General features: G+C 38.5%; 4 protein-coding genes and 2 pseudogenes across 7 annotated transcripts; 2 read left to right on the top strand and 4 right to left on the bottom strand.

Annotated features, from left to right (window-relative positions):
* Window positions 1-36,639: 36,639 nt before the first annotated feature.
* LOC122019131 (multiple organellar RNA editing factor 1, mitochondrial-like) lies at window positions 36,640-37,208 on the bottom strand. The gene is made up of 3 exons (XM_042576631.1): window positions 37,111-37,208; window positions 36,964-37,029; window positions 36,640-36,794 (listed from the first exon to the last, which is right to left on the bottom strand). Exons 1-3 carry the CDS (start codon window positions 37,184-37,186, stop codon window positions 36,640-36,642), a joined length of 297 nt encoding a protein of 98 aa, XP_042432565.1. The 5' UTR covers window positions 37,187-37,208.
* Window positions 37,209-37,400: 192 nt separating this feature from the next.
* Window positions 37,401-39,910, bottom strand: LOC122019130 (annotated as a pseudogene).
* Window positions 39,911-48,790: 8,880 nt separating this feature from the next.
* Window positions 48,791-63,316, top strand: LOC122018905 (flowering time control protein FCA-like). 4 transcript variants are annotated; one of them, XM_042576367.1, is made up of 20 exons: window positions 48,792-49,221; window positions 50,278-50,348; window positions 50,907-50,985; window positions 56,833-56,915; window positions 56,998-57,049; window positions 57,644-57,714; window positions 58,206-58,272; window positions 58,364-58,443; window positions 58,514-58,578; window positions 58,667-58,729; window positions 59,346-59,490; window positions 59,560-59,655; window positions 59,736-59,807; window positions 59,892-60,302; window positions 60,461-60,631; window positions 60,712-60,999; window positions 61,074-61,109; window positions 61,958-62,017; window positions 62,098-62,143; window positions 63,041-63,316. In XM_042576367.1, exons 1-20 carry the CDS (start codon window positions 48,903-48,905, stop codon window positions 63,058-63,060), a joined length of 2,295 nt encoding a protein of 764 aa, XP_042432301.1. In that variant the 5' UTR covers window positions 48,792-48,902; the 3' UTR covers window positions 63,061-63,316. The 4 variants fall into 4 exon arrangements, with proteins under 4 accessions (XP_042432303.1, XP_042432301.1, XP_042432302.1 ...); XM_042576368.1 differs by having other exon boundaries at window positions 48,793-49,221; window positions 59,560-59,634; XM_042576369.1 differs by lacking the exon at window positions 61,074-61,109 and having other exon boundaries at window positions 48,791-49,221.
* A 2,587-nt stretch (window positions 63,317-65,903) lies between these two features.
* LOC122021100 (ubiquitin C-terminal hydrolase 22-like) lies at window positions 65,904-70,666 on the bottom strand. Its single transcript, XM_042579182.1, has 3 exons — window positions 69,423-70,666; window positions 68,453-68,574; window positions 65,904-67,143 (listed from the first exon to the last, which is right to left on the bottom strand). Exons 1-3 carry the CDS (start codon window positions 70,373-70,375, stop codon window positions 66,368-66,370), a joined length of 1,851 nt encoding a protein of 616 aa, XP_042435116.1. The 5' UTR covers window positions 70,376-70,666; the 3' UTR covers window positions 65,904-66,367.
* Window positions 70,667-70,939: 273 nt separating this feature from the next.
* Window positions 70,940-76,671, top strand: LOC122021583 (ER membrane protein complex subunit 7 homolog). The gene is made up of 7 exons (XM_042579707.1): window positions 70,940-71,134; window positions 71,221-71,264; window positions 74,673-74,781; window positions 74,972-75,035; window positions 75,127-75,243; window positions 75,322-75,430; window positions 76,386-76,671. The coding sequence occupies exons 1-7, from the start codon at window positions 71,022-71,024 to the stop codon at window positions 76,469-76,471; spliced, it is 642 nt and encodes a 213-aa protein (XP_042435641.1). The 5' UTR covers window positions 70,940-71,021; the 3' UTR covers window positions 76,472-76,671.
* Window positions 76,672-77,039: 368 nt separating this feature from the next.
* LOC122019129 lies at window positions 77,040-88,027 on the bottom strand (annotated as a pseudogene).
* Window positions 88,028-144,179: the final 56,152 nt, after the last annotated feature.

The following is a 144,179-nucleotide window of genomic DNA, read 5'->3' as shown; positions in this document are numbered from 1 at the left end:
AATGCACCTTTAATGAAGTTGAGAGTGGATGATTATGGATTTCTATGAAGTTACTAACAACCTAATTAGGTATGATCTGTTTCTTAATAAATGCAATATTTGACTTACAATCCATTCTAACTGTGCCACGTGCTCTTTCCCTTGTCAGTTGATTAGTTTTTGCATGTTTTGTGTTCCACATTAGATTAGTATGCCCTTATTTAAAACATATAATTTGTTTGCACATCACTTCATCTGTTATCTTATTTTTTGCACTTATGTTTATCCTTGAACTAACTCCAACTTCTCGTGTATATTGGTTATAGAATGAATATGCATCCTCTAGTGATGAGAATTCCATCTCAATTTTTTGCTTTCTAAGATCTACAACTTGAGGAATGTATTCCTGATCATCAACTCTATTTTCATCAATTTCTAGAAATGACGTATTATATTTAAGAACAGATAAGTAGATAAATAAATAAAAACTATAACATATTTCAATTTAAACCCAAAATTGTAAATTTCATACCATTTGATAAAAACTACAACTTATTTTAATTTCAATTTCTACCATTTGATAATTTGTCTACTTCTATCAAAAATATCTAATTAGTATCACTATCTGACTTTAAAAAAATGATGACCAAATCAAATCAAATCAAATAGTCATAACAATAGCTTGGTGTGCCACATGATATAGAAGGAAATGTTTTACAAATAAAATTTGAAGAGTTAGCTATATGCAGTACTCGTCTTTATAAGACTTCTATATAATTTGACTCTTGGGAACAATTCAATTAAATGTTTCTTCAGTCATACTATTTTTAATCTATAATTTAAATATATTTGTAATCAACAAACATGTTGTGTCTAAATCTACGATAGAATTAACAGGAAAAAGGAAAATATGTGTGTGTTGTGTGGAATACAAAAAAAAAAAAAAAGTTAAGTATGGTTAAGAGAGTTTACATCATATATCATGGTAGAATAAAACAATGATAACTATAAAAATTGTTGGATATAATATGACAAATCCATACACCTATAGACAATCTGGAACCACTTTCAGGTGTTTTAATGCTTCCAGTTACTGTTTATTTATAAATAATTTAGTTTTATAGTAATTTGTTAGTTCTTCCACAATAATTGACTAGTCATACCTATATAGTACCAATAACGAGAAGAATAATAAGACCAACATATAATAATAGCCCAATGTATCTGAAGTCGTTGCCTTTTCTCAATGTCTAGAAAGTATATCCAGTCAAGGATGAAACAATAGGCATGGGGGAAACCCTAGGTTTGTCGTAGCGAGTGATGGAGGCTCGAGGGAGGGCGCGATGAGGGAGGGTCAACATCGTAGGGAGGTTCATCGCGATGAGGGAGGGCATGATGAGAAAGGGCTAGAAAACCTAGACTCACAGGAGGGTGCGGCGAGAGAGGACAGGGCGTGGCGAGAGATTGCTATGGCGCAACGTCACGGTGAGGGTCGACGTTGCAACGAGGGATGGCAGGGAGTGGAGAGGGAAGGGCTTCGCAGGCAAGGGATTACTGTGGGGAGGCAAGGAAATTCGCTTGTGGGGTGGCGGCGAAGGGAATCCCGTATGGAGTGACGAGGGTTCAACGGAGGAAAAGTTGATTTTCTGAAAATAAAAGGTGAAAATGACACATTTTTTTTTTAAAAAATAATGACGCAGATTTTGCCATATGAGCAGTCGATAGCATTTCGTAGTAAAAGGTCCATAGGCTAACAATTCTGTGAAGAATTTCCTTGCTAATGGATCTATATCTGCACACACGAACACAAACTAAAGTGTTTGCAAGACCATCACAAACTTTAAGACAAGCAAATAGAACTTTATCAATGATACCTAGGAGATTATCAATCAATATTACTACTTATCAATTAGAAGAACTTATAAATATTGAACAAAATCTAGATACTTTTTCAAATGAACAATTAAATACGCTAAATCCAAGAAGAATTTACAATCAAGGATTGTTATCCTTTTCTACTGCATTTTATAGACATCATAGAATACAACCACTTTATTTACCAGATGGAGATGAAGAATGTTTTACACTTATGACTGAAGAACCAGCAACACTTTTACAATAAAAACATAATTACATCCATCTAGAACTAATTGTGTATGGTCTAAGAAGACTTACTAGAAAATGTATAGGAGCTAAAGTCTTTCTAGCCTTTTATGACTCAAGATTTTCTGATAATGCTAAAGCAATTATTGGACTTATTGAAGTCGATATAAATAGCAACTTGGGAATTACTTGTTTTTACCTAAACTTTAATATGACTATTCCAGTCTCAGTTCAAGTAAGAGGCTATGGAGATTTTCAATGTCATAATATCCAAATTGACATAATTTTTCTAGAAACAATAATGACTAATATTAATAATAATTTTAAAGTTCAAATAAACAATATTATTGAAACACTTACCACAAAAGGAATTTATTTTCTTAAACTTAAACTTAAAGATTTTTCATCTAATCTACTGGTCAAGTTAGACTAGACCCTTAATCTAGAACTCAGTACTAAACCATAAACTTTACAACCAATGAAATCTATTATATATAAAGATAGACATGATAGTTCTATAGTAAGATTTTATAATTATAAACCCTCAACATCACAAGAAGAGGATCATGAGAATAACCATACTAATATGAACTGAATGAACATAGAATACATCATACAACTAGACCATATACACCAAAATAATGAGCAAATTATTTGTTTTATGATAATTTAAATGAATATGTTTACATCCTAGCTGAAATAACTATCTATCTCACTAATGAAGATTTAATAAAATTAGAAACTTTTGATCTCATATACTATAAATTAGAACTTGATTGATGTTATATTTTGATGAAGATCATAATATAATTGCTAAAATTAAAGATTATTTCTCAAATGTCAATTTAATGAATCCATCTGAATCTAGTAGCATTAGCAATTTTCAGACCACAACCTTTACAAGTAAGATATCCTAAAAGTTTTATGAGAATTATAGATTATGGAGAAAGTCATCTTCCTAGAACAAAGATTACTCTTTATACTAATAACAATCCTTTATTGAGAATAATAGGCAAAAGAAGACCACAAATAATTACCTACTTTGGCAAAAATTCAATTTTATTAAATATAAGAGAATGTGATGACCCACAACTATATAATACCTATTTAAAACAATAGATAGTCTCTGTTAAAAGAGATTACCAAGCCAGACATGAACTAGATATAGAATCTGGTGAAGCCATGATAAGAGTAGGAGAAAATTATTTAGGAGATGTTGCTAGAACAACATGAGAAACTTATAAAACGACTTATCCTGATAAAGTAACAAGAATTATTTTACAAGGAAACAACATACTTAATTTTTTAGTATACAATTCATTGGCTATTTACTGCTAGAGATGCTAACACAGGATTAGACATAAGGCAAAGAGAAGTTATGCGAGATTTAGAACAATTGCAATTTTTAGTTGGAACTGGATGAAACCCTTCTATAATGAGTAGCATTAACAGCAATCTCAAGCAATTATTGTAACATAGAATTAGGATAACGACTTTTTAGCTAACTTCCAAGAGACTTAGGAAAAGAAATACATAAAACCTGGACAGATATAAAAGTAGCACCACAATATGATAATATTGGAGTACGAATTCAACATATTATCTCAATACTTAAAAAAAAGTGTACCTACATTCACATACACAAATAACTTTAAAACCAATAATATGGATTTTATAGCCAGATTTATACCCCTCAACAAGATGGTCTCTCCCAACCCAAAATACGAACAAACCATAGAAATCATTCCTCAAGAGTACCCCATACCATTAGTAACAAAACCTAAAATAGTTAGGCCCAGAAAAATGTACTATATTAGAAAAAGTAGAGAAAAAAATCATACCTAAACAAGGATAAACGTGCAAGGAAATTTAAGCCAAAGAAAACTTATGTCAATATTATTACTTGTTTTGCTTGTAATGAACTTGGATATTTATCTTCTGCTTGCCTAATAAAAAAAAAAATTATATACAAGAGAAGCAAAATTAGTTATATGTACCAATTTTGACTTAGTAAAAGTGCAATAAGATGTCTTTGATACAACTTCGATTTACTCTATTGTTTCAGTAGATGATGTAAAAAAAATACTGCCCTCTTCTGACTATAGCCTCGTAAAGTCTTTCTTATATCCTTCATACCCTCATAATCCTGAAACAAAAGATTACATGCCTTTAGATAATCTAGAAGAATTATGGAAAGATTTTTCAGATACAAATTTAATATTCAAACAACTTAATGCTAAAACTACAAAAGAACATAACTGTCCCTATGATTGGGTACTAAAAACAAGAACTGACAACATTCCTTATGTTTTTCTAGTTATTATCCATCTTTAGATTAAAAAAAAAATACATGTAAGATATGTAGGAAACAAACTTGTAACCTAATGCCTCTAGCAACTCTTTTCCATTGTAATATCCATAAGCCAGTCAGTCATCTAAGGGTAGCACTCGAAACTTTTTATTAGAAACATGAGTCTCTATATTAGAAACTCGTATTAATCAACTAGAAATTGAACTTGCTACCATAGATAAAACATTAAATAAACACCTTACTCCACCGTTTTCATAGGTTCCTGATAAAGGTAAAAGCCTGCAACTTTCCATTACTCTAGTAGATACTGATCTAGCTTTTATCAAAGCCTCTAGTATATGTAACACAGAAAAAACCCTAGACATTAGAGTCAAATGTCTTATTAATATCCATGAACATGAATTCACATTACATGCCTTTTTTAGATAGTGGGGCTACTAACTCCACAATATATGAAGTCACGCTTCTTTTGATATTACCAAAAACTCTTATCAAAACTGCCTCTCAACCATTAATTAGTACTCAATTTGATGATCAATAATTGGCATGCACACAATTCGTTACGAATATACATTTAAGATTTTATGATAATTATGGCACATACAGTACACCCCTTCTACTCTCTAAACTCTGGATTAAATCATTATTACATCCTAATATACATTTGATCTTAGGACTAAATTTTCTTTTAACACCTGATAGAGCTTTCCTTCTAACCAAGGATTATGCTCTTTTCTCCACCCATAGTATCACTCATAGTTTCAGACTATCCATCTATTGTCCATCCCTTAACTACCAAACCAATCATTAAAGCCAAGTCTCCTGACAATATCGATAGTACTTCTTGTAAATGTTCTACTAAACATGCCTGGAAACAGTCAGGTGAGCCAACAACTTCACTTAATAGCTCAAATCAAACTTGTGCTCTAGCTCTTTCTGATTAATAGGATCAAGAAAATTAGAATTACTTGGCTGGTTAAGCCCTATATAAAATTTTGATGGCACTTAGACTATCTCACCTGATTTAATACTCCCAAGATAGTTGCTTCAAATAATAAATATTCATCAACCTAATTTAGACTCTCTCATTTCTAGATTAGAAAAAATAGAAATTATTGAAGAAAATCCTGCTAAATATTGGGATAAAGATAAAGTCTACTGCAAACTATCAATAATTAACCCAAATCTCACAATTAATACTCAAGACTTAAGATATACAAATTGGGAAACTGAAAAATGTAAAATGCATATAAACCAACTACTAACTCTAGGAGCCATCCAGAGATCAACATCTAAACACATAAGTCCAACTTTTATAGTTAATAACAGAATAGAACAAAAATAGAGTCAATCAAGGATGTTATTTAATTACAAAAGACTTAATGATAACTGTCAAGATGACGATTATAAAATTTCTGACAATGGCAAACTCTTGAATAAAATTTATAAATCTAAATGGTACTCTAAGTTTGATATGAAATCAAAATTTTAGTAAATAAAAATGTACCCTGAGCCTGTTGAATGGACAACCTTTTCATGCCCAAAAGGATATTTTGAATGCTCATCATGCCAATTGGTTTGAAGGTTACCCCTCAAATATTTCAAAGAAAAATGGATAATATTTTTATAAATGTATCCATGTTCACTAATGTTTACATTGATGATGTTTTAGTCTTTTCTAAAACTAAACAAGAATATTATGCTCATCTACACATTATTTTTAATCTTTTTGAAACTGATGGTCTTATTATTTCTCACAAAAAATACAATTAGCAACTACCCACATCCCTTTCCTTGGTACTAAAATTGGTCAGGGAACAATAGTACTTAACCATATATTTCAACCAAATTTCTTAATTTTCCAGATAAAATGAAAGATACCAAAATTCTACGCTCTTTTTTAGGCCTTCTAAATTATGCACGCCCTTATTTAAAAGACAGGAAAAATTAGTGGCCCTTTGTTTAATAAAACTTCATTAACATGACAAAAACACTTTAATCAACAAAATGTATCTCTTGTTTAACAAATAAAACAACTAGTTAATACAATTCCAATGTTGTCTTTACCATTATATTTAGATTATTTCGTTATTAAGACAGATGACTGCAAATCTGGATGGGGTGGTATTTTATTCTGCAAAACTTCTAAATATGAACTTAAAAACTTTGAAATTTTATGTCGTTATGCCTCTGGGAAATATCAAGAAAAGGTGTAAGTACCTCGGGGTAGTTTTAATATGATCAATCAAGTTCAGTTAGGTCATGTTATGTCTGATCCTTATGTTTAAGTATGCAGGAGCTTAGGAACACAAAAAGTCAAGCGGAAGATGCAGCTAGCGAGAAGGATTGCACGGGAAGGGAATTGACGGACTCGGTGCATTCGAAGGACAAGGGAGGAGAAAGACGGGCGTTGCGGTCTGAGGGACGAGAAGGCAGGGAGGAAGATTGCTCGAGGAGAAGGTTGGAGTTGGATTCGAGTGAACTCAACTCTGGTTAGTCAGAGAATCACCTACGCGAAGAAATCAGCGTTGAGCTGACTTGTCCTATGGAAGGTGCCTTCCATAGCTGGAAGGTGCCTCCGATGAACAATACGAAGGCGCCTTCTAGCATTTGAAGGAGCCTTTCGATAGCAGTTAGCCGCGAATAGAGTTTTATCCACAACGGATAAAACTTATCCGATGGAAGGTGCCTTGGACCTCATAGGAGGTGCCTTCAAACTGCGAATAGAGTTTTTCAAGGGCTATAAAAAGACCCTGGACCTAGGAAACAATCAATAACTTGAATAACAACTCTTGTACTCTTTCCTAGTTTATTTCTTGAGCTGTCAACGTCTGTAAGAGGCTTCTCCACCTGCAATGAAGGAGATCTTCGTTTCACTGCCTTAGATTAATAACCATCTAAGTTGTAACCAAGTTAATTTCTAGCCTTATTATGTCTTTCTATGAAGTTGTTTAGTTCAGTTTTATTACTATTATTGTAATTGTGCTACTAATTAACGAATCGAGAAAGAGGTTTATTTTTTTTGTAGGCAATTCAGCCCTCTTGCCGGCCTCATTGCGCCAACAAGTGATATCAGAGCCCAACCACTTCAGAAGGATTAACCGCCGACTAAAGTACAAAGACGATGGTCGGTGCAAGTATTCACCCACTAAAATTTGACGGAGACTTCAAACAATGGAAATGTTGGATGGAGGTATTTTTTAAAACGGATTTTGAAATTTTTTTAATTATGAAATATGGTTTTGTAGCCCCCAAGGACCAACATGGAGCTGAAAATGAAGAATACTTATGGACAAAGAAAGAACAAGCCGACTTCGTCGCAACCGGTAAAGCAGAGTTCCAGCTACTTCCATCCCAGGAGGTCAATCGAATCAACAACTACGACTCTGCCAAAGAGCTCTGGGAGAAATTCCTAGAGCTTCATGAAGGTACTTCAAAAGCTAAGTTAGCAAGGCAGGGCATCCTTTGAACCTAGCTAATGAACCTTCGGATGAACAATGGAGAGAAGCTAGTGCAACTCTAAGGGCGTATCAAAGAACTCATCACTCAGCTTAGCAATTTCGAAAAATTGATAACGAATCGAGATTCAATCCGGTACGCGCTCAACGCTTTCTCAAGGACTCCAAAATGGTCATCCTTAGTAGATGCATACTACATCTCTAAGGACTTCGAGGTAAGTACACTAGAGAATTTATTTTCTACTTTTAAACTTCACGAAACTCGATGTGTAGATCCTAAAGAAACCGAAAAATCGAATAACAACCTTGCCTTGAAAGCCAAAAAGGAAGATCTAGACTCCGAAGCATCAATCAATGAAGATGAAGCAACCCTAATGGTAAGAAAATTTAATAAATTTATCAAATCTAATAAATTTAGGACACATGCTAAGAAACAATCTCGGAGCAAAAGGAAGGTCCAATGTTACAACTGCAATGAAGAAGGATACATTAAGGACGGTTGCCCCAAACTGAAGAACAAAGGCAAAAGACCAACAAAATCAAAGCTCAAAACCCTAAAGGCGACATAGGATGAAACATCGTCATCAGAATCCGAAGTGGAAGAATACGCCGGACTAGCTCTATTGGCAAACCATCAAAGAGAAGAGGAAAGTAGCTTAGAAATAAGCATCGATGAAGGGGGAGGATCACAACACGAGGTAAGTGAAGTACGTGCATTATCTCCCAAGCAATCTTTCAATTTTATTAAAATATTTTCAAAGAATATAGTACAACTAGAAAAAGAAAATATTAAGATAAAATTGATCTTAGTCAATTCACACCCCTTAGAAATGTATGATAATTTAAAAATAGAAAATGAAAAATTTAGAATAGAAATTGAAAAGTTGAAAAACGACCATGCATGTTCAAACGATTTTAAAAAACTAAAATTTAGAAATTATGGTAGAATCAACTGGTACATTAGCAATCATCAGAGATAAATTAAGAAAATTCATAAAAATTATGTACCTCCCAAATTTTTATAAAATTCAGTAGACAGGAACCTATATTGGGTTACAAAATCTTTATTAGATTAAACTTAAATTTTTTTCTATGCTATTGATTTAATCTACAAACATAAATTTTTCAAATTTTGTTTACTTTTAAGTTATTTTTTATAAAATTATTGACAAAAATTATACTGACTTAAATTTTGAAAATCTTATTTTTCTGTGATAAAACATAATATTCTCTAATCTTATAAATATTTTTAAAATTTTTTTGGTTAATGTCTAATTTACTATAAATTATTTTCTGAAAAGATAATTGTTAATATTAAAAATTTAAGAAAATAAAATATGTTTGAAAATTATTTCTGAAAAATATTAGCCTACTAGTAATATTTGTAATATACCCCTAAAAATATTTGCTTAACACTTTATTATATTTTTCTCTATTTTTTGATGTGATCAAAGGGAGAGAAATAGGTACAAGTACAGGGGAGATAGGATTTTTTTTTGGATTTAGATTTTTTACTTAATGTGCAAGAAAATTGTTATCTACTTTAGTTATGTTATTGTATTTTTAACCCTAACTTGAACTTGAATTGATGCACATCAAAAGGGAGGAGATTGTAAGTACCATGGGATAGTTTAGATATGGTTAACCAAGTTTAGTTAGGTCCTGCTGTGTTTGATCCTTGTGTCTAAGCGTATAGGAGCTTAGGAACATAAGAAGTCAAGTGGAAGACGCAATTAGCAAGAATGATGACATGAGGAGTCGACGGGCTCGGTGCATCTGAAGGACGAGATGCTGTGGAAGAGTACATCGACAGACGAGAAGAACGCGCACTATGATCCAAGGGACGAGAAACCAAGAGGGAAGGATACTCGAGGAGAAGGTCGGAGTTGGGTTCGGGTGAGCTCAACTCCAGTTAGTCGAAAAATCACCTACGCAAAGAACCACACGAAGAGATCAGTGTTGAGCTGACTTATCCTGTGAGGCGCCTTCGATGAATAGTACGAAGGCGCCTTCCGATAGTCATTAGCTACAGCTAGAGTTTTATCCATAGCGGATAAAACTTATCCGACGGAAGACGCCTTGGACCTCATTGGAGGCGCCTTCAAGCTGTAGATAGAGTTTTTCAGGGGTTATAAAAAGACCCCTAAACCTATGAAACAATCAATAACTTGAACAACAACTATTGTACTCTTTCTTAGTCTATTTCTTGAGATGTCAACATCTGTAAGAGACTTCTCCATCTGCAACGAAGAAGATCTTCTAGTGTTTTTCACTGTCTTGAATTAAGAACCATTTAAGTTGTAACCAAGTAAATTTATGACCTTCTTACATCTTTCTTTGAAGTTGTTTAGTTTAGTTTTATTATTGTTATTGTACTTGTGTTACTAATCAAAGGATCGAGAGAGAGATTTATTTTTTTGTAGGCAATTCACCCCTCCCCCTCCCCCCTTCTTACTGACCCTGCTGCGCTAACAAAAGGGACACCTTGTTGGTGCAGTTAGCACTAACGATCTAACCCATGTTTTGATGAATGATAAAATAGGTTAAGTTAGTTTTGCTGTTGATCTAACACTCTGATCGAGTGTGCAGAATAAGCCCAGATAGGTCGACGGGCTAACCGGATGTCTGGCACGAAGTCCAAACGGGTCGACGGGTTGACCAGGCGTTTGGCACGAAGTCCAGCTAGGTCGACGGGCTGATCGGATAGCTGGCGAGAAGTCCGGACGGGTCGAAAGACTGACCGGGCGTCTGACAGGTAAGTAATGTTAGAGTGTATACTAAAAGCCTAGCTTTTGGTATAAACATTTATCTAGAAATAAGAATCACATTGGTCAAATGTCTACATTTGTGATAAATGTAGTTGTTCAATTAATTTATATTGTAGATAACATAGTGTGTGGTGTCACACACAGAGGATCATGTTATCAGTACCTTATAAATTATAAACAGTAGCTCACGACCAAAATGGAAAGGAACAAACCATTAGAAGGTCGTAGTGTAATTAGGTATCAGTTTATCTTGACTGTATAATTACACTAGTACACTTAGAGTGTATTGAGTAGGACCATTTGAGGTCGTTTCTTTTATACTGATTTTATAAAGAAACAAAGACCTCGGTTATTATGGAAGTGTGTGCTCTTAATCCTAATATAATAACAAGAACATATATTTGATATTTATTTCTTTAATTTATCAATGGGTGAGATTTAGTTCGATGAATCAATAAGCCCGATAAGTTAGGAAATGGTATCACTTATAGTGTGTGTTGTTGATTATAGAAGGAAACTGTGTCCTAGAGATACTAGGTTGATAATGTCCTCAAGAGGAGCTCATAAGTGTTGGTGCAATATCCCTCAGGTCAAGGCTGACCTGGGTAACCAAGCTGAGTCTTGGTTTGGGTTTAGATGTTTGACAATAAGATATTGATTGAAGAAGAGTCAAGTAGGTCAAGGTTGACTGGATACTTGACTGGGAAGTCCTAACTGGGATGTTAGGCAAAATGAAAGTCCTGGTGAGTGAAGCCAGGAAGAAGAAAAGTCTTGGTGAGTGAAGCCAGGCAGAAGGAAGTCCTAGTGAGTGAAGCTAGGCAGATGGAAATCCTGGTGAGTGAAGCCAGGTGGAAATCCTGGTGAGTGAAGCCAGGTGGAAGTCCTAGTGAGTGAAGCTAGGCAGATGGAAATCCTGGTGAGTGAAGCCAGGTGAAAGTCCTAGTGAGTGAAGCTAGTTGAAATCCCAGTGAGTGAAGCTAAGCAGAAAGAAAATCCTAGTGAGTGAAGCTGAGTAAAAGTCCTGGTGAGTGAAGCTAGGCAGTTGAAAGTCCTGGTGAGTGAAGCCGGACAATTGAAAACCCTAGTGAGTGAAGCTAGGTGAAAGTCCCAGTGAGTGAAGCCAGACAGTGGAAATCCAGGTGGATCAAGGATGATCGGACATCCTGTGTTTGGAAGTCCAAGTAGGTCAAAGGATTGACCGGATACTTAGCAAGAAAAGTCCAAGTGGGTCAAAGGATTGACCGAGCACTTGGTGAAGAAGTCCTTGCAGGTCAAGGGTGACTAGATGCTAGGCATAGAGGATATCCAACATGTCAAGGTTGACCGGATGTTGGTTAAAGGAATTTTGGACTTCAGGTAACTCGAGTTACCACCGAGTAGGCTGGGACATGGGACTCAGAGGCTTTACAAAGAATAAGTGGGGCATCGATCCCTTATGAGATGATGGGAAGTTATTCGAAGAATTCAATCGATCAGTGGATCGATTGGGACGCGGCTGCTTCGCGCGATAAGCGCTGGATCGATCCGTGGATCGATCCAGGCGCGTTTCCAGAGCACAGAGGCGCTCTGGATCGATCCGTGGATCGATCCAAAGCCTCCCCGATCGATTGGGAACATTCGAATCGATCGGGATCCGACCGTTGGCGTCGTTTATAGCTGCAGGCGTTCGATGGCTGCGTGGAATAACTTCTCCGATTCACTCCAGAGCTCTCGCCAACTCCTCCACAGCGCTCACAAATCTCAGATCGCCAGTTCTTGAAGGATCTTGGAAGCTCTCCAAGTCAAGAGGCGGATCAAAGCCAAGAAGAGAAGCTAGGGTTAGGGTTTTGTACTCATTGTAAGCTTTGCGCTTGTATTTTGTTTCCCTTTCCTTTCTTCTTGTACTGAGAGTCTTGTAGGGCTTCTCCGCCCTCGGTAGTTACCGAAAAGGAGTGTTTTCATAGTGGAGGGTGCGTGCGTGGTGTGGATCCTTGGACTAGTCACCTCTTGTGAGGTGGATACCAAGTAAACCAACCGTGTTAGCGTTGTTGTATTTGTTTCTGTATTTTCCGCTGCATATTCTTGAAGAAACAAGCAACGCCAATCAACGCCGAGCACCGAGAGAACGCGACGAGCTATTCACCCCCCCTCTAGCTACTTTTGGTCCTAACAAGTGGTATCAGAGCGAGGCCGCTCTTCACCGGAATCATCGCCGGAAGGGTCAAGCATAACAAGAAAAGCTAGAGGGTGAAGAAGTTGGAGCAAATTCTTCAAGTTCAAGATTTTATCAAGCTCAACTTCAAGATGCAATTCCAAGATGGACTTGGATTTGACACAAGGGTGGCTCCACCATACACATCGGCAAGTTTCGATTCTTGGAGATCAAGAATTGAAAATTTCTTGATGATGGAGATAGAGCAATGGTTTGCTCTAATGGAAGGTTTCAAGGCTCCAAGAAATTCAAAGGGCAAAGTTCTAAAGAAAAGCAAATGGAGCCCGGAGCAAGTCCAAAGGTGCGAGGCAAATGACAATGTGACCAAGCTTTTGGTCAATTTATTGCCAAGCACCATTCTTTGCAAAATTGGAGAATTTGAAGATGCAAAGGAACTTTGGAGCAAATTGGCTAAGCTTCATGAAGAGATCCCCTCCACTGTACAAGATAATGAAGAATCCAGAGAGGGTGACTCTTTGGAGCAAGACCAAGAGGAGGACTCCGAGGTTGAGAAATACTCAACCTCCGAAGAAGAGGAAATCCAAGAAGCTTCATCCTCAAGGGAATGCACCGAAGGGAACAAGGAGGGAGCATACTCCTTGTTTCACATTCAAGATGATGAAGCCTCCACCTCTAGGATTGAGGGGGAGCAATCCTTGGTGACACCGGAGCAAGAAGAAGAAGAAGCTTCTACATCCGGGTCAAGAGAAGAAGAGGAGGAAGAAGCTTCTACCTCCACAAGTCAAGAAAAATCAAATGGAGGAGAATCAAGGTCCGATCAAGAGGAAGCTTCTACCTCCAGATCCAAAGAAAAAGATGTCACCCCTGCAAGCAAAGGTATAAATATTTCAATTAATAATAAAAATCATATAATATGTTTTGAGTGTAGGGAACATGGGCACTATAAGAGCAAGTGTCCCAACTTGGCCAAGAAGAAGGGCCAAATGGCACAAAAGGGCAAGGAGAAGCTCAAGGAGACCACCCCCGGGACAAAGAAGAGCAAGGAGCACATTGTGTGCTTCTTGTGTCAACAAAAAGGGCATTACCGAAGTCAATGCCCCAAGGGGAAGAAGATGGTCAAGGCTCAAGGAGGCACTAGTCAAGGGGGAGCCTCCAAGGTAAAGAAGAAGGTAACATTTATTGAGCCTACTCCTTTACATTATGGTAAAAAGCATGATAGTTCTAATTTTTATCATTTTAATGCGATTTACCATAAGAATAGGAAGCATGAGGGCTTTAAGGAAAAGCATGTAGCCCTACATGCCAAAACTACTACACCTAAGGCTAGGAATGTAGGTAAAAGTCTAGGCAAGAACTCTAAGGATTGTAGCTACAAGCCTAGAAACAAAAATGCTCATGAACTTAATGGAAAACCAAAAACTAAGGACTTAGTGATGGAAAATCAAGTCTTGAGGTCAAGACTTGATAAAATGGAAAAGACCCTAAAAAGGATGGAAAATATCCTATTAGGGCAAAATGAGCATAACCTAGGTTTAGGGGTACAAAAGCCATCCAATGGCCATAGAGGTTTGGGATACAAACCAAAGGCTAAGAAGGATGTGCCCTCTTACCATAGAGTTCCATATAGTTATGGAACAAACCCTAGGTCTAGTGGTCAAGCCAAGAATACTAGGGAAGTCATCCCTAAGAGTATTTTTGCAATAAATGTGACTAAGACTTCTAAGAAGTCTAAGAAAGTCACAAACAAGGTCACAAGGAAGGTTATCCCTAGAGTTGACCTAGAAAATGTGACCAAGGCTTCTAAGAGGCCCAACAAGGTCACTAGGAAGGTATCTAGGGAAGTTATCCCTAGTGAGTACCTAGAGCATCCAAGGAGCACCAATAGGTGTTGGGTTCCTAGGAGCATCTTCTCTACCCCATAGATGGGTTAGAGAGTGTCAACTCCGATTAGAAGGGTGGTTAACCCAACTTTGAGGAAATTGACACTCAAGGAGCATTTTCAAGGTTTTTGTTAACCTTTGAAAATGAAATGGAATTATTGATTACTCCTTGAAAGAGTAAAATGTGCCTAATGGTGGAAGAATTGTTTTTAATTTTAAATGGCACATATTGGAAAATTAATAAGAACTATCAAGTTGGGTTTTTGGTATGTTCTTAGGCAATTTAAGGCAATCCGGGCCCTAAATTTAAAAGTGATTACTCTTGAGGAAAAATGGAATATGTCAACATTTGAGGATAAGCTTAATTTCAATTGGCATAAATTAATCAAAAGAATTAGAAATGCCCATTTAGGTTTTGGCACTCTCTTGAAGCACTTTGGGCAATCTAGGGTTTAAGTTTTAGGATTAGCTAAGATTAACGATACTTAGATAGTTAATCTAGGTATATTTTATTTATGCTAAACCTTGCCATGATTGTTTGCTCATAATATGCCATGACATCATATTTTATCTTATTTGTATTTTGCATTCATGACTTATCATGAAAAATACAAAAATACCATGTCATGCCATACATACATCATGTAGTTATAGGAATCTTTCTTTTGAAAGCTATTTTATTTTGATGTATGTCATAACATTATCATGCATTATGTTTATTTCCTTAAAAATTAAGGACATATGGCATTAGTTAAACAAGTGGCATTTGTTTACAACAAGTGGAATAAACAAGTGACATTTGTTTAACAAGTAAATCAACAAGTAACATCCTTTGTGGATGTCTACCTCTCAAAATGCCTAGATAGATATGCATGATCCCTAGAATAGGGCAAAACCAAAATCTTACATCTCACAAAGACCTATAAGATGACTTGTATGTGTTTCAGTACACATTAGATACAAGTGAGATGTTAGGATGATGAACAAAACTCAAGATGTTGATTTAGTGCATTCTTTTGAGTTTTAAGTTCATCAAAACACATAGTTATGTGTTTTCCCATCATTTGGAAAGCTAATGTACAAGTCATGTGCATTATGCCCAAGGAACATGATGGGATATTGGTTTTGAAAATGTTTTTAAAATGTTTTTGGAAAACCTTGGTGAAGGCTATCTTTTAATAGTAATCACCATTGAATAGTTAGACACAAACTTGAAGAAAAACACTAAAGTTTTTGCAAGTTTTCAAGTTTGTGTCAATCTTTGAAAATATGATGTATTTTCATAGAAAACTATTTTTCCATGATTAAGTATGCCCTAAATAATGTCTACACGAAATTTCATAATTTTTGGATTTTTGTAGAATTTTCTAGGGGTTTCTGAAGTTGACTGAAATGGAATTTCAGCAACTATCAGAGCTCCGATCGATCCATGGATCGATTGGAGTTCCATGAATCGATCCATGGATCGATTCAAACGGCAATTCCCGCGAGCAGAAGCTCGCTGGATCGATCAGCCGATCGATCCAGGGAGTCTGAATCGATCCGTGGATCGATTCAGAAAGGTTCAATCGATTGGAACCCAACTCCAATCGATCCAAGTTGCTGATTTTGGCTGGGAAGGCCTGATTTCAGCATCTTTGAACCTCCTTGAGTCTAGGTAACCATTCCAAACCCCTTAAATACATTTGTATACATACAAAGGGTGTTTTCATGTTGAAAACAAGGATGGATTGGTTAACGAAGACTAAGTAGAAGTTTAGGTTGAGGTTGTTTCAAATTTTGAATGTTTGAACCTCAAAACTTCCAAATTTGGGTTTCCTAATGTTTTAGGTATTCCAAGTCATTGTTGGTGCAATGACAGAAGTTACCACCATGTCTTTAGGGGGAGGGACTCTTTAAAGACATGAAAATTATTTTTCATGAACCTAGGAAGGTGGTTAACCTTCTGTTGTGAACTTGCTCAAGGTTGAGCATTTAAACTTGAAATGGGGAGTGAATATCCTCATTATTTCAAGTGGACACTCAAGTGGTTGAAAATGCTCAAGGTTGGGTATTTGTCAACATTGAGGGAGAGGTTAAGGATAAATGAGAGGTATGGGACCTTCATTATCGTGTTGATCACAACGAGTGATGTTGTGAACAACGATGAGCAACTCTTCAGGGGGAGAGTCTTCAACAAATGGATTTGTTGAAGTGTGCCCAGAATTGGAGCATGGGTTGATGTGTGTCCAACGATGGGTTGATGTGTGCCAATAGGGGGAGAATGTATGGTTAAGCTTAGTCCTTCATTACCTATGGGAAGCTCATAGGGGGAGAATGAAAGGACTCATGAAAGGGAGTAAGTTAGGCTTTCATTACCTAGAGGGAGTTTGCCCTCTTAGGGGGAGAATGAAGAGCTTAATTTATGCTTTCATTACCTAGTGGCATGAAGAAGGAGGCTATGGGATTAGCCTAACTTACATATGGGATTGTAAGTGTTATTGTGGTATTGTCAAACATCAAAAGGGGGAGATTGTTGGTGCAATATCCCTCGGTCAAGGTGACACAGGTAACCAAGCCGAGTCTTGGTTTGGGTTTAGATGTTTGACAATAAGATATTGATTGAAGAAGAGTCAAGTAGGTCAAGGTTGTTGGATACTTGATGGAAGTCCTAACTGGATGTTAGGCAAATGAAAGTCCCGGTGAGTGAAGCCGGAAAGAAGAAAAGTCCCGGAGAGTTGGTAAGGAAGTCCTAGTGAGTGAAGCTAGGCGGATGGAAATCCTGGTGAGTGAAGCCGTGGAAATCACGTGAGTGAAGCCGGTGGAAGTCCTAGTGAGTGAAGCTAGGCGGATGGAAATCTGGTGAGTGAAGCCGGTGAAAGTCCTAGTGAGTGAAGCTAGGCGATGGAAATCCCGTGAGTGAGGCGGTGAAAGTCCTAGTGAGTGAAGCTAGGCGGATGGAAAACCACGGTGAGTGAAGCCGGTGAAAGTCCTAGTGAGTGAAGCTAGGCGGATGAAAACCCTAGTGAGTGAAGCTAGGTGAAAGTCCCGTGAGTGAAGCCGGGCAAATCCAGATGGATCGAGGATGATCGGACATCCGGTCTTGGGAAGTCCAAGTAGGTCAAAGGATTGTCTGGATACTTGGCATGAAAGAAAAGTCCAAGTAGGTCAAAGGGATTGACTGGATAGCAGAGAAAAGTCAAGTGGGTCAAAGGGATTGACCGACACTTGGTAAGGAGTCTAGCAGGTCAAGGGAGTGACTAGATGCTAGGCATGACATACCAACAGTCAAGGTTACCGAATGTTGGTTAGGGATGTTTGGGACTTGGTTTTGGACAAAACCAAGTCGGATCGATCCGTGGATCGATTCAGCTCGGATCGATCGGTGGATCGATCCGGACTGTCTGGATAGATCCATTGATCCGTGGATCGATCAGAGGTCCCAATCGATCGCGATCGATTGGGGCCGCGCGATAAGCGCTGGATCGATCCGTGGATCGATCCAGGCGCGTTTCCAGAGCACAGAGGCGCTCTGGATCGATCCGTGGATCGATCCAAAGCCTCCCCGATCGATTGGGAACATTCGAATCGATCGGGATCCGACCGTTGGCGTCGTTTATAGCTGCAGGCGTTCGATGGCTGCGGCAAGAACTTCTCCGATTCACTCCAGAGCTCTCGCCTACTCCTCCACAGCGCTCTCAAAGATCAGGTCGCCAGTTCTTGAAGGATCTTGGAAGCTTTCCAAGTCAAGAGGCGGATCAAAGGCAAGAAGAGAAGCTAGGGTTAGGGTTTTCTGTACTCATTGTAAGCTTTGCGCTTGTATTTTGTTTCCCTTTCCTTTCTTCTTGTACTGAGAGTATTGTAGGGCTTCTCCGCCCTCGGTAGTTACCGAAAAGGACTGTTTTCATAGTGGAGGGTGCGTGCGTGGTGTGGATCCTTGGACTAGTCACCTCTTGTGAGGTGGATACCAAGTAAACCAACCGTGTTAGCGTTGTTGCATTTGTTTCTGTATTTTCCGCTGCATATTCTTGAAGAAACAAGCAACGCCAATCAACGCCGAGCACCGAGAGAACACGACGAGCTATTCCCCCCCCCCCCCCCCCTCTAGCTACTTTTGGTCCTAACAATAAGGATTGTCATGTTAAACCCTGCAGGTGGACCTAGTCCGACATGATGATAAGGTTGAGTGGTACTACTCTTGGACTAAGATATTAATTAAGTGAGTTGTCAGTAACTTACTTAATTAGTGGACATTTGTTATCTTAAACACAGGGAGACTAACACACTCATAATAAGAAGGAGCCCAAAATGTAATTTGGGATTGGTGCGGTAGTTCAATAATAGTTCTCTAGTGGAATGAATTATTATTGATAAAATTAAGTTGTGTGTTCGGGGCGAACACGGGATGCTTAATTTTATCGGGAGACCAAAATCAATTCCTCCTCTCGGTCCCTATCGTAGCCTCTAGTATATAGAGATTTATACCCACCGCATACCCACCTTCTTACCCATCCAACGGGGGCCAAGCTAGCTTGGAACCCAAGCTAGGGCCGCCAAGACCAAGTGGATGAGCTGAAGGTGGCGGCCAAAGCTTGGGTCCCAAGCTTAGGTGGCCGACCACTAGAATATTAAAAGGATTTTTATTAAAATTATTTCTTATGTGGATATCATGTTTTTAAAGAGAGTTAAAAAATTAAAATTTCCTTTTATAACTTTCTACAAAAGATTAAGAGAAGAGATTAATCTCTTTCCTTATTTGTAGTTTAAAAGGATGGTTTTAATTTTGGTAAAACTTTCCTTATTTGTAAATTATCTACATGATTAAAGAGAGTTTAAAATTTGAAATCTTTCCTTATTTGTTGATTAAAGGAGGATTTTAAATTTTAAGAAAACTTTCCTTTTAAACATGTTCATGATTTAAAAGAGAGTTTAAAATTAAATATTCTCTTTTATAAGTTTCTACAAAAGATTAAGAAAAGATTTGATATCTTTCCTTATTTGTAGATTGAAAGAAATTTTAATTTTAGAGATAACTTTCTTTTATCCACATGTTTAAAAGAAAGATTTTAATTTATTAAATTTCCTTTTATAAACCAATCATGAAGGGATAAAATTATTAGAGATTTTTATAAATTTCCGGAAACAAATTAGGAAGTTTTAATTCTTGTTTAATTAAAACTCTCCTTGATTTGAGGAAATAAGTGGCCGGCCATGTTTTAGTGAGAAGGAAAATTATTTTAATTAAAATAAAATTTTCCTTTTCATGGTAAAAGAATTAAGGAAGTTTTTATTAAAATTTCCTTATTTGCCAAGACCAAGGATTATAAAAGAGGAGGTAGAGGAGCCTTCAAGGGTGAACAACCTCTATTATTTTCTCCCTCTTTTCTTCCTTGGTGTGGCCGGCCTCCTTCCTTTCTCTTCTCTCCATCTTGTGGCCGGACCTCTCTTCTTCCTTGAAGATCAAGTGGTGGCCGGATTTTAGCTTGGAGAAGAAGGAGAGAAAGCTTACATCCCTTGGAGCTTGATTGATGGAAAAAGATCTTCATCTCTTGGAAGCATAGTGCTTGGCCGAAACTTGAAGAAAGGAGAAGAAGGTGCTTTGGTGGTTTCTCATCTCGGAAGATCGTTGCCCACACAACGTCCGAGGTTAGAAGAGGAATACGGTAGAAGATCAAGAGGTTTTTCTATAAGGTATAACTAGTAATTTTTCTTTCCGCATCATACTAGTTATTTATGGAAATAATACCAAATACAAGAGGCTTACGATTCTAGTATTTCGAATATATTTTTCGAAGTTGTGTTCTTTTATTTTTCTTTTCCTTGTGATTTGATTGTTCCTTTTGGTTGACCTAAAGTTATTTTAGGAAATTAAATATTAGCTTTCCATAAAAGGTTTTGTCTAGTCGGTGGTGGTTGCTCCCATATCCAAGAAGGCCATGTGCCTCGCCACGTCAGTACTGGGAACCAATTATGGAAATTAATATTTAATGGAATTAATAACTTAGGTGATTTGGATCAAACGTATTAAGTTCCGCAGGAGATCCAAGTCTAAACCTTAAAGAACAAATAGATTAAGTTTTGGATCAAACGTGTTAAGTTCCGCAGGCGATCCAAAATTTAATTTAAAAGAACATATGGTAGCTAGGAAAAGGTTCAGACCTTTGTACAAAATTTTTGTATAGTGGAACCTCTAGGTTTTCCGAGTAGCAACCAACAAGTAAAGGTAAGTCACTGGAGGGGAGTGACTGTGAGGACGCGTTCCCGGGAAGGGAACTTAGGCGCCGATCCGACTTAGAATCATTTCAGAACTCTAAGTCGAGATCGTGACTAGATTTCGGTCTCGGAAAGACGGAATCTAAGTCATACTCTTTCTATTGAATTATAAACTGTGAGAATAATCTATTTTGCAGGATATATGAGTACCTCGGACTAACATTTTTTTTGCAGGAAGGAGTCTGCTGAAAAACATGATCCGGGCGCCCGGGAGGTACCCAGGCGCCTGGAGGTCCGAGCGCCCGGGAGGTACCCAGGCGCCCGGAGGCAAACTTTTATCTCCAACGTCACTGAGGCACATGGAGCTCACTGGTTGGCTCGATTATGTCACCACCAGGGCACCCTGAAGGTTCTAGGCGCCCCGAACCTCCTATATAAGAAGGGTCAAGGCTGAAGCTCAAAACATAACTCACGATCAGATCTTCAGTGCTCCTGCGACGCTGCCAAAAGCTCACCGACAAGTTTTATTTCTTCCTATCTTAGTTTTCATAATTGTCGGTATTTTCTTTACTAATAATTCCTGTAATTTCATTGTAACTCTAATTTCGAATTATTAGTAATTGCCCACCGAAAGCACCCTTGTGTTCGGACCTTGGAGTAGGAGTCAACACAGGCTTCGAACCAAGTAAAAGAACTTATGTTAGCCTTGCTCTTCCTTTCCTTACTCTTTTTCCGCTGCTTAACTCTTTACGAAATTTTTTTTATTTTCGATATTCACCCCCCCCCCTCTCTATCGATTCTTTACGATCCAACAAGTGGTATCAGAGAAGGTACCGCTCTGACTTGGTGCAAACACCAGTCAGACAAGGGGATGACATTTCTTTCCAATTTTTTTCTCTTCCGGCTTTTCAGTTTTTCGCATAATTCCAAACTGGTATTATTACCTTTTTGGAAAGTTTTTTCGTTGCAATTAAATCTAAATTGGTGCAACACCAATTTGGTTCTCTTTATTCTTAATTCTTCCTACACTACTAATCCAAGACCAAGTCTTAGAATTGTGTTTGTTGCTGCTTTATTGTGTGCAGGGTCATCAAGTCTCAGATCGAAGGTTTCAGTATGGTGTGTCCTCCCCTATTCAACGGGGACGACTTTCCGTACTGGAAGAAAAGGATGGAGGTTTACTTTAAGATGGGATTTCAACCAGTGGCTCAGCGTCACGAAAGCCTACAAAACACCCGTTGACAACTCCGGAATTCCGCTAGACCCGGAACAGTGGACTTCGGACTTGAAGAAGAAAGCGTCGACGGAGAATAAGGTGATCAACACGTTACAATGCGGATTGACAAGGGAAGAGCTGAACCGGGTAGGACCGCACCAAAACGCTAAAGAGCTATGGGACAAATTGATCGAGCTGCACGAAGGGACCAGTGACACAAAGGTAACGAAACGAAATTTACTATTAAATAGAATATTTAATATAAAAATACAGGAAGGAGAAACGGCGAGTCAGCTCCACGCGAGGATCAAGGACATCCTCAACGGGCTCCACGCGATAGACCACCAGATGGATAACAGAGACTTGATAAGGTATGTAACGACCCACCTCCTACTAACTAGGCTGTGAGGCCGATCGTTACATTAATCTGTGCTAACTAATCCATGACCATCATTAAATACTAAGTGCGGAAGCTGTACTAATCAATTTTTTTTTTTTTGCTAAACTATTGTCACTTCTTTATTCTACATGTGCTAAGGGGTGTAATCTAAGCTATTCATGACATATATTACATCCCCTAATGGTCAAGGAACTTAACTAAGGGGTTCTAGCTATTATCAGGCCTCCCAATCGATCCGCGGATCGATTGGAATGGTCGGATCGATCCAGTGATCGATCCAGCCGGCTACTGTATGCGGAACATAAGTTGGATCGATCCAGTGATCGATCCAGCACGCTACTGTGCTCGGGCAATATTCTGGATCGATCGGCTGATCGATCCAGACTGGTCAATCGATCTAGTGATCGATCCCAGAGCCTTCTGTTCACGACGGAATTGGCTAGATCGATCGACCGATCGATCCAGAGGCCTACTGTTCGCGAAACCAAATGCCCAGTTGATCCTTCGATCGATTGGAAACTCTCGAATCGATCAGCTGATCGATTCGAGTTTCTGATTTCGTGCCAAAGGTCTGATTTCAGCACTTGCTCATGCCAAGACTACTTAGAACATTTCTAAACTAATTGCCAAACATTCTAACGTCACAAAAATAGTGTTCTGAGCATGATAGGATGCATGATTAACTAATTCATAACACTTAACATATGAAGGTGCAAAATAACAAAATGCTAAAAGGTTCTAATGCTTAAAAACAAGCTTGCTGTAATTCCCTAGGATCTCTACTCCAAGTTCCTGCCCACACACATCTTCGTAGCATTGTCCTCCAGCCTCCGCTAGTCCATCTTTCCTTTACCTTTATCTGCAGTATAAGGAAAAGAAAGTATCTATAATCTTTCGCTTAGTAAGAAACCATCTACCTCACTAAAACATGCATATGATGCATTTATGCTTTTTAAAACATGCTATCCAACATATGATGAACTTGTTAACACATGGCATACTGAAATCACTGAACATGAACACTAAAGCATGGCATACAAGCTAATCATAAACTATCATGAGTATCAATAAAGGAAACTGAACTGAACATGAACTGAGCTAAGCTGGAACTGAATTCAAACTCAACTATCATAACTAACCCTTGTGAGTTTTGAAAAACTATAATATAATAGATTAAAATACATAATCATACTGCTAATGGGCCCGGCAACTGTACATGCTATGCGCGCATCCTTAACTAAACCCGGGGTTGCAAATCCCAAATTTAGTAAGGTTTACTAGGTTATCTAAACCTAGGGACCGACTATGGGAGCCCAGCCCAATGGATATCTAATCCTGTACAGTGCCCCTACTGAAAATAAAATACTGAATCATAGCTAACTAATTTATCTTGCTTTTACTAGGTTATCTGAACCTAGAGGCGACTGTGGGTGCCCACCCATTGGACCGTAGTCCCATATAAGCTGTAGCAAGACTAACTAAACTATTTAAATGCTTCTATTGCATTTACTGAGCTATTAAAAATTGTCTACTGTAGCATTTTACTGAGCTAAGCATTTTATCGAACACTTAGTGTGCTCCAACTCTCCTCACTATTAGGGAGACCACCTCTAGGCACCCGACAACGTCTAGAATCTCCAACTGAAAGGAGGAAACGTGTCTGGCCCATCTACAGGTGCTCAACTAAATCCCTAAACCTGCGAGAAGGGTTAAATACACCCTATGCGTCGAAAAGTCTGCATATAACTAATTTAAAAACATAGAATCGTACGAAAAACTACTTATACTGCAGGTGAGGGGTTTCTTACCTCCTATTCGAAGTTTCTTACGATTCTAATCGCTAGTTTTCCCGGAAGAACGATCTCCTTGACGATTCTCCTACGTCTACGCGCTCTTCTCGCGGAGGGGTGCGTCCTCGTCTCGAAGTCATCGCCGGAAAGTGCCCTTGGGCCGAACCTTAGCCTTCCTTGTGGTTGGTGCCGAGAGAAGGAGAGGAGAAGGGGAGTCGGCGGTGAGGGTTTGAGGAGAGGAAAAATCACGATTCCAAATAACCCTTCACTTAATTATTTCCTATTTATATTAAGTGGTAATTTCCGCCCAAATCTAACATAAATATTATTGATTCCCTTTCCTTTCAGCACGGTCCTGCTGGGTTCACTTGGTTACCATGGTTCACCATAAGTCATAGGACCCCATAGATCTCGGGTTCAATTCCCGCGTAGGCTATTTTACGGTCCTATTTATTTTTGCTACTTCCACTACTCTAAAAATTCCATAAAAATATTCTAAAATTCCAGAAAAATCATAGAATATTTCTAAAATAGTTTGAGAATTTTCGGGCGTTACAATCCCCCATACCTTTTAAAAAGTTCGTCCTCGAACTTAGAATAACTCTGGGTACTTCTGTCTCATGCTGGCCTCTGTCTCCCAAGTTGCCTCTTCTGCTGTGTGACTGTGCCAAATAACTTTGACTAATGGTACTTCCTTGTTCCGCAATTTCTTAACTGCTCGGTCTATTATCTGAGTAGGCCGACTGTCATAGTTGAGGTCTTCGCGGACTTGTACCAGCTGGGGCTCAATCACCTGTGTGGCATCTGGGATATGCTTCTTCAGCATAGAGACATGAAATACATTATGGATGGCTGACATCTCCTGTGGTAGCTCTAGCTCATATGCTACCTTGCCAACTCTTCTGCTGATAAGGTATGGTCCAACATATCTGGGACTTAGCTTGCCCTTCTTCCCAAAATGCATTACTCCCTTCATGGGAGCTACTCTGAGGAACACTGAATCCCCAACTGAAAACTCTAAAGGTCTGCGCCGTATATCAGCATAGCTTTTCTGGCGGCTCTGAGCTGTCTCTATCCTCTGGCGGATCTGCTGTATAGCTACTGTGGTATCTGCCACTAGATCTGTCTGAAGTTGTAGTTCTTTCTGTTCCCCACTCTCATACCAGCATATTGGAGATCTACACCTCCGCCCATAGAGAGCCTCGTAAGGTGCCATACCGATAGTGGCCTGATAGCTGTTGTTGTATGCAAATTCTGCTAGACTCAGATATTTGCACCAACTTCCTTTGAAATCTAGGGCACATGCTCGGAGCATATCTTCGAGTACCTGATTTACTCGCTCCGTCTGTCCATCTGTCTGAGGATGGAAAGCCGTGCTGAACTTTAATTTTGTGCCCAAAGCTGACTGTACACACTCCCAGAAGTGTGACGTGAACTTACTGTCTCTGTCTAAAATAATGGTTCGTGGGACTCCATGTAATCTAACGATCTCCTTGAGATACAACTGAGCTAGCTGTTCCATGGAGTAGGATATCCTGATTGCTAAGAAGTGGGCTGATTTAGTCAATCTATCGACTATTACCCAGATGGTATCAAAACCATTCGTGGTTCTGGGTAATCCCACTATGAAGTCCATAGAAATGTCTTCCCACTTCCATTCCGGTATCTGGATAGGCTGCAAGACTCCTCCTGGTCGCTGATGTTCTGCCTTAACTCTCTGACAGGTTAGGCAGGTGCTGACATATCGAGCGATGTCTCTCTTCATCCCAGGCCACCAAAAACGTTTCTTCAAGTCCTGGTACATTTTGGTGGAGCCAGGATGCATCGCGTAAGGAGTCTTGTGAGCCTCGTCTAGAATTTTCTTCTGTAATTCCTCCTGATCTGGAACACATAGCCTGTCGCCGAAATAGAGTACCCCGCTATCTGATATTCTGAACTCTCCACTTTCTGATTCTGCTAAACCTTGCTTGATTCTCTGAATTTCGGGATCCTGTTCCTGAGCTGTCTGGATGTCACCAAGCAAGGTAGACTCTAATATCATAGTAGAGAGCTGTCCGACTATGAGTTCGAGACTGAAATCTGTGATCTCTTTCTGTAGGGGTGGTGACATGGCTGCTAGAGATAATAAGGTAGCACTGGACTTTCTGCTAAGTGCATCTGCTACCCTATTTGCTTTTCCTGGGTGGTAGAGGATGTCTATGTCGTAGTCTTTGACCAGCTCTAGCCATCTGCGCTGTCAGATCCTTCTGAGTGAAGAAGTACTTTAGACTCTGATGATCTGTATACACTCTGCACTGAGCTCCATACAAGTAATGTCTCCAAATCTTGAGAGCGAACACTACTGCTGCAAGCTCAAGGTCATGAGTAGGATAGTTCTTCTCATAATCCTTGAGTTGTCTAGAGGCGTAGGCGATTACCTTGCCATCTTGCATCAGTACTGCTCCTAGTCCCAACTTAGAGGCATCACTATAAATATCAAAGCTGTCTGCATTCTCTGGTAGAGTCAGAATAGGTGTTCTAGTCAATCTCCTTTTTAGCTCGCTGAAACTGTTCTCACAGTCCTCTGTCCACTGATACTTTCTGTTCTTTCTGGTAAGAGCTGTCAGTGGGGAGGCTATCCTGGAGAAGTCCTCTACGAATTTTCTGTAATAGCCTACTAATCCCAGAAAGCTTCTGATCTCGCTAGCGTTCTTGGGTCTCTTCCAATTGCTCACAACTTCTATCTTACTGGGGTCTACCATAATACCATCCTTTGAGATGATATGGCCCAGGAAGGACACCTGATCTAACCAAAATTCACATTTCGTGAACTTGGTGTACAGCTGGTTCTGCTGAAGGGTCTGCAATACTATTTTCAGGTGCTCTGCATGTTCTTTCTGAGTTTCTGAATAGATAAGAATGTCATCGATAAACACAATAACAAATTTATCTTGGTAATCCCTGAATACCCTGTTCATGAGGTCCATGAAAGTAGCTAGAGCATTTGTCACGCCAAAGGGCATGACTACGAACTCGTAGTGTCCGTATCTAGTCCTAAATGATGTCTTGGGTATATCCCCTTCTTTAACTTTCACTTGATGGTAACCTGATCTGAGGTCTATTTTAGAGAACACTGCTGCTCCCTTTAGCTGATCGAACAGGTCATCTATTCTGGGAAGAGGATACCTGTTCTTGATGGTGACTTGGTTCAGTGCCCTGTAGTCTATGCATAAGCGCATGCTCCCGTCCTTCTTCTTCACGAACAATACAGGCGCTCCCCATGGTGAGTGACTAGGACGTATGAAGCCCTTGTCAAGCAGCTCCTGTAATTGCCCATGAAGTTCCTTCAGTTCTGCTGGAGCCATGCGGTAGGGCGCTTTGGAGATAGGATTTGTACCGGGAATGAGTTCTATCTCGAATTCAATCTCCCTGTCTGGTGCTAAGCCTGGTAACTCTTCAGGGAAAACTACTGGGTAATCACATACGACTCGGACCTCTGCTAGCTGTTGGTCCTTGTCCTGACCGGTACTGACTACATGTGCTAAAAATCCAGTACATCCTGAATCCATTAACCTCTGTGCCTTCATAGCTGAGAGAAACTTCTTGGCCTTTCTCTTGGGTTCTCCAATGTACTCAAACTGCACTTCTGCTTCAGGGTGGAATATGACTTTCTGTTTACAACACTCTATGGAAGCACCGTATCTGATCAGGAAGTCCATCCCAAAGATAACATCGTAGTCAGTCATATTTAGCACTATCATATCACAAAAGAGTTCTTTGTCTGCTATAACGACTGGCACTGCTCTGAGCCAGTGCGTGGATGCCATAATTTCTCCTGAAGGTAACGTCGTCAAAAACTGACTACTGAGTACCTCTGGAGGTATTGCTAACTTCTCGGCAAATGCCTGGATATATATGAATGGGTTGCCCCAATATCGAATAAGACAGTTGTACTTTGCTGTAAAATACTAATCTGACCTGTGACAACCGTCAAGGCATTTGCTACGTCCTCTCTGGTGAGTGAGTAGATCCTCGCATTCGTCATAGCTGGAGGGGCTTCTAGTTTGCCCTGGCTGATGTGTGGACCATCCAAAGCGGCCTGCATCTGATGTAACTGAGCTGGCTGGCCACCATACTGAATCGGCTGTGGTAGAGGAAGACTGGTCTTGTTCGGGCACTGCTTAGCCATATGCCCTTCCTGTTCGCATTCAAAGCATCCTCGTGTGCCCTTACGACAAACTCCAGGGTGGAATTTCCCACAAGTAGCACACTTTGGATAGCTGGGCTGTTTACTAGCCGGTCCTCCTTTTGGGTAACTCCCCGGTTTGCGCTTGTTGCTGGAGTTCCCTTTCCAATTAGAGCCATGGGAGTTGTGACCCTGCTGTTTCTGAATACCTGAGCCTCCTTGACCTTTAGATTCTGAGAGGACTTACTTCTGCTGCTTTATACTGTTCTGGTAGTGCTCAATGGTCAGAGCACTGCTGACTAGTTCTTCGGTGGTTTGCGGCCTATGAACGCCGCCAGCCACGTTCATTGCTATTTCCGGTCTCAGCATCTTGAGCATCAACCGGACTCGTTCTTTCTCTGTGCTGACTAGTTCATGGCATAGATGAGCCAATCTGTTAAATTTCTTCACGGCTTCCTCCACTGAAAGGTTGTCCTGACGAAACTCAGTGAACTCGTCGTAGTGGCGGTTTGTAACCCGCATGTGAAAGAATTCCTCAAAGAACTCCTTCTCGAAGTCATCCCATGTCATCTGGTTTACTGGGCGCTTCGCTCTAATTCTCTCCCACTACATACGTGTATCTCCTGTCAGACAGAAGGAGGCGCACTTCACCTTCTCATGTTCTGGCCAGTCCAGAAGCTCCATCGTACACTCCAGTGTTTTGAACCAGGCCTGTGCATCCCATGGTTCACTGCTGCCTGAGAAGTTCTCTGGTTTGACTCTTTGCCACTGGATCAGATAGGCCTCCCTCTGGGTTCCTGCTGCTGGGGCCACTGGTGCTGCAGGTTGGACTGGTGGAACCTCTAAAACTACTGGCGTTGCTAAGTTCGGTTCCGGGGTGACTGTGGGAGTATTTTGCTGATTAGCCTTTAAGGTGGCTATTTCCTGAGCCACTAATGCTGTGGGAGTATTCTGTGGAAGTTCAGTTCAACTAGCTGCTGCTGTAACTGAGCCACTAATGCTGTAAGGTCTGAGGGAGGCACCGAACTGCCTGCCTCATGCTGGGGCTCAGTAGCTGGTGCCCTTCTAGCTGGGCGTCCTCGTGCCATTTCTAAAGGAACAAAGGACATACATAACTAATACAAACATACTGGAGTAACTATTGTTATCATGTTAACTACCATCATAAACAAGCATGCTTTAGTTATATCTAAACATGAAAACAAGAACATAAATACAGTGAGAGATGTTCTTACTTGGAAGCTGCAGGTTCAATGCTGATGTGTGTGTAGGAAGTATGGAAACTGCTCTGATACCACTCTGTAACGACCCACCTCCTACTAACTAGGCTGTGAGGCCGATCGTTACATTAATCTGTGCTAACTAATCCATGACCATCATTAAATACTAAGTGCGGAAGCTGTACTAATCAATTTTTTTTTTTGCTAAACTATTGTCACTTCTTTATTCTACATGTGCTAAGGGGTGTAATCTAAGCTATTCATGACATATATTACATCCCCTAATGGTCAAGGAACTTAACTAAGGGTTTCTAGCTATTATCAGGCCTCCCAATCGATCCGTGGATCGATTGGAATGGTCGGATCGATCCAGTGATCGATCCAGCCGGCTACTGTATGCGGAACATAAGTTGGATCGATCCAGTGATCGATCCAGCACGCTACTGTGCTCGGGCAATATTCTGGATCGATCGGCTGATCGATCCAGACTGGTCAATCGATCTAGTGATCGATCCCAGAGCCTTCTGTTCGCGACGGAATTGGCTGGATCGATCGACCGATCGATCCAGAGGCCTACTGTTCGCGAAACCAGATGCCCAGTCGATCCTTCGATCGATTGGAAACTCTCGAATCGATCAGCTGATCGATTCGAGTTTCTGATTTCGTGCCAAAGGTCTGATTTCAGCACTTGCTCGTGCCAAGACTACTTAGAACATTTCTAAACTAATTGCCAAACATTCTAACGTCACAAAAATAGTGTTCTGAGCATGATAGGATGCATGATTAACTAATTCATAACACTTAACATATGAAGGTGCAAAATAACAAAATGCTAAAAGGTTCTAATGCTTAAAAACAAGCTTGCTGTAATTCCCTAGGATCTCTACTCCAAGTTCCTGCCCACACACATCTTCGTAGCATTGTCCTCCAGCCTCCGCTAGTCCATCTTTCCTTTACCTTTATCTGCAGTATAAGGAAAAGAAAGTATCTATAATCTTTCGCTTAGTAAGAAACCATCTACCTCACTAAAACATGCATACGATGCATTTATGCTTTTTAAAACATGCTATCCAACATATGATGAACTTGTTAACACATGGCATACTGAAATCACTGAACATGAACACTAAAGCATGGCATACAAGCTAATCATAAACTATCATGAGTATCAATAAAGGAAACTGAACTGAACATGAACTGAGCTAAGCTGGAACTGAATTCAAACTCAACTATCATAACTAACCCTTGTGAGTTTTGAAAAACTATAATATAATAGATTAAAATACATAATCATACTGCTAATGGGCCCGACAACTGTACATGCTATGCGCGCATCCTTAACTAAACCCGGGGTTGCAAATCCCAAATTTAGTAAGGTTTACTAGGTTATCTAAACCTAGGGACCGACTATGGGAGCCCAACCCAATGGATATCTAATCCTGTACAGTGCCCCTACTGAAAATAAAATACTAAATCATAGCTAACTAATTTATCTTGCTTTTACTAGGTTATCTGAACCTAGAGGCGACTGTGGGTGCCCACCCATTGGACCGTAGTCCCATATAAGCTGTAGCAAGACTAACTAAACTATTTAAATGCTTCTATTGCATTTACTGAGCTATTAAAAATTGTCTACTGTAGCATTTTACTGAGCTAAGCATTTTATCGAACACTTAGTGTGCTCCAACTCTCCTCACTATTAGGGAGACCACCTCTAGGCACCCGACAACGTCTAGAATCTCCAACTGAAAGGAGGAAACGTGTCTGGCCCATCTAGAGGTGCTCAACTAAATCCCTAAACCTGCGAGAAGGGTTAAATACACCCTATGCGTCGAAAAGTCTGCATATAACTAATTTAAAAACATAGAATCGTACGAAAAGCTACTTATACTGCAGGTGAGGGGTTTCTTACCTCCTATTCGAAGTTTCTTACGATTCTAATCGCTAGTTTTCCCGGAAGAACGGTCTCCTTGACGATTCTCCTACGTCTACGTGCTCTTCTCGCGGAGGGGTGCGTCCTCGTCTCGAAGTCGTCGCCGGAAAGTGCCCTTGGGCCGAACCTTAGCCTTCCTTGTGGTTGGCGCCGAGAGAAGGAGAGGAGAAGGGGAGTCGGCGGTGAGGGTTTGAGGAGAGGAAAAATCACGATTCCAAATAACCCTTCACTTAATTATTTCCTATTTATATTAAGTGGTAATTTCCGCCCAAATCTAACATAAATATTATTGATTCCCTTTCCTTTCAACACGACCCTGCTGGGTTCACTTGGTTACCATGGTTCACCATAAGTCATAGGACCCTATAGATCTCGGGTTCAATTCCCGCGTAGGCTATTTTACGGTCCTATTTATTTTAGTACTTCCACTACTCTAAAAATTCCATAAAAATATTTTAAAATTCCAGAAAAATCATAGAATCTTTCTAAAATAGTTTGAGAATTTTCGGGCGTTACAAGGTACGCGTTAAACGCATTTCCACAATAGTTTGTGGGCATCCATCGTGGATGCCTACAAAATTTCTAAAAATTTGTCAAAATTAAAATTAGACGAACTCTTTTGTGAATTAGAACTACACGAACAAACTAACGCTAGATCCAAGAAAGGTATAGCTTTGTTTGCAGGTTCGTCCAAAGAAAAGAAGAACAAGCCTGAACCTGAAGAAGATTCTGACCAAAACTCTGACGATGAAGAGCACCTGGTGAACCCGATAAGGAAGATGTTCACCAGGAGAAAGAAGAGCTTCAGCAAGAAGGACCTTCTGAAGATCAATTCTCTAACAGAATAAAGGAATGTGACGTGCTTCGGATGCAACAAGAAGGGTCATTACAAGAATGAGTGTCCAAGATTGAAGAACGACAAACCGAAGACGACCAAAAAGAAGGCCCTCAAAGCGACGTGGGACGACACCTCCTCGGACGAATCGGAGGCCGAAGATCAGAAGCACCAGAGTCATCTTACGCTAATGGCCTACGAAGCTGAGTCGGAAGGCGAATCAGAAGACGGGTCCGAACCCGAATCGAGCCACGAGTCCGTACTTGTTTCTGAAGGTCCCGAAGAGGTATATCTCAACTTAAATCGAAAATTCTTTAAAATTATTTCGTGTTTGAATAATAAATTAGTTAAATTATAAAAAGTAAATGGATTGCTCCTTGAAAAAAATTAAAATCTCAAGGAACAAATCACGGATAACAATCCAACTCAAGATTTAACACTTGAGGAAGAGAATTCATCATTAAAAATATAAATTAACAATTTAAAAGGAATGTTAGAAAAATTTACAACTAGATCCAAAAACTTGGATATAATTTTAAATAACCAAAAAGCAACTTACAACAAAACTGGACTTGGCTACAAGTCAAGTTCAAACAAAACATTTAAATCGTTAATAACCCAACACAAACCAACTAGTAAAGATTGGGTTCCGAAAGCGTGCTTAACCATGCAAGTAGGAATTAATCAATATTACATACCTAAAGACCAAATATATTATGTAAAGTCAATCAAACCTAAACCAAAAAAATTCAAAACTCAAGTATACTAAAACTCACCAAAACTTAGACTATCATCAAGTAAAGTATAACTATAAAAGAAATAGACATAAACCTAAAACTAAAAATTAATTTAAAAGGCCAATAATTCAGGGGGAGGCTCCAGAATAGCTGGCACCTCCAAAACTAACATACCCGAAAGGATAACCCAAACTAATCTACCCGGCAGGGTACTTAGGACCAATTAGGAAGGGGACTCAAGTTTAACTTAAAAAATGGTACTGGTGAAGTTTTGGATGATAGTACGTTAGAGAAGCTTAGTCTATGCATGTCTAGGAAGATATGGCTTCGACCTGGTGCATTTGGCTAAGTGGAACTGACCGAAGCTACCCTTTATGGATCCTAACCAGTTAGACCAAGGTTTTGTACAAAGTCTAGTGGATAGGACTATTTGGAAAACCTCGAAGGCATGCTTACTCTAATGATGTCAAAGTGACTCACCATAGCCCAGAAGTTTATTCAGAGAATGTCTATCTGTTGAACTCAAAGCTAAACCTGAATCTAACACAAGTTAAAAACAAAACCCTAAAATTGAACCTAATTCATCTCACAAAATTATTCTCTGATTGAAAACGTAGATCAGGTGAGATGACTAAGGATCCAATTAAAATTGTTAAATCAAATTAAACTAAACTAAATTAAATTAAATTAAACTAAATTAAATTAAACTAAATTAAATTAAATTAAATTAAATTAAACCAAATTAAATTAAATTAAACTAAATTAAATTAAATTAAATTAAAATTTTATTTTAAACTTAAAAATTTATTTTTAAATTAAACTTAAATTTTTTTTACTTAAAAATTTATTTTAAAATTAAAATTAATTTTTTTTAACTTAAAAATTCATGTTAAAATTAAACTTAAATTTTTTTAACTTAAAAATTCATTTTAAAATTAAATTTTAAAACTTAAAAAGTTATTTAAAAAAGTTTATTTTTAAATTCTAAAATAAAATACTTGTATGTTTTCAAAATTTCCTATTTTTAGAATTTCAAAACAGTTTTTAGCCTTAAAATAGAAAAATTCCCTAGAAATCATGTTCCCCTAGGATTAGTATTTGAGCATCTCACCAACACCCCAGGTCTCCCTTGCTTGTGATTGTCAAACTTAGAAAGGGGTGAGATGTATAGGCAAGCTGCCTAGACGTAAGATGCTTATATCAGTGCATCAATATAAGTCTGGGCGTTAAATACTAAATAAATATTAATCAAATTAAGTCATTTAGTATAGTCAAACACTAACTGATACTTAGACTTAACTTGACTAACCTAGTGAAAGCTGCTATCCTCTGAATAGTCAGTAAGTAACTAACTGGTTAGATAGATTTAACAATATCAGGTTCAGGGGGAGCAGCAATTATTTTCACATTTTTTTATTAAAAATATTTTTGAAATTAGGCATTGGAAAATATTTTCTTAAAAATGACTTTAACCTTTCTAAAACCAAGTCTTATATTAAATTGGTTTTCGGTTTTGAAAAGTGTATGTTATAAACTTGGTTTGAAAATTGGTTTTGAAAATTGAATGTTACAAACTTAGTTTTGAAACTATGATTGTTCAAACTTAAATATTGAAAATTAATTTAAGAAAATAAAAACTTAGTTTTGCAAATTTGATTTCACAAACTTAACTCTGAAGAATTAGATTTTGAACATTAAATCTGGCTTTTGTAAAATTACATTTATAAATTTATGGTTGCAAAATTATCTGTTGAAAACCTGCAAACTTATTATTAAGTTATTTTTCTAAACATACCTTTTTTTATAACTTAGCTATTTTTCTAAAAATTAAGAGATACTCTTTAAAGTAAAATCCTTAATTATTTTAACTCCCCCAAGTCAATCTGACTTGTTTCATGTATTTGTCCATACTCTTTATTGCAATTTTTCTATATTTATAATATGTTTGTGTTTGATGAATGTCAAAAGGGGAGGGTTAGGTGGTTAAGTTAGCTAAAACAAATTGAAAATTAAAAAAAAACTAACTTAAAAACCTGTTAATGTTTTTTTCTTTACTAATTTAACCAAGTTGTCATTCCATCAAAAAGGGGGACATTGTTAGTGCAGTTAGCACTAACGGTCTAACACAGGTTTTGATGAATGAAAAAATATGTTAAGTTAGTTTTGCTGTTGATCTAACACTCTGATCGAGTGTGCAGGAGAAGCCCAGACAGGTCGACGGGCTGACCGGATGTCTGACACGAAGTCTAAACGGGTCGACGGGTTGACCGAACGTTTGACACGAAGTCCAGCTAGGTCGACGGGCTGACCAGATAGCTGGCGAGAAGTCCAGACGGGTCGAAGGACTAACCGGACGTCTGGCAAGTAAGTAAAGGTAAGTCACTGGAGGGGAGTGACTGTGAGGACGCGTTCCCGGGAAGGGAACTTAGGCGCCGATCCAACTTAGAACCATTTCGGAACTCTAAGTCGAGATCGTGACTAGATTCCAGTCTCGGAAAGACAGAATCTAAGTCATACTCTTTCTATTGAATTATAAACTGTGCTAATAATCTGTTTTGCAGGATATATGAGTACCTTGGACTAACGCTTTTTTTGCAGGAAGGAGTCTGCTGAAAAACATGATCCGGGCGCCCGAGAGGTACCCAGGCGCCCTGTAACGACCCGCCTCCTACTGTCTAGGCTGCGAGGCCGGGGGTTACATTATGCTAAACTATTTTGTGCGGAAAGCTGAACTAATTAAGAATTCTACTATTTGCTATAAAATCTCACTACAACAAAAACCCTCATAGACATCGATTTTCCACAGGTGTCTATTACATTTTCGACCGATGTCTATGAAGGCGATGTAAAAGGTCAGCCATTTTAGACATCGAGTTATAACCGGTGTAGTATCACTTAACGACATCGGGTGTAAAACCGATGTAATATTATATGTTAATAACACCAATTTTGGCAGCGGTATACGACTGATGTAATATTAGTTAATGACATCGGTTTTGCAGCGGTGGAAAATCGATGTAATATCAGTATTGTTTAACGACACAAATTCAATTTCCGAAATAGTGAAAAATCAATATTATCACCAAGCAAATCATAAAATTAAGTTAATATTATTAATTCACTAAGAAAATCACAAATAAAAATGCACCGATGTATCTAAACACACCAAATCAATAACCAACACATAAATATTCTTCTTACAACATAAAAAGATAATAGATATTGTGCACATCAAGTCAGTATCCATAAATTACACATAACTATTTTTCTTACAACATCAAAAGATAATAGATAGTACACAAATATTCTTCTTACTGGTGTCAACGTCATCCTTCTTGCTCTGTGCAGAAATTTAACTAAATCTTCCCTAGTAGTTTTATTTGTTAATAGACAATTCTCTTTATCTATTACTGGATGGACACCTCTGTTTGTTTGATGTCCTGAGGGTGACAACTAATTGATGATTCTTTGTAAAGGAGGCCTCCATCTTAAAGAAGCCACTAGAGGGGAACTTTGCAACATCCTTCTTGGTTACTAAAGCTGAAATAGTTATAATTTGGCTGGTCGGTTCTGTTTTGATATCTTGGTCTCCCTTGCCTGTTATATTGAATTGGGGGTGGCCTGGGAGTAATTACCCCATTTTCATACTTGTCGCCTGAAATAGTTATACAAGTCAAACAAATATCTAGTGAACATACAACTAAAAGTAAATCTCTTCATTCGACATTGAACTATAGAAGTTGGGTCGATCATTCTCATCTAAAGCTGGCCTGGAAGTGGACCCTCGTAATGCACAACTATATATGGAGTTAAAGTAAATACACCTCCATATTCCTTATTCACAGGATCAATGTATGAATCAGGCAAAACAAAGAAAACACCAGGCAAACCTGAGCCAAAAAATTGTGTGACAAATATTTCATAATCAATTGGTAAAAGAAATTGAAAAATAGAAAGTCGATAAAGACTACCATGAAATTTTTCAGACATTTCCTCAGTCATTACGGCTTGAAATCCTTGATAAGTTGTGGTGCTTAATGCATACATCCTCTTCTTAGCTTCCTCCACACTAACCAATTGTCATTAATCAGGTTGCCTGTTTGTTCTTATCAAATAAACTAAAATGCGGAATTGACAAGAGAAACTTGGCAAAATAACAACACGTTTTAAGAATGGTGCAAAAGAAGAGTAACATATGGGTAGTTTAATATGTTGCAAGCATAGTTTTACCATATGAAAATTGCATATTCAAGACTTACTTTTATGCTAAATCCTTGTATTTATCAGCATCCAAGTTAGCAATGACAACATCATCTTCCAATTTGTATGCATTGGCTAACTTCTCATATATCTGCACCAAAAAAAAAATCAGGTTAGATCTAGTAATCTCATAATTAAAAACATGGCATATATGACCTTAGGTTAATCTAGGTCTTAAGCACTGTCTCAACAAAAATACTCACAGGAGCAAGATGCTTGCAGTGGCCACACCTGTTTGAAGATAAGAAACTTAGTCGTCTACGGTGGATAAGGAAAAGTATCTAATGCTACAAATGGAGAGAAAAAAGGAACCTCGGCAAATACACTAACCATGGTGCATAGAATTCAACAAGAACATCTTTATTTACATCAAGAACAATATGATAAAATGTCTGGAGTCAATACTACTACATTAGAAAGGATAGTTGCTAGTTTCACATTTGTTCCTACAACAATAAGCCCACAAATAAAAGGTAAAAAATTAATTCAGGTGAAAGAATAATATTTGACCATATCTAAAATTGTTATTTCAAGAATTTTTAGTAAATATAATTTGCAATGTACCACCTTCAGTATTCACAAACTCAGTAAGTGCTTCTGTAGTTCATGGACCTTCATATTTGCATGGTTGTTCATATTTATTATGCATCATATGTAAAGAAGACTGTTCTGCGAAAGATTAAAGAAAAACATAAGACCAAAATGATGTATCTAATTCCAAGACAGGATCATACTCACTTTTTTGGTTCCAAGGACCCTTTTTTGGTTCCAATCACTACGTGGCAGTATAGCACACTAGTAGTGTGCTACATTTAGACTCAAAATGATCAGAAAAGATAAAACCAAAAAAGGAATCTGAGCATGTCCTATTCAGTAAAAGAGATGATGCTTCTTGGCCTGATTTAGAACGATGCTAACCTTCCCAATCAAAACAGATTTAGCCTTTTTAAAGCTCGATCCAAGCTTTTCATATTCAGGGGCAAGCTTCTTGTAGTGTCCACACCTGCGACAAAATGGTATTAGAAGGGCTAAAATTATGCAATTAAAATACACACATATGGAGATCCTTTGCTTTAAACTAGATACTTAATGGAGTCTACATTCATCTTCTATAGTCTTGGCAAACAATCAATTATGAGAATCGACCATATATAGTGCTTTCAAGTGGATCTTCTAAAGAGAAATACAAGTCGCGGTTTCAATTTCCACACAAGAAGAAACAATGGTGAAGAGCAAATAAGAATTTCAATATCAAAGGCACAGAAGTAGGTTTCGATTTCTGAACTATAAGCTAAGATAAATAGGAGACAATTTCATGTTCTATCTTTCTCCCTTCGAATTTTTCCATCAAACGCGAACTCAACGCCCCCAAATCCATCACGAAAACTACAAGAACCATTGAAAATCAACAACCGCAAACCAGACTATTTAGATCGTCAAGGATCTGACAAAAAGATTCTTCCGGGTGAAGGTTGCCAAAAACTTCGGCAGATCATCCAATTAAAAAATAAAAAAAAGGAATACCATGGAGCGTAGAACTCGACAAGGGCGGCACGATCCTGGCCGACCTCCTTCTCAAAATTGGCCTCGGTGAGGACGACCTCCTCCAACTCCTCCCTTTGGGGTGAGAACAAGAATCTACCTGCAGCAAAATACCCTCCATTCAGAGAGTTTCAATGATCTACCAAGAAACAGTTAATAAGTATCACTGCAAAGTAAAAGCTCCATGAGATTGATTCTCAAATAGCCAATGTGAGCTTGTTTAATCAAACTGTTGATAAGTTAGTAAACTTTAGTTGCTTAGTAAATTAAAGGAACGAAAATGCAAATGGAAATGGCAGATTTTAGGGAAGAAAAGAGATTTCTAACCATCAACACAATCAAAGGGTATATTTTAGGGAAGTAATCCCTTTTCTCTAAAAACAAAACATCGACAGAAAAATAAAAAAAATCAAAGCAAAAGCAATTCATTTTGAGGGGGAGAAACCCCCTCTTTTTTTTCCTGCCTACAAGAAATACTGTGCAGAAATCATAAATCGCTTCCACAAAACCCTTATTTTTTCCCTTACAGAGAGCAACATTTGTACAAGAATATAAGGGAAAGTAGATCTTAACCAGGAGCAGAGGAGGAGGAAGAAAGGAGGTCGGCCAGGATCGTTAACTAACCTTTAAACATAAAGCATTTATTTGCAAGTTTCATACTCACTGTCTCAAAAACCCCAAAATGGAGTGTGTGTAAAGCAATCGAAGAAATGAAACTCGAACTCTCTGGAAAAAAAATACTTATAGCAACTGCGATGAGGAGATGAATCCTACTTCGTCCTCCTCCTCTTCCGCTTGGTGGTTCAGATGAAGATTGACGACGATGAGGACGTCGCGGAGCTTTCTATAGTAGCTTTTCACTGCTTCACCGGAAACCTTGGCAGCGATCGAATCCGGAGCTTTCTCTTCCTCCTCTTCATAGTCCAGGAGATCCTCCTCGTAAACATCGTTATCCTTGGCTTCCCCCATACTATATCGAATCAAGAGAAAAAAGATCAGTACAAGATAATATCAAAATATACAATGAAAATGCATCAATCGCACCAAAAAACTAAAAAGGAAACGAAAAGAATCACCTTGGCAGATGGAAACTGGAAAGTGGGGCTAGATAGAGTCTGCAAGAGAAACAAATCAGGAGAAAATAGAAAGTAGGACGATAAGGTTTTGAGAAAATATCCTAAATGGGAGAGATTTGAGGAGGCTAGGGTTTGGAGGATGAATGGGAGGACTGGAGGAGAGGGGAAAGTTGGATAATAAAGGGATGACGAAGCCGATCCAATGGCGGACTAGATGAGTGGCAAACGAGAGCAACTTGATCTCAGCAACCCGTATGTTGATGTGATGTGGTTGGACGGAGAAGCATGAGCGTCGTGTGTAGATCCTGATCGGGAAAGGAAGAGGCATCGATGAAGGAAGGGGAAGAGGGAGATGAGGCCGAGAGAGATGGTTGGACGACCAGCGGCGAGGAGGAAAGTGGTGGCGGCGTCGCGACGGTATACGGTGGACGGCGCGATATAGGTTTAGGTTTGGAAGGAAGAGTGAAGTGTTGCAAATTTTGGCTAAGTATTGGTGGGAAAATTAAATTATTTTATTTTATCATAGACACCTGGTTTTAAAAACCACTATTAAAATCGGTGTCTATTAACAGAAAAAAGGCGCTCATAGACATCAGCTTAAAAAATCGATGTCTATGAGCAAAAATCTATGTTTATAGACACCGGTTTTTGGAAAAATCGGTGTAAAATACTCAAAGACATCGGTTTTTGCTTAAAACCGATGTTGTTCCACCGATGTCTATGAAGGTTTTTCTTGTAGTGTCTGGAGTTCAAGGTTCACAATACTCTTTTTTTTCTTTCATTGCTATACACATACTAAAGAAAGGAACCTAAATTTCTATTTAATCAAAAGCTGAAATTAGACACTTCTAGTTGAAATCAGACATTCCAATCAATCGGTTGATCGATTGGAGTTATCTGATCGATCCACTGATCAATTCAATGTGCTACTGTGCACGGGGTCAATTCTGGATCGATCGGCTGATCGATCCAGCCTGGCCAATCGATCCGATAATCGATTCAGAGGCTCTCTGTTCGTGTAAATTAAATTCCCAATCGATCGGTTGATCGATCCATGGTCGATCAATCAGCTGATCGACTCATCAGCTCTGTGTACGCGGAAGCCCGTTTCAATCGATCGGCTGATCGATCGAGGACTTCTCAATCGATCGGCTGATCGACTCAGCTGCTCACTGTTCGCGGGGAATCACCTCCCAATCGATCGACTGATCGATTGAGGACTTCTCAATCGATCAACTGATCGATTGAGTTTCTAATTTCACTGAGATCACCCACGAACTCATACAGAACTTTCAGAACTCAACTAAAACATAAAACAATACCACTAGACAGGTTATTACTTATACTTTGCTAACTAATATCAAGATAATTAGCAGTCTAAGCATGACATAATACATACTTTAACAATTCATGATACCTAGCATCCTAAAAGTACAGGGAAGTAACAACATAAGGAAATACTAAGTTTTTAAGTTTGCTAGTTCCCAAAGATCTTTATTCCAGGTTCCTTCTCACACACATCTGATCGCATTGCCCTCCAGCCTCCGCTAGTCCATCTTCCCTTTACCTTTATCTGCAGTATAAGGAAAAAGGAAACTATAAGCTTGGGAGCTTAGTAAGAACCATCTACCTCACAAAAACATGCATTCGCAGAAATCATGCTTTCAAGGATGCTTTTTGAAATACATGCTGATGATCATGCTGGAAAATGCTAAAACATGGCATATGGACATACAAGTCGTGCTAATCATTTACTGAACATAAAGCTATTCATTGTATCAACAAGCAAACTAAATCGATACATAAGCTAAGCTATTTGTTATAACAATAAGAAAAATAAACTGAAGCTAAGCTGTATTCACATATCTGGTTTGTGAAGTTTGAGAAACTATTTTCATAAATAGATAAAAATATTAATCATGCTGCTGATTGGCCCGGCAACTGTACTTGCTATGCGCGCATCCCTAACTAGGCCCGAGGTAGCTAGTCCCGAATCTAGTAGGGTTACTAGGTTATCTAAACCTAGGGACGACTATGAGAGCCCAACCCAAGGACATCTGAGAGTCCAGTACAGCGCCACTGATAAAAGTAAAATACTGTTTATAAACTGATTTATCTTATCTTGCTTTTACTAGGTTATCTGAACCTAGAGCTAGGTTATCTGAACTTAGAGGCGACTATGGGAGCCCACCCATTGGACCGTAGTCCCATATCAACTGAAGCAAGACTAAGTATACTATTTAAAATGCACCTATGACATTTAACTGAACTATTAAAACGCCTACTGTAGCATATAACTGTGCTAGGCATTTTATCGAGCACCTGGTGTGCTCTAATTCTGCATATGGTTGCGCTAAGAACATAAGAGCGAACTAAGGACATAAAAACATACTATTAGCTACTTATACTGCAAGTGAGGGGTTACTTACATCCTGCGCTAAGTTTTCTTACAATCCGATCGCTAGGTTTCCGGAGAAGAAGACCTCTTCGACGATCCTCTTATGTCTACGTGTTCTTTTTGCGGAGGGGAGCGTCCTCGTGCCGGAGTTGTCGCCGGAGGGTGCTCCTACGACCCTAGGGATTGAACCCTAAGTGTTCTTGAGGTTGGCGTGCCGAGAGGGTGCAGGAGAAGAGAGGGGCGGCGGCGAGGGTGAGGGGAAAGAAGTTGTCGATAAAAAAATTACAACTCCCCACTTAAATTCCCTATTTATATTAAGTGATTAATACAACCCAATTCGCCCATAAATAAAATTGTTCTCCTTTTCTTTCAGCACACCCCTGCTGGTTACTAAGTCACTCTATAAGTCATAGAGTCCATAGGTCACGGGTTCAATTCCCGCTTAGGCTGTTTTAGGTTTTTATTTAATTTTGCTACTTCTGCTACTCCAAAAATTCTATAAAAATATTCTAAAATTCCAGAAAAATCATAGAATATTTTTAAAATTAATTTGAGAATTTTCGGACGTTACACGCCCGGAGGCGAACTTTTATCTCCAACGTCACCAAGGCACGTGGAGCTCACTGTTGGCTCGGCTACGTCACCACCAAGGTGCCCTGAAGTTCCAGGCGCCCGAACCTCCTATATAAGAAGGGTCAAGGCTGAAGCTCAAAACACAACTCACGATCAGATCTTCAGTGCTCCTGCGACGCTGCCAAAAGCTCACCGAGAAGTTTTATTTCTTCCTGTCTTAGTTTTCATAATTGTCGGTATTTTCTTTACTAATAATTCCTGTAATTTCATTATAACTCTGATTTTGAATTATTAGTAATTGTCCATCGAAAGCACCCTTGTGTGCGGGCCTTGGAGTAGGAGTCGACACAGGCTCTGAACCAAGTAAAAGAACTTGTGTTAGCCTTGCTCTTCCTTTCCTTACTTTTTTTCGTTGCTTAACTCTTTACGAAGATTTTTTGTTTTTGATATTCACCCCCCACCTCGCTCTATCGATTCTTTACGATCCAACACACCTTACTTCTTTGGATTATGAAATATTAGTTATTATCTACTACCTAGAAGCATTTAGATTATTTATATGTAATAAATAAGAAATTACTCTCAGAATTGACTGTGAAGTTATTGTGAAATATAGTCAACAAATAAAAGACTTACGAAAAGGTTTAGGATATAAAAGATGACTAAAATTTATCGATACTTTTATCAATAACTGTTTACGCATCCACTAGAAACACATCAAAGGAATTAACAATTCTTTAGCAGATACATTATCTCGTTTATTACACTATTTTTTTTCTAGACTATGGATCGACCATGGAAGGTATATAATTTTGCTACTAAGACATTAAGGTTTGGAAACCAAGATAACTACAGTTTACACAACATGAAAATCAGTTCCATTCTACATTTAAAGATAAGTTAGATTACATTCAACCTGCCTTATTAATAACATTTAGCACATTTCAATTATTCCTGGTAGTTCTAGACATAAGATTATAGTTATTAACGCTTTATCAAACTAGTTTCTGACAATCATACAGAAATCAATTGACAAGAAATTTTCTTATTATGTAGTTTCTCTAGAACACAAGATGGTGTCTATGCTAACTTGGGAAGAAACAAATGTGGCTATATAAGGTTTAGAACATCCCTTCTTTAAAGGATACTATTCTCTTAAAAAGGCTTTTAATGCCGCTAGGACCTAACTTGGTCCTAATTTTTTTTATTAGTACTTCATTAAATACAACAACTTTGGTTACAAGTCTAGCTATTTCACAAACTAATGATTTTTCGATTCTTCCTCAAACATATGCATAAATTATCGGAGGGGCCCATGGGACTCCTTCTTCTCCTACATCTTCAACCGACAAAAAGCCTCATCTGCCTACTTACTTAACACTGGCTCAATTAAAGGAACAAGCAGCTACAATATCAACCAAAAAAATTTCATAAGCCCATTTATTGAGCTTTTCTAACACTATATCGGATAACATTAATTCTTATGTTTGAAATCTAGCAGAGAGGTCGACATTGCAGACTTTCATTGAACTATGTGAAGCCTTGAAAGCTTTCCATGAAAATCTCCCTCCAATGATAATTATTGTCTATGAAGCAGAATTTAGCCCAAAACTTAAATATCATAACTTGGCATAGCCTGTGATGATTCTGCTAAATATGGATGTCTATGTCAACTTCTTACTCTTTTTGCAAAGTTAATCTAGATTATGAAAAGTATACAACAACCTCATATCAAGGAAGGCTAATCACTCCTTTCACTTTAATGGATTACGAACTTCTCTATAAAATTTGGATACATGACCCAAACTCTGTCAAGGATTTTCCTAAGAAACTTACAACTATTATTTCTCTTGTCCTAGAAGAAGAAGAAACTTTCGTAGTATGTACTTTCGATAGTTCTCCTCCTGAATGGATTGATCTTAAAATAGAACTAGCTAGACACTTGGTTAAAATTGATATAAATTAAGTTGGAGGATATCAAGCTGAACTTGAAGCCTGCCCTTCCGATCCAGAACTTGATTAGGAAGCTCCTCCTACTTTTAGCGATCAACTAAAGCACTAGCGAACTTCAGTACAAGAAACCAATTAAGCTTGGGATCGTTTGACATACCTCAACAATTACCTACTAGTAAGAGAAATATATACTGAAAAAATATATTGGCCCAAGGATATGGGCACAAGATTTTTTTCCTTTCTCTTTTAAGACATAACATACAACTTTATTCCAACATTATCAGCGGAAAAATTAAAAGGTTATGCAACAAGAGACTAGCCAGCTCAACTTTCTCTACCAGAGCATACATAGCAGCTCTACACAGAAGCATGAATTCAGATTTAAACTTATCAAAATCAGTTGAAGATAATCAAAATTACTCTAAAATTATTAAAATAAACATTATAACAACCATTAATTAATTACTCTATTGCTGTAGCTAGTTGTGATGACTACCATGAATTTAATTATATTAAAATAATTTTAGTCAAATGGATAAACACTATATATATATATATATATATATATCACACACACACATTACCCTGCATAATCCGCGAGCATACTTTGAAGAGATATTGGGTTAGGTGAGAGAATACTCTATTATTCTTATATCTTTCTTTTCTTGTTTGTTTTATAGGGAGTCTCACATTGCTCCGGCTTATGCGTAAGACTTAGGGTAGGAAACCCTTTTTACTTAGCCTGCAAAGGTCTTATAGGTTCTTTTTTCCATTATTTCTGATATAGTTACTATTTACCAATTGATTACTAAGAAAAGGACTGAGGAAAAGAAATAAGAAAATAGAGAATGAAATATTAGAGTACAGTCCTTCTTGACCAAGTCAAGGAGTTTTAGTTCATTATAGAAACAAACACTGATTTTTATTTAATAGAGAATTTTTTATAAGAAGATGGAATTGTACCGACAAAAACTTAGAGCAAATTTTACAAAGATTTACATATTACATATTTTTACAAGGAGTACATTGAGAAAACTTATAAAAACAACTAAGCACACTTGAGAACTTGCTGAAAAAGAGCACTTGCGTTGGAGATTGGAGCGGATAGGAGATGCCCTTGAGCTGAGAGGGTGGTGGTTTTTTATAGGCATAAGAGGAGGAGATTGCGTAGGGAGGAAGGAAAGAGATAATGCATGCTGGAAATTTTTGCACAAAATACATGGCTAAAATAAGCTAACACCCACTTATGTCAAAATTCATATATCAAAGGCAACCAATCATTTTTCTCCAAATTAAGACACTTGATAACATCTTCCCATGAATTATCAAATTTATCAGGTGTTCTAGAATTTCTAATTACATTATTTATACTTTGATAATAGTCATGAAGAGTCAAAGGATGTAATTTTTTTGAAAATTTGTTCAGTATGTGCCACAAACAATATCAATGCACTGTCTGAGGAAAAACTTGGGTAATGTCTTTTGTCATAGCAGGATCCTGATCAGTGATGATCACATTTAGTGCACCTTTAGGCATGACTTCTATAAACTTGTTAAGCAGCTAAACAAAAGATTCAATTTTCTCATCACTTATAAACCCACGACAAAAAATAATTGTCTTGTGATGATGATTTACTCCTACAAATGGAACAAAAATCAACTCATAGTTGTTAATGTTATATGTTGTATCAAATATAACTACATTACCAAATAGATTGTATTTTGTTCTTGATAAATGATCAACCCAAAAATACTTACTAAATCCGTTATCTGAATCAGTCTCCTATTCAAAGAAAAAAGCTGAATTTTTCTCTTTCCCAGATGCAAATAGCTCGATTAGTATTTTGACATCGACACCCTTTTGTTCACCCTTTAGCTCTTTCTCAAAATTTCTAATTTCTCTTTCTGTGCAACTTGCTCGCTCGGACCCTCCATACTCTATCTCTAATAATCGCATTTGTTGACAAGTTAGCACATTGAGCTTTGAAAACCGTTGAGTCAATACTTTTTTTACTATTGAAACAATACAATGTGAGCGTAACAAATGCACCTTTGAAGGAGTCGAGAGTGGATGATTATGACCTTCTATGAAGTTAGTGACAACCCATCCAGTTTGTTTCTTGAGGAATCTTTGACTTACAACCAATTCTAACTTCGTCACGTGCTCTTTCCATTGTTCGTTGATCACCTTTTGCTTGTTTATTCCGTTGATCATCTGTATGTCATTCTTTAAAATATACAAATGTTTTCCACACGATTTTATTTGTCATCTTATTTTTCTTGCTACTATTTATCCTAGTATTAAATCCTGATTCACGTGCATATTGGTTATAGAATGAAAATGTCTCATCTATTGATGAGAATTCCATCCCATAATTGACTTTCGATCATCTGCAACTTAAGAAATGTATAACTAATCTTCACCGTAATTTTCATCCATTACTAGGAAATTTCATATTTAGATGAAATGAGATTCTGCATATCATCATCATAATACTAAAAAAAACATTCTAAATAAATATACATAAAAAAATGTTGCTAGTAATCTAACACAGTATTCTCATGTGGAACAGACAAGAAGAATGCATCCTATAAAGGCTCATGGAAATAAAAAAGAGAATGACCATCACCAGTATGATTTTTATAGAATACTTTAAGTCCTAAACATTTAAACCGTGAAGCTCACACACAAGATCTAACAGTTGTTAATTTCAGATTTTCCAACTATTGTTAATTTTAGAAATAGATACATTTAGCATTAGAGAAACAAGAGAAAAATTATGAACAATGGGAGTAGAAGAGGGAAATAGCAAAGCTAAGGAGTCTCACATAAAGGTGTTGCGGTGAGAGGTTGGCAGCGAGAATAATACGGTGGTGTGGGGCACGATCTGGAAGCTTCATGGTCACACGAGGATTTGAGATTGAGGAACATCGGAGGGGCGAGGATTGCGATGACGAAATAGGTTGCCCTAGCTTCTCCTTGGAGGACGAGAGAGACGGTGAGGGGCACGAGGATCTAGAAGCTTTACAACCATGCGAGGAACATTGAAGGGGCAAGGGCAGCGCCGCGACAACGAAATAGGGTTGCCCTAGCTTCCCTTCGGAGGGTTGAGGAGACAGACGGTGAGGGGCGCGAGGATCTAGTAGCTTCGCGACCGCATGATGAATGTCAAAGGGGTAAGGACATCATCGCGACGGCGAAATAGGGTTGCCCTAGCTTCTTTTCGAAGGTTTGACAAGAGAGACGGTGAGGGGCGCGAGAATTTGGAAGCTTCGCAGCTGCACTTCCTATATATATATATATATATATATATATATATATATATATTTATATAATTGATATGTTGTTTGACACTTCCTATGTAACAGTGAGCGACATCCGACATGGGAGATCTGACGCGATCGAAGTCTATTTTTTTAAATTTCTTTTATCTTCATGCAACAATTTTTCTCTTAACTTAAAATAAAAATCTCTTTTTTTTTTCTCGCAATAATTATTATGGTGCTAATTTTTAAATGTGATGTAATTACTACAATATTATTAGAGCTATTATATCATTATAGTAGCTACTATATTTGTAGTAGCTAGTATATAGTAATTATTATAATGTTATAATATCAGTAACATAATGATTTTTACCTATTATTATAATAATAAGAAAAAGAATAAAATTTTTATTTTAATAAAGAAAAGACAAAGATAACTATACCGTATAGATAAGGGAAATTAAAAAATTAAATTTGGACTGTCACAATATCCACGTTAGGATTTTGTACACGGTCGGTCGCATAGGAGGCGTCGGAAAGATGAGAGATGATTAAAAAAAAGTTGGGTTTTCTTCTTATTTATCTTTTCTGATGCAAAAAGCCCTTAAAAAGGCCGCTCCCTTCGCTCCTTTCCAATCCTTTTCGCTCGAGTCATTTCGTTGTTGCCTGCAAACCCTAGTCGTCGTCGATCTCCATGGACAGGCACCGGAACGAGCGCTTCGACGACCGCTTCGGTGACGACGGCGTGCGGCATGTGCCGTCTCGCTGGTCCTCCGGCAGTCCCACCGAGCGGCAACCCCGCTACCCCAGGAGCGGCGCAGGATCCGGCGGCGAGGGATTCACTGGAGGAAGTAGCGGCGCGGGAGGTCGCTACCATCCCTACCGTGCAATGCAGGACCTCCCTCCGCCGCCTGCCGCTGCTGGGTTCCCTGGCGGAGATCCCGGGGGCTTCGGCCACGTGCCGCCCGCGAGTGGCCCAAGACGCGGATTCTCTGGTCGAGGTGGTTCTCCAGGTAGGTCTAAGTCTTAACTTTGCAGTTATTTTTCTTGCGTCGCCAAGTTAGGGTTCATAACAACGTTTCCTGTAAAAGTTGAACTTTTAACTTCTGAGTTCCTTTTATACTAGCTCAATTCTAGTGAATATTCTCGTTTTTGCTTGTTATAGTTTTCTTCTTCTTAGTGAATTATTATTCTGGTCCTTGTTATTTTGAATGAGGGTTCTCTTGTGTTCCTGCATATATTTCAGAAGAACTACCCAATCGTGGAACAATGTGTTCAATGTTTATGATCATTCCACGGACACAACCTGATAGGTCGGTAGGGCCATTGCTGTGCCAGAAATTCAGTAGTTGGTTAATACTAAATTAATCAATCATATATGTGATACTTCATATTTTTGTTTGTATGTTTTTGTGGGGTTGAGTTAAGGGACTTAGCTTGTTGGTATCTAAAATCCATTTGACTTTATATTCCACCAAAACCTAGGCTGTCCATATGTTGATTTTTGTCAATATCCTTCATGTTAAAGGAGGGAAATTGAACTAAAGATTTTATGTTCTTCAGGAATTGTTGTACTTTTTGACATTCAATGTTAAAAAAAATGAGCATATATTATATAAGATATGGTTTATTGGTTTCTTATATTGCTTTAATAGAATCTTTATTAGTAACATTTCATCATTTATGAATATATATTAATCAGATATGTATCTGCTGTTATGCTCACATCGACTTTCACTTTTAAAGGGCCTACCTACGTTGGTATATAATATATTTATATAAACATTTCACGTTAATTTGTAATTCAATAATTCAATGGTGAATTGTTATACAAATTGTTGTGACTCACAAATTGAGTTTAGTGTAATGTGTTCTATAACTTTGTTATTGATGAAATTATAGGTCTTTCTGTATACAACAATGCATGATAGTGTGGAAGGATTTAACTTGAATTCTCTCGTGTTGTTTTTTTCCCCAATTGCTATCAGGGAAATTTATACTTGTCCTTTCCTGATTGCTCAACTTGATTATTGTATAACCTTTTGTCATGTTATTAACATTTAATGTAGATCGCACTGGTGGAAATCAATTTGCCAAGCTTTTTATTGGAGCAGTTCCAAGGACAGCAACTGAAGAGGATGTAAGTGACTAATACTTTATATACTGGTTGGTTCTTTTAACAATGTTTAATCTATGCATTTGTTGACATTTTTTAAATTTATTTCATTGCGCCCATTGTAAGACAATTATTAACCATATTTCCCTAATGTTGGCACTCAATGGTTTCTCATTTTGTAATGGTTCCTAAGTTTCAGAGTCTTGTTTGGATAGATTTTGTCTTTTCTTAAAATTAGAATCAACACCAAGAGCATCACTGTTAACTAGCTGGATATTTCATAAAAATGAACCTCATTGCACATGTGAACTTTAGATTTTTGAATAAGTTTCTATATTTGTCGAAACTGTTGTCTCAATAATAACAAAGGAAGACTTGAGAAATGAAATGTGTTTGTTCATTACTTTCTGTGGAGCTTCCGTCAGTTAGCTATTGACATTTTTCTATGGGGTTTCGATGTGCTATTTGATGATGTTAATCATAGTTGCTGACTTGTGTTTAATATTCAATCTATTTTACCCAGTAATATTGTTTCAGAACATTTACTTATGGACATTATTAATATAAAATGTTTCTTCTTAGATTCGTCCTTTGTTTGAGGAGCATGGATATGTCATCGAAGTGGCATTTATAAAAGATAGGAAAACTGGAGAGCAACAAGGTATGAATCATATTTCTTTTGTCTTTATATTTTTTTTATCAGCTCTTCTTTTCCAGGTTCCTGAGAGTAAGCAGAGAACAATCTGGCCATCTCTCCTATCATTTTGTTTCAGAACTGTCACCACTTGTTATCCTTTGCTTGGCATTGCTCCCTTTGTGTTATTTTTCTAGATCAAGAAGAGGAAAGTACCAAGATTGTTAAGGTTTAGGATGATGTACTGTTTGGTTCTCTATCATTGTTGTATTACAAGTTATGCATATGATGTGGGCTTTCAAAGTGTGTTAAGACATTTATATGCGTTATGATCATTAATTTGAAAAAAAAATAATCATGTTTCATTCTTTGATTAATTTTTAACTTCCGTCTTTATCTTTATGTTAAGGTGGATGTGTGGACATACGAGGATGGACAAAATAAGAAATGAGAGCATTAGAGAGAAAGTAGGAGTTGCATCTATTGAGGAAAAACTCAGAGAGACACGTTTAAGATGGTACGGACATGTACTTAGACGACCAATAAATGCTCCAGTTAGGCGATGTGAAACTATGATAAACATGCATATAAAACGAGGAAGAGGAAGACCAAAAAAGACTTGGTTAGCAACAATAAAACAAGATAAAATTTATTTAAATATAGATGATGATATAATAGGAGATAGAGCTCAATGGCGTAAAAGGATTCATACAGCCGACCCCACTTAGTGGGAAAAGACTTGGTTGTTGTTGTTGTCTTTATCTTTATGTTGTTGGATATAGCTGATGTTCTTTGAGCCAAATGATTGATATGGTCTGTTGGATTTCCTTTGAACTTGGATCCTTAACTTGATTATATACTCTCATGTGAATGCTAAAACCATTCTGCTATTCTTGCATGATGTTCTCCTCCTATTGTCTTACTAGCACCGACCAAAATAAATGATTGTACTGAGCTTTTATGTGAAATGTTCATCCTAGCGAGTGCTGTGAGAATTTGTGACCTTCACCTGGTCATCAGTCAATGTGGAGTAGCCATGATTGTCAAGTGTGCTATTGCTTTTTGTCAGCTCTTGGATGGATTAGTTTGTTTTCTCTCTCATTCTTTCTTAAGATTAAATGGGACCTTTTTTGAAAATGTTATCATCTTGAATTGTCATTTCTGGTGGTGCTGAATGTAGTAATATTTCTTATTTGGTAAATGTATGGATTCTTAACACTCTTCATACCCACAAGGAAAAATAATCTTATTGAGGCATGGCTTGTTGTCGTCTCTGTTTGTGTTATCAATCTGCAATTTCAACTTTGCTGAGTCATGCTAACTTTTTTTTTTAAATAGCGTATGTCGATAATATGGGCACTAGTTGTTACATGATACCATTTAATGGATCGGACTTAGATTTTGTTATCTGTGTTTGCCTGGTGGTTTCATTCTCCTAATCCTTGTGTGATATTGTTCAGACCTTCAGAATCTGAGTTATGACATTATAATTTTTGTGATCATATGTTTGAGAGTTCTATTGATGCCAGAAACATTTATGATGCTAAGTGCTGATGTAAACAAGATCTGGTGTGGTTCATTTTTCATTTTATTGCGGTAGAATGACATGATCTTTTGCTGATATCATCTAGGATCTTTAAAGTTGAGTTCTGTCCTTAATGCCTTTAAGTTCTTCAGATAGTTTTTGGAGTTGATTGCCATTGACAAAAAACTTATCATTTGCAATCATTAGACATGTTACACTCTGTGATGCTGTATAATGATCTCTAGTAGTTCTATTTCCTAAAGCAAGAGCTCCTTTTTTGAGCTTCTATATTGTATCCCTTCTAATGTGACTCGTGGTTTGTTGAATTATGTGGTCCTTAAAATCTTGTTTAACGTTTTTGCAGTTTTACCTTGATAGTGATGGTGGTTGTGCAAATTTTATAAATGATAATGTTCTGCTTATTTATTCTTTTTTTTTTTCTCTTCATTTCTTGATTTTGCTATATGTGTTGTGGCATTTCAAATCTTGATCCAGTGAAGTGTTTGGCTGCATTACACAAGTTAAGAAATTGATTTGTATTGTTCGTTTATGATAGGATGAAATGTCTTTGCCGATTGTTATCCTATTTATTGTTTTCTAGTTTGTTTATTGAGGAAAATGTGATTGATGTTAAATATCTCATGTTGCACATCCAGTGTTCGATTGTAACTTAAATTCTATTAGTATTATTGTATGAGCAAGATACTCTCTCTCCTTTGGTTGACTATGAAACAGGGGATGCCTTTGCAAGTTCCATTCTCCTTTTCTTTTCATCATTTTGCCTATTTATATATTTTCTATAGCCTGATAAGGTACATACTTTTGGATTATTGATTGTCTCTGGGTGGCACTTTTTTCAGTCAATGAATTTGTTATTTATCTAGATTGTTAATGTTCTCGTAATGGTTTGGTGGAGGATAGTTTGGAAGCATGGTCAATTATGTGGTGCTCGGATTGCCAGTATTATCCTGTTGTTGATGATGCAATATGATCTGGTGACACCTTTTTTATGCTGTAAAAAGTTAATATCATGTTTGCAGGTGTTAATTCTTCAAAGATAAGTTGTAGATGTTTTATACTTTCTTTTTGGTTCCATTAAAATAATTGAGGTTGATAAAGTGTATCTAAGTGAAATATTGAATCAAACTTTAGGTCAGCTTTGTCTTGTTATATATTTGAATCCTTGAATATCAAAAATAGCTTGTTCCTTTTTGGTTATTTATCACTTGTCTATTTGATATTGTTTATCCCAACTAAAACCTGTATTCGTCTGCAACAAGGGTGCCTTTTAGCTTTTAATTTTTTTGTTGTTGTAAGAGTATTTTTGTGTCTCTGATTTTACACCTGCTCTAATGCACTTGTGTTCTGTGTCTTCTGTTTGTGAAAACTCCACATTGCCTGATGAAAAAGGTTGTGAATATTTACTATGTGACAGCATGAATCTTGTGCCCTTTTGTCATTTATGAAGAATATTCCTTTAGTCATTTGAATAATCAAGATATTTTCGTAAACATGTCTGTTAAGTTATTTCTTCTTGTGTTTTTTTAGTTCCTTGGATAAAATAATGCATATGTAGGTAATATTAACTGCTTGTACTCTAACACTGTCATCATGCTATAAAATGTTTTTTTTTTCTGGGATGTACTTGCTGAGGATTCCTTTTACTTACAGCGTTGATACAGAAAAAAAGTTCTATGTTCTTTGGAAAATAAAATAAATAAAGAGCATGTTAAAAGATGGAAAATCAATTTAATTTCAGATAATTGAATTGATTAGGCTTTTGGGCGTGAGGGATTGGAGAAGATAAAGAAAGCTCAATTTAATGTAATTGAAAGTGATTTAATAAATTTAGATGCTATTAATGATATAGCCGTACATATAGTTCAATGGCTGGATAAAGTACATGGGTAAGGTATGTGTAGCAACACCAAATAGTTGGCAGACTAGTGTATCTTTGCCGTAAGGTTATCTTATTTAATGATGACCATATTTATTTTGTCAAGCATTTAACGAGTATCAAATGCAAGGTATATCCATGTTCAAGTGTAGACAATGATGATTGCATTGTTGTTGTTGACGGTGCTGTGATTGCATAGGCAATTTTCATTTACTTTAAAATGAATGCATTTATTTTATTGAAATTTTAGTGAAGTATTAGTGCAAGTTATATCCACGTTAACATGTAGACAACGATGATTGAATTATTTTTGGTGTTGAAAGTTGCATTATGTTTATCAATTCACTGTATAAGTTGCATCATATTTATTTCTGTAAGTGATGCCAGTCCTTAGCCATGCTGTTTGTTGTGATATTATGGAGATTTTTTGCATCATTACGAGCATTTGAATCATGGGTAAATAAAATATGGGGATCATGTGTGCAATCTTGCCTTGGAAGAGTTGGAACTTGGAATTCATATATAGTATATGCTATGATTAACACATGGAAAATAAACATGTAGTTCCATCTGCTTGTTGAATAGTAGTAGTCCATTGTGAGCGTATGTGGTTGGTATTGCATATAGAGTTTGATGCACTGAACTTTCCTAATTTATGGATTTAGAGATGTGCCCTCTCTGTCTTCAGCTTGAAACTTGCTTAGGGCCTATGAATGTTGTAAAATATAATTGAAAGTGACCTTGAAAATATAGCTTTGCAGAGGACATTCTTATGCTTAATTTTTGAAGTTGATTGAGACATTAGATATATGTCGTTGATTACTCTATTGTGTCCCTGATATTCCCATTCTTCTGTTGCTTGGTATTCCTGGGTGATCAGTGTATGCATGCAATTTGAATGGAATCTAGAAATATATACTCCTTTGTTTGAGGTTCTTGTTGTTGCCATGTGACCAAAAGGTCACGGGTTCGAATCCTGGAAACAACCTCTTGCAAAAAGCAGGGTAAGGCTGCGTACAATGGATCCTTCCCCGGGACCCCGTATGGCGGGAGCTTCGTGCACCGGGCTGCCCTTTTTGTTTGAGGTTCTTGACAAAATAAATTACAATCACACGCATCAAAATGGAAGCTATTTTGTTTGGTACATTGGGTTGATCAAACATTTTGCATTTTTGTCTATTATGGTCTTGATTTGTTAGTTGCGTTGGGTTACTAACCATGGTTCAAAATCTTCAGCTGTAACAAAGTTTTGGACATTCGATGGATCATTTCTGATTTGGTATTGTGTTGGTGTTACATAGGAGATGAATAAGAAGAAGAAATGTACACAGCTATAAACCTTACTTTATGTGCCTAACTTCTGACATTTTATCTTGAATGCCACAGATTTGACATTGCATTACATTAATGCAACGTAAAAAAAAAATAACAAACATTATTTAAATTTATCTTAGTGTTTGCCAATGGCAATGTGACATGATACTTGTTGATTTGTTTGAGATAACGACACAGGAAGCATTTTTCGTTCCGATTAGTATTGTGGGTTGGTAATTGATAAGAATGATATATTTTAACTATGCCACCTGACATCGTATGATATTTTAAATCATGTTATTGTCACCATCAGGGCATCAAAGTCATCTGACACCGTGTTTATTTTCAAATTGATTCCTTGAGAATATGTGAGAAATAACAACTATAAAAAGCCTTTTTTGGCAATCGCCCCAACTATTTGGGGTTGACTAAATGCATCTGAACTTGCCCTTAAGATCTTTGCGAGAGTATACTCATAGGTAATAATGAATGGTATAGGTGAGTGATAGGTAACATGGAAGTCTTCAGAGATCTTATTCAAGATAAGGTATGCCACGAAGCAATATTGAAATTCTGGTGTCTAATTGTCTGGATTGGCATTTGATTATGCGACTTTGTTCTGGGTTAATTGCTATTTTTTTTTATTTGTTATCTCATTCCTTTTCACTATTATTATATCTCTGTTTCTTTTAGTTAGAATTTGTACAAAATTTACTATTAAATATTAACCTCTCATTTCTTTATTTTGGATATGTATCTCCATCTGTATCATTTGTTGTCATAAAAAATTATGAGCATGCTGACCCAATGAAATTTTAGTTAAGAAAGTCTCTTATCGCTAATCTTACCTTGTCTGTTTATAATTCCAATAATGTCTTTGCGTATGAGTTTTATTCCTGTTCAGTTGTATCAAGTGATTTGGGTAACATGAAAGATTTAGTTATTCAGGAAATATTATTAGTTTTTTCAAACATACAAAAGATGAGCCTTTTGGTTTCCTTTGCACGATTTATTTAGATATTACTAAATTAAATATATATTTTGTTTTTTCTAATACCCGCTGAACATGTCTTACGTTTACCATTTTCACAATTGATTTTTGTTATTGTGTTCAAGAAAAGAAACCTTTATTTTGCAGGATGTTGTTTTGTAAAATATGCCACTTCTGAAGAGGCTGATAAAGCCATCAGGGCTTTACATAATCAATATACTTTGCCTGGAGTGAGTTTTTTCCCACTGCCAAGATTTTAATGGTGCTTTCAATTTTGTAATTTGTGTATCAACTTTAGATCCATTTTCTCAGGGATCAGGACCTATTCAAGTAAGATATGCTGATGGAGACAGAAACCATCCTGGTAATTTATAGTTTCCATTACTTTGCCTTTCACAAACTTCATGACATATAATTTTTGTTTTCTGATTACATCACGAGGAAGAAACATCTATCGCATTATTATTGTAAATTATGTATGCCTTTGCTTTAATGTTATGTATTGCACTTATCAATCTAACAAGTAACTTTGTGTAGATTCCTTTGTGGCTTGTAGTCAATTAGATTGGCAGGAGGATACATTATGTTATTGCACCTGGTGGAAAATTTCCAGATTATGTACTGTTACAATGTACTTTGCATGCATGTTATTGCAAATGCAACTTTTAATAGAATTTCAAGCAAGTAGATTTGTTAGTATTCAATTTGTCACAAGAGCATTTGGTATTCCAACAAATCTGGTAAACCAAAATTTCACATTTTGGTTTTAATAGGATAAAAAACATTCATTATAAAAAAATGGATATTCTCAGTAATTACTTTCTTTGTTTAAATTCCTCTATGCACTTAAAGTGAAGTCTTCCTTCTAACATCTGAAGTTGTATATACGCATATGTGCTAATTTTGAAGTGTTTATTCTGTTCTGATTTGTGTTGATCGTGCACTATTTGTGTCTTAGGTGCTGTTGCTGAAGACAAACTGTTTGTTGCATCATTTGGCAAGCAAGCAACTGCAAAGGAGATTGAGGAAGTAAGTTCGAATATCTTGCATAGTGGTAACTTTTTGATGATACTGTCTTTTCTTAGTAAACTAATATGGATTATCTGTAATATGTACTTTCTATTATACATAACAATACAAACATTTAGATTAACCTCTTTTCTAACAACTCAACTGCTCATGTTTTTGGTTTACTTGGTCAGCCAATTAAATTCAACATGATATCGGAGCGTGAGTTCATTTCTTGCTTAGCTAGTAATATATATTCATTTAAGTTAGGTGAGTTCACATGTCTGAATTTGGGCCAGTTGAAACTAGGCAAGTCCAGTTTGACGTTACCCCACATGAATGAGTGTTTAGTACATAATGGATGGAATGATTTCTGTCTATCAGCTTGAGATTTTGGGGATAAATGTTTAGGGCACTGGAAGATGTGTAATTGGAATACACTACTATTTCAAATTAGTGATGTTTCTTAGAATATCTATATAACCTGTTAAAGATTGACAAATATGTGACAGGTTTTCTCTCCATATGGGCCAGTCGTAGACGTATACATAATGAGAGATTCATGGGGTCAAAGTCGTGGTATGTCTATTGGTCATTAGTCGAAGTTTTTTCTGCATGCCTGGTTACTGAAATTACAGGTAATAATATAATTTTAATATGGGATCTGAAGGATGTGGTTTTGTTAAATTCGCAAATAGAGAAATGGCAGCAGCAGCTATGAATGCCCTCGATGGAAGTTTTGTGATGATGGTAATTTTTCTATCAACTAATGCTTCATTTGCTTAACTTAATGATGGCCTTTTCTTTTCTCTGCTATTAGGGATGTGATCAACCATTGGTTGTTCGATTTGCTGATCCTAAGCGACCTAGGACTGCAGACCAGAGGTCTTCACTGTATTCAAACTTACAGTAGTTTCCACCAATAAGTTTATTTCATCCCTTTACACTAATTTGAGCACTTTGGTTGTTACAGGAATGGACCTGCATTTGGTGGACCTGGTGTTAGTCCTCGATCTGATGCAGCATTAGTCATCAGGTATGGTGGATCTCTTCGGTATCTGCTGCATATGCAAGTGCGATGTTGGAAATTTTCAGTAAAGAATAACAGTATTGCTGATTCAGAAAATTCTGATACGCATGTTTTGACAGTTGTTTTTTTCCCCAAGAGCTGTAGATGCTAGCAGGTTAACATTTCAGCTTTACCTACTGTTAACATCATAAAATTTTCTGGCTGGTATGGGATGGTCTATCTGCATGGTCATGTTGTTGTCTCAAAGGTTAGCCAGGATGTCTCTAGGTTAGCACAGCAATGATGATTGGTCTGCACAGGCTAGGTCAAAAGAATAATTTCTTTTCTCTAACAAAAAATAGATTAAAGCTTAAATTAAAAATAGGATAATACTGATTTCTGTTCGACCAGGCATGCTTGTATAACTGCTTTGTTGATTTCATGTACGTTTAGAGTATTGATGTTGCTTTTGCAACTTGGTAACACTATTCACCATCATCACTGACCTTTTGCTGCAATATTCAGAGAGCTCAGTTTTCAATTTTTAATGTACGAGCAATCAGAACCAAAATTGCAGAAAGATTTTTAAATTCGCCGACAGTGTATCCTTTAAGTTTCTGAATCCAAATGCTATTTTTTCCAGACCAACAGCTAATCTTGATGAGCCAAGGAATGGGCCTAAGCCAGCTGATGCTTGGCACCCTTTGAGTCCTGCAGGTCAGTCGAATTCACATGGATCTGGAGGTGTCATGCCAATCAAAGGTGGTCCCCTTGGAACATCTTCAGATGTAAGTATCAAAAAAGTCTAATTTTCTTGTTGCTTTTCTTTTCTGAATGAAATGAATCTGGTTGTGTAGCCAAGTCATTTTGGATCAACTGTTGGTTCGAATGCTGGTCCGGTCTCAAGTCCTTCAGTGCCACCTTCATCACAAGTCTTAAATGATCTTTTCCTTGTGATCCCAGTTCATGATTGATGATACAATTCAAACAGAAATTTTGGAACTTCTAATTTATGATAAGTTGTGTAATGTAGGGATTCAATCCTTCAATGGCGACAGTCCCTCAGTTTGGTAGCCAGCAAATATCAGCATTGCAGAAGCCAATGGTGCACCTACAAAACTTTCCACCACCTCCAATATTGCATGCTCAGCAAGGTCATCTGTCACACCCACTTTCGTTGAATTTGCAGGGACCTTTACAGCATTTTGGTCAGCATCAACTTCTTCACTCTGGTGGCCTATCCTCAAACCAAAACATATCATCACAACAGCTAGCTGGAGTGAGTGGGCCACCATCCTCTCAACCTTTAATTCAGCAAATTACCTCTTCTATAGGCCTGCAGACTCCTTCAAACCTACAAGCACAGGCTATGCCTGCTAATGCCAACCTTCCACAGTTTGCCACATCTAATGTCACGCCTCAGATGCTTCAGCAGCCTATTCAACCGTTTCCATCACAACTGCCTCAGATGCTGCTCCAGCAACAGGCACAAGCCTTACAATCTAGTTTCCAATCATCTCAACAGGCAATTTTCCAATTGCAACAGCAGCTGCAGCAAATGCAACAGCACCAGACACTTTCTGAGGGTTCTAAATTGCAGGTAATCAATTCTAGATGGATCTTGATCTTGTCTACCTTCCTTCCCTTCTATAACTTGGAAGATCTTTCATGTAATAACGTTACTATATAAAAAATTGTCCTTATTCCTATGCTGTAATAGAATGTTATATGCCCTCCTACATGTTTTTATTCTTCCAGGCTACTAGTACAGCTGCCAGCACACCTGCTTCAGTCATCCCTACGACTGTGTCATCTCTTCCAGTTCCAGTAAATTCTTCACTTCCAGTTCCTATAACCTGCAATTGGACAGAGCATACCTCTCCTGATGGATTTAAGTATTACTATAATAGTGTTACTCAAGAGAGTAAGGTAAATTGCTTGTGCAACCTAATAGTATGTTCTAGTTTTTAGTTCCTTTAGTTGGAAATGACTTAACTGTTGTGGTCCAGTGGGAGAAGCCTGAAGAATTGGCAGTGTTTGAACAGCAGCAACAACAACAGAAGTTGCTTTTATTGCAGCAGCAGCAGCAACAGCAGCAGCAACAGCAGCAGCACCGGCAGCAGCAACAGCACCGGCAGCAGCAACAACAACAAAAGCTTTCTTTCCAACAGCACCCATCACAATTTGACACCAAATCACACTTGCCCATTCAGCTAAACCAGCAAGTTTTGCCTGCACAAGTGCAACCTCAGATGATGAGGCAACAAGCACAATTGCAACTTCAAGCTATGCAAATGGTTAGTTACTATTTTGTCTGTACACTCAGATTCTTTACTTCCTATAGCTTATACTTCATTTATTGCTATTTCAGTATCAAGCTTCTGGTGGAGCCCAACCACATGGGCAAGTAAGTTTCACATTCCATTAGTTCGAGGGCTATGTTGATTAATAAAAAAAATGTTTTAATAAAACTTTTTACTATCTTTGCAGCACATTTAGTGGTAATATTTTTGAAGATATCTTTAGTACAATAGGAAATAATTGTCTCCTTTAAGAAATGGGTTGGAAATATATATATATATATATATATATATAAGGCAGTCCGGTGCACGAAACTCCCGTCATGCGGGATTCGGGGAAAGATTTATTGTACCTAGTCTTACCCTGCTTTAGGCCACAAAGCAACAACTTTGCCCTTGCACCAAGGCTCCCTTTCAAATGGGTTGGAAATATACTGTCAAAAAAAAAGGTGAGAAGAAAAATGTGGAATGTTCTTTTTCTTATACATCTATAGAATCCGCCTTCCAGTTTATATATTCTCTTCATGAGACGAGTGCTGTTACCAATTATCTTTCTTCGTATGTTGGGATATTCTATCAAGCATAATAATTTTCAAGTCGGACGTTAATTATTCTATTCCTACTTTGGTGTAGTTAGAGTTTGCATTGCCACCCAACAATGTCTATTTAGTCCATACCTATACTAACTTGAGATTCAGTGCTAGTTATCGACATTAAACATTTTTCTAGTATTTGTCTGTTCTCCAATCAGCTGTTGCATAAAACTGAAAGTTAATGGATGAAAGGTTCAGAACATGGAGATGATTACTAGGAAAATGTGCCTTTCAGTGATGGCTATAGATGTGTATTTGACTTTGAGAACTAGCAATCTTTGCCCTGGCTTATCTCTATGTATGTTGTAACATGGAAGATTTTAAAGTCTAATTCGCATACCTTAACCATTGTTCTTTTGTAGGATTTTTCTGGACAAGTGAAAGCTGCTGGGTCTGCAACTGATCCTGCAAAAGTCCAACAGGTATTGGATTAGTGCTTTGATTTCCTTTTTTGGAACTACTACATTTATTTTACTTTTTATTCTTTGGCAATTTCGTGCAGGGGATTCCACCAGCACAAGAATGGGTTTTGAAAAACAAACCTTCAGGTCCTTGAAATTCTCACATCACTGTAATCTTCTATATGATATTGAATGCTGGTACCATCAACCGGTCAACATTGATTCATCTCGTATCTTTAATGTGCTAAATCTATTCTTGGTAGATATTAGTTGGTCAATAAAATGCCATGGTTCCATTGGCTAGGCCAATATCTATTGACTTTTTTTTTTCCCTTTTATCACCATCCTTTCCCTTTAACATCAAGACCAATCTCTTTATGTCTCGGACCTGTTATAACTCACATTACATTTTTGTTCCTTGCATGCTAAAGCTAGTCATGTCTCCCTTCTGCATCAAAAATATATTGTCACACATGATAACTTCTCCTGATTTTTTAGACTTAAGCAGCCTGTGTTACATATGGTTCAACTTTTTATTATCCAAAGTCATTCTATACATCATTTTTTCTTTTCATCTGAATTACTTTGTTCACTAGCACCCTCTATTATTTGCTGAGACTTAATCTTATGCACAAATGTAGTTCTCTCTTATTGCCTGTTCTATCTTAAGGTGTTTATATTTAATTGATATCACTTTCATTTTGTATGGTTCAGCGACATAAAGATGTGCTTGTTATTCGGGATCTGCTATGTTATTACTCTTATGGTCCATTTTGATCAAATTTAAACTAGTATTGCAAGCATAAATTGTGGCTAGTGGGTTACGATGGTCCTTGAAATACTGAATTATGTACATATAACAAGCTTACCCAGCAAAAATCTTCTTTGCAAAATACTTAGGGTTTCTGCCATTTTGTTGCTGGTTTGATAATATTCATTACATTCGTTTTGGAAGAAATTCTGTTTATTTTTTTTTATTGAATTCAGTGTTTTTCTTGCCACGGTACTTTCCTAACTATACTTTAAATTTGATGTCTCCTTCAGGTACTTGGATCCAGCCTTGAGGTCAACTGTAGGAGAGCTTAAAGATCCACAGAAATAGCTGTTGTAGCTGTTTGATGCGTTCAAACTTTGTACTATTAACATTTAGCAAAATAATTATTGCTTATTTATATCAGTTTGTCTCCGGATTATGCCTTGTGTTCTAAATTTTGTTAAGGGTTGTCATCACCCTTTGATCTTTTGTAGCAAGGATCATAACCCTTTGATGCATGTATTTCTACTATTAGCATTTAGTGAAATTAGCACTGCTTATTTGTATCCCTTTTCTTTCTTATTAATAATGATTTCTATTTAAAATTTTGTTGTTCGCAAGGATTGTCATCACTCTTTGATCTTATGTAGAAGTCTTTGATGCATGTATTTCTCTGCAATCTTTGTACTATTAGCATTTTAGCAAAATGGGCAATCACTTATTTATATCCGTTTCCATGGTAGCAGATCAGATCATGGCTTGTTTTCTAAATTTTGTTGTTCACAAGGCTTGTCAACACAGCATTTGATGCATATATTTCCTTGCAATTTTAGCATTTAGCAAACCAGTAGTGCTTGTTCATTTCCATATTTGTGGTAACAGATCACGCCTTATGTTTTAATTTTTGTTATTTATAAGGGCAGTTATCACTCATCGATCCTGTGGGAGTAGATCATGATGCATAGATTTCTTTGCAAGCTTTTTACTATTAACAGTTGAACAAAATGAGTATTGCTTATTTATATTTTTTTGTAGAAGTAGATAGCCTTGTGTTCTAAAGTTTGTTGGCGATAAGGGTTGTCTATGTATTCTTTTGCGAGATTTGTACTATTAGCATAACAAAACATGTATTGCTTATTCATTTGCATAGTAGCAGATCATGGCTTGTGCTCTATATGTTGTTTGTAAAGGTCATTATCACCGTAGAAATAGCACTTGGATGCTTATATTGCTTCTCATGCTATTAGTATTTAGCTAACAAAATATATATTTGATTTTGCAGAAGTGGATCATGTATTGTTTTAGATTTTGTTGTTTTTAAGCATTGCCGTTGCCATCATTCGTAGATCCTTTGTAGTAATTGTCACCGTCTCATCGATATATTCCATGTTTCTTTGCAAAATTTGTACTATTTGCATGTAGCATAACTAGCTTTTCTTGTTTGTTTTTGCAATAACAGATTGCAGCTTGTGTTCTAAATTTTCATCAGCCATGTCACTTGTCATGTTTAGATATTTCATTACACAATAGCTTGTGATGCAAATTTTTCTTCTTCGCTTTAAAATGAGTATTGCTTATATTTGTTTTCTTCGTAGTGCATGACTTGTATTCTAAAAGTTGTATCGTAAGTGTTGCCGTTGCGCAGATCTTGTGGCAAGTCTTTGGTGCGCATATTTCTGCTCGAGCTTTGTACTACTGCAATTTACATCAGTTTTCGTCTGTAGCAGACGATGGCTCGTGTTCGTAACTTTGCTATTTGTCACCGCTCGTCAATTTTGTTGTAGCAATAATTTATTTGCAAGCTCTGTGTATACTCTTTGCAAGCTTTGTGCTATTAGCACTTTACAAATCGTGTATCGCATATTTATATTCGATTTCGCGGTAGTAGAATGGCTTTTGTTCTAGATTTTGTTATTTATTGGTCTTTGCTGCATATTTTTAAGGAGAAAGAACATTTTTCTTTCCTCGAGATGCTTTTTTATGTTCTTAGTATTTTTTGTTTTGGGCTAAAGCTAAAAACAACAGCACTTTTATTTTTGGAATAAAAGGCACTTCATTTTGATTTTTTATGAAAAAGACACTCATCTAGCTATAATTTTCACCTAAATCTTGAATCGGGGTATGCTACGCATTGTAGCAATTATGATGTCCTTACGCATTATAGCAATTATGAAATTATAATTGTTACATATGTAGCAACTACAGTTTCACTGTTGCTACAACACATAATTTATTCAAAAACATTCACATTGTAATAACTATGATTGTGCAGTTATTAGAATGCAGATTGAATCCTGTTACCTATCATTCACGTATGATAATTATGAAATCGTAATTGTTATAATTTCATAACTACTGCAATGTTGATTTAACGTGTTTATCTAACATTTATATTGTAGTAACTACGAAACCATAATTACTACAATATGTGTAACAACTATGATTTTGTAGCTGCTATGACCCGTACTTGTTCAAGAATTAGACAAGAAATATAGACAGAAGATAATAATGGGAATAATGTATGTGTAACGGCTACAAAATCGTAGCTGCTACAATATATACTTAAAATGTTCAAAAACATTTACATTGTATACTTAAATCGTAGTTGCTACAATACATATTCAACTCTAACACATACCATTTACGTTGTAACAACTATAATTTCGTAACAGATATAATACGAATTCAACCTGCTTATCTAATATTCACGTTATAGAGCTATGAAATCATAGCCACTATAACATCTGTAGTAGTTATAATTTTATAGCTGTTATAACATGTCTATGATAACACTGTCTCCTGTTCATAATTTATGCAGAAAATATAAACAAAAAAATAAAGGGTTGCTGGTAGATGAACATCCTTTTGATAAAAAAAAAAAAAAAATCAAAATGGAGTTGATGATTTGGAAAAATTAGAGCACCCTTTTTATTTTTGCCATTTTGTTTTTAATATTAAAAATTATAATTTTTCTATATATTTGGCAAAATCAATTTCACTATATGGATTAAACTCTCGTTCCTGGTTCGATATCAGGCAACACAATGAGCAATGCCACAAAATACATCGAAGTGTCATTAAGATGCCATAGCAGGCATAATAGCTAGTCGAATCACTATACCGAGAATGAAATCATGTTCCTTGTTCAATAAATTCAACCCTTCCAATTGCTTGTGTTCCTTAGTTCGCGATCATCGACTTCACAAGACGAGACCGATAAATCACATACCATGAGCAAGTTACTTCATAGAGAGAGAAATAAAGGAACAACCTTCAAGCATAAATGCTTGAAGCAACAAGTGAGCAATACTAACCGACAAAATGTCGACTACATTTAGCAGAGAGGACAACCTCTAAACCTAAGGGTTCCCTTCAATCCTCTGAAGGAGTGGAAGATCTCAAGTACAAACAGCTGCTAGCGCTGTTAAGTTGTACCAAAAAAACTGACAACTCATTGGGTCAAAAGACACTCTAATATCAATCAATTTGTTTAGGTTGTATCGAGGTAGTCTGTAGGAGACTTTAGAATATAGAAGTCGGTAAATCTGCAATCAGCTGCTCGTAAGTTGGCTTTCTGGTGTCAAAACTGGAGCTTGTTATTGACAAATAGGAGTACTTCAGGGGCTGATCAGACTCTCACTTGCTTTGTAGTAAAGAATTTTCTGTACATAGAAGAGCATGTACGCCTGCGAAGACCGTACCATGCTCTCGTTGACGTGAGTGATCCATGCGTCATCGCACCGGTACCATTGGCTGTTGAGACGAAGGTACGTCAGGTAATGGCCGGCATCTAGTTTGCCGCTGTGGGTGACCACCGCGAAGAGCTCCAAGTTTGAAACCAACTCGACTGATGCATCTGAATCTGAGTTGTAATCCTCAGAGGCCAGCACACGGTTGCCATATCTGGCTCGGAGGATGGAGGATGAGAGATATGGGGCCAGGTCGAGGGAAAATGGGAAGTCCAGATATTGGTCCACCTTCCTCAATGCTTTCTTCATTGACGAATGTTCGAAACGCTTGATGTGGAAGCAAGTTACCAGTGGAATCTTCCTTATCGACATCTGTTTCAAGGATTCCTGCCTCACCTGGCATTGTTGGCAGAAGAGCTTCTGGTCAACACCCAGTTTTTCTGGTCTCGTGAAGCGATCAAGACATTCCATAAGGGTAGAAGTTCCGGATTTTTGGCCCGTGGATATTGACTTCGTTACACCGCCGTTCATGTGGTGTTTGGGACCGTTTGTTTTCGTAGAATTCTTCTTAGAGTCTAAGTCCAAGGATATGTCGACGCAAGGATCATATGTTGTAGATGTAAACCCACAAATGGTGCAAGTGACATCTGATCTCAAGGTACCCGAAAAGACCCTATGAGCAATGCAGCATTCTCCACTGCTTTCTGTACAAACAAGGGGAGAAAGCAAAAGTCGAAAAATTCACCATTAAATTTTAGAATGAATATCGATATAAAAGAAGAGAAGGCTGTAGTATGATGCCACACATCACAAAGTCAATGACAGAAATACCATCTGCAGTTGAACTAGTACTAAAATCTTGAGACTAAATGTCAAGTAAAGCCTAAGCTATTTGTGGAGTATTAGCCGCAAGATTCAAGGAATGTAATAGCAGTTTGGAAGATCAATTAAGTAGCTTCATATAATGAAGAAAAAAACGCAAGAATGAGCACTATTTATGGCCAAACTGATTAATCTTCTGCTCACAAATCATATGCACTTTTTCAAGTGAAATGGCAAAACATCTTGATAATGCAAGTGTTTCACCGGTGAGTATTCATTTTCAAGTTCAAACTTGAAAAAGAGTATGAATTTTGCAAATGTAACCTAGAAATGATGATGACACTCGAGAGTGAAACAAGAATCGTATGACCCTGGGGTAGAACAACAGAGAAAATATTGCTCGACAAGAAAAAAAAAGTACAAGGAAATGCACAACTACAAAGATGTGACTGTTATAAATCTTGTTCCAAGAAGCCATTCAGAATCCTACCAAGAGTTATCAAAAGTCAAAAACCATTCAGAAGTAAGAGTTGTGGTAATCACAAATAATGCAACAAAGTGAAATCAAGATTCATATACCTCAAAAACATACAGGTCAATAATAGGCACAATAGAGCAATTTCCTGTTTTCATTAGAACAGATATGATATTCCTAGATGCTTGTTTGAGGTAGCAAGAATAATTCGTCTACCATTATGCTGATGCGAAATCTTCCATCTTAGCCAATTATCAAAAAATTAGTAATCAGTAAATATATCAGCAGAATATATATTCGGCTATTAGGTAATTTTGGAGGGGCATATTAGGCTATTAGTTATGTTCTTTCCCACTAAATAGATTTTGCTAGCATTTAATCATAGGAAAACAACATATTGCAAAGAGAACTTAGCATCTTGATAATAATCAGCTGCTTGGATGACCAAAGGCCAACATCAATAACAACAAGAGAGATGTCATGTCAAAAAGAGATGTTCGAATAAGAAAAAGAACATGTGATGATTAGTGGCAAAAGCCAAATTGCTCAAAGATTTTACCAAGGGCGAGTCTTTTTGAACTCTAGCAGTGAATTTCTCTAAATATGTTCAGTAATCAGATTAAATCTGATAATAGTTATGGGGGTTGATTGGCAAAATAGAAACTAACATATCTGAAAATGAATGTGGTAGATTTGCAACAGATGAAGAATATTACCATGGCTGGAAGGTTTGCACGGATCCTGCTCCTTTTCATGGATTCCATCAAGCATGCAAATGAAAAATTCATGTGCATCATGCTGTTGATAATTTGCGAGGTTTGATGCATATCGCCACCAGCTGTGACATGAAAAAAAAAGTTATTTGGTGCTTGTAAACAAGGCATATTCAGTTTGAAATTCTAGGGATATGCAATAAAATAAATGGCCGTGGACAAAATATTATCCATTTAAGAAGGAAGCCATCAAAAACATTGTTTATAACTAATCAGATACAGTGCTTGCACGAATGTTGCATCTAATCTAATATTTGTTGAAAAACAAAAAGCAGGTTAACAACCAATTGTTTGAATTCAACCATAAATCTGGCACAAGTTTGTTCAATCGCCAGTGAGAGAAAATAGTATTTAGTTATGAACATCAAATGGCATAGAAGAGAAAAATACTCGTTTAATTTCACTACACATATAAGACAAAAAGACATCACATTGAAGTTAAGAAAGTAGCAATTAGCAACTCCCCTTTTCCTTGTTAATTAATTAATCATGAACTGACAAATTTAACTTTCCTTAGAAGACACTTTTAACTTGATCCTTCTTCACAAGTTGCGTCTTTCAACTGCTCTTTGCAACTGACAGTTAATCAACATAAATAAACTTTCAATTAGAGAGAAAGAGGTCGGAAAAACAATATCATGTTTAGAGCAAAAAAACACCTAAACTAAATGACATCTCCATCTCTCCTCACTCCTTGAACATTTCTTGAAAGCAAACCAAGCAAAAAAAAACGGATTCACGGCTTTGTCTTAGTGTAGGGATCGAATCATGAAACAGAAGCACGCAGGGAAAAAGAAGAGGCATTCACCAACCATTGATTTAGGGAATTTTGGAGTCCTTTCAACCAGAATGTCGATAACAATTAGCTTGCAGGATGAAAAATCAGATCTTTTGAAGGGGGAAGCAATCTTACCTGTAAAGAAATTTGGCAGGGCTGTAAGGCTTCCGATCGCCGGAGAAGACAGCCGAATACATCGCGTCCAAGTCACAGGCCAAACAGATTTGCAAGCCGCCTGCTCCATCCCGACCATTGTTCCTATCCTTGGCGGTAGACTTCTTCCTGGTCTTCTGCTGACAGACGAGGGGGTTGTGCCGATCGCTCAAGAAATAGTTCCTCAGCAATGGTGTGTGTAGCAGCGCTTGCAGCACAGAGTTCATGAAGCAGGTATTGCCCAGATTGTTCAAACCCCTCAATCCCCACGGCAGCGAAGCGGAAGAGGTAGCAGAGGAGGTGGTAGCAGCGTTAGCCGTCGAATTCACTGTGGCGGTGGTGGAGCAAGCGTAGGCATTGTCCTCGCGGACGAGCAAAGGGCCAGATCTCCGCCCGATCACCGCTCGCTCGTCCGCATCGGGTGCCCACCGGCGGTACTCCACCCTCCTAGGACGCTTCGCCCGACTCCCCGTCCGCGTCTGCGGGGCCCAGGATGCTGCGGGCGCGGTAAGCGCGATCACTACGGCAGCGTCGAAATCGGGATCGTAGACCTGATCGCGGCACGCGGCGCAGAACAGCTCCGCCCGGTCGACGTCGACGCCGATCTCGTGCCCCGGGCGCATCGCGGCGTGGTCGGGGGCGTGGCGGCTGCAGGACACGGCGGCGCACGCAAGGCAAGCGTACAACCGAGCGCCACCACCTTGGCAGGCGCCACAGCGGGGCACCTCGCCTTGGTCACGACGGACCTCGGGGCGTCCGAGCGGGGGCCGCCGGCGGAGGCAGCGATGGAGCGATCGCAGTCCTGAACCGCCGCAGCCGGAGCGGTAGGCGGCGAGATGAGGGCAAGGCGGCGGAAGGCGGACGGCGGAGTTGGAGGCCATCGGAGGTGGATCTGCGCGCTGACTCGTGTGGGGCAACGGGGAGATAAGCCTCATGGATCGGACCGGAGACGATTCGACTCGTTGCCGAACTCACTGAGTCAATCAAATCGACTACTACTAAAAATATACTAAAATATAATCACTATAAAATTGAAAATAAAAAAAAAAAAGAGAAGAGAAATTATTTATTAAAAAAGAGAAAGAAAATATAAATAATATAAATATATATTATATAATGGTTAAAATAAAATGGAAAACAGGGCGAATGAGAAAGAGGACTGAGTCGACTCGGAGGCGGAATCGGCGACAGCAGCGGTTCGTCGAATGAGGAGAAGCAGAGGATTCATTTATGCGAACAGGAAGGGTTAAGCCAGCAACTGTACACGTTAGCTGCTTTCTACTTTGTAAATATATTCATGTTTGCTAATAAAAATACGCCACGTGTTGAGTTTTAACACGCGTCAAGTTATAGTTGGATTTCGATTTTGTCGTCCGTGTTTAATAGATGTATTAGATCCAGTTTCCAGCATACGGCCCGTGGGCTCCATAATGAGATCCGTTGCTTGGTCCAATGAGAAAGAAGGTTCGGTAGTGAACGTGTCGATGTAATTCCTTTATGGAAATTTGGATTTTATGTGGGTCTTCATGAAAATATCACGGCGTTAAAGCTTAGATCCGCCGGCCCTCCATCACCTCCGTGATGAGATCGGCGGGGGCTATGGCGGCAACTTCTGTGAGTTCACCGGCGGCGATCCTTCTTTTAGCTCTGTTTTTCTCGCACATCCTTGCTTGGACCGTTGCTGCCGGCGCCAGGTGCCCTTCTCAATCGATTCTAATTACTTTAGCCGAACCCTATCTGGAAATTTCCTCTTTTGATTTTGTTGACGCTCAATTCACAGCTCTGACGACGGGTACACGATCGCGGGACGGGTAAAACTGGGAGGTTAGTGTTGTCCTTTTTGTTCTCTTTGATTTGATTTTTGAGGAATCCAGACGGAAGATAAATTAACATAATTTAATTTGGAGAATATTAGACTGGGAAATGTCAGATTTTGTTGCTATTTTTCTTGATGGGATTAGAGATCGATTTTGTTTCTATATTTTTCAGATAGGTTTCAAGTTTGGCTATCAGATGCTAACCCTAGCTTCGATAATTGAATGGAATCTCCTCGTGGCTGATTACGATCTGCTTATTTCATTTGCTGTTTCTTCTGTATCAGTGCCGTGCCTAACTAAACTAACCATTGAGGTGTGGATCACATATATTTAACTTAGGCCTTCCTTAATTCTGAAGTAAATCAGTACTTCAGCATGAAATCCTATTGTATTTCAGCAATTTCATGTCATGAGATTAAAATTTACAAGTATTTTTAAGCCAAATACATAATCAACTTGATCAGCATATTGGACAAGGTTGTTGCATTGGAAAAGGACTTTGAGGAGTGCCTTCTAGGATAAAGGCCACATGTCCTGGCATCCCGAACCTAATGAGAGCTGAGTCTATTTTTGAACAATTCTAGGGCGACAATTATAGTCGAATTTGAGTACAGAAAATTTGGGTTCAACATGATTGAGTCAGGTTCACCTTAGACAAGCAATTCTCCTTTGCCTTAGCTTGACCATGTCATCCCATCTGACCACATGCCAACTAATCTGGACCTGCTTAAGCCACGATCTGACAGCAAGTATGTGTTCGCCTTCGCCCCTGGTTGAGTAAGTTCCTATTTCTGTTATAGGTTCACCCATAACAAATCATGGAGTTCCCTTAACTTTATTGCTTTTTAACAGTGTTGGAAAACTTCAATATACTCCTGAGTGTTGGGTGCTACTCGGAATTCCGTTCTGTTTCCCCTGTACAGAATTTGTACAAGCACAGAACTTTTTCTAGCAGCCCATGTGTTCTTAAACTTGGATTGGAAACGAAACTTAACATTTTTATTCCAAGTTCAAAACATGTGTTCTTCATAAGTTAAACTTGGATTGGAAACGAAACTTAACATTTTTACTCCAAGTTCAACTCATGTGTTCTTCAGAAGTTAAACCATATTACAGAAGTTGATTAAATATCTATTTCAAGGATTGACTTCTAGGTCGTTGGCGAGGCACTCAGCCTTCTTGGTTATGGGATCATCCACCACTTCCTAGACAAAGTCTTTCAAAGAAATTGAATATTTAAACTCCTCACAGTGAATCCTAGGTTTAACTAAAGAGACCTCAATCGAAATACAAGATCGAAACACAAAATTGAAGCACAAAATCGAAACACAAAATCGCTAGCCTTTTGTGTTGGTATTTCAGGATCCATACAAAGAAAAACTAAACTAGTTCGCAGTGGAATAAAGAACTAGTTGTACCTTTCCTTGTAGCTAAAGACCTCTTGATCTTCTGTTTATTCCTCTCCTCTTCTTGGACGTCGTGTGGGCGACGATCTACCAAGACGAAGACACCCGACCTTCTCCTTCTTTTCCAAGCTTTTGGCCACCAAAGAATACAAAGTGAGGAGGCCTTCTTCTTCTTCTTCTTCTCCTCCAAGCAACCGGCCATAAGGTGAAGGTCCTTCTCCAAGTGCCGCTGACGCTTATGAAGAGGAAAGGGAAAAGAGGGAAGAGTCGGCCACAAGAAATTAGAAGAGGAGCCTTTGTTATGTTAAGAGAGCATCCCCTCCTCCTCTTTTATAATCTTTGCTAGCGGCTAATAAGGAAAGTTTTTAATAAATTTCCTTTTATTTGCTATTGTAGATGGTTAAAAAAAGGAAAGATTTTAACAAAATTAAAATCTCTCTTTTAAACCCATTGTAAATAGCTATAAAAGGAAAGATTATAACAAAATTTTGTTTTAAACAAAATCTTCCTTTTATTCCTATAATGGTTGGTTACAAAAAAGGAAAGATTAAAATCTCTCTTTTAACCATTGTAGATAACTACAAAAACAAAAAGATTTTAACAAAATTAAAATCTCTCTTTTAACCATTGTAGATAACTACAAAAAAGGGAAAGATTTTAATAAAATTAAAATATCTCTTTTAATCCATTGTAAAAAGCTATAAAAGGAAAGATTTTAACAAAATTTTGTTTTCAACAAAACTTCCTTTTCTCTTCTTGTATGGTCGGTCCCATGCTTCGGCACCAAGCATGGCTTGGCCGACCCACATCTTGGGCACCAAGAGGGCTTGGCCGACCCCTTGCTTGGGCACCAAGCAAGGATGTGGTCGGCCCCTCATTTGGGTAATAAGCAAAATCAAAACTGGTGAACGCGAGGCTTTATAGAGGCTACAGCAGGGACCGAGAGGAGGAATTGGTTTTGACCTCCCGATGAGCTTGAGTTTCCTGTGTTCGACCCGAATACCCAACTCAAGTTCATCAATAATAACTCATACCAATAAAGAGTTATTTTTGAACTACCACACCAATCCCATATTACATTATGAGCTCCTTATCATGAGTGCATTAATCTACCTGTGTTTAAGATATCGAATGCCCATTAATTAAATGAGTTACTGACAACTCAATTAATATCTAGCTCCAAGAGTAGTACCACTCAACTTCATTGTCATGTCGGACTAAGTCCACCTGCAGGGTTTATAGTTAGACATTATGATTATCTTTTTGGTTTCTTGAAATTCAACAATTCTTACAAGTTGCCTTGCGTGTTTGTTTTAGCTTCTTTTGAAGTTTTCAATGAGATAAGATTATTAAAATCTGCAATGTCTTCTCAGCTTGTTGTCCAATTATATTGGCTTAAAAGTTTTGTGAAATAATATTAATTTTATGTAAATTATCTTCTGACTTTGGAAAACACTAGCCATGCTCTATCTTGGTAATGAAATTTATTGGCATACAAGTACAAATTTCTTTCATTTTGTTTGCCAAGTTTTACTGTGGAGGTTGAACTACACAAAATGGACAAAGTTTTGCACCCAATCTAAGCCACTGTGAATCCTTAGGAGTAGTAGTTCAAGACCAAATTTTACTGTGCAGGCTGAACAATGCGATTGACGAAATTTCAAAATCTGTTTATTTTCTGGTCTGTAACAAGCAGTTTAAATGCTGCTTATTAATTATATTTATCATTTAATTAGGTACTTGTTCCCATCAGCTGTTTTCTCTTGCTTCCACAATGATAATGACTAAACGTCATTGTTCCACCCTTTGTGTTTTTGGTTAGCCCAAACAAATAGCTTTAATGTACTGATCTTACATCTGCTTATTGTTGCTATTTGCATAAATTGAAATGTTTCTTTCATCCAAACATGCAAGCAAATGACTCCTAAAGCTCATTTTACATATCCATGTCTTGATTGATGTTCTTTGGACTTTTGCTATAGAATCCAATCATTGTCTTTCTTTGTTAGGTAAAACTCCCAAGGAATTTGGCCATTCATCAAAGCTCACAAATGCCAAAGTCATACTTAATGGTGGCCAAAACATCACTTTTACTAGAGCTGATGGTTATTTCTCATTGTATCCTCTCGAGCGGTATATGCCTTCCGTTTACTTTCACAGTTTCCCTAAAGATTTTCCTGTTGGTTCATATCCAGACATATTTGCTGTGCCCTTGAAAAATGTAGGATTGTTTTGAAATGTTTAATTTTGGCATTTTAAATAATCAGTAAATTCATCGAAATTGTGATCTTGACCTACATGCTCAAAGCCACAATGTGCCTTCTGGGACACATCTGATTGAAGTAGCTGAGCTAGGCTATTTCTTTTCCCCGGTAATGTTTCTTCTCTCACATTGTGTGTCGAATATGATGGAATGGTGACTTTACTTCCCCTTTATCAACACACACGCACACATATTGTCAGGTTCGTGTAGATATCAGTGCTAGAAACCCAGGTAATATCCATGCAGCGCTCACAGAGAATCGCAAAGTTCTTTATGAGTTGATTCTAGAGCCGCTAAGAGAAGAGCAGTACTATGAGGTGAGCATTTTAATCTACTTGTGATCGTTCCTACTTGTTTTGCAAAATGTTATTGATGTTTTTGATACTGTTTTACAGATAAGGGAAGCTTTTTCCATTTGGTCAGTAGTCAAAAGTCCAATGGGTTTAATGTTGGGTTTCACGCTTTTGGTGATATTCGTCATGCCAAAATTAATGGACAGTATTGGTAAGATTTTAGTCTCTGTTTATTTAAGTATTGATCATGTGTAATTTGAACAACACATCCACAGAAAATAGATGAAAATTTTGAATTTAGAACACAGATATAAATGAGGAAGCTAGTATATTACCTGAACATTATAATACACGCTATCAAGTGATATCTGTTATTTGGACATCCATACAACTCAACTTTTTTTTAGATGAAATAAGAAAAGTTGAGATACTTAGAGACGGCAAGCATACTAAAACAAAGTTTTGACCTGCCTTTGTTGTATAATTGCCTCCCTATTATATTCATTTGCTAGTTCATGCTTCAGTTAGCTATCTTATTTTAGAAAGCGATGAGAGTTCGTGTTCCTTTGTTAACAGTATGTTAAAGTGTTCATATATTGTGTAAAATCAATTAGCTGTTCCGATAAGTTGCAGCTTTTGTCCACAAATGGTGTTCATGCTTTGCGTAGTACAATCACCCTAAGCAATATGTGCAATTTGAGAAATGGTGTTGCTTGGTTCGTACGAATAATTATTCTATTCTCTACGAATTCTAAATGGTACAATAATACTTATGTTTGGTTACAAAAATGAACTTGGAACGCCAGTTTCCTCCCAAGGAATTATCGTTCATTCATTATCCTTCGTAATTATTCGCTATACCATATTTTTTCCCACTCTATTTGATAGTGGGTAAAACAATCCTGAAGATAGAGCTGGATGAGCAGGAGTTGTGCTTAGTTTAGAAATACATTGTGCTTGGGTTTCGATTGTTAGTGCCATGCTATGTTATATGTTCCATCATCTTCAACCTGTCTCTCTATGAATACTATACAAGTGCATCGTGCCTCAGTTTCTAAAGTTATTGCTATGTCGTCACCCTATATCTATAACTAATACAAGTAGCTATGATATCGTGGGTCTTGATCCGTAACTCTTATGTGATACACGTACATTTTCTACTTCAGATCCTGAAGAAATGAAACGGGCACAGGAGGAGATGAGGGCGCAAGGGATTCCTTCCATTTCGAACATGCTGGCGAGGGCCAGTTGAGCTTTTAGAGATTGAAAGAGGAGATGAAACTACACCTGAGAAATTATTGTGGCAGATTTTAGGAATTTGTGATGAAATAATTTGTTCTCTAATTTTCTTCTTTAATTACTTTTCTGGTTGAAGTTCTCTAATTTTTTTCTTTAAAATGTTAGGCATGTTTTTTAAATTTTTATCTTGATGTTGTCGTATTGGTGGTCACAGATTCGAATTGCCAAATGGAATTGGTTAGAGTTCTTACCGAATAAAAAAACTTGAAGAATCAAATCTCCCATCGATAGGAGAGCATCATCAAATCATATAAGCTACATAAAATGTTTTACTCCATCGAATGCTATATACAATTATAACATGGGAGATCATCCTAGCTATTCGATAAAACTATATTCAAAATTATGTATTCAAATTATTTATAGATCATTTTTTTATTATATTTATTAACTATTCTAACTAGAATTTGTAGAAGATCTTTTAAACAATTTCTACACTATTTAAATCTATTTTATCAAATTGTATCATTACTTCAAGCTACCCCTAAATTTTTTTTTTTTGGTCTAAATGTCATGTTTCGTTAGATGCCAATGATTATGTGATGCTGGTTACATGAGTTTGAGATGAATTCAAGTAAATAACCATTGTGATGAATTCAATGGATTTTATAGTATATAGACATCGGTGTGACGAAGAGAGGTGTACATTCAGAAAGTTTGGCTGATCAAATGGGGTGCACAAAGACTTTGCGGCTCCAACTTTGCCTTCCTTCGAGCTTTTACATCCTTCTCAACTTCCTACAGATCATGGATACCAGTCGAATTGTTCCCTCGGGACAGACTAATACATGGAGTGTCATTATGAGATATGAGAGTCAATTCCCGATTAATAGTCAGTTTTCTGCCCTCCTTTATATATTGGTCGCTCGGGCTAGTAGTCACCCGTAATTTAATTTCCTTCGGATAACTTGTGGACGGGTTGTGAGAGATATTTGGAGTAAGTGTTATCATCTCTTGCCACCATGACTACGAGTCAAATTCCAGCAACTCACCGGATTCCATCAGAGAACCTTCTCATTCCAGTACCTAGGCATCCCCTGGGCTGCGGAGAAGCTATGGACCAGCAACTACGGCACCTTGACGGATACTGTAATTTGCAAACTTGTGTCGTGGCCCAAACACGCGTTGTCCTACGCAGATAAACTTGAGCGGGTCAAAACTATTTTGTAGGACGTCGAATGTTTTGGCTCTCTATCTTGCCGATTCAGTGTATGGTAGTTGACAAGTTAAATATCATTTGCCGCTCCTTCATTTGGACGTCAAAGTACCGGCCTATTTCCTAGGCCACGATGTGTCTAGCTAAAGATGAAGGAGGGTATGAAATTTGAGATCTGAAAGCTTAGAACTCAGCCTTGCTATACGAGTCTCTATGGAATCTACAACGGAACAAGGACTCCCTTTGGGTGAAATAGGTCCATCATCAGTACCTCCAACATGTTGATTTGTGGGACTGGAATGCCAAGGCAGCAGACTCGCGTTTGATCAAGAAATTACTGCAGCTTCGTGACACTTTCCACCATGCTCTTGGAGGGAAAGGAGAATGAAATTCTAAAATTAATTTGACCAAAAAACGTTTTTAGAAAAGAACACTATTAATAATAAAAAAATTGGGGGAAGTGAATTTTAATTATTTGGTGGGATTTAACAGTTAATAATGACCTAAATTAGGAGAGCAGTGCCACTTCCATCTGATTTGGAGGAAAAACCAAAATAGACAGAATTGAGAAAAAGTATTTTACTTGCTTCCCTCAATTTCCATCAAGAAACAAGGGGAGCAAAAGAACAGCTGGAGAATTCTTTCCATCCTCAAGTGTTTCTGCCTAAAGAAATGCAGATAAATGCAAGGGAAATACCACGCATGTTTGTTATGTTGGAACAAATTAAAACATAAAGGACAGAAGGTTATCTATTGAATTGTGTCGAAGAAAAAAAATTACTCTCTTGAACATGGAAAGGATGTACCTACCTCTTCATCTCACCATGGAGCAAGGATCATCTTTTTCTCGTTGAGGCAGGGCAGCTATAAACTCATCCCAGGTGTTGACAGCCTTGGTTGCAGCATTGAACAATCTTTCCTGGATACTTATAAGTATCTCCTTCACTTGATCCACCAAATTACCCATTGATGTCTGTTTTAGCACCATTGTCGCGGCGAACAACCCGTACCTGCAGAATTACATGTGAGATTTGACTCCTACCATACAAGAAACAAAAACATTGCATAATTAGACCAAAAAAAAAAACATTTCAAGAAGCATATAATATTATGGCATAAGATCATCTTTCAGGTAAGTTTTCTAAGTTTATATTACAGTTAAGTGAATATATTGAATCGAGCTGTTTTTCAGATTTTCCAAATCAAAGATTCAAAATTCAAGACCCAAAATAAACAACTAAAACTTAACCAGTTCCAATCCCCTAAGATTGCCTCCTAAGATTGCCTCTGCAGTGCATGTAGGCGCAAATATATGAAACGTTTGACGAGTGTAGTTTTATGAGTGTAAGCAAGAATATCTGCTTGTGTTTGCATTTGCAACTGCATCCAAGAGCTGAAACAGCATGTACTAAGTACTTAGTGAAGAATATATTGTAAATATGGATGGTTTAATTTAGGCGGATCAAATTTTATTTATTTAGGCAGATCAGATTTTATTTATTTAGATAGATTTTATTTGATTGTATTTCATTCCATAAATAAGTAGGAAAGAAGTGTAAAAATTATAGTAAGAAGTCCTTTCAAGAGGCTTTTGCATGGACCTGAAGCCAAGATGCTGAATCCGAAGCAATTTAAAACGTGTAATCACTTTCTTTAAAGAGTTTATTGCCCCTACTATCTTGCTAGACCGGATTATAATAGATAATCTCTTCTAGATATATGATAGATTCTCAAATAACAAAGTAGCAAGTTCTTTAGTTATTTGTATAAGAATAGAGAATAATTATCTTTTAATTTGGCCAAGAGCACTTATTTATGAGGACGGATCCTCTGGTCCATTTACGGATCAGAGGATGGTCCACTAAATGCATTGGTTGATTTTAGTGGATCATATCTATTTACAAGTAGAGTCTATTAAAATCAACCAATCAAAATTTATGAGTCATCCTCTCTGGATTGTGGATCAGAGGATCCTGCCACTTATTTATAGAGTTATTTCAATCAGCCATAAAAAGAAATAATCATTCATCAACCATGTTGGTTCAAAAAGGTCACAACCATTCATAATAAAATTGTTGGTCACAAAGGGATGCAATTGTTCGCATTTTAAATACTGTTTACAATGAAAGCCGAAGATCATAAAGGGATGCAACTTTTCAAAATGCAAACTCTGTTCACAATACAAACTAAACTTCAACATAAATAAGATCCTCATGTACAGATTGGTATTATCAAGTGTTTTTGAGAAATACAACATGGGCTCTTCCTCTCATATTCCTCGGCAGAATTCTTCAACGCAGAATTCTTCAACAAAATTCTTCATGGTATCAGAGCCATCAGCCATCTTTTTCTACCATTGAATCTATTCTACCACAAAGGCTACTTCCGACGCTGTAAGCCATCTCTTTCTTCAAGCGCAGCAAACTCCTAATGTTCTTGTTGGAGTTGAAGGCTCGTATATCACTGGCCACAAACTCAATGGTCTGAATTATCTCTAAAGGTCGCAGTCCGTAAAGATGTATATCTGTGGCAAAGGGAAAGAGGATTTTCTCATCAGCGCCTCTGTCGCACCCTCACTCGAATACCCAAACAAAATCTGGAACGCTGAGAATTACATGGTGATCTCTGATAAATTCGATGACCAACGAAATTGGGGAAAACTTTCTTCTCCACCAATCTGCAAAGGATATATGGGAAGCTGTGAAGGACTCGTACTCACATTTGAACAATATGTCAGAGCTGTTCGAGGTTGAATTGAATCTTCACGACCTTAGACAAGGTGAGCTATCTATTACACAATATTTCAACTCCCTTTCTCTCCATTGGCAACAAGTCAACATCCTTGATGCTCACCCATGGGCTTGTAAAACCGACGCCGAACTCCATCGAGAAATCAATGAGCAGAGGAGGGCCTTCAAATTTCTGTTCAGGTTAAACTCCTCACTGGACATACACTCGTGCATTCTCAGCCTCAAGCCACCGTCGAGTTTGCATGAGGCTTTTGTTGAAGTTCACCATGAGGAAAGTTGACAGAAGATTATGCTCGGGCCGACTACTGCTGCTCAAGCTTCTGCACTTGTGATTCATCGATTCCAGCCTCAACTCAATGACGACAATCACTATCCTTGATAGAATGATGGAGACAACCAGCCGCGTCGTGGTCATCCTTGGTGCGACCTTTGTCACAAAGTTGGGCATACCAAAGATAAATGTTGGGTGATTTACATGAAGCCACCTGACTGGAAGCCCAAGATGGAGCGCCACCCATTGTTAGACACAAACAATCTAATGCCAGAGATTTATGGGTATTAGTTGAATTTAAGCTACACTGAATTAAATTGAACTTACAGTCGAAATGATCTGAGCGGATAATCTCAGGCTGCCAGCAGAGGCGGGTTTCTGCTATGTGCCAAAGAGAAGCTGGGCAGGTTTGCAGAGCGGTAGAGCAGGTCTGTAGAGCGGCAGACCAGAGCGTCAGAGCAGGTCTAGAGAGCGGTTGACCAGATCTGCAGAGTGGAAGACCAGATCTGCAGAGCGAAGCGACAGGGCTGGTCTGTAGAGCGGAAGATCAGATCTGTAGAGCGGAAGACAAGGTCTGCAGGCAGAGTGGAAGACCAGAGAGGTAGAGCAGGTATGCAGAGCGGAAGACCAGGTTTGCAGAACGGAATGATAGGGCTAGTCTGCAGAGCGGAAGGGAAAGTCTGCAAAGCGGTAGGGCAGGTCTGTAGAGCAGCAGGGCAGACCTGCAGAGCGGCAGGGCAGGTTTGCAGAGAGGCAGGGCAGGTCCGCAGAGTAGCAGGGTAGGTCTGCAGAGCGGCAGGGTAGGTCTGTAGAGCGGCAGACCAGAGCGACACTTGATCTGGCAAAAGATAGATCGGGTGAGGAGACTGACCGACCGGGAAAACTGACCGAGGCTTGCGAGAGTCATAGTTTCCTTGAAACAGATTCGCCCACCTCCGGCTGTGCTTCAAGGCTTACAAGGGTCGTCTGTTTCCCAGAATACAACGACCGACCGTGAATCCGACCAAGCACTGGTGGTCACGGTGAACTGAGCGGCACCCGATTGCTATCACGGGCACTCCGCCGAGTAGGAGTTGCACGACAGAGGAGGAGGGGAAAAATGGAGAGCCTTTGCTTTTCTGTTCTTCTGTCTATGATCGGAGCCTCCTTATATAGGAGCTCGGATCAGTGGCTAGAGTTAATGACCTTAATGGTCATTATTAGCCGAACAGTGAAACGACCACCGTTTCACTCATTATTACTTGGCAGGTTTTATTCTACATTAATCTCGACAAAAGATCTACGTGGCAAAATGTTGGTTGTTCCACTTGGGTAAATTTTTGCCAACCCATTCAAGACTAAAAAAGCTCACTGTTGCCTCAACCCATCTAGAGCCCGAAAACGAGGAAGACGATTGGTAGTGTTGAATCATGTTCCAAACTCTGCATTATTCATGGGACTTTGCTCACTGTGAAAATTTAGCTAGCTACTACTCTACTTCTTCCAACAATAAACATGCTGAAATCATGTTATGATATTATCATCTTGGTCATCCAAACTTTACTTATCTTGCAAAACTCATTCTAAACTTATTTCTTAATGACAATGTCAGTTCTTTTCAGTGTGAGTTTTGTCAACTTGCTAAACATACACAAGTATCCTTTCCAAGCTTAAGTTACAAATCATCTAAACCCTTTTCACTTATTCATAGTGACGTTTGGGGACTATCCCATGTAAAACTCTTACAAGAAATCATTGGTTCTTTCATTTGTTGATGATCATACGTGCCTGACTTGGTTGTTTCTAATGAAAGATACATCTCTAGCGAGACAGTTCCTGCGTTTATATTCCTCAATAAAATAGGATTGTTGAATGCATAAAGGGACTAAAAGAATTTAGATATCTCCACAATAATATGATATTATCCACTTGATCCCAAGCCCTTATGGTTTTTCTCTTGGGCTATACCCAAAATGTCTTATATCAATAGAGATATTTTTTTTTATAAACCCATGATCTTTCCCATGTGTTTTTAATGTGGGACTATGTTTGTAACTTTGCAACCCCAATAATTCCTCCCTCAAACAAAGGATCATACGGACTCCCTCAAGTATCAAGTCACTCTTGACCTGCTTAGGGCCTCCCCTCGAGTATCATGTCACTCTTGACCTACTCAGGGCCTCCCCTCAAGCATTAGGTTACTGACCTGCTCAAGATCTCCCCTACTTTGTTCAAAGTTTCACCCACATGGTTCGATTTTGGATCATGGCTTTGGCTTGTGCTTTTTCCAACGGTTAGTTCGATGAAGAGAAGCCTAATTCTAATATCAATTAAAATAATTCAAACGAGATCGAAATCCCTAAAACACAAAACCCAGCATTTGAACTTAAACCATGTTCTGATACCAATTGTAGGATCAAAAAGAATTTAGTTATCTCTATAATGATATGATATTGTCCACTTTGGGCCTAAACACTCATAGTTTTTGCTCTTAGGCTCTATCCAAAATGCCTCATGCCAATGAAAATATTTTTTTCTTATAAACCCATGATCTTTCTTATGTGTTTTCAATGTGGGACTATTTTTGTAACATTATAACCCCAATAATCCCTCCTCAAACAAAGGATCACTGGGTCCCTCTCAAGTATCGGGTCACTCTTGACTTGCTCAGGGCCTCCCCTCAAGCATCAGGTCACTGACCTGCTCAGGGGCTCCTCTACTTCATTCAAGGTTTCACCCATATGGTTAAATCTTGGATCATGGCTCTAGCTCACGGAAATTATAACCATAAGCAACGAAAATAATAAAACGAATAGCTCAACATAAATCCAACTCGAGCAAGATTGACAACCAGGACCTCTTAGTGAGACAACACCTCTTCTATAGGGATGGCAATGGGGGGTTTGCCATTCCCATCCCCGCCCCGTTCTCATTTTTTCGGATTCGAGGATTCCTCGAACTCGAACCCACGGGGATCAAATCCCCATCCCCGCCCCCATCCCCGCCTTATTTCCAAATTTAATTTATATTATTATTATTATTATTTAATAGTTATTATTAATGATAATATTAATATTAATATCAATATTAATATTATTATTATTAATAATATTTTCAAAATTTTTAATATTAATATTAACACTATTATTAACATTTTTTTAAAAAAATCATATTATTATTTATTAATAATAATAATAATAATAATATTCGGGGTGGGTTTGGGGATGGGGATAGTATTCCCATACCCGCCCCGAACCCGCCCCATCCCCGAAAAATCGAGGATCCCCATCCCCATTTCGGGTTTTCCCCGCGGGGCCCCAAACCCGCGGGGAAAATTGCCATCCCTCCCCGCGGGGAAAATTGTCATCCCTACTCTTCTATTTGTTAACCTGAAAGACAAAGAAAAAAAATAAAGAGTAGTGAGTATAATAACTCAGTGGATAGAAGAAAATAGTGCATAGATAACATACTGACAGCAGATCAAAGGATGTAGTCTCAGGTAAAATATTTACTAACTAATATAGGTGTCCCAACATAATCACCATCTAACCAAAAGTATAATCAATGACATAACACTTTACTAACCTGCATACATACACACATTATCATTATTAGCTAGTTGTGTTGGCTTTAAATGATTTGATATCGATTATTTCTCATATTGTCACTAGGGGGTACCGTCCGGTTTGGTAGACAAGTATACCCTCGGGGCGTGACAACGCAAGAACAGACATCTTCTCGAGGTAGTTCACTCACTCATGTTCTCTTCCCATGTACCAAAGTTTTTGGGGTAATGTCGTCTCCACAACCATCTATCTCATCAATCGAATGCCCTCTCGAGTTCTCAATTTTCATAGTCCGGTTCAACTTCTCAACAAATCATACCCCCACCCCAAGGTAATCGTTCAAAACATTCTTGCAAAAGTATTTGGTTGTACATCATTTATTCACGTCCACCAACACAATCGTAGTAAACTTGATCCAAGATCCACCAAATGCATTTTCCTCGGCTACTCACCATTCCAAAAAGGCTACAAATGTTACTCACTTGTCACCAAAAAAATCTACAACATCATGGATGCCACTTTCTTTGAACAACAATCATACTACTCTAGTTATGAAATTCAGGGGGGAATCTAAGTGAATATCATCATTCATCATACTGTTCCAACCATATCTCGACGTCAAGGTGTCACATCCTAGCACCTCACATGCATCACCTCCTCCTGTAGTGAAGCATTTGGTGTATACACAAGACGAAAGACATATTCAGCACTAGTTCAAGAGTCAGAACTGGATCCAACTCCCATAGACGTTCACTCAGGTATGATACTCAATCATGAATCTACTTCACCTATGAATAATAACCTTGACATTCCAATTGCATTAAGGGAATTAGATCTTGCACCATGGATCTCATCTCCAACTTTATTTCTTATAAAGGATTGTTCCCAAATTATCAGGTGTGTGTCGCCGTCATTGATAATATTCAAGTTCAACCACCATTGATGAAGCTCTCAAACACCCTAAATAGAAAACTTGTTGATGAGGAAGTTAAAGCCCTACAAAAGAATGGTACATGGTCTGTTTGTGAACTACCAAAGGGAAAGAAAGCAATTTGGTGCAAATAGACTTGTAAAGTCGAACACAAAGCTGATGGAACATTTTTTTTAAGACTAGAGGCATGTCTTGTAGCCAAGGGATTCTCACAATCCTATGGCATCAATTACCTTGAAACCTTTGCTCTACTGGCCAAGCTCAACACTATCAAAATCTTATTCTCTTTGGCTGCAAACAAGGACTGACATTTACATCAACTGAACGTCAAAAATGTCTTTCTAAATGGTAACTTGGAAGAAGAAGTTTGCATGGAAATTTCACCTGGCCTTGGCACTCATAACAACAAGGTATGCAAGTTTCACAAGTCATTATATGGTCTTAAGCAATCTCTCAGGACATGATTTGACAAGTTTGCTACTTCTATGACAAAGCATGGATACACTCAGTGTCAAGCAGATTAAATCTTATTTGTGAAAATCTCTCCTGAAAGATAGATCACCATTCTTATTGTCTATGTCGATGATATCATCATCACCGGTGATAATGAGAAAGAAATAACAAATCTAAAAGAGCTCCTCACTTAGGAATTTGATATAAAAGATTTTAGGAACCCAAAATTCTTCCTTGGCATGAAACTAGCTCGATTTGAACACGAAATATTCCTTTCACAATTGAAATACACGTTGGACCTACTAAAAAGAAACAGACATGGTTGGGTGTAAGCCTGTGGATACTCTGATGGATGCTTCCAACAAAATTTCTTTTGGAAAGGACCATGCACTAGTAGACAAGGGGAGATATCAACAACTTGTAGGACGCCTCATCTATCTATCCCACACATGATTTGATATTAGGTTTTCCATCAGTGTAGTAAGTCAATTATGAATAGTTCAATAGAAGAACACATGAATCGTTGTCTATAGAATCTTGAGATACCTCAAGCGCACCCCAAGCAAAGGGTTACTAGAGAATCTTGAGATACCTCAAGAGTAACCCAAGCAAAGGGTTACTATTTCGCAAGAACAAAGATTGAGGTATACATGTGTACTCAGATACAGACTGGGTTGAATATCTTATAGATAGACGATCAACCTCGGGCTACTATATGTATGTCTAAGGTAATTTGGTAACATGGAGAAGTAAAAAATAGTCTGTGATAGCAAGAAGCAATGTTGAAGCAAAATTTAGAGTTCTTGCACTCGAAATTTGTGAAGAAATATGGATACTCGGAAAAATCTCAGAAAAAATTGTCAAACTACAATGTGACAATTTAGCAACCATCAACATTGCAAAAAATTTTGTTCATCATGACAAAACAAAACACATAGAAATTGACAGACATGCGAAAGAAGCTGTGGAACTCTCATATATTCCTTCACGACATCCAGACACATACAAAAGCTTTCCCAAGGATCAACTTTGAAGAACTATGTGACAAGTTAGGCATGTACAATATGTACAACCCAATTTGAGAGGGAGGGTAGAATATATTATAAATATGGGTAGTTTAATTTAGACCGATCAAATTTTATTTATATAGGCAGATCAGATATTATTATTTAGGTAGTTTTTTTTTTATTTGATTGTATTTAATTTTATACATAAGTGGGGAAGAAGTGTATAAATAAGATCCACGTGTACAAATTTATATTGTCAAGTAATTTTGAGAAATACAACATCAGCTCAGCTGTTCCTCTCATATTCCTCGACAGAATTCTTCAACTCTTGGCGGAATTCTTCAAGGCAGAATTCACCAGAATTCTTCACTTAGCAAACCCAAATTTTATTTGAGTCATAGTTTACCTGGTTATTTGCTAAATTCTTTGGCCCAATCTCAATCCTCAGAGGAACACCTTTCATTTCCCAGTTGGAGTACTTCCAGCCAGGGGATTAGTTCTCCCTCAAGTTCACTTCGGCTCTAAACCCTGCTTCACAAAGTGTCTGAACTGTTGATGAACAAGCATTAAAGATGCAGCATCCTTGTATGGCACAGGAATGACAATAATTTGAAGTGCTGCTGCAACTTTGGGTGGCAACACCAAGCCTTTATCATCTCCGTGAACTATCACCATAATCCCAATCTGCAAAAATCTTGAGATTAATAAAGGTCTACTCCAGCAAAGCATGCAATTTTAAGTTACAAGGTCAAACTGAGTTTAGAAACTTTGATAATCCATGTTAAACAACTTTTGACACTTGCGCCTATGAAGAATATCCACACTCTGTGACTCTAGGAAAAAATAAGGATCATTATTGAATAAATTGCTATGATATTTTTAGTCACCTGGAATTGTGAGCCTGTGCTATAATATAATTTTCTCTCGTAAGGTCAAATTATAAAGTTAAATTGAAGTTGCTAGATCAGTCTCCAAGTGCGGCTATGAACAAAAATACCATGGACCTGACTGCTACGATTGATTTTTAGCTCAGTGCATATAGGGATTGATACGGTACATAAAGGTAAGGTCCGATAAGATTAGGTAGTCGAAAGTTAAGGGGGCGTGATAGTCAGAAGTCAAGAAAGCATGACAGTCAGAAGTCAAAGGGATGTAACAGTCTAAAGTCAAGAGGACGCGATGGTCGGAAGTCAAGGGGATGTGACAGTCAGAAGTTAGAGAGAAGGAGTTAAACCGCTTGACGTCATCAGCTGCATAATTCCCGGTTGGGTATTGACAGATCAAGATTCCAGATAAGAGACATGAGATACAACCTGAAGTAAGGCCTGACCTTCCCCGACTGGTTTGGTTTTCTCAACCCGATCTGCATAGAGACAGACTTGGTACTTTCAGTCATACAACCCCCGGCCGACCTTCCAGTACTCTAAGCGTGGGGAGGGGACCCTAGTCACAGTTTGTCTCCCTCAGCAAGACTCAAGCCAGGCGCCACATCCTAACAGCCATCCCGAGCGGCTCGTAACTAAACCTGGGCGGGACAGAAGGTATTAGGCGACAACAATATCAGGGAATCATAACCACCTGTCACATAATAACTGTAGGACCGTTAGATTCGATAGAGGGGGGGGGGTGAATATCGATTCGAAAAACAAGAGTATAGGCGCAGCGGAAAAGTAAAATAGACACAGTTGTTTTACTTCGTTCGGAGCCTGTGACGACTCCTACTCGAAGGCCCGTGGTCCTTGACCACTTTCGTTGGGCAATCACTAGCAATTCGAAATAATGATTACAAAAGAACCGTACAGTGAATGCTAATGAAAACTAAAAACAAAATACCGACAAGAAGGGAAAAGAATGGAGCGTAGTGTCGGAGCTTTGTTGGCGTCGCACTGAACGTTGAGCAGCAAGACCAGCAGCAGAAGAATTCTCAGCTTGATTGATTGGTTCTGAAGCTCCTGTCTGGGGCTTCTTTTATATGCTGTTCCAGGCGCCTGGATCCCTTCCGGGCGCCTGGAATGTGACGTAGCTGCACAAACCATGATGCTCCACGTGGCGACGACTCGGCTGGATATAATTTGCCTTCCGGGCGCCCGGACCACTTTGTTCCAAAAATCTCCTTTTTCCTGCAAAACAAAGTTAGTCCGAGGCAATATATATCCTGCAAAACAGATTATTAGCACATTTGTAATAGTATGAATTAGCATAAGGTAGTATGACTTAGATTCCGTCTTTCCGAGACCGGAATCTAGTCACGATCTCGACTTAGACATCCGAAATGGATCTAAGTCGGATCGACGCCTAATGTCCCCTTCCCGGGAACGCGTCCTCACAGTCACTCCCCTCCAGTGACTCAGACGTCCGGTCAGCCCGTCGACCCGTCTGGACTTCTCGCCAAGAGTCCGGTCAGCCCGTCGACCCGCTTGGACTTCTTGCCAGCTATCCGGTCAGCCCGTCGACCTAGCTGGACTTCTTGCCAAGCGTCCGGTCAGCCCGTCGACCCGCTTGGACTTCTTGCCAGCTATCCGGTCAGCCCGTCGACCTAGCTGGACTTCTCCTGCACACTCGATCAAAGTGTCATACAACAATAAGACTAACTTAACCTATTTGTCATTCATCAAAACCTAGGTTAAATCGTTAGTGCTAGCCGCACCAACAATCTCCCCCTTTTTGATGGAATGACAACCTGGTTAAGTTAGTGAAAACATATGCAAGAAACAACCTGCATTTATGTGGTTTTAAAGTTTGTTAGTTTGTATTTTCAAATTGGTTTAGCTAACTTAACCACCTAACCCTCCTCCCCTTTTGGCATTCATCAAAAAAATAAACAAAGGTAAACAATCATAGTGAAGAGTTACTGTAACAGGTAATCAAATTTTGAAAGATATCTAGGTTTGGTTCAAAATTTGAAAAAAATGCAATTTTTGACACCAAGTTAAAAATAGTCAAGTTGGCTTGGGGGAGACAAGTAGTTTTGAAAAGTATAAATTTAAAGTTAATCAAGTTTAACTCTCAAGCGTGTGGAAATTTTCAAAATAAATTTTTATCTACTTTTCAAAAAGGTAAGTTTTTCAACTTTGATTTTTTAAAAAAATAAGTAATTTTTCAAGAAAAATTTTTGTCAAAAATTAATTTTTAAGGCTAATTTGATAAGAACTAAATTTTGAAATAGTTAACTTTTCAAGTTAGGTTTTAAAACGCATTTTTCAAACACACAAAATTTGAGTTAATTCTCCCCCTGAACTTGATACTTAACTCTAACCAGCTGTCTAACCAATTAGGTACTAACTAGCTATCAGAAGATAGTAGCTTTCACTTGGTTAGTCAGATTAAGTTAATTATAACCAGTCAGTATTTGACTTGACTGATGAACTTTAATCTGATTAATATCTGAATTGTATTTAACGTCCAGACTTATGTTGATGCACTGAAATAAGCATCTTAAGTCCAGACAGTTGGCCTATGCATCTCACCCCTTTCTATGTTTGTCAAACACAAGCAAGGTAAACCTAGGGTGTTGGTGAGATGCTCAAAAACTAGTCCTATGGGTACATGCTTTCTAAGGATTCAAAACTAGTCTAAGGCCAAAACTGTTTTTGAAAATCTAAAAATGGTAAGTTTTTGAAAACAAATAAATTTGACTTATAATTTGGTAAAATCATTTTTGAAAGTATCTTTGAAAGATCCTAGTCTATTAAGCACATCCCTAATTTTCGTCGTAAGTTACTAAATTCACTTTCAGGGAGAGGTTTTGTAAAAATGTCAGCTAAATTTGATTTGGACTCAATGTACTTGAGTTCAATATCGCCTTTAGTAACATGATCCCTGATGAAGTGATGTCTAATTTCAATATGTTTGGTTCTTGAATGATGCACAGGATTCTTGGTTAAGTTAATTGAACTTATATTGTCAATTAATACTTTTACATTAGTGATATTTAGGTTGAAATCTTTTAGAGTATGCATCATCCATAATATTTGTGCAACACATTCGCCTATAGCTATGTATTCTGACTCAGTTGTAGACAGAGCAACACAATGTTGCTTTCTACTAAACCAGCAGTGATGCACCTAATAATTGGCATCCACCACTTGTGCTTTTGCGGTCTAATTTGCATCCAGCATAATCTGAGTCAGAATACCCTATTAGTTCAAAATTATTTGTCCTAGGATACCAGATTCCTACATTTGTTGTTCCTTTAAGATATCTAAAAATTCTTTTAACCTGTGTCAAATGGGATTTCTTAGCACAAGTTTGGTATCTAGCACACATACTAACTGCAAATAAAATATCAGGTCGGCTTACAGTTAAGTACAGTAGGCTACCTATTGCACTTCTATAATACTTTAAATCAATTGGTTTTCCATTTAGGTCACTATCTAAGATTGTGTTTACAGCCATCGGTGTTTTTGTTTCTTTTGTATTTTCCATTCCGAATTTTTTAAGTAATTCTTTGGTGTATTTATGTTGAGAAATATAGTTTCCTTCATTTGTCTGTTTGATTTGTAATCCTAAGAAATAGGTTAGTTTTCCTATTAAGCTCATTTCAAATTCTTTTTCCATTAGATTAATAAATTCTTCTAAAAATTCTGAATTTGTTGAGCCAAATATTATGTCATCCACGTATATTTGTGCAATAAATATGTTTGTATTTAATGATTTAACAAACAAGGTTGGGTCAATTTGACCTTGTTTGAATCCTTTAGATGTTAGGTAAGATGTTAGCCTCTCATACCACGCCCTGGGTGCTTGTTTAAGTCCATATAGGGCTTTCTTTAATTTAAAAACATAATCAGGGTGTTCTAAGCTTTCAAACCCAGGAGGCTGACTTACATAAACTTCTTCTTTGATTAGTCCATTAAGAAAGGCAGACTTAACATCCATTTGGTATAGTTTAAATCCCTTATGAGCTGCATAACTTAGTAACATTCTAATGGATTCTAATCTAGCTACTGGGGCATATGTTTCGTCATAGTCAAGTCCTTCAACTTGACTAAATCCTTTGGCAACCAGCCTAGCCTTATTTCTAGTAATTTCCCCAGTTTCACTTAGTTTGTTTCTGAATACCCATTTTGTTTCTATTATTTTCTTATTCTTAGGTGGTGGGACTAGGTCCCAGACCTCATTACGCTCAAATTGGACTAGTTCTTCTTGCATAACTATAATCCAATCTGGGTCTAGTAGGGATTCATCCACAGTTTTAGGTTCAATTTTTCAAATTAATGAAATTTGACTTAGGTTTCTAAAGGATGATCTGGTTTGAACTCTTAAGTCTGGGTCACCAATTATTTGACCAGTTGGATGATTTGGGTTTACCCTTATTGTTTTAGGAGGTTGATTCTCTTGATGTTGTTCCTCTTCTTCATGACTTAGTGTTTGGTTGATTTCTGGAACAAACTCCGGTGGTTGTGTAGGTTCTATGTCTTGTTTAGTTTCTTTAAATTTTACATTAGTAGTTTCTTCAATTTTTAAGGTAACCTTATTATAAATTCTGTAGCCTCTACTATTTAGGGAGTATCCTACAAAAATTCCATTTTCAATTTTAGAGGTGAATTTTCCTAAGTGTTCTCTTGTATTTAAGATAAAAACTGGGCACCCAAATACCTTAAAGTATTTTATGTTTGGTTGTTTATTATAAAATATTTCGAAGAAAGTTTTGTTATGAGTTTTATTTATTGTTGTTCTGTTCTGTACGTAGCAGGCTGTACTAACGGCTTCTGCCCAAAAGTATTTAGGTAGGTTATACTCATTTAACATTGTTCTAGAAGCTTCAAGTAAGGTTCTATTTTTTTCTTTCTACAATTCCATTTTGTTGGGGGGTTTTAGGGAATGAGAACTCATGATGGTAACCGTTTTCTAGACAAAAACTGTTAAAGTTGTGATTTTTAAATTCTCCCCCATTGACACTCCTAATTCTTTTAATTTTAATATCTTTTTCGTTTTCAATTTGTTTGCAAAAATTTGTAAGAATTTTAAAAGTTTCATCTTTATGTTTTAAGAATTTTACCCAAGTAAACCTAGAGTAATCGTCTATAATTACTAAGCAATATAAGCTTCCATTAATGGATTTGATTCCATGGGAGTCAAAAAGATCTAAATGTATAAGTTCTAAGATTGAGTTAGTTTGTGGTTGATTTGTTTGTTTGTGGGTTGATTTAGTTTGTTTTCCTTGTTGACAAGCATTACATATAGTTGAATCTAAGTTAGGTAACTTCGGTAAGCCTTTTACAAGTCCATTTAGTTTACTTATATTTCTAAAGTTGGTGTGAGACATTCTCCTATGCCATAACCAAGTTTCTTCTTTTTGTGTTAAATAGCACTTAATGGAAGAAATGGTTAAGTTGATGACATAGATGTTGTCTTTTCTAAAACCTTTTAGGCTTATGGTAGGATTATCTAGATGTTTGATTGAGCATTCTGTAGATAGAAACTTGACCTTATACCTAGCATCACACAATTGACTTATACTTAGAAGATTATATTTAAAGTTTTCAACAAGTAAGACATTTGTAATTATGAAGTCTAATTTTAATTCAATATTACCTATACCAATTACCTTGAGTTTGCCGTTGTTTCCAAAGGCAACTGTTCCTAGGCTTTTGTAAGTGAGTTGAGTGAACTTGGTGTGATCTCCAGTCATATGTTTGGAGCAACCACTGTCCAAAATCCACTTGGTTTCCTACAGTAAGTAGGATCTAAAGTTAGTCTTTTGAGCATGCATTAATTTAAGTTTAAAATTAAAATTTTGAAAATAATTTTTAAGTTTTAAAATTAATTTAAATTTTGAGATTAATTTTTTAAATTAAAATTAAAATTTTGAAAATAATTTTTAAGTTTAAAATTAAAATTTTGAAAATAATTTTTAAGTTTAAAATTAAAATTTTGAAAAATTAATTTTTAAGTTTAAAATTTTGAAAATAATTTTTAAGTTTAAAATTAAAATTTTGAAATTAATTTTTAAGTAAAAAAAATTTTGAAGTTAATTTTTTTTTTAAGTTAAAATCGAAATTAATTTAAAAGTTAAACTTAAAAGTTGAAATTAATTTTTAAGTTAAAATTAAAAATTTGAAATTAATTTTTAAGTTTAAAATTAAAATTTTGAAATTAATTTTTAAGTTTAAAATTTTAATTTAAGTTTAAAATTAATTTAAGTTTAAAATTTTAAAAATTAATTTTTAAGCCTTATTCATCTCACCCGATCTATATTATCAATCAGGGAATCCTATGATTTTGTGATATGAAATTGGTTTGATTACAGAGTTTTGGTTTAACTTGTGTTAGATTCAGACTTAGCTTTGGTTTCCACAAATAGGCATTCTTCGGATAAACTTCTAAGCTTGGTGAGTCACAAGGACATCATTAGAAGTAACCAACCTTTCGAGGTTTTCCGAATAGTCCTATCCACGGAACTTAGTACTAAATCTTGGTCTAACTGGTTAGGATTCGTTTAAGGGTAGCTTCGGTCAGTTCCACTTGGACAAATGCACCAGATCGAAACCATATCTTTCTAGACATGCGATGCCCAAGTTTCCCTAACGTACTATCATCCAAAAATTTCACCAATACCATGATTCAAGTTAAACTTGGTCTCTTTTTAACTAATCGCCCTGCCGAGTTTGTTAGTTTTGGGTTACCCTGTCGGGTAAATTAGTTTTGGAGGTGCCAGCTATTCTGGAGCCTCCCCCTGAATTATTGGCCATTAATTTAAGTTTTGATTTTAGGCTTGTGTCGATTCTTTTTATAGTTATGATTAACTTGTTGATTTTCAAACTGTTTAGATTTTGAATTTGATTTAGGTTTGTATTTTGGATTTTGGTTTGGTTTATTCGATTTTATATAATGTATTTTTTCTTTAGGTATATAATATTGATTAAGTCCTACTTGCGTGGTCAGACACGCTTTCGGAACCCAAGCTAAATTGGTTGATTTGTATTGGGTTATTAATGAGTTGAAAGTTTTATTTGAATTCGACTTATATCCTAGTCCGGCTTTATTATAACATGCTTTTTGATTATTTAGGATTAAGTCTAGATTTTTTGACCTTGTTGTAAATTTTTCTAGCATTTCTTTTAAATTTTTAACATCATTTTTTAACGATAGATTTTCCTCTTCAAGTGTTAGATCTTGAGTTGGTTTGGAATTTTTTAATTGTTCCTTGAGGTTTTGATTTTCCTCAAGAAGTGATTTATTTTCATTTTCTAATTTAGTTAATTTACTATTTAAACAGGAAATAATTCTGAAAATTTTTTTGTTTAAATTAAAGTATACCTCATTCGGGCCTTCGGAAACGAGTACAGACTCGTGGCTTGTTTCGGGTTCAGACCCGTCTTCATCTTCCGACTCGTTATCTGTTTCAGCTTCGCGGGCCATCAGTTCTTCTCTTCTTCCTCCGATTCGTCCGAGGAGTCGTCCCACGTTGCTTTGAGTGCCTTCTTTTTGGTTGGCTTTGGTTTGTCGAACTTTAGTTTTGGGCATTCGTTCTTGTAATGTCCCTTTTTGTTGCAGCCGTAGCAAGTCATGTTCTTTTGTTCTGAGGGAGAGCCTTTGTCCTGAAGCTCCTCTTTCTCCCGGTGAATATTTTTCTTACCAAGTTCACTGTGTGTTCTTCTTTGGAGTCTTGGTCGATTCTTCTTCAACTTCAGCTTGCTTTTCTTGGAGGAACTCGCAAATAAGGCTACACCTTTCTCGGCTCCAAGATTAGTTTGTTCGTGCAATTCTAATTCACGGAAAAGCTCATCCAATTTTAATTTAGAAAGATTCTTAGAAATTTTGTAGGCATCCACTATTGATGCCCACAAACTATTACGTGGAAAGGCGTTTAATGCGTACCTTATCAAGTCTCTGTTCTCCATCTGGTGGCCTATCGCATGGAGCCCGTTGAGGATGTCCTTGATCCTCGCGTGGAGTTGATTCGCTGTTTCTCCTTCCTGCATTTTTATATTAAAAATTTTATTTAAAAGCAGGTCTCGTTTTGTTACCTTAGCGTCGCTTGTTCCTTCGTGCAGCTCGATCAGTTTGTCCCACAATTCTTTAGCGTTTTTGTGTGGACCGACTCTGTTTAGCTCTTCTCTTGTTAGTCCGCACTGTAGAGTGTTGATCGCTTTGTTTTCTGTTGACGCTTTTTTCTTGAGATCTGCTGTCCAGTCTTCAGGATCCACTAGGTTCCCGGCGTTGTCCACTGGAATTTTGTAAGGTCTTGTAAATTGTAATGCTCATCCACTGGTCAAAGTCAGTTTTGAGGTAGACCTCCATGCGCTTCTTCCAGTAAGGGAAGTCGTCCCCGTTGAAGAGTTGAGGTCGCACTGTGCTGAATCCTTCTTGTTGGGACATTCTGTGCACAGGTAAATAACCAAAAAATATCCCAAGACTTGGTCTTGGATTAGTAGTGTGGGAAGAAAAAAAGAAACTAGATTCGTGTTGCACTAATTTAAATTGATTAGAGAAATATTAAGTTAACGAAACACCAATTTTTAAAATAAAAAAAAACAAAAGAAAATTCACCCCCTGTCTGATTGGTGGTTGCACCAAATCAGAGCGGAACTCTGCTCTGATACCACTTGTAGGACCGTTAGATTCGATAGAGGGGGGGGGGTGAATATCGATTCGAAAAACAAGAGTATAGGCGCAGCGGAAAAGTAAAATAGACACAGTTGTTTTACTTCGTTCGGAGCCTGTGACGACTCCTACTCGAAGGCCCGTGGTCCTTGACCACTTTCGTTGGGCAATCACTAGCAATTCGAAATAATGATTACAAAAGAACTGTACAGTGAATGCTAATGAAAACTAAAAACAAAATACCGACAAGAAGGGAAAAGAATGGAGCGTAGTGTCGGAGCTTTGTTGGCGCCGATCAATGTTGAGCAAGACCAGCAGAAGAATTCTCGATTGATTGGTTCAAGCTCCTGCCGGGCTTCTTTTATATGCTCGAGCGCTGATCCTTCCGGCGCTCGGAATGTGACGAGCTGCACAAACCATGATGCTCCACGTGGCGACGACTCTACTGGATATAATTTGGGCGCCCGGACCACTTTGTTCCAAAAATCTCCTTTTTCCTGCAAAACAAAGTTAGTCCGAGGCAATATATATCCTGCAAAACAGATTATTAGCACATTTGTAATAGTATGAATTAGCATAAGGTAGTATGACTTAGATTCCGTCTTTCCGAGACCGGAATCTAGTCACGATCTCGACTTAGACATCCGAAATGGATCTAAGCCGGATCAACGCCTAATGTCCCCTTCCCGGGAACGCGTCCTCACAGTCACTCCCCTCCAGTGACTTACCTCACTTACCTGCCAGACGTCCGGTCAGCCCGTCGACCCGTCTGGACTTCTCGCCAAGCGTCCGGTCAGCCCGTCGACCCGCTTGGACTTCTTGCCAGCTATCCGGTCAGCCCGTCGACCTAGCTGGACTTCTCCTGCACACTCGATCAAAGTGTCAGAAAACAATAAGACTAACTTAACCTATTTGTCATTCATCAAAACCTAGGTTAAATCGTTAGTGCTAGCCGCACCAACAATAACTGTCATATGTCAAGGAATATTCCAATGGTCTGCTGTCATCTGCGAATGGAACATTCTTTTAATCCATAGGAGGGTGCCACGCGTCCTCCATCACTTGAGAGGCCTTGACATCTGACATTCTCTAACATTGGCTAGTCTCTAGAGGTACGCAGTCATATAAAAGGGAGGTCCTTTCCCTTGAGTAGGTACGCTCTCTCACACATTCACACTTGTCTTCTACAGTTCTTTTTCCTTCGTGCACTATTCTTCTGGGAAAAAGTACCTGACTTGAGCATCGGAGGGCCTGCACCGGGGTCTTTTTCCTTGGTTTATGGTCTCTAACATTCCGGGTGCTTGTCTGAGTGTGCGCATAGCCTAAGTACCGTCGGGTAGGTCACTGTCGTCCTTCAGTTCCACGTGGGGGTCTATTTTTCGGTGCACATACACTAGGTGTCCCCAAGTCGCCTCTCCGTCAACACCGACGACACCTTAGCTGACTTTCGTCTGACTCAGATTCCGGACAGGATCAATTTGGAGCCGTCTGTGGGAACTTCTTTCGCCTATTCTGGAGAGTAAAGATGGAGGACACCAGAAGGATCAACGTTACCATGATAGCAGGAGAATATGAGCTGTTCAAGGAGGGCAAGAGGCGAGCGGCTTTTAAAAAACAGATGACTGCTTTACATCCACACAAGATGCTTGCAGTTTCTAAGGACCCAACTCGTGTCTCGGATTTGTTAAGATTATAGCCAAGTCTCGATTTATTGTACAAGGCTCGTTGCAACCCAAGTACCATATTTAGACACTTGGATCCCAGTTCAAACTTTTTCAACGTTTTCTTAAGTCGCTTGACTTATCCTTTTAAGTTAAAATTTTCTTCCTCAAGTTTTGTAACTTAAGTTGAAGTTCCAACTTGAACTTGGTTAGTCGAGTCACTCAAGTTAACTTGCTCCTTAAGGTGATCAATTTCCTTAAGTAGTAAGTTATTTTGTTTTTAGATTTTGGTTAATTTTTTAAACAAACATTTAACTATTTTAAGTAAATTTGACTTGGAATAAAATGTTACCATATTGGAACCTTCAGAAATAGATGTGGATCCATGGTTGGACACGATGTCGATCTCGGACTCGACGTCGGTCTTGAACTCATACTCTTCCTAGTACTCGGAACCTTCGTTTCTTACCATAAGGGCAAGATGACTTGAATGTTTCGATTCTTCTGCATCGGGCTCTTCGGAAGATGACTCATCCCACATTGCTTTGAGGGCCTTCTTTCTTTGTGTTGATTTTGGATTTTGCTCCTTTCGGTTAGGGCATTCCTTTTTGAGATTCCCCTTCTTGTTGCATCCGTAACAAATCATTTCTGATTTATTTTGTGTCTGGTTGATTGGTGTCCTTTTGGTGCTCCTTTTGAACTTCTTCCTTGTTAGTAGTTTTTGGACCATGTTGACCAGCTCCTCTTCATTGGTTGAGTTTGAGTTAGACTCACTTTCTGGTTCAATCTTGGCTCTGGTCTTGGTTTCTTTGCTTGATCCTACATACAAGGCAACACCTTTCTCGGCTTGAGTCAAGTTAGATTGTTCATGTAATTCTAATTAACAAAAAAGTTCATCTAGTTTAAGAATTGAAAGATCCCATGAAACTTTGTATACATCTATTATTGATACCCACAAAGTATTTCTCGGGAAGGCATTTAGTGTGTACCTTATTGTGTCATGATTCTCTAGGTTGTGTCCGATTAGATGCAGTCTATTGAGAATATCTTTCAGTCGGTTGTGCAGTTGCGTGGCCGTCTCTCCAGGAATCATTTTAATATTAAACAAATTATTTAATAACAAATCCCTTTTGTTTACCTTAGATTCGTTGGTTCCTTTGTGCAATTTTATCAGATGATCGCAGAGTTCTTTTACATTTTTGTAGGCCTGACTCTGTTTAGTTCCTCCATCGTTAGGCCGCATTGAATGGTGTTGATTGCTTTGTGTTAGGATCTTGGATGGCTAGAGGGGGGTGAATAGCCTCTTCAAAAGCTAAAACTTAAAGATAAAACTCACACGAGTGGTTAGCGCAGCGGAAAACAAGTTAAGAACAGAATAAGAATAAGAGAAGAAACAAAGCAAATCACAGTGACTCAAGTGTTTACGAGGTTCGGGGATAACTTGCCCCTACTCCTCGGTGTCCGTAAGGTGGACAAGCCGATCTTCGGTAGATCAACCCCGGTGAACACCCCGCTATGAACTTTCTCCTTCTCGGTGGAGTGACCTCTCAACAAAATCTCAACAGGTATGTAGAATATAGCACAAGACTTACTGAGCTTGGTGACTTAGGAGAATGAAAATTAAGCTTACAGTCACGCGAAGGTCAGTGAAACAGAGAGCAAGTCGAGACAGCCGCTTCTCAGCCCCGAGCGTCAAAGCTTTTTCACCGATCGACAGAGAGTTTTTCTTTTTCTTCCCAAAGAGAACTTCTTGTTAACCCTCTCTTCAACCAGCCTTTTATGTCTCTGCCATCTCTGCCTTTCGCCCGCAACGGATCCCTGCCAAACTGCAGCAAATCTCTGCATCCAGCCATAGCATCGCCAATCACGCTTCTTTCTCATCTGATCATCTGAGCTCACACCAATGGAATTCTGGTCTTCACTGGTGTCTCTGAGCTCCACCCAATCACCATGAGTTGAGCTGATCGATGCCAGATCACCGCCAGATCGCAGCCACGATTTTGCTGCTTTAACAGGTTTACAGTGGAACATAGCAAAAGTCTCTCTGGTATCCTCTACTAATGAAGCTCAATTTGAAATCAACCAATTGCAAATTACCAGTAACCTGCACCTCAAAATCTTGCAGCAGATGGTTAGAAATATTTAGGCAAAAGCAACTTTGAATCAGAAAGAAACAGAGAAAGTGCATGCAAAACAGACTATAGTATGGATCGGTCTGCAGACCGATCCATACGTTCAAATCTCTTTTTCGATCGTTACTGATCGGTCTGCGGACCGATCAGGAATTAACCTGATCGGTCCTCAGACCGATCAGGTGTCGCGCGCACAAGCCTGATCGGTCTCCGGACCGATCAGGCATCAATCTGACCGGTCCCGAGACCGGTCAGTATCGATACAGTAGCATACTGAGTATTCTACTGAGTTCTCACTGATCGGTCGGCGGACCGATCAGTAACAACACAGTATGCTACTGAGTGTTTACTGATCGGTCCGTAGATCGATCAGGGCACACTTAGTGTCACTGGATCGGTCTGCCGACCGATCACCCGTGCCACTTGTGCCACTGGATCGGTCATCAGACCGATCCAAGGCTGTGATTTAAGAGGCAAGCTTCCAAGCTTGCTACCCTTAATCCTGACAGTCCAGAGACCGAGCTACCGAGCTCTTCTCCGACTATACATGCCAAGTTTCCATACTTGGACTTCCCAATACCAGATGTCCGATCACCCTTGATCCATCTGGATTTTCCCTTGCCTGGCTTCACTCACCAGGACTTTCCAATTGCCTGGCTTCACTCACCAGGACTTTCCAATTGCCTGGCTTCACTCACCAGGACTTTTCCAATTGCCTGGCTTCACTCACCAGGACTTTCCAATTGCCTGGCTTCCCTCACCAGGACTTTTCCAATTGCCTGGCTTCACTCACCAGGACTTCTCCAATTGCCTGGCTTCACTCACCAGGACTTCCCAATTGCCTGGCTTCCCTCACCAGGACTTTTCCAATTGCCTGGCTTCACTCACCAGGACTTCTCCCGTGCCAAGCTCCTTGCTCGGACTTTTCCCAATCAGATTAATCAGGTCAACCAAGTCAACCCTGATTTGTCTGAGTTAATTCAATATCTGATTGAAACTTAAATCAGTGTCAACATCAAAACAACATCCAGGTCAGACTGTATCAACAATCTCCCCCTTTTTGTTGTTTGACAACACGATTTAAGTTTAGATCAGAAATGCTTTCATATCCATAATTTTAGGGAAATCGGGATCCTCCCCCTAAGACGGATATATCTCAAATATCTTCTCCCCCTTTTTCATATTGAGTTTACAATTCGTCTCTAAACTTCAAATACTCTCTCCCCCTTTGTCAAACACCGAAAAGGTATATATAAAAAATATGAGGACTGACAAACACCTCCCCCTTAAACCCATATCATAATCCACAAAAAGAAGTAAGATATGATAGAACTCAAGCAATGTCATATACATAGCATGAAAAAGATATCATAGGAGTACAAAACGCATGAAAATAAACATAATGTCTAAAATAGCAACCATCCAGGACAGGCAATCAACATCGTATCTAGAACAAAGTAGCACAATCAACAATCAATCACATAATCAAAATCAACTCGCATCCTCATCATGAGGAGCAGTGTCATCAGCAACAGGATAAGAGAATCCCTGAGGGGGCACGCCGCTGCCTGAAGATGGATCGTCTGTAGAAGGCTGAGGTGGTGGGTGGCTGGCCATCCATCCCATAAACGCCTGATGAGTAGCCAGCTGATGTCTCTGTAGGGTCTCAAAGCGTCGGTCAATGTGGAGACGTAGACCAACGAACTCAGCAGCCACCATCTCCTCGTGGCGATCAAATCGGTCCTCCAACTCCGCGATCTGCCAGCGCAGATCTGGATCCGCCTCGACAAGTGCAGCTGGAGCAGGAGCACGAGCACCCTGTCGTGGGAGTGGTAACTCACCCAGTGCCCTCCCATCCTTCCACCTAACCGTCCCATCCTGACTTAGGATTCCGGACTTGGAAAACGCACGTTTCCCAAGTCGACAATCCTGCCTGACCATCTTCACTATCCTCCCCCTAGAGACGTCAATACCCATGGACTCGAGCCAATCAGTAATTATATGCCCAAAAGGCATATAGATGTTGTTGCCGCTCGGTTCGCTATGGGAAATGATAGACATATAGACACTCGACATAATATCAAAATCTAGACGTCGACGTAACCCATAAAGCATCAAACAGTGATATGGTCGAATTTCTGCCAACGGTTTAGAGGTGATAGGTAGAAGACATTGTGTGACAATTTTGAAAAGAATGTAGTCAGGAGCAGAGAGTCTAAGGGCTGCAAATGTAGGAAAGTCGTCATCTAACTCATCTAAACCATCCAGTCTCGGATGACCAAAGAAGTACTCATAGATTGAGTCAGAAGAGACATCAAGAGGATGAGGTACGGGTTCAGGCAAAACAGGATAGATGGAGAACACCGTCCCCGAACACAAACGACAACCTAAATACCCAAAGAAGGCAATTATGTCGACATCAATGTTTTGCTTAGCCACTCTTGTTCTATAACTACCATCAGGAGTCGGATGAAGGTTATTATAGAATTCCGAGACTAAGTCAAGGTTGATGTCTCTCTCCAAATATACCAAGGCGTCAAGTTTGTAGTAGGCGATAGTTTCGGTTATGGACGGACAAAATTCGTTCATGTACTTCTTATCAACCGACCTACACGGGAGCAACTTGAAAATCCTGTCCTTAAAGTTTTTCTCAAACTGTTGGTTCGGGAATCTCCCCGAACTTGATGGTTGAGGTCGGGAAGAGGTAGGAACCTTAGATTTGGACTTATCCGACTTAGAGGTACCCTCCCCTGCAGATTTCTTCCTAAGGATGGGAAATGGGACATGACCGGGGTACACATGGGAGCACAAGACCACAACAGATGAGTACCGACCCAAAAACGCAAATGCAGTGAGAACTAAATTAAAAAAAATGCTAAGGATGAATAGAATGGGAAGAGGAAGTTACCTTGGAGGCATTACTTCGTTCGTCGGAGAAAGAAACGAGGGTCGGCCGGCGCTGGGAAGAAGAAACGAGAGAAGCGGAGAGGTAGGGTTCGCGTGAGACGCCAAAGAGTGGGAGGTTTTAAGAGGGTAGGTGACCAACCCGATCGGACGGCCGTCCGATCAGGAGAAGGATTGAACGATCAGATCCTTGGATCGGAGATAGCGGATCGGTCCCTGGACCGATCAGGCATCCTTCAGATCGGTCCCGGGACCGTTCAAAACGCGAACAGAACCTATCGAAATTTCCTGATCGGTCCAGCGACCGATCAGTGTCTGATACTTCAGACTTCTGATATCTGAAACTCGTATCAAAAGTCCTAAATTTTGTTCCAACAACTTCCTAGGATCCTAGAAGCCCATAGATTATAGTTAGTGATATCAGACGGATAATTCCTAATGATTTGCTCTCAAGAATTGAACTCATTCAAGGCTTAGAAATTCAAAATTTAAACCTTCTCGATTCTTAGCTTCAAAATCAGTGAATCTTCACAAACTTAGGAAATTGCTGAAACTACAATCTGTAGTGAAGCAAAGTCCCAAAACTGACATAGGCTACCTATAACCTATTCCAAAATTCGTCCTCTCTATGATTAGTTTCAAGTTTGTCAAAATAAGTCTTAGTTCCTAATACTTCTTTATCAACTTGTCCTAACATCAATCAAAGTCATGAAATGTATCAAGCAAAAAGTATCAACCAAACACATTAACTATGTTAGACAATTTCTAGACAAAAGTCCAACCAAGATTCCTTGGTTGGAATGTATGAGTAAGATCTAGGAACCAAATACACATGAATTGTGTAATGGTGTTCCCCAAACTCAATTAATGTCTCTTCAACCTAATTATTCAAGGGATGCATGATACATTTTGAATAATTTGGTTGATCCTAGCATCTCACCCCATTTCTAGCAAACAAAAACATTTTGTTAAACCTTATAGTGTATGTGAGATGTTCCCAAGTTGCCCAAATTTTTGTCCCAATTACTCTTGTCATCTTAATAGTCCTTATTGATCATGGTGAAACTCTAATGACCTAAGGAGCCAAACACATTCCCAACTCCCTCCTTAAATGACTAAATTCATTTTCCGGAAGGGGTTTGGTGAAATATCAGCTAGGTTTGACTTTGACTCAACATATGTGAGTGCAATGTCTCCCTAGCTACATGATCTCTAATGAAGTGATGACGCACTTCAATGTGTTTTGTCCTTGAATGATGGACTGGATTTTTAGTTAGGTTAATCGTGCTAATGTTATCACATAGCACTTGTACACCCTTGTAAGAAAATCCATAATCCTCTAAGGTGTGTATCATCCACAACAATTGCGATACACTCTCTCCCATGGCAATATATTCAGCCTCTGTCGTGGAGAGAGCAACACAATGTTGCTTCCGACTTGACCAACTAACTAAAGATGACCCTAAAAATTGGCAACCCCCACTCGTACTTTTCCGATCCAATTTGCACCCAGCATAATCGGAATCGGTGTAACCTATCAAGTCAAAAGACTCGGTACGAGGATACCAAAGACCTACTCTTATTGTGCCCTTAAGATATCTCAAAATTCTTTTAACTGCAATTAAATGAGATTCCTTTGCACAGACTTGATACCTAGCGCACATGCCCACAGCAAAAAGTATATCGGGTCTACTGGCTGTGAGATATAGAAGACTACCGATCATGCTTCTATATTGCGTTAGATCAACTGGTTTTCCACTCTCATCATTGTCAAGGCGAGTGTTTGTCGCCATTGGAGTGGACACTTCCTTAGAGTCACTCATATTGAATTTTCTGAGCATCTCTTGAGTGTATTTTGCTTGATGGACATAAATACCATCTCTAGTTTGTTTGATTTCGAGTCCAAGGAAGAAAGTCAATTCTCCCACTAGACTCATCTCAAACTCACTCTCCATGTGAGTGATGAACTCATTTAAATAGCCCTTGTTGCTTGAGCCACAAATTATGTCATCGACATATACTTGGGCTACAAAAATATTTTCACCATCTCTACGTAGAAATAGTGTTGGGTCTATTTGTCCTCTAACAAAGCCCTTCTCTAGTAGATATGTTGACAACCTTTCGTACCAAGCTCGTGGTGCTTGTTTAAGCCCATAAAGTGCTTTCTTGAGCTTGTACACGTGATTTGGAGATTCGGTATTCACAAATCCCGGTGGTTGTTCAACATAAACTTCTTCCTTAATGAGACCATTTAAGAAGGCCGATTTTACATCCATTTGATAGAGCTTGAAACCTCTATGTGCAGCAAAAGCTAGCATTAAGCGAATGGACTCTAATCGGGCCACTGGAGCATATGTCTCATCATAATCAAGGCCTTCAACTTGACTATAGCCCTTGGCTACAAGTCTTGCCTTGTTTCTAACTACCTCTCCCTTTTGGTTCAATTTGTTCTTGAAGACCCATTTGGTTCCAATAATGGTGGTCTTCTTAGGTCTGGGAACCAAGTCCCATACTTGGCTCCTTTCAAATTGACCTAATTCGTCTTGCATAGCTATGATCCACTCAGGATCATGCAATGCCTCATCAATTAATCTAGGTTCAATTTCTGAGATCAAAGCGACCTCATTGGACTCATTTCTAAAGAATGACCTAGTCCTAACCCCTTGATGGATGTCTCCCACAATCTGGTCTTGGGGGTGACTAGTGTCTAACCTAGACCGCCTTGGTGCTGATGGTGCCTCATGAGTGGTCTCACTTGGCACAGACAAGGACTCAATATCAGGCAATGGATCCACCTGAGTTCTTTGTTGTCCTTGTTCATCATTATCAGAGTCAATTTCGACTCTTTCGATGTCTTGGTCATTCAAACTTAGCCTTCTAAGTTCGAATTGAATTTGTTCTACATCCCTTGATTGATCATTTAAATTAGGGATTTCTTCAAAAGCTACATCAGAGGACTCTTCAATCAATTTAGTCCTACTGTTGTAGACTCGATAGGCTTTGCTGGTGAGTGAATACCCGACCAGTATCCCTTCATCAGCCTTAGCCGTGAACTTCCCAAGATGATCCTTTGTGTTCAAGATAAACACCTTACAACCAAACACCCTAAGATGTTTAATTGTAGGTGGTTTCCCAAACCAAAGTTCATGAGGGGTCTTTCCTAAAAATCTGTGTATTAGGACTCGATTTTGCACATAGCAAGCTGTACTCACAGCTTCGGCCCATAAGTAGCTCGGCAAAGAGTACTCATGAAGCATGCTTCGTGCAGCTTCCTGTAGGACTCGGTTCTTTCTCTCCACAACCCCATTTTGCTGTGGGGTCCTTGGAGTAGAGAACTCATGTCTATAACCCTTCTCTTGACAAAACTCTAAAAACCTATGGTTTTGGAATTCACCACCATGATCACTCCTAATGGTTTTAATTGTGGTTGATTTTTCATTTTCCGTTCTTCTACAAAAAGAAATGAAAATATCTATGGTTTGGTCCTTATGTTTCAAAAAGAAGGTCCAAGTATATCTAGTGAAATCATCAATAATCACAAGACAATATCTACTTCCATTCAAAGATATTACACTACTGCAATCAAATAGGTCCATGTGCAATAAGTCTAACGGAGTAGAAGTACTTACAATGCTTTTACCTTTATGAACCGCTTTTGTTTGCTTACCCTTTTGACATGCATCACATAGTTTGTTCTTTTGATATTTGATGCTTGGTAAGCCTCGCACTAATCCTTTGTTTGCTAGCTTCCGGATGTTCTTCATGTTTACATGTGCCAACCTTCTATGCCATAGCCAAGACTCTTCTTCTTTTGACATGAAACACTTAATCAAAGCATTAGTAGCACTTTTAAATGATACTTGATAAATATTGTCTACCCTTGTGCCTACTAGTATCGTGTCAAGTGTGTCAATGTTTTTAACCAAACATTGACTTGAATGAAATTCAATTGTGTAACCCGTATCACACAATTGACTGACACTTAGGAGATTAAAAGTCATTCCCTTGACTAGAAGGACATTCTTGATATGAAGGCATTCGGATATATGAATGTCTCCAACTCCTATTACCTTAAGACTACCATTGTTACCAAAGGACACATTACCTCTACTTTTGTTTTGAAGAGAAGCAAATAGAGATTTGTCCCCGGTCATGTGCTTGGAGCATCCACTATCAACAAACCAAGTTGATAGGTGCTCCCCCTCGATCAATGCCTACAAGATACGAAAGATAGATGTTTTAGGTACCCAAATCTTGGGACCTAATGCATCTACAAGAAGTGACCTAGGAACCCATGCTTTGGTCATACCCTTCCTAGTTCCATGAACCCTAGAATCATTTGATCTATGGTATTGGGTCCTAGACACTAATGAGATAAAACTCGATTCTTTGGGTTGATAACCTATCCCGGCTTTGTTGTAGACTGCCCTTTGGGCATTTAAGATCATGTCTAATGTCTTAGAGCTAGTTGAGAATTTCTCAAGCATTTTCTTGAGCTTCTCAACCTCACTCTTCAAAGCCTTGTTCTCATCTTCAAGAAGCTCTAGATGAAGGTCATCAACCTCATCTTCCCTAAGAGCCTTTAGTATTTCTACTTCTTCTTTTAACAATTTATTTTCTGTTTTCGATTTTTTAAGCAATGTAGATAAATGAGTAATAGTCTTATAACATTTTTCTACATGAGAAGAGGTTACCTCTTCATCATCCGAGGATGATGAGGCCGCGTTTGAAGCATCACTTGAGTTGCCATCGCTTCCGGAGTCCTCCCTTGCCATGAGTGCTAAATGGCGAGTGCTCTTCTCCTTCTTCTCTTCTTCCTCGGATGAGCTTGAAGATGACTCATCCCAAGTGGCCTTAAGGGCCTTCTTCTTTTTGCTTCTTTCTTCTTTCTTCTTGGCTCGTTCTTCCTTCTTCTTGGCTCGTTCTTCCTTCTTGAGCTTAGGACACTCACTTCGGTAGTGCCCTTTCTTACTACATTCATAGCACGTAACGTTAGATTTATCAATGTTCGGATCATTAGGTTTACCTTTGTATCTTCGGCTTCTTCTCATGATCCTCCTCACGAAATTCGCCATTTCGCTTGATGACGATGATTCGCCTTCGTCATCGGACTCGGAGGAAGAGGTGGATGAGGAGATCTCCTTTTCTTTCTTCTTTTCCTTCTTCCTTCTCCCATCCTTGCTCCTTTCTCCTGCAACAAGAGCAATACCTTTCTCCTTTTGGCCTTTGTTAGCAAGTTCATGTAATTCCATTTCACAGAAAAATTCATCTAACTTGACAATTGAAAGATCCTTGGATACCTTGTAGGCATCTACCATAGATGACCACAAGGCATTCCTAGGAAAAGCTTTAAGTGCATACCTTACAAGATCGCGGTTTTCTACACGTTCATCTATGGAATGGAGACCGTTAATGATCTCTTTAAACCTACCATGAAGTTCACTTACATTCTCATTTTCCTTCATGGTGAGGTTCTGGAGTTGGTTGAGGAACAAGTCTCTCTTGGCAATTCGAGAGTCCCGAGTTCCTTCTTGAAGCTCAATGAGCTTGTTCCATAGATCTCTTGCACTAGTAAAAGGACCTACCTTGACTAGTTGGTCCTTGGCGATTCCACATTGCAAGGTGACCATGGCCTTGGCATCGGCTTGTGCTTTGCGGAGTTGTTCGGTAGACCACCTTGACGATTCGAGCTCCTTACCTTCCTCATCTCTTGGTGGTGTGTAGCCTTCCTTGACTGAGAACCACATGGCAATGTCCGTCTTTAGGTAATACTCCATGCGTCCCTTCCAGTACTGGAAATCTGCCCCTTCAAAGTAAGGTGGTCGATTTGTGCTAAAACCTTCCCTCATGGCCATCTCTTTGCTCTTAGGTTGTTAAGCCGGATGAAGAGCTCCAAGCTCTGATACCACTTGTTAGGATCTTGGATGGCTAGAGGGGGTGAATAGCCTCTTCAAAAGCTAAAACTTAAAGATAAAACTCACACGAGTGGTTAGCGCAGCGGAAAACAAGTTAAGAACAGAATAAGAATAAGAGAAGAAACAAAGCAAATCACAGTGACTCAAGTGTTTACGAGGTTCGGGGATAACTTGCCCCTACTCCTCGGTGTCCGTAAGGTGGACAAGCCGATCTTCGGTAGATCAACCCCGGTGAACACCCGACTATGAACTTTCTCCTTCTCGGTGGAGTGACCTCTCAACAAAATCTCAACAGGTATGTAGAATATAGCACAAGACTTACTGAGCTTGGTGACTTAGGAGAATGAAAATTAAGCTTACAGTCACGCGAAGGTCAGTGAAACAGAGAGCAAGTCGAGACAGCCGCTTCTCAGCCCCGAGCGTCAAAGCTTTTTTCACCGATCGACAGAGAGTTTTTCTTTTTCTTCCCCAAAGAAACTTCTTTTTAACCCTCTCTTCAACCAGCCTTTTATGTCTCTGCCATCTCTGCCTTTCGCCCGCAACGGATCCCTGCCAAACTGCAGCAAATCTCTGCATCCAGCCATAGCATCGCCAATCACGCTTCTTTCTCATCTGATCATCTGAGCTCACACCAATGGAATTCTGGTCTTCACTGGTGTCTCTGAGCTCCACCCAATCACCATGAGTTGAGCTGATCGATGCCAGATCACCGCCAGATCGCAGCCACGATTTTGCTGCTTTAACAGGTTTACAGTGGAACATAGCAAAAGTCTCTCTGGTATCCTCTACTAATGAAGCTCAATTTGAAATCAACCAATTGCAAATTACCAGTAACCTGCACCTCAAAATCTTGCAGCAGATGGTTAGAAATATTTAGGCAAAAGCAACTTTGAATCGTAAAGAATCGAGAAAGTGCATGCAAACAGATTATAGTATGGATCGGTCCGCACCGATCCATACGTTCAAATCTCTTTTCGATTGCATCGATCGGTCGCGGACCGATCAGAACTAACCGATCGGTCCTCGACCGATCGTGTGTCACAAGATAAGCCCCGATCGGTCTCCGACCGATCAGATCAACTGACCGTCCCGAGACCGTCAAGATCGATACAAGAGCATACCGAGTATTCATCGAGTTCTCACCGATCGGTCGGCGGACCGATCAGTAACAACACAATATGCTACTGAGTGTTTCGATCGGTCCGTAGACCGATCAGACACACTTGTCCACTGGATCGGTCTGCCGACCGATCACCCGTGCCACTTGTGCCACTGGATCGGTCATCAGACCGATCCAAGGCTGTGATTTAAGAGGCAAGCTTCCAAGCTTGCTACCCTTAATCCTGACAGTCCAGAGACCGAGCTACCGAGCTCTTCTCCGACTATACATGCCAAGTTTCCATACTTGGACTTCCCAACACCAGATGTCCGATCACCCTTGATCCATCTGGATTTTCCCTTGCCTGGCTTCACTCACCAGGACTTTCCAATTGCCTGGCTTCACTCACCAGGACTTTCCAATTGCCTGGCTTCACTCACCAGGACTTTTCCAATTGCCTGGCTTCACTCACCAGGACTTTCCAATTGCCTGGCTTCACTCACCAGGACTTTTCCAATTGCCTGGCTTCACTCACCAGGACTTCTCCAATTGCCTGGCTTCACTCACCAGGACTTCTCCAATTGCCTGGCTTCACTCACCAGGACTTCTCCAATTGCCTGGCTTCACTCACCAGGACTTTCCCCCGTGCCAAGCTCCTTGCTCGGACTTTTCCCAATCAGATTAATCAGGTCAACCAAGTCAACCCTGATTTGTCTGAGTTAATTCAATATCTGATTGAAACTTAAATCAGTGTCAACATCAAAACAACATCCAGGTCAGACTGTATCAACACTTTGTAGTTCAATTGCGCCTTCTTGATCATTGGAGGAGTCCAGTCTTCTGGTTCTACCGACTTTCCATCTACCATCGAGGGAGTGGATCCTTTGAGTATGGTAAACCAAAGTTCGATGTCAGACTTGAGGTAACACTCTATTCTATATTTCCAATAGCTGAAGTTCTCTCATTTGAACAATGGAGGGCGAACTGAACTGTACTCTTCTTGGTAGGAGTTTGCCATATTTTCTATCAAAAAGAAGGAAAGGAAAATTTCCAAGACTCTCGTCTTGGGATTAGTAGTGTTGGATATAAAGAAAAAACATTTTAAGAGGAAAAGAAAAAGTTTTTAAAATTTCTTTGAAAAATAATTAAGTATTTTTAGAGCTACCAGACTCTAATACCAATTGAAGGATCAAGAAAGTGCGATAGAGGGGGGGGGGGTGTGAATATCGCTTTTTAAAAAAACTCTTATCTTTTTAAGCATTTAAACTAAACTAGTGCAGCGAAAAATAAAGAACACGATTCAGTTCTTGGTTCAGAGCCTAGGTCTACTCCTACTCCAAGACCCGCTATCTTTGATCGCACCATGAGGCAATTCACTAAAATTATTCTTTCTAAAATCTTTGGATAGAAGTAATTCGTACAATGAAATATGTAAGATAGTAACAACCTACTATCTTACTTGAAATTAAAGTACAAAGCAAGTTAAATAAAAATATACCGACACTAGATGTAGGATGAAGCTTGGTCGGTACTTCTTGGATAGAGTAGCAGCTTGCTTGGAGATGAGTAGTAGACTTGTCACATGAACAGCAGCTTTTGCACAGAGATGAACTCAAAACAGATACCTAGCCTCGAACCTCGAGCACCACTTTTATAAGAATAGTCAACGTTTGGTCGACCGATCCTTGGGTTTGGTCGACCGAACCCACTCCCTTCCTTCTTCATTGAGATTCGATCTTTGGGTGTTGATGATATTGAATAGTTCAGTTGACCAATCACCATGTTCGATCAACCGAACAGTTTATTTTCTCTGTTCGTCGAGATTCTTCATTAATATGCCTTTAATGTGATGATCATTCGGTCGACTGATCCTCTGGTTCGGTCAACCGATCAGTCTGGCTTCCTTCTCCACCTCAGCTTTATCTGATTTGTGCCACATCTGCTTGGTTTGGTCGACCGATCAATGTGTTTGGTCTATCGATCAGTCACTTTACCAACTCTACTTCGGCTGATCTCTGGTTTCAATCAACTTGGTTCGATCTACCGATCTAGGTGTTCGGTCGACCAATAAACTTCGGTTCCTATAACATAGAGTTAGAATGAAAGCTCTTGCAAAACAGAGTTAGCACAGTAATAGTAAGATGCATGAGTAGTAATTAATAGTAACACTGTCTTGATCTCAACTTGGAAACATTCCTGGTTTCTTCAGTTGGATCAGCAACCTAAGGTTTGTTCCCTTCCAGAACATGACTTCACTGTTGCTCTTCTAGTTGCTTACCTTAACCTACCTGCCAAACATAGTCCTCCAGACCTATTTGGACTTTACCGCTTAGCATTGGATCGACCACCCAAGACTTTCCCTCGATCTTTGGTCCTCCAAACCTATCAAGCTTCTCTGCTAAGTGTCGAATCCTCTTGACCCACTTGTTCTTTTCTCTTGGCTTCCACGATCTACTAAGTCTTTCCTGCCTAGTCGCGATTAGAGCTTTCTTGATTGAGTAAACAACCTGCACAATCAGTTAACTTGTTAGATCACAACAAGACTTAACTTGAACCTTTGATAACATCAAAACTTAGGTTTGATTCTAGAGCAACCTACACCAACAGAGACAAGCACTTTGATATGGAGATTGTTTAGCTCGATCTGCATTTAAGGTGGGTACTTTCTGCCTTGTTCCTTTAGTACTTTGACCTTAGTGCATGATCTATATTTAGATAGTTGCTATATTTACCATGACTCTATTCATTTTTATTTATTAAGCTTGATCTTTTATCTCTTGATCTTGTATGTTGATTTATTTTGATATTCATGCAATCTCATTGTTATCTATGCTATTTATGGCCATTTATACTCATACTATTATGCTACTATACGATACCGTAGAATAGCTGTAGAATATTGAACTAAGTTATCGACTTCATATTTATTCATGCCCAAGTATTTGTAAGATCATACCATAGTCAAGGATATCAAGTATCCTACTTGACCTTATATATTATTTAGGCTCATGCCTAAATACTAGTGAGGTTAAACCCTTCTATGTATTGTTACATTGTTATACCCTGTCCACTATTGTCTCCCACTCTTGGTTGAGAGAGTCGTCAGCCATTGTTGTTCTATCTTATCGACTATTGTCTCCCACTCTTAGTTGAGAGAGTCGTTAGCGATCGCTGGAATATCCTATCGACTATTGTCTCCCACTCTTGGTTGAGAGAGTTGTTTGCAAGCATTGAAATATCCTGTCAACCATTGGCTCCCACTCTTGGTTGAGAGAGTTGTTAGCAATTATTGGAATATCCTGTTGACCATTGTCTCCCACTCATGGTTGAAAGAGTTGTCAACAATCATGATATATAGGACTACCCATGATACCATTCGTGGTAGCGAGTCTGCCTACGGTCCGTAGCTAGACAGCTACGTATATACCCTGTCTGCCCATGAGACCATTCATAGTAGCTAGTTCACCCACAGATAGTGACTATTTACTTATCCTGTTTGCCCACGAGACCATTCGAGGTAGCGAGTTCACCCACAGATAATGACTATTTACTTACCCTATCTGCCCACGAGACCATTCATGGTAGCAAGTTCGCATGCAGACAGTGACTATTTGTTTACCCTCACTTCCCACGGGACCATCTGTGATAGAGCGTTCTCCTGCAGTCAGTGCTTGTTATTAACTTACTATATGACAATTATGTATTTGTTCGTGTAGGTTGGGATGTGCTGTATTACTCTTGATTTATTAGTTAGCAAACGATTATTGTAGCACATGCTTTTGTAGTAAGTATTTTCCTGATACCGTATACCTTGTTTCTCTTTATGTTATTATCATGCACTATCATCTATTACCCGTGGAGTCATTTAGACTCACTACCTGTTATATTTTTCTTCTTTCAGGTAGCAGGTAGATGATATATGTATGGAGTTGCTTGGAGGATCCTGCCTGCCAGTCCCACATTGCATTGAGAGTTTTAGTTCTTGCTTTTTCTCATATTTTGATTTTCTGAACATGTTCATGTAATAATTAACTTGAGTACAATTTTTATCTTTTGTTGGCCTTTTGTTCAATTTGATGTTTGTTGTGTCAAGCCGGGTCGACTCGCAGTTCATTGTTTTGTTCATGTAGTTTACCTTATATCTTTCGTTATGGTTGTTTCCATCCATGTGGGTTGATATTATTATTCTTGTGCAGACGTGTGGCTATGTATCGAGATTTTAATTGTCATTGTTACAAGGGATGCACTGTCCGATTTTCTTCGGACAATCTTACCCTCGGTGCATGACAATTTATTTGTATCAGAGCCGAGTTTACGATGCCTATTTTCATGTTTCGATTTTCATAATTTGTTTTCTCGATGTGATTTTTTTTTGAGTTTTGGAACCATGCAGTGACAAGACACCTCCGAGCTATAGGAAGTAAGGTATATCTTTATTATTGTTATACCTATTTTGATTCACTACCTTGTTTAGATATGTTAGATCAGTTGAATGTTGTAAGAATTAATGCATGATTAGTTAATCTTTCTCTAACTTAGTTGGATCGTGAAATTGTCTCTACACCTATTTGTTAAGTACTCATTGACTTGGTATTAGTATGGTGACACTAAGTGAGTCAGCTTTATTTGCAGTCGCGGTCGAGAATGACCATGAACACGATAAGTTGACATTACAAGATCCGAGCCTAACAAATAGAATATAGATTATTCTGTGACACCGACTGATACCGAGTTGGATGTAGGTGTCAAACCCATCAATAATCTATTGGAGATTAAAGATTACAGTCTTAGGAAATACTAGTGATATGAGTTATGATGGAACGACTTGCCAAATGAAATAGAGGTCATGGTCGAGAAAGATAGGAGGAGTATATAGCTGGGTGAATGTATGATTAATAAGATGATGAACGATCAAATAAAAGGCTTTTTACACGTGCTCGACCAGGCAAAGCTCGCTCGAGCGTAAAAGTATTTAGCCTTATAGAATCTTTTAGTATATTATCGATCGAGTGAAGGCCGAGCGAGCACTCATGTGCTTACACATGCTTGGTCAGGCAAAGCTCAACCGAGCATAAAGGTATTTGGCCTTATAAAAGCTTTTAGTATATTACTGGTCAAGTGAAGGCCGAGCGAGTACCAATATGCTTACAGGCGCTTAGTCAGGTAAAGCCCGACCAAGTGTAAAGGTATTTGGCTTTATAAAAGATTTTAGTATATTATCGGTCGAGTGAAGGCTGAGCGAACACTAATATGCTTACAGGCGCTTGGTCAGGTAAAGCCCGACCAAGTGTAAAGGTATTTGGCCTTATAAAAGCTTTTAGTATATTACCGGTCGAGTGAAGGTCGAGCGAGCACCAATATGCTTACAGGCGCTTAGTCAGGTAAAGCTTGACCGAGTGTAAAGGTATTTGGCCTTATAAAAGCTTTTAGTATATTACCGGTCGAGTGAAGGCCAAGCGAGCACCCAGGTGTTTACACGCGCTCGGCCAAGCAAAGCCCGACCGAGCGTAAGGGTATTTAGCCTTATAGAAGCTTTTAGTATATTACCGGCCAAGTGAAGGCCAAGCGAGCACCCATGTGCTTACATGCACTCGGTCGGGCAAAGCCTGACCGAGCGTAAAGGTATTTAGCCTTATAGAAGCTTTTAGTATATTACCGATCGAGTGAAAGCCGAATGAGCACCCCTGTGCTTACACGCACTCGGTCAGGTAAAGCCCGACCGAGTGTAAAGGTATTTAGCCTTATAGAAGTTTTTAGTATATTATCGACCAAGTGAAGGCCAAGCGAGCACTAATATGCTTACAAGCGCTCGGTCAGACAAAACCTGATCAGGTGTAAAGGTGCTCAGCTTCATAAAGTTTATGGTACATTCCTAGTTGAAACACGCTTAACAGAAGGTACTCTCAAGGAATTCTCAATATATATATATATATATATATGATCGGTTGAGACATGCTTAACAGAAGGTATTCTCAAGGGATTCTCAATATACAGACGACTGGCTCAAATGACTGGTCGAGACATGCTTAACAAAAGTATATAAGTATAACAGCCTGGTAAATTTGACATAAAATATCTTCTAGAAGCTTCTTCAGTTATAGCGACTTGTTCCTATGCATACTTCATCATGAATATGAGTTACAAACGACAAAAGAGGTACATCTGGGGTACAAAAAAGATCCTTAAAGATTATTGCATGAAGCTTAGAAGATAACTTCATCTTCTAACAAACTTGAACAAATCGGGGACTACTTCATGATTATGGAGGCTACATGAGGTAGTATAAAAAGGGAGATCCTCTATGTTGGTAGGATAAGTAAGTTCTAGCATCCAAAACTCTATTTCTAAGTACTTCAATTATTGTACTTCTTCTTCTTCTTCTTCCACCTTCGAGAGAGGAACTGACTTGAGTGTCGGAGGACCTAGCAAGGGATCCTCACCCCAATCTTAGGTCACTAACGCTTTGTTTATTGGCTCGTCTAATTGTGCATAGGATCATTGAGGAGCTCTTCCGGATCTTCAGGAGTTCGTCTTCATCAGAAATCGTCGTTCACTAGAGCCAGCGCACCACCTCGCAGATTTTAGACAGGATCAACTAGTAACAATATTGACCCTGCCACTACCAGTTTGGTAATTGACAAGGAACGTATACTTATACCATTACAGTTAGTAGAGGATCAATGTATCCTATTTCATCGGGATTTTAACCATGGATCGCTCGTACCTAATTAGATAACATAGAAGGTACATTCAGATATATGACTTGCACTTATGCGAAAAGGTAATGCTAACTAGTTATCACATACGAAACTAGGCCACCTCTTGGTGGAAAACACTGAGGACGATCTTTAGAAACAAAGCATCACTTGGTGATTATTTTGAGGTGTCCAAAGAAATGATATTTCTCTGCCTCCTATTCTATAGCTCACCGTCAGTGGTTTCCAAATCTTAGGTAGAGCAACCTGTAGCATAATGGTATATAAGGCGATAGTTAGTCGACTCGTCTAATGCTATTTCATGGGAGATTTTAATTGATGGACCTATTGTATATGGTTAAATATTCTTGATGGTACATTGAGATATATGACTCACAAGGATGAGGAGAATGTAGTGTTAACTTCTTAACACAATTCAATCGTAACTGAGTTGAAATTTCAGAGGAGAATGTAGTGTTAACTTCTTAACACAATTCAATCGTAACTGAGTTGAAATTTCAGATGATGATCTTCGAGAGGTAGAACATTGATTGATAGTTATTTTGACAAACTATTTAGTGATAGTGCTTCTCTACCATTTTGAGCATACCTCGTCACTAGAGGGGTTCCTGAACCTTAAGTAGAGAAAGTGCAGTAAGACAATAGTTAGTCGACTCAACTAACATTGTCTTTATTAAGTAGTTCAAGATCTTGACCATATGATCGTATATCTAAGGTCTTGAAGTCTATATTTTAAACCAGAGTGTCCGACTTTTTGTCGACGTTTATCGAAAGACATTTATGAGCATAATTACGAGAGTTGTGGTGCTATCCTCTTAATGGGTAGACTTTCAGTCAAAAGGTTAAGTAACCCTTTAGACTTTGAATTGTCATTTTTTTATTGTGGATATTTAAGTACCTAATGATGAGAGATGATCACTGGGAAGATGGACTTGTGAGCGCATGATAGGTTTGCCTCACTAAAAATATACTACAACAAACTTCCCCATAAGCTATAAACCTTTAAGTTGGTACAACATAAACAAACAATATTGATCTATGGTGGATGACTTCCTTTTAGTCTATTTATTATTTAGGAAGCTATTAAGTTTGATTAATGTTGAGGACAAATGAGGATTGACTTATTTTTTGTGATATGTTGCTTTCCGACGGACTATTAGTGGATATTTGATTTTGATGATCTTATTATTAAGAGTTGTTGTCGATAGTAGCATGTGGAATAGCATGTGAGCGATGTTTTTAGATTTGGTGATTTTAGTTGGTGATTAGATTATGAACTTGGTGCCAGTGAGTATCCGATTGAGTGAACCTGTGCTTTGAATTGGTGCAAAGAAGAGCCAACTTTAACATCTGCAAGGCTCCATCCCCGAAGAACTTAGAACCAAGATCCCAGGACAAACGAGTTCAAGTAGTTTTCCTTTCTCATGGCAAACCTAGACCTATTTTCCATATATGAAAAAGTTCACCAATTAGTATTTATTAGAACCAAACACAGCCATTTTGAAACAGTTAGGAGGTTGGAAGTAGAGCATGCGATCAATCAATTGAAGAGGTTACACGAATATTAAAGACAAGTGGTTTCTTGCAAAAGCATTTTCGTGTATCCTCAAACCGGAAAAAGCTATTATCGGATGGGATGTTAAAGCACTTACGGGTGTCTATGGTTGCTTAATCACTTTTGGTCACTTACGGGTGTCTATGGTCACACGTATTGAGTAAGAACTAATTAGTGATTAACACCTCAAATTTTGAAATAGTAAATGAGATTCATGACTAAATATCGATTTCTGAGGCGCACGTAAATGAAGAAGATCTACTTCTGAGAGTGGATCGATTACAATCTTGCGATTTATCTAGGAAGTACGCGTATGAATCATGACCTACGATGCTCTTCTCAGAGGAACACTGTGAAGAAGTTCAATAAGAATCTGGTATCCTAGCACTTTGTGTGTCAACTAGTGAATGCAGAACATCAATGTGGTGTAGCGAAAGTTGGGTAAGCTCATAACCCACAGAGTCATTATTATCTACTTGGAAGAGGATCATCATATAGTTTTTGGGGAGTTATAAATTTGTTCATGATACTAGGATGGACTTGTATATGGGGGTGTTGTCTAGTTGCAACTATTAGATGAGGATCCCCTACTTTGAGTAGTAAATTTAGGGACCAAATTCTTTTTAGTGCAGGAGAATGTAAGATACGATAATTAAATAATAAGAGTAATTGGAGAAATAACCTTATAGAATTTTTTGAAAATTTTTAAAAATTTATCGGGAGTTAAACGGAGTTCGTATGATATATGAAGAGGATGAATCAAATAGGCTTTGTGAAAGCCTATTTAGAATTTCAATTAAGTAGGAGTTGATTACAATTAATTAACCTAAGTTGGAATATAAAAACCTAACTTTACTTTCTTCCATTCCTATTTTTGCTTCTGTGCCCCCTAATCTCAACCCACACCGCCAACCCCTCTCCCTAGCTTCGTTGTCGATCGTCGGTGCCGCGCCCACAAAGTGTTGGTCATTGCCGGAGTAGCCTTGGCGATCGCCGCCACCGCCGGATTGTCGTCGCACCACCACCCTTTTCGTGGGAGTCCAGCGCGGCGACGCTGCAATGCTACCCTCTTTGCCTGTTTTGTCTAGTAGCCACTGCTATGAGGTCATAACCACAGCCAGCTTCGTGGTTACCATGGTTGGTCAACAACCTACTTGAACTTAATTGCGAGCAGTTCCTTATCGATGCCAACCTCTTCATCGTCAGAAGCCCGATCGACCATCAAGAGTCGCCACCGTCAACCTTCCTCTGGTGCTGAGTCTAGCCGATTATCTTTGTGGCCTTTCCCATTGTCGCAACCAATACAGTCGACTGTCTTGTGCCAAGTCTCACCACAGCCGACTCCACACTCGACCAACCAGTGCTTCCCGACCTGCCAACGCTGCCCCACGCACCTGCGACCACAGTGGTTGGGGTTTCTGCCAGCAACTTAGCCATAGCCTTGTGATTTCCTACTCAGCCATCGTTGATTGGAGTTTGCTCCGGCTACGTGTAGACACCGACAACCCTCTCACCGTCACTAACCACTTGCTACCAAGAGTTGTCATAGGAATGGGAAGCTATTTATTAGATCTCTTGGTTGATTTGGGTTGATTAATCTATTGCTAAACTTCACTCAATTGAGTATCCAGTGAGTTGAATCCCATTATTGATCAGATTTATGATCAAATTGAGTTAAGTATAGATTTATTAGATATGCAGAATGGTAAATGAAATAGTTGGATAATTGAGGCATGCTAACGGAAATGGTTAGTTAATTGGAATTGGATTGTTAAAATAGGTTGATCAACCTTTAAGTAATGGATAGATTGGGTGGATTAATTAGGGTTGTTAATGTGGATAACTCTAATTTGATCAATGATTAATTGAAGTTAACCAATGATTAGGGTTAACTAATGATTATTTCGATTAAGGTTTCCTAATTGGATTTAGGATATTGGTTAGCTAATTGATGCATGATAGAATTAGCTAAACTGTTCAATTTATTACAGGACTCTAATTTGAGATGAGCACTTCGACATGGAGATTGTTTAGCTCGATCTATATTTAAGACGGGTACTTCTTGTCTTGTTCCTTTAGTACTTTAAATTTAGTGCATGATCTATATTTAGATAGTTACTATATTTACCTTGACTCTATTCATTTTTACTTCTTGAGCTTGATCTTTTATCTTTTGATCTTGTATGTTGATTTATTTTGATATCCATGCAGTCTAATTATTATCCATGTTATTTATGACCATTTATACTCGTACTATTATGCTACTGATACGATACCGTAGAATAGCTGTGGAATATTGAACTAAGTTACTGGCTTGATTTTTATTCATGCCCGTGTATTTGTAAGATCATACCGTAGTGTAGGATATCAAGTATCCTACTTAACCTTATATATTGTTTAAGCTCATGCCTAAACACTAGTGAGGTTAAACCCTTCTATGTATTGTTACATTGTTATACCCTGTCGACTATTGTCTACCACTCTTGGTTAAGAGAGTCGTCAGCCATTGTTGTTATATCTTATCGACTATGGCCTCCCACTCTTAGTTGAGAGAGTCGTTAGTGATCATTGGAATATCTTATCGACTATTGTCTCCCACTCTTGATTTAGAGAGTTGTTAGCGATCATTGGAATATCCTGTCGATCATTGTCTCCCACTCATGGTTGAGAGAGTAGTCAACGATCATGATATATAAGACTACCCACGAGACCATTCGTGGTAGCGAGTCCATGTGCAGTCCATAGATAGACAGCTACGTATATACCCTATCTGCTCACGAGACCATTCGTGGTAGTGAGTTCGCTCGCAGATAGTGACTATTTACTTACCCTGTCTACCTACAAGACCATTCATGGTAGTGAGTTCGCCGACAGATAGTGACTATTTACTCACCCTATCTGCCCATGAGACCATTTGTGGTAGCGAATTCGCATGCAGACAGTGACTATTTGTTTACCTTGACTGCCCACGAGACCATCCGTGGTAGAGCGTTATCCTACAATCAGTGCTTATTATATACTTACTATATGTCAGTCATGTATTTATTCATGTAGGTTGGGATATGCTATATGTACTATCGATTTATGGTCACACTATGTTGAGTAGGTTAGTGGATTATTATTATTATTATTATTATTATTATTAGTTATATTTTAGTTAACAGACGATTATTGTGGCACACTTAATTTTGTAGTAAGTATTTTCTTGACATTATATACCTTGTTTCTCCTTATGTTATTATCATGCACTATCATCTATTACTCACGGAGTCATTTGCACTCTCTACCTATTGTATTTTTCTTCTTTCAAGTAGCAAGTAGATGATATATGTATGGAGTTGTTTAGAGGATCCTGCCTGCTAGTCTCACATCGCATTGAGAGTTTTCGTTCTTGCTTTTTCTTATATTTTCGTATTTCGAACATGTTCATGTAATAATTAACTTGAGTACAAGTTTTTGTTTTGTGTTGGTCTTTTGTTCGGTTTGATGTTTGTTATATCAAGCCGGGCCGGCTCGCAGTCCATTGTTTTGTTCATGTAGTTTACCTTATATCTTTCGTTGTGGTTGGTTCCATCCATATGGGCTGATATTATTATTCTTGTACAGTTGTATGACTATGTATCCAAATTTTAACTGTCATTGTTATAGGGGAGGTGCTGTCCAATTTTCTTCAGACAACCATACTTTCGAGGCATGATAAAAGGTGTGTTCACTAACTTTGCATTACTCATGTTGAACCTATCCAACACCTTCTTCACATAGTTACGTTGAGACAACCATAATCTCCATATAACTCTATCCCTGTGAATCTCCAACCTAGAATCTTCTTGGCTTCACTCAAATCTTTCATGTCAATTTCTTTCTCAGTAGTCTTTTCAATTTGTCAATTACTTTCATCTTCTTTGTAGCAATAAGCATATCATTCATGTATAATAGTAAGAAAACTAATGATCCATCATCCAGGCTCTTCACGTATATACAACAATCATGCTCACATCTCCTATATTCGTTTTGAATTATGTATGAATCAAAACGCTTGTACCATTGCCTAGGAGATTGTTTCAATCCATAGAACAATTTATTCAACTTACAGACCAAATGCTCTTGTCTTGACTGAGTAAATCCCTCATGTTGTGATAAAAAAATCTATTCCTCTAAATCACCATAAAGAAACATTGTCTTCACATCTATTTGCTCCAGCTGTAAATCATAATGTACCACAAAAGTCAACACCGCTCTAATGAACATATATCTCACCATTGGAGAGAAAATCTCAACATAATTAATCTTATTTCTCTGTGAGTGCCCCTTTGTTACTGATCCTATCTGAGAAGCCTGACAAAACGGAAAGCTGGGAGAAAACCTACTGCTGGTGAAGAATAATACCTGTAGAATACTGATCCGAGAAACCCAAAGCAGAAATGGGAGAATGAAGTCACAGGATGCCCTCCTTGTGTGAAGATCCCAAGACGAAAGGAAAGCTTTGATGAAGAAAACCGAGATCTGGAGCTTCCAAGGCTTCCTATGCACAAGAGACCAACCAACACTATTGTTAGTGACCTAAGATCGGGGTGGGAATCCCTGGCTAGGCTCTCCGACGCTCAAGTCAGTGATATCTCTTAGTGTGGAAGAAGGAAGAAGAAGAAGATGAATAGTAGTTGAAAACAAGGGTTGTGAGTGTGAGCATCAACGTGAGCGTACTTGGCCAACGGAGAGGATTCCCCCTTTTATACCACTTCATATAACCTCCGTAGTCATGGAGTGGACCCTGGTTTGTTAGAGTTTGTTATGAGATGACGTAAGTCATGTACTTGCAGAAAATGACTTTTAAGGAATATTTTTTGTACCCCATATGTACCTTTTTTGTCGTCTAGTACCTGCAGAAGAGTCTAGAAACATTCTTCTCGCTGGGTTAGTCAATCTGTTATACGATTACATAAAGCAAATATTTTCATAAGCTATTCATAAATATCCTTAAAATGTGTATTCTCGTCCTGTTATATTTTATCACCCCCCGTTTGGTCATCCTATCTTCACTATGTTGTGGACAACCCGATATTATACTATGGTTTGTATCGGTCGGGATTGACCCTAGGTTTCGTGCAGGTAGGTTATTATTTTTATTTAACACATGACTTCTTAGTCAGATAATATATTATAAATTCTGTACGGTCTTGTAGTTGCTCATTCTCGGATGATCATATACATCCGCCTGATATTAGTCTATATTCGCATGTGCTAGCTCAGACAATCCTAGCCGATATTGGCCTTTCTTTCTTAAGGTATATCCCGGACGATATTAGTCTATCCTTTCTTTAAGATATTGTCCCGACCGGTGTTAACCTATATTTTCTTAAGTGTGTTGCCTCGTCTGATATTTGCCTATATTTTCTTAAACATGTTGTCCCGGACGATATTAGCCTACCCTCTAGGATGTACTTTGATCGGTATTAGCCTATCTTTTCTTTAAGGTATTATCCCGGCCGATATTTACATTGCTTAATTCTGCTATCTCTTTTCTTTCCCCTTTTCTCCGGGGACCTACTAAACCTAACCTATATCACTAGCCTTCCTTCTAAGTCTAGTCGAAGGAGGTGTAGCCGACTGACTAGACCTGAGTCTATTTTTTGTTTCTTTGCCTATTTTTGATCACGTACCTGCCATGGCCTCTGCAGTAGCCTCATGAGTTATCTGCAGTAGTCCTCGTGACTTCTGGCACAGCAATCCTGTGAACCCAAGTATAGTGATCTCATGAGTCCCTCGACCCTTTAAATAGGGTTGTGATCCTTCCTTTCTTCTTCACTCACTTCAGTTCTTCTCCTTTTTGCTTGTCTTCTCTTACCAAGAGTATGGATTTAGGCCTCTCTCTCTGGGAGCAACCTCTGTTGGCGAAGATAGGATTTATGAATGAAGCTGCTCAAACTCCATAGCCAGCTAACTCTCAAGCATGAGAGTTAGAGGTATTTCTGACGGTCACCCAGTTTCAAACAAGGTCAGGAACGACCTTAAAGAATGAAGTTTGTCGGGATCCGGAGCGTAAGACCCCAGAGTGGAAAGGCTTGATGACCCGACATGCTATTAGAGATCAGTTAATGTTGCCATCGCAGCCCAGGTTGCTTCGGTTTCAGGCTGAGATGGGTGTTCCGAAATCAGAGCTCAAAAGGCTCAGGCGGGAGGTGGACCTTTCAGTCACATGTTGGAGAGGGTATGAACAAGTTTGTGCCTTCTTGCTCATGAGACCACTCTGCTTCATAGTTTCCTTTGTCCGGGTAAAATATTTCCATTTCTTCAACCCGGGCAAGCTTCCTTCGTGCCTTGGCAAAATCTGTCCTTAGTAGGGTTGAAGTTTTCTAAGGAGTCTGAGAGCTCATGTTTATAACTTTTTTTGACCTTTCAAGGTTTAATGTTTTAAGAGGAAAATGTAATGTTATGTATCTGATCATGTTCTAAGTGTAAAATCGAACGATCTTTTGTATCGAACTGGGTGACTTTCTTGAATCCTTCTGGTTCATAATAATAGACACGATGACTCGGCCAATATTGACTTGTATATCATAAATGTTGTTATCCCGTTCGATATTATCCTGTCTACTATAGTTAAGAGACTATTGCTCCTTGGTATACTCAAATTTCATCCTCTTTCGACAAGGATGCTCAGCTTGCCATCCATCTGTAGTATGAGATTCCTATGGAATATGATATCATAATTCCTAACCTAGATGAACATCCTTACCGCCCTCCTGCTAACTGTGTAACCTTCTTTAGGGATCAGTTGATAGGGGGTTTAAGGTTTCCCATTCCTCCTTTTTTGATCGAGGTAAGCCAATATTTCGACATTCCTCTTCAACAATTAGTGCCTAATGCCTTTCGTTATCTGTGCGGCATATACATGTTGTTTCGCACACTTGATATTCCTCCTACTCCTCAAAATATTTTCATGTTTTCTTATCCAAAAGTAGCAGAACCAGGTGTTTTTCTTTTTCAATCTCGGACTAAGATGATCCTGTTTGATGATATGTCCTCTTCTCTTAAAGCTTGGAAGTCTCGCTTTTTTTTTTATAAAGTTTCTGGGACCTATTCCTTGGTCTCATGCTTGGAGATCCTCTCTACCTCCCTTACCTGATGTCAAGGAATTTCATCTTCACCCTTCTTTTCCTCTTTATTGTGAAAAGTTGCTCTGTCGTCGTCTTTCTATCACCAGATGGCTAAGGAGCGATCTTCTGTATTTGTTTGGTTTGAGCCCAGTCAAATGTAGGATACGCGGCTCCTTAGGTAAAGTTCTGTTTCCTCTTTCATTAATTTTTACAAACTAAAACATTTTTTGAAGTCCCGGCTCCTCCAACTGAAGCTTCCAGCTCTCAGGTGGTTCCCGAAGTTCCTGAGGGTCCTCTTGCAGAAGCTACTACTGTCTCTTTGCCAGTTGCTTCTTCATCAGTGGTTGTTGCTGCTCCACCATCTACTTCCCTTCCTGTTATCGAGCTTACATCCCTTGTAAGCTCAGGCAGATCCCTTGCTGAGATTGCCCCTGGTAAACGCCCGGAACGCAAACTCACTAGAGCTCCCCCCTCAAAAAGGAGACTCACTCTCTCTGCTGAGGAATCACCCTCAGAAGGTTTTGCTTCTGCTGCCCCTTCTCCTGATGAGCCTACTTTGGCTGATTTATATCCTTCATTTCTTTTTTCTTCCTCTCCTTCTTCCATCAGTACTGCCCCTGGCAGTGCCTCTTTTACTTTCCCTCTATCTATTCCAGAATATGGGTCTTTGCCTTCTTCCTTTTCTTCTTACTTGATTTTTGCTCCCCCTTCTATCCCAACCTCTTCCTTTTCCACTAGTTCTTCTACCATTCCTGTCCTCTCGATATTACTGGGAGGTTCTTTTGCTACTGCTCGAGAGGAAATTCATACTCTCTTTGGAGAGCTTTCCCCTTCCAAGACAATTGACCAATTCTCGCATGAGGAAACCAACGTATGTTTGCTATTATTTATTTATTATTTATTCGTGACTGTTTTATGACCCATTCTTATGTTCGTAGCGGTGGATGCCCAATATGGGTTTAGCTCGCCTAGCTCATAACTTATATTCTGAGAATGAGAAGCTGAAGCAACAAGTTGCTGAGCTATCTTCTGCCACGCTTTCAGATGAATCCAAAAAACAATATGAAGCTCAAGTTGAGAGCCTTCAGACTCAATTTAAATCGGCTACAGATCTTAATACTGAGTTATCCTCCAAATTAGAGAAGCAGATTGCTGAGGCTAGCAAGTTGAAGTCTGACTATGAGTCTGCATTGCTGATAAACTAAAGGCTCTTCGTCTGAAAGATGATGAAATAACTTCCTTAAACACTTCCTTGAATACGGCTAAGACAGAGGCCTCCACCAAAGATGCTGAGTTGAAGTCTTCCCAATCGGCTCTGGTGGTTTACAAAAATGGTTAAGACGATCGCTTCAAGGAGCGGGCTACCACTTTGATCAATTCTACTGATTTCAACAGGCCGATCGTAAAATCTATTTTGGCCGCCTATACCGCTGGAGCTGAAGGAGCAGTAAAGAAATTGCGAGAAGAAAACTTCTTGTCTCGTGATCCTCCTCCTAACTTCTTGAACCGACGCAAGCTCTTGGATGACAGGCCTGCTGATTTGTTTCCTCAGCTATCTTTAGAGTAATCTTTTCGTTAGAGTCTGGATCATTGTAAAGTTAACTAGAACTTGTCACGACAATCTGGCTTGTTTGTGTAAGGTTAAACTTCTCCTCCTACCACTAAATTTGCTTCTTTTCATTCATCTTATCTAAGCATGTCGAATATCACTTGGTTTTCTACTATAAAGGCGTAATCGATATATTATAATATCATTCATTTCAACCGGTATGTCATAACCACTCGATTTATACTTATGCTTATAAATATCGTGCGGTACTTTGTATTTAACCAAGTCCCATCCGATATAATATGGTATGTTATAATATAATATTTTTAATATCTCTTGGTTTATTATAACTGGTCGATTTACCATTAGGTTCGCATATATCGACCGATGCTTTATACTTAACAAGTTTTTACCCAATTCGGTATCCGACTATAAAGCCGTGATCAATATATTATAATATCGTCCATTTCGACCGGTTTGTCATAACCGCTCGATTTATACTTAGGCTTACAAATATCGTCTGGTACTTCCCACTTAACTAAATCTCATCCGGTCCAATATAACCGTCCGGGTTTGTTGTTTTAATCAAATAGATAATCTGAAACTATCCTATCAACCTCGTACCCGACCGATTTTCTTCATACTTCTTTGATTCTTAAGAATCAAGCACATAGAGAGAGAACAACTTGGTCAAATTTTCCGAGGAAGATCGCCAAACTTAAAACCTTTTTCGTGGGATTCATCCTTCTTTTTGAATTCGATCCCATCCTTCAATGACATTACCTCTTTATGGCGGTTATGATTCCGGGTATTCCTCCTTATTGGATTCATACTCTTTCTTTCCATACCACTTTTATACTTAATTTCTACACGAACTGTTATTGATCTTATTATTTTATATATCAATAAGGGGCACGAGTATGTCCCACCGTGTTGACAATCATAGTCGCCAAGCTGTTGCCGTAAGTGTTTTTCATTATATATTGTCGTCGTATTATTATTTCTTGCTAACTGCATTATTGTTTCAGTTTTTCGCCTCGAGTTTTCACCTAGACCAGCTACTCATTGCTCTAGAGCGGGAAAATAGAAAGTTAAAAACTCAAGTGGAGGCATTAAAAGCCAATCTTCCTCCCTCTCACACTGAGCTTTCTCAACTGCGAGAGAAGATAACCATGCAGACTCAACAAATAGAGGGTCTGAAGAAGGAACTGCAACATCAGCAGTAGATATTGGCAAACAAAGAGCTTGAAAGGAAGACCTTGGAATTACGAGTGGACCGATTACATTCCAGCCTTCAGGTGGAAACCGCTTTGAAAGAAAAGGCCCTCTCAGATATCTCTCATAAAAGCATTGTCCTAGAGAAAGTAGAGAGACTTCATAATATCTTTCTTTCTGATCAAGCTCAAGATTCAGCCTCAAGAGATTTTGCTATTCTACAAGAGCAAGAACAAAGAAAGGCGCAGGATGCCTAGACCAGGACAACATTAGCTAAACAAAGAAAGGCTCGGGCAAGCCTTGTTGAGGTCATGGAAATCAATACATACCCGTCATTTATTTCTTGGTTTAGAGACCAGGACAACATTAGCTAACCAGCTAGGAAACTGTACCTCCCTGATGTAGCCGACTTCCATGAGTTTATCCACTTCTTCCTTGATGATTTGATTTTGCTCAGTACTAAAATTTCTTTTTCTCTGCATGACGAGACGAGCATCTGGGAAGACATGCAAAGAATGCTCCATTATAGAAGGAGAAACGCCCGTGACTTCTTTAGGTGCCCACGCGAAGACATCATTATTCTTCTTCAAGCATTGAACCAGCTCTATTTTCAGCGTGGGCTCAAGATCGGCCGTGACATAGGTAGTAGCTTCAGGTCGACCGGTCTGTATCTGGACTTCTTCTTTCTCCTCATAAACTAGGACAGGTGGCCTCTCTTGAATAGCATTAACCTCTATTCTTTGCATTTTCCGGGTGGCATTGGCCTCAGTCCTGACTATCTCCACATAGCATTTTCAAGCCGTCTTCTGATCACCCCGTACTTCCCCAACCTGGTCATCGACAGGAAATTTAATTTTTTGGCAAAAAGTAGAAACGACCGTCCTAAACTCATTCAAGGTCGGTCGACCCAGTATCACATTATAGGAGGAGGGGGCATCCATCGCCATAAAGTAAGATCTTCTTATTCTCATGAGGGGCTCCTCCCCTAGAGATATGACCAACTTTATTTGACCCAGAGGTTGTACCTCATTGCCAGTGACTCCATATAAAGGAGTCACCATCTGTTGAAGTTCGCTCGAGTCGATCTGCAGTTGATCAAAGTCTATTTTAAAGATAATATTTACAGAACTACCAGTATCTATAAAGGTACGAGAGATAGTGTAATTAGCTATCACAACCTTGATTATTAATGCATCATCATGGGGTATTTCCACCCCTTCAAGATCTTTGGGCTAAAAACTAATCTCTGGCCCTGCTGCTCTCTCCATGCTACATCCTACGACATGGATCTCGAGTCTTCGTGCATGTGCTTTTTTGGCCCTGTTGGAATCTCCATCAGTGGGCCCGCCCGCTATCATATTAATGTTGCCTCGGGCGACATTGCTCCTATTTTCTTCTTGTCGAGCTGTCACGGCTTCAGGCTGAGCTTTCTCAGGCACTTGAGATGTACCGACTGGGGTTGATGATATACCCTGCCGAGGTTCGACCGGGCGATATTCTAATTTGAGTGGACTTTGCTGCCTGGGATATTGTTGCTGATAGTAATTTTGTCTCTGATATCGATCCCTATAAGCTCTTTTATTTTTCAAAACAAAATAGTCTTCTGTATGATGACTGCTAGTCTTGTGATAGGTGCACCATCTCCTTGGTGCTTCTTGCTACATCTCCACATGTTGTACTGCTTGTGGATGATACTCTGGATGACGATAGGGCGAATGAACTACTCGAGGTCCCCTCGGTGGAGGAACAGGGCGGGGGCCTTCTCCTTAACAGAGACAGGAAAAGAAGTAGTACCTTCTTTTCTGCGCGTAGCCTGAGCTTCTTCAACATTAATAAACTCAGTGGCGCGTTCAATTAAGGAGTCAAAATTAGCAGGGGGATTTCTCACCAGATCTTTAAAGAAATCGTTATCATTTAAGCCTTGAGAGAAAGCACTTACTAATATTTCCGTGGTAGCATTGGGCACGTCAATAGTTACTTGATTGAATCTTTTAATATAGGCTCTGATGGACTCCTTAGATGCTTGTTTAATTGAAATTAAGCTCCAGGGAGTTTTGTGATACCTCTTGTTGCTGAAAAAATGGTGTAGGAAAACCTTCTTGAAATCTTTAAACTTTCGGATAGATTTTTCCGGCAATCTCTTGAACCAACATTGTGCAGCTCCTCCGAGTGTTGTAAGGAACATCCGGCATTTTACTCCGTCAGAAAATTATTGTAATAATGCTACGTTCTCAAATTTTAACAAATGATCCTATGGATCTGTAGTCCCAGTGTACTCGCCAATCTGCAGATTTTGATACCGCTTAGGAAGCGGATCATCCAGTAGACTTTGGGAAAATGGAGAAATGACTCTTTCCGACGAGCTGTCACTAGCTACCATCATCTGCGCTTCTCTTTGTCTGGCGCCTCGCCAGAGGATTCCTAAAATACAGGCCTTCATCCTCCCTGTTCCAAAGGAGTGCGAAGGAAAGCTCGAGGATGCCTAGTCGGAGAAGCAGTGGCCGGAGGGAAATATGCATGATCTTCTTCTTCCGGCTCCTTTCCCCTTCGGTGCTCAGTAGTCGAGATAGTCGAATTATGAGCTAATGGCAGAGTAGCTCCAGTATGGGCTTGTTGTTGTTGTTGTTGTTGTTGTTGTAAAGCTTTTTGTACATGAGCGTTGATGAGGAAATCCAAATCTTCACGACTAATAGTGAGTAGGTTCGATTTTCCAATATCTTCCATCTTGCAGTCTCAGATTCAGGTGAAGTTCCCACAGACGGCGCTAAATTTGATCATGTCTGAGAAGCCTGACAAAAAAAAAAAGATAGGAGAAAACCTACTGCTGATGAAGAATAATACCTGTAGAATACCGATTTGAGAAACTCAAAGCGGATCTGGGAGAATGAAGTCACAGGATGCCATCCTTGTGTGAAGATCCCAAGACGAAAGGAAAGCTTTGATGAAGAAAATCGAGATCTGGAGCTTCCAAGGCTTCCTATGCACAAGAGACCAGCCAACACTATTGTTAGTGACCTAAGACCAGGGTGGGAATCCCTGGCTAGGCCCTCCGACGCTCAAGTCAGTGATCTCTCTTAGTGTGGAAGAAGGAAGAAGAAGAAGATGAATAGTAGTTGAAAACTAGGGTTGTGAGTGTGAGCATCAACGTGAGCATACCTGGCCAACGGAGAGGATTCCCCCTTTTATACCACTTCATATAACCTCCGTAGTCATGGAGTGGACCCTGGTTTGTTCGAGTTTGTTATGAGATGACGTAAGACACGTACTTGCAGAAAATGGCTTTTAAGGAATATTTTTTGTACCCCAGATGTACCTTTTTTGTCGTCTAGTACTTGCAGAAGAGTCTAGAAACATTCTTCCCGCCGAGTTAGTCAATCTGTTATACGATTACATAAATTAAATATTTTCATAAGATATTCATAAATATCCTTAAAATGTTTATTCTCGTCCTGTTATATTTTATCACCCCCATTTGGTCATCCTGTCTTCACTATGCTGTGGACAGCCCGATATTATACTATAGTTTGTATCGGTCGGGATTGACCCTAGGTTTCGTGCAGGAGGGTTATTATTTTTATTTAACACATGACTTCTTCATCGGATAATATATTATAAATTCTGTACGGGCTTGTAGTTGCTCATTCTCGGACGATCATATACATCCGCCTGATATTAGTCTATATTTGCATATGCTAGCTCAGACAATCCTGGCCGATATTGGCCTTTCTTTCTTAAGGTATATCCCGGCCGATATTAACCTATCCTTTCTTTAAGATATTGTCCCGACCGGTGTTAACCTATATTTTCTTAAGTGTGTTGCCTCGTCCGATATTTGCCTATATTTCCTTAAGCATGTTGTCCCGGACGATATTAGCCTACCCTTCCCAGGATGTACTCCGACCGGTATTAGCCTATCTTTTCTTTAAGGTATTATCCCGGCCGATATTTACATTGCTTAATTCTGCTATCTCTTTTCTTTCCCCTTTTCTCCGGGGATCTACTAAACCTAACTCATATCAGTTACCAAATGAGCATTAAACATCACTTCTTCTCCCTTTGGCATGGCTTCCTTCTTCTTGAATACCCATTTGACCCTATAGCTCGCTTTCCCTCAAGAAGTTCCACTATATCCCATGTTTGGTTCTCAGCGACTCCATCTCCTCCGCCATAGCACTCATCCACGTGTCATTCTTAGAATTGTGAACTATCTCCTTGAAAGATGTAGAATCTCCGCTACTAGTGATTAGTGCATAAGATAACAAATCCTCGAATCAATATCTGGTGGGTGATTTATTACTCATCTCGTCCTGCCTCCAGCTATAGTGTGATACTTCATGTACCCTATGTTGGATCGAGACGCACGTGAGATGGGGATGAATCACGTGGTTTTGAAATTTTTTTTGCTTTTTGAAATAAATATGCAGCAAAAAAAAAAAACACAAAAGCAAAGGCAAGTAAAAGTAAAAGATACTGTTCGATTTTACTTGGTTTGGAGCCTTTGGTGACTCCTATTTCAAGACCCAGGTCTTTCGAATCTATCCACAGGTAATCCACTAAAACACCTCTTCTGGAACCGTCAAAAGAGGAGATCGAGTATAATAGAAAGAATAGGATAAGTGTAACATGTTACACTTTCCTTTTGCAATAATTAAGTATAGAGTCGTAAATTCGTCACCCAACACCTTTGAAGATTATTGGATCAAGCTCGGTGTTGGATAGCTCCTCAGTAGTAGTCAGATACAGCAGCGTTATAGCAGAGCAGCAGTAGGAAGACGGAGCAGCCAAAAAGTCAATCGGACACGTAGAAGCTCGTACGGAAGTTGTGTTTTGAAGATTAGTCGAGATACTCATTTAAAGGGTGTGGAAGGTGCTTTCCATAGCCATGAAGGCACTTCCAATGTGTAAAATCTGATCTCGAACTCGTTGCTCTTTATCTGTGATGAAATCTGAATTTTATCCCATGGAAGGCACATTCTATAGCACCAAAGGCGCCTTCCATAACACCGAAGGTGCCTTCCATGAACAGTATGGAGGCGTCTTCCAATGCTTGAAGGCACCTCGGGTACTATTCACCCGAGACATTTTTTTTGCTCCTTTTTCCCCGTAAGTTAGGTTAGTCTAACATGACAATATCTAACTTACAAAATAAAGTTAGCACAATAATAATATAATTAATTTATGACTTAAACCCTTTCCTCTATACCAGGATCTAGTCAGGGTCTCAATTTAGCTTTCTGAAATAGACCTAAATTGGATCGATGACTACTGCCCCTTCAATCGGGATGCATCCTTACTTAGTCACTCTCCTCCAGTGACTTACCTTCACTTACCTGCCAAATATCTGATTCTCCAAACCTATTTGGACTTTCTTTGGTCTTGCTTAGCATCTGACCAAGCTAATCTACTAAGACTTTCCTGCAACACTGAGTTAGCATAATAGATAAAATAGCAAAGTAAAATAGTATTAACAGATTTCAGGATTCGCTTGTCCGATTACGTATAACTTATGGTTACCTCTCCCTAGGTTGCTTGGATTCATTCACTAGAACTTCCATTGCGTGGCTTTACTCACCAGGACTTCCATCACCTAACTTCACTCACTAGGGCCTAACTTCACTCACCAGGACTTCCACCGCCTAGCTTCACTCACTAGGGCCCAGCTTCACTCACCAAGACTTTCACTATCTAGCCTTACTCACTAGGGTCTGACTACACTCACCAGGACTTCCCCTTGCCTAACCTCCAATTAGGAGGAGTCAGCCAGCAAACTTCTAACTTGCCTATCCTTCAGTTAGGACTTACCCTTGCTAGTCATCTAGTCCTGACTAGATTTCTCTCTTCCAAACATCAAGTCATGTTTGGATCAACCCTTGGTCAAGCTGATCAGGCTTATGTACATTATCAAATATTGAAATCCTAGAGGTCGACTGCACCAACAATCTCCCTATTTTTGATATTTGACATTTTCTTAAGTTTGGCATAAGTCTTTAAGGGTTGTATCTCAAAGTTTGAGAGATTTGAAAAGTTTGGGAGATTTAGAAATATTTTTAACTTTTCTAACTTAAGATTACTCTCCTCCTTTGACACACATAAAAAAGATATAAACTTGAGATTAACCTCCATTAGGTTTTGCACCAACAATATCATTTGAAAGACATAATTAAGTGTTTCAAACAAAATCTTTAAAGCATAATTTTCCAGAGTAGTTGTTAAAGGGGGCTTTCAAAATAAATTTTTTTAAAGTGATGTTGCAGACTAACTTTAAGACTAAATAATTTTCCAGAGTAGTTGTTTTTGAGGTAACTTTTGACAGTTAGTTTTCAAAATATTTTTTTTTTCAAAAATTTTTCAAGTATTTTTCAAAGACATGCTGCAAATGTTTTTCATAAAATTTTATAAGAATTTTTCAAAACATTTTTCAAGGTGTTCTCAAAGAAATTTTTCAAAGCAATATTCCAAATAATTTTTAGAAACTAAGAGTTTTACAAAAGAGTATTTCTTAAAAGATTTTGAAAATAATTTTCAAAAATAATTTTTCAAACATAGTTTCAAAGATTTGTCAAACTAATTTTTGAAAGAATTTTGAAATTATATTTATCAGGACTCTCCCTCAACTTGACATATTCTTATGAATCCTTGTTAACCACAAAAAAAACCTTCCTATGTGTCTTAGGGATTGATCAAAAGAATGCCTAAAGTATTTTCATAATTTCAAAAGTTTTTGAAAAAGTATTTTTCAAGTATTTTTGTTAAAGAAAACATGTATTTACATAGTAATTAAAAAAATTCACAAAGATTTAGAAAATATTATGTTGAAATTATTTTATCAAAAGTTGAAGATAAATTTTTAAAATATTTTTCAAAAATATGATTAAATTTGTCTTTCAAATAAGTCTCCCCCTTAATCTGACATTTCTTTAAGAGACTCTTATTAGCTACCTACGTAGCTAGGGGTCTACCAATTTATAGTTGACTTTGAAGGTTCTAGACACTGAGTGTTGATCAACAATTATTTTAAAGAGTGTAAACTTTTTGAAACCTATATAAGCAAAAGTATTTGACTTAATTTTCTTTTCTTAACATCTCAATCATTCTAGATCTTCAAATATGATGAACTTGTGTGTTTAGAGAGATGTTTTAATATGTACTGTCATAATTTTTATTTTATTTTAGATTAAAAATTTTAACTTAGATAATCCAAAATTCATCATGAATTAAGTTTGATTAATAAAGTTCTTGAATCATTAAAAAATTATGGATTTCTTAATTATCTGAATTTGAAATAAAAGATTAAATTAATCTCCAGTTGTATTTAAGTTAAGTTTAAAATTATTTTCATATTAAGTGATTAATTTTAGAGTAAAGAATAAATAAGATGTTAATGTATTAAGTTAAGATTGAGTTAATAGTAGAATTTCTGATTAACTTATTAATTAGGGTTAATTTAGATAAGTTAAAAAATTTAAAATAATTAACTAAGATAAACAATTATTGAATTTTAAATTTAATGTACGTTTGAATTTATGTTTTATTTAATAATTTTAGTTTAAGTTTTAATTTATGTTTAAATCTTAAGTTAATTAAATTTTAGTTGATTGAATTATTTGTTTTGGCTTTTTTAAGATTTGAAACAATTTTTAAAATATTTTTTAAAATAAATTTTTAAAAAATTAAAGTAATTTTTAAAATAATTTTTAAAGAATACTACTTTTAAAGAATTTTTGAAATAATTTTTAAAGAATTTTTAAAATAAATTTTAAAGAATAATTTTTTTAAAAAATTTAAAATATTTTAATAATATGTTAATTAACTTTGTATTTAATTCAATTGTAATTTTAACTTTAAGGTTTAATTTAATTTAAATTTAATTATTTTAATTTTATTTATTTTAATCCTTGTTCATCTCAACTGATCTATATTTTCAATCAAGGGAATCCTATAATTTCGTGAGATGAATTAAGTTTAAATTTCAGGGTTGAGTTTAACTTGTGTTAGATTCAAATTTAACTTGTGATTCAACAAGCAGACATTCTTTGGATAAATGCCTAAGTTGTGGTGAGTCACTGGGATATCATTAGAATAATCATGCCTTCAAAATTTTTCAAATAGTCCTAGCCACGGAACTTAGTACAAAACTTTGGTCTAACTTACTAGGATTAATAAGGGGTAGTTTCAGTTAGTTCCACTAAGCCAAATGCATCAGGTCGAAGTCATATCTTCCTAGACATGCATAGACAGAGTTTTCCTAACCTACTATCATCCAAAACTTCTCTAGTACTGTTTATCAAGTTAAACTTTTATCCCTATTTAACCTAGTCCTAATTACCCAATTGGGTAAATTATTGTATTTGGAGGTATCAACTAATTTGGAGCCTCCCCTTGAATTATTGAACTTTGGGTTTAGGTTTTAGGTTTGTGTAGTTTAAATTTTATATTTGATTTAGCCTTATATCCTAAGTCTAAATTTTGTATGTTGATAAAATTATCAATAATTTATTCTAGTTTATCAAGTTTATCTTTCAAAAGTTTATTTTATTTTTCTAATTTTCTAAAACTTGAAGATAAATTTCTAAACTTTAAAAGATTATTAAATTATTTTGGATTAGCATGATTAGTTAAATTAATTGTTTTGTTTGAGTGAGCATGCATATCTCATTTCTGGGAAGAATCTAAACTTGAGTAGTAATGATTATCTAAGTTATTATTATGTGTAGAAAAAAAATAGGATTTTCATGTACTATAAACTTACTAACCTTTGCTCCCCCTAGATCCTTGGGTCTTCTTTCTGGCCATTGATGTTTGTAGTGACCCATCTGTCCACACTTAAAACATTGGATGTGCTCCTTCCCTTTCTGGACTTTTGGTATTGATTTCTCTATTGCTTCCAGTTGTGTGGTTCAAGTCTTATAAGTGGGGCACTTACTTTTGTAATGCCCTCTTTCACTGCATTTAAAGCATGTTATATGATCTTTAATTTTTAAATTTACTAATTTACCTTTTGAATCCTCATTAAGATTCTCCTCCTTGTCTATCATTATCTTAGATTCAGATTATGACTTTTGTTCTAACTTAGATTCAAATCCTTCTACCTCCTCCTTAGCCATTAATGTCATGAAGCTAGTCTGATATGATTTTTCCTAAGTCTGATTCTGAGTATGACCCTTGGGATAGCTCTGGGGATTCAAACTCAGATTCGAGCTTAAGTTCAACTTGATCTTCTAGCTGTGCTAGATCCTCGTGAAGTTCGTTTAGCCAAGTCTAAAAGCTGTAGGCATATTTGAATTCTCCAATTCTGCATATAATTTTATTCTATAATAATTCTGAAATTAAACTCATTATCTTTTGGTTTACTTTCAAATTTTGGGTAGATCTCTTCAACGTTATCCCACAGTGGAAGTCACCCATAATAACGAAGCACTCCATTTGATACTTCACCCATAATAACGAAGCACTCCATTTGATACTTCCATATCCTGAAGTAATTTATTTCATATGGTCAAGGTTTGTGAATGCTTCGTCCTTCGCCTTGAGCCATTTATGTGAGAAGATCTTGCACACAAGAAGATAAAAGGGAAGATTTGCTAAGACTAGGTCTTAGATTAGTAGTGCTTAAGGTAAAAAGAAATATCGAAGACTCGAGTGGTGTTATATCTGTTGGACCTCGTGGTTGTTTTGATGTGATCAACCAAGTTAGGTTAGATTCTACTTGTTATTTGATCCCTGTGTCTAAGTGGGCAGGAACTTAGGAGCGCAGGAAGTCGAGCGGAAGGCGCGGCTAGCGAGAATGACGACACGGAGAGAGAGTTGACGAGCTCGGTGCGTCCGAGGGACAAGGTGACCGCGGAAGAGTACACCGGTGGACAAGAGGAACATATGCGGTGTTCGAGGGACGAGAAACCGGGAAGGAAGGCTGCTCAAGGAGAAGACCGGAAGTTGGGTTCAGGTGAGCCCTATTTCGGATAGCGGAGATCACCCAAGCAAATGGAGCCGGAGAAGAAGAGACCCGGGCCAAGCCGAGCTGAAATAGAGCAGAAGGCCCGGACGAAAAATCAACCTGGTTGAGTTCACATTCCGGGCGCCCGGATCCATTCCGAGCGCCCGGGATGCCTTCTTATCTTGATCGCGGTCAAACCGCGATCTATTCATTGGAGGATAAAATTTTATCCCCCTAGGCCGCCTGAAATCCTTTAGGGCGCCCCGACCAAGGTTATAAATATAGCCTTGGTCCAGATCTAATCATTCAATTAAGAAAATAACTCTGTATTCCTTTCTTGCAATAGTTTCGAGCTTCTAGTGTGTAAAAGACTTCTCCGCCTTCAGAGAAGGAGATTCTTTAGAGCTTTTTCTACTGCCTTGGATTAACAACCTACTTGGTTGTAACCAAGTAAATAGCTGAGTCTTTCTTTTTCTTTATGTTAGTTTACTTTTATTACTATTGCATATTTTGGAGTTGAAAGAATCAAGGAGGGTGTACTTTTATTTTGGTAGGCAATTCACCCCCTCTCTTGCCGATCTCAGCCGTGCCAACAATTGGTATCAAAGCCCAACAGCTTCAGAAGGACTAACCGCCGACTGAAGCACAAAGATCAGGACGATGGCCGGCGCGAACATTCATTCCCCGAAGTTCGAAGGAGACTTCGCTACCTGGAAGCGAAAAATGAAGGTATTTTTTAAAACTGAATTTGATATTCTTTTAATAATGAAGTATGGATATGCAGCGCCAAAAGATAAAGAAGAGTGCAACTGGATGAAGAAGGAGCAGGCCGATTGCGTGGCCAACGAAAAGGTCGAATTTCACTTGCTCAGTATGCTGCCGCCCCAGGAGGTAAGTCGGATCGGAAGCTACGACTCCGCAAAAGACCTCTGGGATAAATTCCTGGAGCTCCACGAGGGCACCTTAGAAGCGAAGCTAGCAAGGCGTGATGTCCTCCGGACACAACTAACAAATCTTCGAATGAACAACGACGAGAAGGTTGCGCAACTCCAAGCAAGGATCAAGGAGTTGATAACGCAACTGACGAATCTCGGTGAAATGGTAACAAACCGAGATTCCATTCAGTATGCACTTAACGCCTTCCCCAGAACTCCAGAATGGGCCTCCTTAGTAGATGTGTACTATATCTCTAAGGACCTTGAGGTAAGTACTTTAGAAAACTTATTCTCTATATTTGAACTTCACGAGTCTCAAATCATAGAGCCTAAACAAATGGAGAAGATGAATCTCAATATTGCCCTACAAGTCGAAAAGGACGATCCCGATTCTGAAGCATCGATCGACGAAACCGAAGCGGTGCTACTGGTAAGAAAGTTAAATAAATTTGTTAATACTAATAAATTTAAATCGCAGTCAAGGAAGCATCGACGCAACAGAAGGATGGTCCAATGCTACAATTGCAATGAGGAAGGGCACATCAAGGATGATTGCCCTAAGTTGAAGAAAAGACACAAGGAGAAGCCTCAGAAACCGACGTCCTCTACACGCAAGAGTCTGAAGGCTACATGGGATGACTCTTCATCCTCCGAGTCAGAAGTCGAAGCCTTCTCAAGAATATCACTGTTGGCCAACCATCTCTTTGAAGATAACTCAGACTCAGAGATGAGCATAGATGAAGGGGGAGGATCCTCAGAAGAAGAAGAAGAAAGTTGTGATAAAGGGGGAGCGTCACCAAGTAAGGTAAGTAAGTTACGTGATCTTACCCCTACTCAATCCTTTAATTTTATCAAAATGCTTACGAAGGATCTAGCAATCTTAGAAAAAGAAAATACTGAATTGAATTGAACTTAGCAAAAGCATGCCCACTAGAAATGTATGATAATTTAAAATTAGAAAATGAAAAATTAAAAATTGAAATTGAGAATTTAAAAGATAATCATGCATGTTTAAATAAATTTTCAAAATCAAAACTAAGGATTTATGGAAAATTAAACTGGTATATTAGAAAACATCAGGGACGACTTAGGAAAGTTCCTAAAAACTATATACCCCCTAAGTTTCTGATTAATCAAGTAGGAAGAAATCTTTACTGGATTCCAAAATCATTGCTAGATTAAATTTAAAAGTTAAAGGCTTTCAGAGAAGAAAATTAAACAGTAAATTTTCTTATGAGTCTTTGACTAGAAAGTGGTTGTTGCTCCAATAACCAAGAAGGCCTAGTGCCTCGACACTGCCTGGAAGCCAAATATAAAAATGAAATATTTAATTAAACTTTCTTGAAAAGCATAATTAAATAATGCTTGTAAAAGTTTTTCAAATTCTTTTTGGCTTAGAAAAATATTTCTAGCATAAAATTTTACTTAGAAAAATTTTCAGAAGATATTTTTGTTTAAGTTAAATTTTTTTTTTGAGAAATTCTCTTGCAAAAATACTTTTAAATTTTTTTTAAGGTCCTCTAAAGTTAGATTTTTTAGAATTCTTGCAAAATCACCTCTTAAATTCGATATTTTAATGTTTAACTTCGAAACTTTTTAAACCCCATTGTTTTTGCTGTGATCAAAGGGGGAGAGAGGTACAAGTTAAGGGGGAGTTAGATTTTAAAGTTTTTTGGAATTGTAACTTTTTATTGCAATCTTTTATGCTTAAACTATTAGTGAGTAATTTCTTTAAAATTACTATTTGTCAGTTAGTTTTTGTTTTTATACCCTAACTTGAACTTGGGTTGATGCACATCAAAAAGGGGGAGATTGTTGGACCCCATGGTTGTTTTGATGTGATCAACCAAGTTAGGTTAGGTCCTGCTTGTTATTTGTGTAGGATCGAAAAGAATTTAGATATCTCCACAATGGCATGATATTGTCCACTTTGGGCCTAGGCCCTCATGGCTTTGCTCTTGGGCTCTCCCCAAAAGGCCTCATTCCAATGGAGATATCTTTTCTCTTATAAACCCATGATCTTTCTCATGTGTTTCCAATATGGGACTATGTTTGCAACCTCGCAACCCCAACAATTCCCCCCTCAAACAAAGGACCATAGGCTTCCCACGTCCGATCCTCGACCCACCAGGTCTTTCTGCCCCTCGGTCCACCCGACCTACTAGGACTTCCTTGCCTAGTCGCAACTAGGACTTCCTGCCTGGTGTCTGGTCCTCTTGATCCGAACATAGGAGCCCCCACTTTCTTTGTTCGAGGTCAATATTGTACCCACATGACTCAATCAGACCATAGCTCTTGTGCACAGTCGGCGGTTAAACCTTCTGGAAGTCCGAGCTCTGATACCAATTGAAGGATCGAAAAGAATTTAGATATCTCCACAATGGCATGATATTGTCCACTTTGGGCCTAGGCCCTCATGGTTTTGCTCTTGGACTCTCCCCAAAAGGCCTCATTCCAATGGAGATATCTTTTCTCTTATAAACCCATGATCTTTCCCATGTGTTTCCAATATGGGACTATGTTTGCAACCTCGCAACCCCAACAATTTGATCCCTGTGTCTAAGTGGGCAGGAGCTTAGGAGCGCAGGAAGTCGAGCAGAAGATGCGGCTAGCGAGAAGGACGGCACGGATAGAGAGCTGACGAGCTCGGTGCATCCGAGGGACGAGGTGACCGCGGAAGAGTACACCGGTGGACAAGAAACTGGGAAGGAAGGCTGCTCGAGGAGAAGACCGGAAGTTGGGTTCGGGTGAGCCCTATTCCGGATACCGGAGATCACCCAAGCAAACGGAGGCGGAGCAGAAGAGACCCGGACCAAGCCGAGCTGAAATGGAGCAGAAGGCCCGGACGAAAAGTCAACCTGGTTGATTTCACAGTCCAGGCGCCCGGGATGCCTTCTTATCTTGACCACAGTCAAATCGCGATCTATTCATTGGGGGATAAAATTTTATCCCCCCAGGGTGCCTAAAATCCTTCAGGGCGCCCCGACCAAGGCTATAAATATAGCCTTGGTCCAGATCTAATCATTCGATTAAGAAAACAACTCTGTATTCCTTTCTTGAAATAGTTTTGAGCTTCTAGTGTGTAAAAGGCTTCTCCGCCTTCAGAGAAAGAGATTCTTCAGAGCTTTTTCTACTGTCTTGGATTAACAACCTTCTTGGTTGTAACCATGTAAATAGTTGAGTCTTTCTTTTTCTTTATGTTAGTTTACTTTTATTCCTATTGCATATTTTGGAGTTGAAAGAATCGAGGAGGGTGTACTTTTATTTTGGTAGGCAATTCACCCCCATTCTTGCTGGCCCCAGCTGCGCCAACAATATCAACGTCGAGTTTAAACCAAACGAGAAAATAATTAGCTGAAGAGGTAAATTTTATCAATTCAAATAAAATACGAAAAATTGAAATCCGAAAAGAAATGGTTCCATTGGCTTGATTTGTAGTTGCACTAATTTAAAGTAGAACCTACTCTGATACCACTTGTTAGATCAAGATGCACGTGAGAATGGAGGTGAATCTCGTGGGTTTGAAAAACTTTTTGCTTTTTGAAATAAGTATGCAGCAGAAAGAAAACACAAAAGTAAGAGCAAGTAAAAGTAAGACACGGTTCAGTTTTACTTGGTTCAAAGTCTTCGGTGACTCCTACTCCAAGACCCAAGTTCCGCAAACCTATTAATGGGTAATCCAATAAAACACCTCTTCCGAAACTGCCGAAAGAGAAGATCAAGTACAAGAGAAAGAATAGGACAAGTGTAACATACTATACTTTCCTTTTGCAATGATTAAGTACAAAATCGTAAATTCATTACCTAACACCTTTGAAGATTATCGGATCAAGCGCAGTGTTGGACGACTCCTTAGTAGTAGTCGAGCGTAGTAGCATCGTAGCAAAGCAGCAGTAGGAAGTTGGAGTAGTCCAAAATTCAATCGAACGCTTAGAAGCTCGTATGGAAGTTGTGTTTTGAAACTTGGTTGAGATACTCATTTAAAGGGTGTGGAAGGCACCTTCCATAGCCTTGAAAGCACCTCCAATGTGTAAAATCTGATCCCAAACTCGTTGCTCCCTATCTGCGATGAAGTCTGAATTTTATCACATGGAAGGCTCCTTCCATAAAACCAAAGGTGCCTTCCATGAACAGTACGAAGGTGTCTTCTAATATTTGAAGGTGCCTCGGGTACTGTTCACCCGAGGTTTTTTTTTTACTCCCTTTTCCCTGCAAGTTAGGTTAGTCCAACACGACAATATCTAACCTATAAAATAAAGTTAGCGCAATAATAATATAATTGATTTATGACTTAGACCCTGTCCTCCATACCAGGATCTAGTCAAAGTCTCAATTTAGCTTTTCGAAATTGACCTAAATTGGATCGATGCCTACTGTCCCTTCAACCGGGGCACGCCCTCACTTAGTTACTCTCCTTCAGTGACTTACCTTCACTTACCTGCTAAACATCTGGTCCTCTAGACCTGTTTGGACTTTCTCTGGTCTTGCTTAGTATCTGACCAAGCTGATCTACTAAGACTTTCCTGCAATATTGAGTTAGCACAATATATAAAATATAAAAGTAAAACAGTATTAATAGATTTCAGGATTCGCTTGTCCGATCACATATAACCTAGGGTTACCTCTCCCTAGGATTGCCCAACTCACTCACTAGGACTTCTATTACCTAACTTTACTCACCAAGACTTCCATCATCTAGCTTCATTCACTAGGGCCCAGCTTCACTCACCAAGATTTCCACCACTTAGCTTCACTCACAAGGGCCCAGCTTCACTCACCAGGACTTTCATTACCTAGCTTCACCCACTAGGGCCCGACTTCACTCACTAGGACTTCCCCTTACCTAACCTCTAGTTAGAACGAGTCACTCAGTAAACTTTTCACCTGTCTATTCTTTGATTAGGACTTACCCTTGCTAGTCATCTAGTCTTGACTAGACTTCTCTCTTCTGAATATCAAGTCCTATTTGGATCAATCCTTGGTCAAATTAACCAGGTTTAGGTCCATTGTCAAATATTGAAACCCTAGAGGTTGATTGCACCAACACCCTGAGCTAATATGATCAAAGTCATGTATCTTTAGCTCCATATGCACATCTTTCTCCTTGCAGTTGAACTATTGTGTTACCTTTCCTTCTTCTCCTTGAGCACATTGTTATATGGCATTCTAGTCAAACATTACATCTCTGTTGATCACCATCTTGTTTGTCTTAGGATCCCAAAGTTTGAAGCCTTTAACTTCTTTCTGATACTCTAGAAAAATGCACCGTTTGATTTTGCATCCAGCTTTG

The sequence above is a fragment of the Zingiber officinale genome, chromosome 9A (genome assembly GCF_018446385.1).
Source record: "Zingiber officinale cultivar Zhangliang chromosome 9A, Zo_v1.1, whole genome shotgun sequence".
Taxonomy (NCBI): Eukaryota; Viridiplantae; Streptophyta; class Magnoliopsida; order Zingiberales; family Zingiberaceae; genus Zingiber; species Zingiber officinale.
This window is presented reverse-complemented; position numbering and strand designations above follow the sequence as displayed.

Excerpts from the sequence above, each read along its gene's own strand:
- LOC122019131 (XM_042576631.1), bottom strand. The coding sequence starts at position 37,186 with ATGTATGCATTAAGCACCACAACTTATCAAGGATTTCAAGCCGTAATG. Across the intron at positions 37,030-37,110 it reads AATGTCTGAAAAATTTCATG|GTTTGCCTGGTGTTTTCTTT; the intron begins GTAGTCTTTATC and ends TTTTTGGCTCAG. Across the intron at positions 36,795-36,963 it reads TGTGAATAAGGAATATGGAG|GCGACAAGTATGAAAATGGG; the intron begins GTGTATTTACTT and ends TAACTATTTCAG.
- LOC122021100 (XM_042579182.1), bottom strand. The coding sequence starts at position 70,375 with ATGAGGCTTATCTCCCCGTTGCCCCACACGAGTCAGCGCGCAGATCCA. Across the intron at positions 68,575-69,422 it reads CCTGCCAAATTTCTTTACAG|CTGGTGGCGATATGCATCAA; the intron begins GTAAGATTGCTT and ends TTCATGTCACAG. Across the intron at positions 67,144-68,452 it reads GTGCAAACCTTCCAGCCATG|AAAGCAGTGGAGAATGCTGC; the intron begins GTAATATTCTTC and ends TTGTTTGTACAG.
- LOC122018905 (XM_042576367.1), top strand. The coding sequence starts at position 48,903 with ATGGACAGGCACCGGAACGAGCGCTTCGACGACCGCTTCGGTGACGAC. Across the intron at positions 50,349-50,906 it reads GGACAGCAACTGAAGAGGAT|ATTCGTCCTTTGTTTGAGGA; the intron begins GTAAGTGACTAA and ends GTTTCTTCTTAG. Across the intron at positions 56,916-56,997 it reads ATCAATATACTTTGCCTGGA|GGATCAGGACCTATTCAAGT; the intron begins GTGAGTTTTTTC and ends CCATTTTCTCAG.
- LOC122021583 (XM_042579707.1), top strand. The coding sequence starts at position 71,022 with ATGAGATCGGCGGGGGCTATGGCGGCAACTTCTGTGAGTTCACCGGCG. Across the intron at positions 71,265-74,672 it reads GGGACGGGTAAAACTGGGAG|GTAAAACTCCCAAGGAATTT; the intron begins GTTAGTGTTGTC and ends TTTCTTTGTTAG. Across the intron at positions 74,782-74,971 it reads GCTGATGGTTATTTCTCATT|CCACAATGTGCCTTCTGGGA; the intron begins GTATCCTCTCGA and ends ACATGCTCAAAG.